The following is a 141,930-nucleotide window of genomic DNA, read 5'->3' as shown; positions in this document are numbered from 1 at the left end:
AGAAAAGCCCAATGTATTTCAAGGTCAATTGATGTATTCCTGTTTCTCCCAGCTAGGCCTGCACCAGAGACAGCTGGCCTGAGACCTTGGTGTACTCAGGAGTGGCAGTATTCCCATTTAACTCTGGGTACCAAAGTTCACTTCAATGGCCACAGCCCTAACATCCAGTAGCCCAGAATGGAACAAAAACCCAGACTACTATCAAACCAGGTACAGGAAGGGTTTGTACCCAGATCACCAAAGGAATCAGAAGGGCGAAATCTTATTTTGCTAAAACGGTACTCACTGTTACACACCCTGAGTGGAGTGGACAGTAAGCCTGGTGAGGCTCCTGAAACAGCCATCTGAGGGAAGCCCTTTGTAATAGGGCTTTCTGGAAATGTTTTTTAGTGCAGTGGTTCCCAAACTTGACAGAACATTGGAATCTCTTGGAGAGTTCTAAAAAACACAGATGCATGGGTTCTGCCTCCATTCTCAGAGTCTGTGCATCCTGGGCATGATTTTTCAAAGCTCCCCAGATGATTCTAACGTGCAGCCAAGGCTGAGAACCACTGCTTCAGAGGGCTGACTATAGCCAAGCCAGAGCGGGGGTAAAGGTCAGATCCAGATTCTCTGACCACATTCCAAATCAAGATAGCTTGGTTTACAGATCCAAATAAACGGGGGTCAACTGCATCACATCCTACAGCCTCCCCAAAGAGCCAGCATCAACAGGGGGCCAAGTTCCCCTCAGTTCATTCATTAAACATTGATGGCTCCCACATCTGGCACTACAGATCACCCCGGAGACGCAGCTTACCAGAGCAGGAGGAATGAGCAGTGCCCCGGTGGTCTGCATTTTTTCAGTCTGCACAAGAAAAAAAAATCCCATTGACAGCCTGGTTGTTTGCTTATGGTGGCGACCTTCAGTCGTCCCCTTCACCCCCGCCCGTCCTCCCTGGACCACGCTCTTCCTTGCACTGTGCCCCAGTTGAGGAGGGCATTAGAGGTCAGAGTGTCCGCGCGAACTCCCCAGTCCACTACGTTCAGCGCGGCGGGTCTGCAAAGGAAGGTCACGGAGATGGGAAGTAGAGGAAGGAGGCCCGAGCCCCAGGAGGGAAACGTAGCGAGAGGATGGTCTCCTGGCAGACTGGAGGAAGACACCGTGCAGGTGCCGTGCAGTGTCCTGCCCATTTTACGCAGCAGTCCTCGGCCCGCCTCAGCCGGGACAGTTAATCGCCCACTACCGTTGGTAACTAACATTAATTGTTAAGGCTATAAACGCCCATCGCCTCGCCCGGACCTAGGGGCAACTGCCCGTCCACACAGCCCAGCCCACACCCCTGCCGATCGCTGGCTTCTGGCCCCAAGTCACCTGCACTCCCACTGCCCCGCTGCCCCTGCTCGGACCACAGCGCTCGCCCCGCTCAAGGTGACTGACTCACCTCCCAGCTTTAGCTCTAGGTCCCAGCGCTCAGTTCCCCCACCCACGTGTCTCGGGGTCCCCCCATTCTCATTGGCCGCAATCCTCCTGCACCCCCATTGGTTAACATCCTCAACTCCTCCTTTCTTATTGGTTTTCCCCAGCTCCTTCCTCTCTCTCCACAGGAGCTTCGTGGCAGTTCCCGCCTCCCTGCGGGTGAAGGCGGGGTTTTCCTCCGATATCTGGCTTCCGATTGGTTGATCTCTGAAATGCTCGACCATAGAGTCGGTGGGACTCAGAGGTTCCATAAACTCCCGCACAAAATGGCGGCCAAGGTGGCAGCCGCAGAAAAGGCGGGGGAGAGATGACCGGACGGCTTACGCAGACAGACACATGACCTTGGCCCTGAGCCTTCATTCGGGCGCTCGGACCTTGAGGCGCTTTGCATGTTGGGATTTGTAGTCCGGTCGGAAGCCCCAAGGACGGCTGAGATCCCGCGAGACGTTCCTCCTCGGGCTGGGAGAGCCAACGCCTTTGCAGCAATTCCCGCCCTGGTGATTTGTGGAAAGCTTGCTTCCGCCGTGGAGCGTAAAGGCGGCCCGCTGGCCTTGAAAGTTCGCTAGTGGGCGAGCGCGCCTTTGTGGGTCTCTGCCGGTGTTCAGCAGTACTGGACCACCGACCGGATGCTTTCTAAAGTATTTCTTATATTGTGAAAACAACATTCTAAGGATAAAACACTTCCTACCTCGATAGAAAAACGGGCAAAGGATAGGAACAAGCAATTCATTAAAGAAAAAATATAAATTAAAGACTGTTTCATTAATCAAAGAACTAGAAGTTTAAACGCAACATTTCGCACTTATCGAAAGAGCAGTTTTTATTTATTTATTTATTTATGTGAGCCAGGCACTCCCCTAACCTGCTGGTCAGAGTATGAATTAGAAAGCCTTTCTTGAAAGCAATTGACGTTTATTTATTGAAAGGCCCAGAAGTTCTTGGGAAATTGAGAGCCTTTAAACTACATCCTCTTGGACCCACGAACATCACTTCTTCAGGAATCTATCCTGAATTAAAAGTCAGAAATGTAAAGATTCTCTTCAAAAGATGTACGTTGCAGAGTTTGTAGACATTGGAAACAAGTAAATGGTAAATGGTTAAATAAATTATATCTTCACTTGATGAAATAAGCTGATATTTAAAATCATGTTTCTGGCAAGTGTTTTACAGTGAGAAATTTTCATGATGTAAGGCATGAAAAATGCAAAACTGTATACCACTGTGAAAAAAATATGGAAAAAAGATTGGAAGAAAATTAAGTTTTAATAGTTCTGGACCATGTAACAAGGTTCATTTATATTTTTGTGAGGATGTATTAAATTTATAACAAAAATATTAAAAATTATACTAATCTGGGAAATCGGAACTCTGGACTCTTAGAAAAATATTTTAAGATTGAGGCCTAAGATAGCCTGCCAGCATAGTGTAATGGAACTAATGGAGTTTTGAAATCACACAGATTTGAGTTCCTATCATGGCTCTGCCATGTAAATGGATATGTGTATCTCTGAGCAGATTACAGAATCTCTCGTGGCTTTACTATTAGAAGCTATTGTTTATTGAGCCCTCCCCAGGTGGCAAAGCATTGTGTCAGGTGCTTTCACCTGTTATGTAATTTAATCCTTACAACAACCCTTTAAGCAGGAATTATTATCCCTGTTTTACAGATTTCCCCATTTTACAGAACATCTTTCTCCCGTTTGGCATATTTGGTAAGAGGTAAAGTCAATATTTGAACCCAGGTCTGTCTGGGTCCAAAGCACAAGCTCTTAACCATTAGCTCGTGGGCCTCCCTAAAATTGAAGAACCTGCAAAACAGGGTTAATGCTGTTTCCCTTACAGCAATCTGAGACAAAATAAATGCCAGGCCTAGGTTGTTGGTTGGTGAATATTCCCTTTCTGTGAGTGCTCTAGGACGACTTATATTTTCGTGTGGATCATCCCTGACTTTGGCTATATTTCTTAATTTTGTTTTCACATACAGATTTGTCACATAGCTGTACTCATAGCACACATTCAAAGTTGTCAAGTTTTTTCCTGTGACCTCCTGGAAATCAGGCAGTTAGGTGTCAGGTTTAGAACACAAATTTTGGAGTTTAGCAAGCTGGATTCAAGTCCTGGCGGTGCCACCTACTGCTGGATGATTTGGAGCACTGCTGGATGATTTGGAGCAAGTCTGTCTCTCTTTTTTTTCCTTTTTGAGGAAGATTAGCCCTGAGCCAACATCTGCTGCCAATCCTCCTCTGAGGAAGACTGGCCCTGAGCTAACATCCGTGCCCATCTTCCTCTACTTTATACGTGGGATGCCTGCCACAGCTTGAGGTGCCATGTCCGCACCTGGGATCCCAACCAGTGAACCCCGGGCCGCTGAAGCAGAACGTGCGCACTTAACCACTGCACCACTGGGGCGGCCCCTGGGGGGCAAGGCTCTTAACCTGTCTAAGACTCTGTCTTCATCTATAAAAGGGAGATACTCCTTTTTCAACAGGATTGTTATAAGGAGTAAGTGAGATAGTATATGTGGAGGTGATCTTTTAATTACTGAAGTAAAAAGTCCTGGTGAACCAGAAAGGCTGGGTGAAGTGGAAGGTAGTTGGGAAACCTCAAATCCAGAGCTGACATCTTGGGAGTTATACCAGCTGGCTTGGAGGAGGCCAGAAAACTTCTGTGGGAACTCCGAGAGAATTCCCGAGTTGGCAGAAATGCTTTTGATGAAGGCGGCAAAGGGCAAACTTGTGGATTATAAACCAGCAGCTTCCTCTTCCCAAGGTATTTCTGACTCTTCAAAACCCACCTCTTCCAGCTGGAGTCTCATCTCAGATCTTCTCTCTTCCTTCAAGCCCAGTCGTCACTCTCACTTTAGGAATTCAGTTCAGCAAACATTTTTGAGCACTTAACAGTTCCAAGCATGGCACTTGGTGCTGGGAATACACGGATAAATAGGGCCAGTTTCCACCCTAAAGAAACTCAGAATTAGCAGGAAAATAAATATGGAAATAATTAATTAAAACTGTTGTCTTAATGAGCACCACAAGAAAACTACCTGCAAAATACACAGAAGGGAGGGACGAACCCCATGTGGAGAGAACCAAGGAAGGTCTTTTAGGGAAAAAACATTTCTGGGCTGAGTTTTGAAGATAAATATAAGTTAGCTAGATATGTGAAGGGAGAGGGTGAGAATGGATGAGGCTGTTCCAGGCAGAGTGGACCACATGTATGAAAGCCCAGGAGAGTTGGCATATCCAGTCTTAGACCAATCAGCCGCGGCCAGGGGACAGCTCAAATATGATGCTGCACCTCCATTTCCGGCAATATGGCTGGACTAAATATTCTGAAAAGCCTCCTGCCACAACAGCTAAAAATGCTGCATAAAATATCACAAATATATTTTTAAATGCATAGCCTTTAATGCATAGCTGTTTTTGACAGCTAAAAGAAAATGTATTCTATATTATATCCAAATTACCAATTTCCCACAGTCCGAAAAAAGACTTCCTCTGCCAAATGACCCAACTGGTGATGATATATTCTGTAGCAACAATGGTAACACATATAAAAGGAGGGTTTTTTGGTGGGGGAAGGGCTGGCGGGAAGGGAAGAGATGATTCATGATGATAAATGCTAGCTTTTAAATGCATAGCTGAGCTCATAAGAAATAAGGAAAGTCCTTAGGGTCCCCAAACAGAGAGAGAACATATAACCAGAGCAGTAAACATGTAGCATTAAACTGGAGCCAGCATGGCTGGGAATACAGTGGGATAGAGAAAGGGCTGTTAGTCACAGAAATTGAAGTGGCTTGAGTTTTAATCCCTCATGGAGACAGAAGGGTTTGAGCCCTGTGTAAGATAGGGAGTTGGAATTGAAATTTCCAAATAAAGCTAAGATCTTCAAAAGGCTATAGGGCCAGCCCAGTGGCCTAGTGGTTAAGTTCGCACACTCCGCTTCGGCAGCCCAGGGTTCACAGGTTCACATCCTGGGTGGAGACCTAGCACCACTCATCAAGCCGTGCTGTGGCAGCGTCCCACATGAAATAGAGGGAGGTTGGCACAGATGTTAGCTCAGTGACAATCTTCCTCACACACACACACAAGGCTATACCCTTTGAAGGGTGGACTTAAAATAATCCATCCACAGGGAGGTAACAAGGAAGCTTGTCTGCCTATTCCAGGCTCTGGGTGGAAAAAACTTTCCCAAGAGTTTATAACTACAAGACTATACTTTATGTTGGCTTTGGATTCAAATCTATACCCTGTGGTCCAGGAATGTCCAGGCAAAGGAAGTGGCAATAAAAGTGATTCAGGGGGCTGGCCCCGAGGCTGAGTGGTTAAGTTCGCGTCCTCCGCTTCGGCAGCCAGGGGTTTTGCCAGTTCAGGTCCTGGGCACCGACATGGCACTGCTCATCAGGCCATGCTGAGGTGGCGTCCCACATGCCACAACTAGAAGGACCCACAACTAAAAATACACAACTATGTACTGGGGGGGCTTTGGGGAGAAAAAGGAAAAATAAAATCTTAAAAAAAAAAGTGATTCAGGACAGGGGATGTTCCTGGGCTGAAACAATGTAAAATGCCTCGGGACTGCCTAGACTCTAGTCCAGATGCTCGACTTACTATCCAGGCGATCTTGGGCGAGTCGATTAACTTCTCTCTGTCTCCATTTCCTTCTATAGGGTTGTTGTGAGGATGAAGTGAATTAATATTTATAAAGTACCTAGAACAGTGCTTGGCACATGGTGTCACAGATGTGTTTGTTATTACTTGAAAATAAGTATGTTTACAATGATCAAGGACATAAGGAATAAAAAACAAAAAAAAGAGAGAGATCAAGATGGTATAAAAAGGAACTTACAGATTTGAAAAAGGAATAAATGGAACTTCTAAAAATGAAAAATATAGGGCCGGCCCGGTGGCACAGCAGTTAAGTGTGCACATTCCGCTTTGGCAGCCTGGGGTTCACCAGTTCGGATCCCGGGTGTGGACATAGCACTGCTTAGCACGCCATGCTGTGGTAGGCATCCCACATATAAAGTAGAGGAAGATGGGCACGGATGTGAGCTCAGGGCCAGTCTTCCTCAGCAAAGAGAGGAGAAGTGGCAGGAAATGTTAGCTCAGGGCTAATCTTCCTCAAAAAAAAAAAAAAAAAAAAACGAAAGGATGAAAGAAAGAAAAATATAGTAATTGAAATTAAGAAAAACCTTAATGGATAGGTTAAACAAGAGATTAATGACAGCTGAAGGAAAATTTAGCAAAATGGAAAATAGGTCTGAGGAAATTATTCAGAATGTAGCACAGAGAAACAAAAGATCAAAAATATAAAAAGGAGGGGCCAGCCCTGTGGGCGAGTAGTTAAGTTTGCAGGCTCTGCTTCAGTGGCCCAGGGTTTTGCCGGTTTGGATCCTGGGCACAGACATGGCACTGCTTGTCAGGCCATACTGAGGCGGTGTCCCATGTGTCACAACTAGAAGGATCCACAACTAAAATATACAATGTACTGGGGGGCTTTGGGGAGAAAAAGGAAAAATAAAATCTTTAAAAAATATATAGAAAGGAGGTCAAGAGACACAGAGGGCAGAATGAGAGCTAACATCCATCTAATTAGACTATTTGAAGGAAGGAATAGAGAGAAAGGGAACGAGGCAATATTTGAAATTATAATGGCTTAGAAATTTCCAGACTGATGAAAGACATGAATCCTCTCCTTTAGGAATCTCAACAAATCCCAAATAAGACAACTATGAAAAAGAAAAATCAACACCTGTTCTCATTTTAGCAAAACTACAGATTGCTCTGCAAAGAAAAGATATTAAAAGCTACCACAGAGAAAAAACAATTTATGTACAATGGAAAATTTCACTGAGAAGGTAACATTTGAACAAAGACTTGAAGGAGGGGGAATAAGGAATGAGGCTATCTGGGGAGAAAGTGTTTCAGGCAGAAAGAACAGCAAGTGCAAAGGCCCTGTGGCAGAAGCATGATTAACACATTCTAGAAATGGCAAGGAGCCAGTTTGAATAGAGAGAAGGGAGCAAGAGAGAGAGTCATTAGAGATGAAGTTGGAGAGATGATGGTGGTGGTAGTGGGGTGGGAGAGGAGGCATTGTAAATGTTGACCTTATAAGAATTTTGGCTTTTACTCTGAGTGAAAAGGTGACCCCTTAGAGGGTTTTGAGTAGAGGAGCAACATAGTCTAACTTACGTTTTAAAAGGATAACTCAGAATAGAATATTGAGTTGGACATGGGGAGGCAAGGGAACAAGCAGGAACACCCGCTGGAGATTATTGTAATAATCTAGATAAGAGATGATGTGGCTTGGACCAAGATGGTATCAGTGGAAGCGGTAAGAAGTGATATGAGTCTGGTTTTATTTTAAAGGTAGAGGCCATAGAAATGCTATTAATGGATTATGAGGTTGAGAAAATGAGAGGAGTTAGAGATGACTCCAAGGTTTCTAGCCTGAACAACTGGAATAATAGAGTTCCCATTAACTGAGATAAGGTTTGATTGTGATTAGAGCAGGGTTGTTTTTGGAAAGTGGGGTTAAGACTGCAATCTTACCATATTAAGTTTGAGGTGACTGTTAGACATTCAAGAGAAGATGATAGTAGGCATTTGAATACATGAGTACAGGGTCCAGGAGGAGTCTGGGTTTGAAATCTATATTGGGGAGTCATCAGTAAATAGTTGGCATTTAACATTCTGAGACTGGATGAGATTATCAAAGAAAGAGTGTATCATACCTAGACCCATCATAGCCAAACTGTCAAAAGACAAAAGCAAAGAGAGAATCTTGAAAAGAGCAAGAGGGAAGTGACTCATCATGGACAAAGGATCCTCAATAAGATTAACCGCTGATTTCCAACCAGATACTATGGAAGCCAGAAAGCAGTGGGATGACATATTCAAGTGCCAAAAGAAAAGGATTGTCAGCCAAGAACTCCATATCTAGCAAACTATCCTTCAAAAATGATACGAGAAATTAAGACACTCCCAGACAAAAACTGAAAAAGTTGATCACTAGCAGAACTGTCCTACAAGAAATACTAAAGGGAGTCCTTCAGGTTGAAATGATAGGATATTAGACAACAAGTAGAGGCCACATGAAGAAATAAAGAGCACTAGCAAATGTAAATATATAGGTAAATATAAAAGGCAATATAAATGCTTTTTTATTTTTTGGTGAGGAAGATGAGCCCTGAGCCAACATCTGTTGCCAATTCTCCCCCTTTTGCTTGAGGAAGATTGTCGCTGAGCTAACATCTGTGCCAATTTTCCTCCACTTTGCATGTGGGATGCCACCACAGCATGGTTTGACGAGCGGTGAGTAGGTCTGCACTCGGGATCTGAACCCACGAACTCCAGGCTGAACTCAAAAAATACAGTAAAAGAAACGACAAGAGGAGGAGTGATGTCAGCATTATGGCAGAGTGAGTTGTTCCCTTAGTCTCTCCCCACTAAGTTACAACCAAATGGACATTCATTAACCAACAGTGGATTCCCTACAAAGCACAATAGGACATCTGAGAGATCCACACAGCCATACATCTGAAGGTGGGGGGTACTGGGTCCCCAGGAAGCAGTGGAAGGAGGAGAGCAGATCCTCTCCCCCTCCCCAGCAGCAGTGTCCTAGGTCATAGGTTGTCACATAGCAGCCTGTGCATGACTGTATGAGGAGGTGTGGGTGGCAGGCAAGCTTGCGCAAATGCTTTTACTTTCAGAATTACAGCCCAGCCCAGAGGAACACTCCATACCGAGTGGTGCAGCTCAGCCACTGCGTGGACGCCCCCACCAAACAAAGCAGCCCAGGCAAACCACTTGTGAGCACCGAGCAAGCTGGCATGTGCAAAATAAAGTGCCCTCTCCCTATGCCTAGTGCACCAGCTTGTCTGGTCCCTGGCCAAGGCAGCAGTTCCACACCAGAGTCCTGCTTGTGTGTGTGTGAACCACCAATTGGCTGTGGCCAGTGGGCAAATGCAGATGAGCCCTATGAGCACAAATTCCAGCAGATGCTGCAGGTTCAGACGCCGTCTCCAGAGGTGGCAGGTGGAATCTACGACCTGATACTACTACAAATGCCTCAGCAAAGGATAAGTTCATCACACACCATGAAAGCCTAAAGTAACACTTCAGAGCAGAAGGAAAATGACAAGTCTCCAGAAACCAATCCTGAAGTCACAGAAATTTAAATTGAAATGACAGAGACTTCAAAATAAATAGTTGTCATAAAGAAACTCAATGAGTTACAAGAAAACTCAGAAAGACAGTTCAATGAACTCAGGAATAAAAGTAATGATCAGAAGGAATACTTCACCAGAGATTGAAACTCTAAAACAAACAAACAAACAAACAAACAAACAAACAAAAACCCCGAAAACAGAAACTGTGGAGATGAAGAACACAATGAATGAGATAGAAAACAACCTAGAAACCTTAAAAAACAGATATGACATTATGGAGGACAGGATTAGTGATTAAGAGGACAGAAAAATAGAAATTCACCAGGTGGAAGAGGAGACAGAACTAAGACATAGAAAAATGAAGAAATTCTTTGAGAAATATTTGACTCAATTAGGAAATTCAATGTAAGGATTATAGGTGTTCCAGAGGGAGAAGAGGGGAGAAAGGAACAAAGAGCTTGTTCAAACAAATCGTAGCTGAGAACTTCCCAAACCTGGGAAAGAACTGGACTTACAAATATATGAAGCCAATAGAATTCCTACTTAGATCAATACAAAAAGACCTTTTTCAAGGCATATAATACTAAAATTGGCAAAAGCCAATGACAAAGAAAAATTATTAAGGGCATCAAGGCAGAGAGAATGATTTAAAAGGGAATCTTATCAGTCTTTCAGTGGATTTCTCAGAAGAAACCTTACAGGCTAGGAGACATTGGAGTGATATATTCAAAATACTAAAGACAAAAACTTTCAGCCAAGAATACTCTATCCAGTGAAACTATCCTTCAGATATGATGGAGAAAGAAAAGCTTTCACAAATAAACAAAAGCTGAGGGAGTTCATTGCCACTAGACTTCTCTTACAAGAAATGAGCAAGGATGCCCTCATACCTGAAACAAAAAGGCAAAGGTTTACAAAGCCTTGAGCAAAGAGATAAATAGATAGACAAAATCTGAAAATTGCAGCTCTCTATCAGAACAGGTTAGCAAACAATTATAACATAAAAGATAAAGGGAAGGAAAGCATCAAAAATAACTATAAATACTTCAATTTACTCACAAACTCAAAACACAAAACAGAATAATTTGTGACAACAATAACTTAGAAGTGGAAGAGGAAAAGGATGGAACTTGGTTAGGCTAATGGAGATAGGAGGCTATCAGAAAGTGGACTGTCTCATCTACAAGATCTTTTATACAAACCTCACAGTAACCATTAAACAAAAAATCAGAGCAGAGACACAAATCATAAAGAGAAAACCATCACAGAATACCACCAAACTGAAATGGCAGCCAGAAACACAAGGGAAGAGAAAAAATGGAAATATAGAACAACCAGAAAACAAGAGATAAAATGGCAGTATTAAGCCCTCATATATCAATAAACACTCTAAATGTAAATGGATTGAATTCTCCAATCAAAAGACACAGAGTGGCTGGATGGATTAAAAAACAAAACCCAGGGGCTGGCCCCAAGGCTGAGTGGTTGAGTTCATGTGCTCCACTTCGGTGGCCCAGGGTTGTGCCACTTCAGATGCTGGGCACGGATGTGTCGCTGCTCATCAAGCCATGCTGAGGTGGTGTCTCACATAGCACAACCAGAAGGACCTACAACTAGAATATACAACTATGTACTGGAGGGCTTTGAGGAGAAGAAGAAGAAAAAAATAACATTGGCAACAGATTTTAGCTCAGGTACCAATCTTTAAAAAAAAACAAATCCAACAATATGCTCCCTTGAGGAAACACATCTCAGCTCTAAAGACAAACACAGACTCAGAGTGAGGGGATGGAAGATGATACTCTGAGCAAATGGCAAGCAAAAGAAAGCGGGTGTTGCCATACTTATATTAGACACAGGAGACTTCAAAAAAAAAAAAAAGACAATGAGAGACAAAGGGGGGCCATATATAATGATAAAAGGGACATTCCACCAAGAAGACATAACACTTATGAACATATATGCACCTAACACAGGAGCACCAAAGTGTATAAAGCAAATATTAACAGACGTAAAGGGAGAAATTAACAGCAACACAATAATAGTGGGGAACCTCAACACCCCACTTACATCAATGGATAGATCATCCAGACAGAAAGTCAACAAAGAAATAGTGGACTTAAATGAAAAGCTAGACCAGATGGACTTAATAGATATATATAGAGAACATTCCATTCAAAAACAGCAGAATACGCATTCTTCTCAAGTGCGTATGGAACATTCTCAAAGATAGACCATGTGCTGGGAAACAAGACAAGCCTCAATAAATTTAAGAAGATTGAAATCACATCAAGCTTCTTTTCTGACCACAATGCTATGAAACTAGAAGTCAACTATAAGAAAAAGGCTGAGAAAGTCACAAATATGTGGAGACTAAACAACATGCTCCTGAACAACCATTGGATCAATGAAGAAATCAAAGGAGAAATTAAAAAATACCTGGAGACAAATGAAAATGAAAACACATCATGCCAACTCTTATGGGATCAGCAAAAGCAGTTCTAAGAGGGAAATTTATAGCAATACAGGGCCATCTCCACAAAGAAGAAAACTCTCCAACAAGTAATCTTAAACTATACGTAACAGAACTAGAAACATAATTTTTAAAAGCCCAAAGTCAGCATAAGGAGAGAAATAATAAAAAGTAGAGCAGACATGAATGAAATAGAGACTAAAAATACAGTAGAATTGATCAATGAAACTAAGAGCTGGTTCTTTGAGAAGATAAACAAAATTGACAAACCTTTAGCCAGACTCACCAAGAAAAAAAGAGAGAAGGCTCAAATAAAGAAAATTAGAAATGAAAGGGGAGAAATCACAATGGATACTACAGAAACACAAAGGATTATAAGAGAATACTATGAAAAACTGTATGCCAACAAATTGGATAACCTAGAAGAAGTGGATAAATTCTTAGACTCATACAACCTCCAAAAACTGAATCAATAAAAAATAGAGAATCTGAATAGATCAATCACAAGTAAAGAGATGTAAACAGTAATAAAAAAAAAACTTCCCAAAAACAAAAGTCTAGGACCAGATGGCTTCTCTGGAGAATTCTACCAAACATTCAAAAAAGATTTAATACCCATCCTTCTCAAACTATTCCAAAACATTGAAGAGGATGGAACACTTCCTAATTCATTCTATGAGGCCAACATCACCCTGATACCAAAACTGGACAAGAACAACACAAAGAAGGAAAATTACAGGCCAGTATTGCTGGTGAACATAGATACAAAAATCCCCAACAAAATATTGGCAAACTGAATACAGCAATACATTAAAAGGATCATACACCATGATCAAGTGGGATTTATACCAAGAACACAGGAATGGTTCAACATCTGCAAATCAATTAATGCGATACACCACATTAACAAAATGAGGAATAAAAATCACACGATCACCTCAATATGTGCAGAGAAAGCATTTGACAAGATCCGGCACCCATTTATGACAAAAACTCTCAATAAAATGGATATAGAAGGAAAGTGCCTCAACATAGTCAAGGCCACATATGACAAACCCACAGCCAACATCAAACTCAATGGTGAAAAATTGAAAGCCATCCCTCTGAGAACAGGAAGAAGACAAGGGTGCTCACTCTTACCACTCTTATTCAACATAGTGCTAGAGGTTTTGGCCAGAGCAATGAGGCAAGAAAAAGAAATAAAAGGCATCCAAATTGGCAAGGAAGAGCGAAACTCTTGCTGTTTGTGGACAACATGATCCTATATAAAGAAAGCCCTAAAGAATCCAGAAATCAGAAAACTATTAGAAATAATCAACAGCTACAGCACAGTTGCAGGGTACAAAATCAACTTACAAAAATCAGTTGCATTTCAGGGCTGGCCCCATGGCCGAGTGGTTAAGTTTGCATGCTCTGCTTCGGCAGCCCAGGGGTTCGCCTATTTGAATCCTGGGCGTGGACATGGTACCACTCATCAAGCCATGCTGAGGTGGCATCCCACATGCCACAACTAGAAGGACCCACAACTAAAACATACAACTATGTACCGGGGGGCTTTGGGAGAAGAAGCAAAAATAAAATCTTTAAAAAAAAATCAGTTGCATTTCTATACACTAGTAATGAACTAGCAGAAAGAGAAGTCAAGAATACATGGGGCCAGCCTGGCAGCATAGTGGTTAATTTCATGTCCTCCGCTTCAGCGGCCTGGCATTTGTGGGTTCAGATCCCGACACAGATCTAGCACCACTCGTCAAGCCATGCTATGGTGGCATTCCACCTAAAACGGAGGAAGATTGGCACAGATGTTAGCTCAGCAACAACCTTTCCCAAGCAGTAAGAGGAAGATTGGCAACAGATGCTAGTTCAGGGCCAATCTTCCTCACACACACACACACACAAAAGAATACAAGCCCATTTACAATCCCAACAAAAAGAATAAAATGTCTAGGAATAAATTTAACCAAGGAGGTGAAAGACCTATACACTGAACACTATCAGACATTATTGAAAGAAATTGGAGATGACATAAAGAAATGGAAAGATATTCCATGCTTGTAGATTGGAAGAATAGACATAGTTAAAATGTCCATATCACCTAAAGCAATCTATAGATGCAATGCAATCCCAATCAGAATCCCAATGCCATTCTTCATGGAAACAGAACAAAGAATTCTAAAATTTATATGGAACAACAAAAGACCCCAAATAGCTAAAGCAATCCTGAGAAAAAAGAACACAGCTGGAGGCATTACAATCCCAGACTTCAAAATATACTACAAAGCTATAGTAATCAAATCAGTATTGTACTGACCCAAAGACGACACACAGATCAATGGAACAATTGAAAGCCCAGAAACAAAAACCATACATCTATGGACAGCTAATATTTGACAAAGGAGCCAGGAACATATAATGAAGAAAGGAAAGTCTCTTCAATAAATGGTGTTGGGAAAACTGGACAGCCCCATGCAAAAGAATGAAAGTAGACCTGTATCTTATACTATACACAAAAATTAACTCAAAATGGATTAAAGACTTGAACGTAAGACCTGAAACCATGAAACTTCCAGAAGGAAACATAGGTATTACCCTCTTTGACATCTGTCTTAGCAGCATCTTTTCAAATACATGTCTATTCAGGCATGGGAAACAAAAGAAAAAAATAAACAAATGGGACTACATCAGACTAAAGAGCTTCTGCAAGGCAAAGGAAACCAGGAACAAAATGAAAAGACAACCCACCAACTGGGAGAAAATATTTTCAAATCATATATCTGAGAAGGGGTTAATTTCCAAAAAATATCAAGAACTCATACAACTCAACAACAAAAAGCAAACCACCACCAAAAAATGGGCAGGTGGGGGCTGGCCCCATGGCTGAGTGGTTAAGTTTTTACACCCAGGGTTTCACCAATTCAAATCCTGGGCGTGGACATGGCATCACTCCTCAAGCCATGCTGAGGTGGTGTCCCACATAGCACAACCAGAGGGACGTACAACTAAAATACACAACTATGTACTGGGGGGCTTTGGGGAAAGGAAGAAGAAGAAAAAAAACGGAGATTAGCAACAGGTGTTAGCTCAGGTCCCAATCTTAAAAAAAATGGGCAGAGGATAGGAACAGACATTTTTCCAAAGATGATTTACAGATGGCCAACAGGCACATGAACAGATGTTAAACATCACTAATTATTAGGGAAATGCAAATCAAAACTGCAATGAGATATCACCTTATACCTGACAGAATGGCTATAATTACCAAGACAAAACTAACAAATTTTGGAGAGGATGTGGGAAAGAAAAAGAGGATGTGGGAGAGAAAAGGGAACTCTCATACACTGCTGGTGGGAATGCAAACTGGTGCAGCACATGGAAAATAGTATGGAGATTTCTCAAAAAATTAAAAATAGAGATAACATATGATCCACTACAAAGTATTTATCCAAAGAACTTAAAATCAACAATTCAAAGAGATTTATGCACCTCTATGTTCACTGCAGCATTATTCACAATAGTCAAGACATGGAAGCAACCCAAGTGCCCATCAACTGGTGAATGGATAAAGAAGATGTGGTACATGTATACAATGGAATACTACTCAGCCATAAAAAATAAAAATCATCCCATTTGCAACAACATGGATGGATCTTGAGGGTATTATGTTAAGTAAAATAAGCCAGACAGAGAAAAACAAACACTGCATGAGTTCACTCTTATGTGGAAGATAAACACAAGGATAAGGAGAACAGATTAGTCATTACCAGAGGAGAAGGGCGTTGGGGGTGGGTGATAGGTATAAAGGGGCACATATATATGGTGACAGATAAAAATTAGAATGAATGAAAATGAAAACACAATGTACCAAACCTTATAGGATGCAGCTAAAGCTGTTCTTAGAGGTAAATTTATAGCTGTAGAACACCTATATTAAGAAAGAAGGAGGGGGGCTGGCCCCGTGGCCGAGTGGTTAAGTTCACGTGCTCTGCTGCAGGCGGCCCAGTGTTTCGTTGGTTCGAATCCTGGGCGCGGACATGGCACTGCTCATCAAACCATGCTGAGGTGGCATCCCACATGCCGCAACTAGAAGGACCGACAACGAAGAATATACAACTATGTACCGGGGGGCTTTGGGGAGAAAAAGGAAAAAAATAACATCTTAAAAAAAAAAAAAAGAAAGAAGGAGGGGCCAGCCCCATGACCGAGTGGTTAAGTTTGCATGCTCTGCTTCAGCAGCCCAGGGTTTTACTGGTTTGGATCCTGGGCATGGACATGGCAGCACTCATCAGGTCATGCTGAGGTGGCGTCCCACATAGCACAACCAGAAGGACCTGCAACTAGAATATACAACTATGTACTGGGGAGCTTTGGGGAGAAAAAGAAAAAGAAGAAGAAAAAAAGATAGGCAACAGATGTTAGCTCAGGTGCCAATCTTTTTTTTTCTGCTTTTTCTCCCCAAGTCTGCCCAGTACATAGTTGTGTATTTTTTAGTTTGGGTCCTTCTAGTTGTGGCATGTGGGATGCTGCTTCAGCATGACCTGGTGAGCAGTGCCATGTCTGCATCCAGTATGTGAACCAGCGAAACCCTGGGCCGCCAAAGTGGAGCATGTGAACTTAACCACTCGGCCACGGGGCCAGCCCCTAAGGTGCCAATCTTTAAAAAAAAACGAAGAAGGAAGATCTGAAATCAACAACCCTTCCACTTTAAGAAATCAACAATCTTCCACCTTAAGAAACTAGAAAGAGGGACTGCCCCGTGGGTGAGTGGTTAAGTTCGCATGCTCTGCTGCGGTGGCCCAGGGTTTTGCTGGTTCGGATCCTGGGTGTGGACATGGCACCGCTCATCAGGCCATGCTGAGGCAGTGTCCCACATGCCACAACTGGAAGGATCCACAACTAAAATATACAACTATGTACTGGAGGGATTTGGGGAGAAAAAGTAGAAAGAAAAAAAAAGAAACTAGAAAGAGAAGAGAAAACCGAACCCAGAACAAGCAGAAGTAAGGAAATAATAAAGATAGCATGGAAATAAATGAAATAGAGAATAGATCATAGAGAAAATCGACAAAACTAGAAGTTGATTCTTTGAAAAAATTAACAATATTGACAAATCTTGGTAGACTAACCAAGAAAAACAGAGAGAAGACTCAAATTAGTAAAATCAGGAGTGAAAGAGGAAATGTCACTAATGACCTTACAGAAATAAAATGAATTATAAGGGAATACTATGAACAAGTATATGCCAACAAATCAGATAATTAGATGACATGGAAAAATTCCTAGAAAGACACAAACTGTAGAAACTGACTCAAGAAGAACTAGAAAATCTCAACAGACCTATAAGAAGTAAAAAGACTGAATTAGTTGCAAAAAAAAAAAATTCCAGAAAGAAAAGCCCAGGCCCAGATGGCTTCACCAGTGAATTCTTCCAAACATTTTTTTCTTTTTTTTTAAGATCGGCACCTGAGCTAGCATCTGTTGCCAATCTTTTCTTTTTTTTTCCTTCTTTTTCTTCTCCCCAAAGCACCCAGGTGCATAGTTGTATATTCTAGTTGTAGGTCCCTCTGGTTGTGCTGTGTAGGACGCTGCCTCAGCATGGCTTGATGAGTGGTACTAGGTCTGGGCCCAGGATCCGAACTGGCGAAACCCTGGGCAACCAAAGTGGAGTGCACCAGCTCCACCACTCGGCCACGGGGCTGGCCCCACTTCCAAACATTTAAAGAAGAATTAACATCAATCCTTCACAAACTCTTACAAAAGATAAAAGAGGAGGGAACACTTCTCACTCATTCTATGAGACCTGTATTACCCTGATACCAAAACCAGATAACAACATCACCAGAAAAGAAAATTACAGATCAATATCTGTTATGAATATGGATGCAAGGGCCCTCAGCAAAATACTAGCAAACCAAATCCAGCAACATATAAAGAAGATCATATGACATGACTGAATGGGATTTATTCCAGGCGTGCAAGGTTTGTCTAACATAAAAAAAATAATGCAGTGAAGCATATTAACAGAATGAAGAACAAAAACCACATGACCATCTCAACAGATACAGAAAAAGCATTTGACAAAACCCAACATCCTTTCATGATAAAAAGATTTGATAAACTAGGAATAGAAGGGAATTTTCTCAACTCGATAAATGCTATCTATGAAAAACCCGCAGCTAATATCATACTTAATGGTGAAAGACTGGACGCTTTCCCCTAAGGTCAGGAACAAGACAAAGATTTCTGCTCTCATCACTTCTATTCAACATTGTATGGGAGAGTTTAGCCAGGGAAATTAGGAATAAAAAAGAAATAAAAGACACTCGCATCAGAAAAGAAGCGGGGCCGGCCCGGTGCCTCAGTGGTTAAGTGCTCACTTTCCACTTTGGTGGCCTGGGGTCCGCCGGTTCGGATCCCAGGTGCGCACCTATGCGCTGCTTGGCAAGCCATGCTGTGGTAGGCATCCCACATATAAAGTAGAGGAAGATGGGCATGGATGTGAGCTCAGGGCCAATCTTCCTCAGCAAAAAGGGGAGGATTGGCGGCAGATGTTGGCTCAGGGCTAATCTTCCTCAAAAAAAAAAAAAAGAAGTAAAACTATCTGTGTGTGCAGATGACATGATCTTGTATATGGAAATTCTTAAGAAATCCCCCAAACTCTCTTAGAACTAATAAACAGGCCAGCCAAGTGGTGTAGTGGTTAAGTTCGCACACTGTGCTTCGGTGGCTCAGGGTTGCCGGTTCTGATCCCAGGTGCGGACATGGCATTGCTTATTAAGCCATTCTGTGGCAGGTGTCCCACATATAAAGTAGAGGAAGATAGGCACAGATGTTAGCTCAGGGCTAATTTTCCTTAAAAGAAAAAAAAAAAAAGAACTGATAAACAAGTTCAGCAATGTGGCAGAATACAAGATCAATATACAAAAATCAATTGTATTTCCATACACTAGCAATGAACAACCCAAAAATGAAATTAAGAAAACAATTCCAATTACAATAGCATTAAAAATAATAAAATTATCAGGAATAAATTCAACAAAATAATTATAAGATTTGTACACTGAAAAGTACAGAAAATATTGAAAAAAATTAAAGAAGACAAATAATAGAAAGACATCCCAGGTTCGAGGATTGGAAGACTTAGCAGTGTTAAGACGACAAGACTCCCGAAGTTGATCAATAGATGCAAAGCAATCCCTGCCAGAATCCCAGCTGGATTCTTTGCAGAAATTGAAGAGCTGATGCTAAAATTCATATGAACAGCAAAAACGATCTTGAAAGAGAAAGACAAAGTTGAAGGACTCACACTTCCCAGTTTCAAAACTTGCTACAAACTACAGTAATCAAGACAGTATTAGCGTAAGGATAGACGATAGACCAATGTAATAGAATTAAGCATCCAGAAATAAATCCTTAAATTTACAGCCAGTTCATTTTCAACAAGGGTTCTAAGACAACTCAATGTGGGGAAAGAATACCAGTATCAACAAATGGTGCTGGGAAAACTGAATGTCCACACGCAAAAGGATGAAGCTGGACCCCTATCTCACACCACATACAAAAGTCAATTCAAAAAGGAGGACAGACCTAACTGTGAGAGCTAAAACTATAACACTCTTAGAAGAAAAATAGATGTAAATCTTCATGACCCTGCATTAGGCTATATTTTCTTAGATATGATACCAAAAGCGCAAGTAACCAAAGAAAAAAATAGATATATTGGACATAATCAACATTAAAAACTTGTGTTTCAAAGGTTACCATCAAGAAAGTGAGAGGACTTATGAACCCAATAAAAAAAAAAAAGAAAGTGAGCGGACAACCCACAGAAGGCAAGAAAATTTTTCAAATCATGTATTTGATAAGGGACTCATATCTAGAATATATGAAGAACTCTTACAACTCATCAATAAAAAACAATCCAACTTAAAAATGGACAAAAGATCTGAAGAGACGTTTCTCCAAAAAGATATACAAATGGCCAATAAGCACATGGGAAGGTGCTCAGTCATTAGCCCTCAGGGAAATGTAAACCGAAACTGCAATGAGATAGCACTCCATACCCACTAGGATGGCCATGCTCAAAAAGACAGACAACAACAAGTGTGGGTGAAATGTAGGGAAATAGAACCCTCATGCACTGCCGGTAGGAATATAAAATGGTGCAGCCACTTTGGAAAATAATTTGACAGTTTCGCAAAATGTTAAACATAGAATTACCGTATGACCTAGCAATTCCACTTTAGGTATGTATCCAGAAAGAGACATGAAATGTATGTCCCTAGAAAAACTCGTACACAAATGTTCCTATCAGTTTTATTCATAATAGCCAAAAAATGGAAACAACCCAAGTTTCCATCAACTGATGAATGGATAGAATGTGGCATATCCATACAATGGACTATGATTTGGTCATAAAAAAAGAATGAAGTAAATTCTACAACATAGATGGAACTTGAAAAAATTATGCTTAGTGACAGAAGCCAGACACAAAAAGTCATATATTTTGTGATTCCATTTATCTGGAGTTTCTCCAGAATATGCAAATCTAGTCAGAAAATAGATTAGTGGTTGCCAGGGGCTGGGGGGAAGAGGGAGTGACTGCTAATGGGTATGGGGTTTCTTTTCTTTTCTTTTTTTTTTTTTTGAGGAAGATTAGCCCTGAGCTAACATATCCTGTCAATCCTCCTCTTTTTGCTGAGGAAGCCTGGCCCTGAGCATCCATGCCCATCTTCCTCTACTTTATATGTGGGACGCCTGCCACAGCATGGCTTGACAAGTGGTGTGTGGGTCCACACCTAGGATCCCAGCCTGAGAACCCTGGGGCCGCCAAAGCGGAACCTTTGAACTTAACTGCTGTGCTACCGGGCCACCAGGCGGGCCCTAGCAGCATGATTTTATGCTGATTGGAATAAACCAACAAAGATGGAAAAAATTGATGATAAAGGAGAGAAAGAGAGGACTTCCGGAGCAATGCTCTTAAGTAGCCAAGAGGAGCTGGCTTTCAATAACTGTATTAATATCAGGCACAATGTCCTTTAAAGCAAAAAGCACTACTACAGAAAAGAGGATCATGTATACATTAATAAAGGGTTCAATTCATGAAGAGAATATAATAATTCTAAGCTGTATGCGTTTAATTGACATTGACAGAAGTATAAGGAGAAATTTCAGAAATTCTCCATCATTGGTGAGAGATTTAACACATCTCTGCCGGTAATTAACAGATCCAGCAGACCGATAATTACCCAGAATGTAGAGGATTTGAACGACACAATTAACTACCTTCATTGATTGAACTTATACAGAACTCTGCACTCAGCAATCAGAGAGTATACATTCTTTTCAAGCACACATGGAACACTTATAAAAATTGACCACTTAGTAAGCCACAAAGCAAGCTTCAATAAATACCAAAGAATCAATATCACGCAGACTGTGTTCTCTGACCGCAATATAATCAAATAAGAAATCAAAACATTAAAAACCATGCATTTAGATATAAACAAAGGAAAAGCTTTCAAATGTAACTGTTGGAGTCCATACCAAGAATTGAGGCATGGTATCTAGCGTGGTGGAAGTGAAGGCTCATAGCCAGGCAGACACCCAAGAGGGCTCCACTACGTTGTAGGCCATGTTGCCTAGCACATGTGCGCATGCACACTGTACACATCCCTTCTCCCGATATAGTCTAAGATGACTCCACCAAGCATGACCCAACCGCCTCAACGACAACCACAACTCATCTTCTTCCCAAAGCTAAAAATCATCCATGTCCAGCTAGTATCCAGAAGCAACTTAACGAGGCAGCCGTTTGTGAAGTACATAGGATCCCACTGATGTCTAGCCTTCTAGTTCAGGCTCGATCTGGCCTTGGTGTGACTCCACATCTTCCTGTCATCTATGAACCAAACAATGAATATATTGCTCCCCCCTAGGCTCACTTGGGCTTCCTTCCATGCAGCAAAGTTCTCAGACGGTGCAAGGATCAGGACAGACTCATGGGCACTTGGTTCATTTACGCAGGTGTAGTGCCAAGACCTTTTTGACCACCTGGGTTTATTGTATTTCATTTTATCCACAACTTAGACCTTCAGCCTAAGGGTCTCAGTCACTATCTTTGCACAAAGTTCTTCCAAGTTCCAGCCTAATTCCTCCCTCTCTCTCTTATGATTTAAGAAATAAATGGTACCATCTATTTTTTAAATCAATTTTGCATCTCCCAGCATTTTGCTGATCAAGACATGTTCATCTAACTTTTTTCGAAAATTTTCTATTGTGTTAAAGTACACATAACATAAAATTGACCATCTTAATCATTTTTAAGTGTACAGTTCAGTGTATTAAATACCTTCACATTGTTGCACAGCCGTCGTCAGTGTTCATCTAATTTTGTTGAATTTTTCCTGACACAAAATATTCCTAACTACCCGTGCTCCTGTTAGCATCAATTATAAGGTATATTTCCTTGTATATTACTGACCATAACAAAATCCCAACTTTAGTTCTGATTAGCAGTACCTACCGTTAATCACTACTTGTATATGATAGTGGGAAACGAAAAAAGAAAAAAAGGACAATTATAACACCTACCCTTAAGAAAAAGGTTTAACGGGGAGCCTCCATGAAAGCACCATACTTGGCCATTGGTCCAGAGGCTGTGCTGTATCTTGCTGAACAAGTCTGTGCAGGTACATGACAGAACCAGCAAATCTCATGGGCATCACTGTGTAACTCGCTCTCTAGGCAGTGGCTTGAGTTCCTCGGTCCCTAGGCTCTACCTGCTTGGAGGACCTCCCTTGCATATCCAGCATCCTTCAGGACTGCTCCACTCCTGTAGGGAGCTGTGCAGGTTGGCCATCGGCTTCCTACGGTTGCTGGTCTCCTTTTTATGTGGTCCGGACTGAGTCGTCCAGCAACATTGGTTGAAGAAAATCTCAGGCCTCTGTTCTCCACCATTACATATTTTTTTTCTGGTGCTACAATTCCCATAAAACCTTGATGGCCTGAGAATTTCATCTGGGGATCTCTGCTGTACAGCCCAAACCAGGAATCTTGTCTTTCTTGGATGATTCCCAGGCCTGGTAAAGATTCAGATCTGGGCATGCCTAGGGCGCTCTGCTCGTCTATATCAATTCCTCTCCAATTAAGGGTCTTAGCTGCAGGGTACGGATGGGGAATAATCAGGGTGTAGGTGTCTGATGGGAGCCTTTCCCCTCTAATCTGCCTTGGGAGGTTAACCCTGCACTCACCTTCCACCACTATCTGGAAGGTGTTTAAAAAGGGGAGGCAATTTCATATCTGTCCAGCAGAGGGGGCTCAATGGAAGATATTTTGGGGAGACCTAAGGTTTGGTGTTTGTTCTTTTTTTAAACAAAGCTGGCTTCTCTTACAGCCTACATTCAACCAGGAAATCATGCTGGTTCTGCCTTCAAACTCCATCCAGGATCTGACCACTTCTCTACACCTCCAGTGCTCTGGTCTAGCCCGAGCCTCCTTCATTTTCTCGTCTGGGTTACTGCAGAGACCTCCTGACACTTGCCCTGCATTCACTTGCTTCTTTGTCATTTGTCCCCATCCAACCAGCAGCCAGAGAGATCCTTTTAAGATATAAGAACACTACATCACTCCTCTGCTGAAAGTCCTGCAGTGGCTTCCCATTTCTCTCAGGGTAAAAACCGACCCCCCGAAACCCCGTCCCACTTGGTCCCCCACTCTCTGTCTGACCCCTCCTACAGCTCCCCCACACGCTCCCCTCCTGCCCCACGGCCTTTTGGCTGTTGCTTGAACGCCCAGGCATGTTCTTGCCCTTCCCCTTTAAGTCCACATAGCTCAATCCCTAGTTTTTCCATGTTTTTGCTCAAATCTTGCCTTTTGCATGAGGCCTGCCCTGACCTCGCTATTTAAAATCGCAACCACCACTTCCCTACTCTCTCCAAACTTCTTACCCTGCTCTATTATTTCCTCCATGGTATTTAGCACCTTCTAACATACCATTCTATTGTGCCTTTCACAAACAATTACTCTCACTGAAAAACAGTCACGGGGCCGGCCCAGTGGTGCAGCGCTTAAGTTCCCACGTTCCGCTTTTCGGCAGCCCAGGGTTCGCTGGTTCGGATCCTGGTGTGGACATGACACCACTTGGCACGCCATGCTGTGGTAGGCGTCCCACATATAAAGTAGAGGCAGATGGGCACGGATGTTAGCTCAGGGCCAGTCTTCCTCAACAAAAAGAGGAGGACTGGCAGTAGTTAGCTGAGGGCTAATCTTCCTCAAAAAAAAAAAAAAAGCAGTCACAAAAAATGTAACTGTTTGTTACCTTTACTATTTATCATCTTTCTCTCTCCTACAATTTGAGCTCCCTGAGGTCAGGGATCTTCATCTGCTTTGCTCACTGTGCTGGAACAGTACCTGGCCCGGAGGAAGTGCTCCGTGACTATCTGTCCAATGGATGACTCGCCGCCCTCATTCCAGCAGCGAAGATCTTACGTTTTCTGATCAACGCTCTAACTTCCTTCTTGGCTGTGCGGAGGTGTAGAGAATCAGAGACGCCGACGCCGCAGTCCCGCAGGATTCAAGGCTGGTGCTTCATCTGACTGCAGCAATCTCAGTTAGTTCGCCCTGGGCGTCACCATCTTTTGTTAAAGTGGGCCGTTGCTGGACAGCAGCTTGTCTCTGGCTGCCCGTTACTGAAGTCCACAGACAACGACCAGCACGCTCTGTTGTGCTATCAAGTCACCTGAGGCCCTGGTCTTGGTGGACTTACGGGCTGAGTGCCATAAGACAACAGCAAAGAGCTGAACCAACCACTTCACTGCCATGTAGCAAGGACTGCTGGCTTCCCTTTTTGTGGTCACATATTCCTCCTTGCACCCCTCCGCCCGACTCAGCTGAGTCCAGTTTCTCTCAAGCTTTATTACATGAACTCTGCTCTGAATGCTCATTTCTACGTCAGTCAGGACTCTTTGGTTGCAAGTAACAGAATCCAAGTCAAGTTAGTTTATTGAAAAATTGGGAGGATTTATTATAAAGATACAGGGGCATTTTACAGGGGGCAAAAACTGGGGTTTTTGTTGTAAAGTCCCAAACTTTGCTCCTTATACAATGAGTGGCCCACAGGTGACGGGATTACTTCTTTCCCTCCCCCGAGAGTGTTACTTGCTACAGCGCCTCTGTTTGATTGGTTGCCCTATCAATAATCCTGTCTTTCTCTCCTTTTTCTTTCTTAGTCGTCCACTGGTTTGGGCCGGGTGTTCCTTCTCCACAGTGTCATATGTGTCAGCAGAAGGGCACTCCATCCTAGCTCCAGGGGCAGTACCTGAGGTGAATCATGGCAATTCCATTTCCCTTGCTGTCGCCTGGTTTAGCAACGGTCAGTGTCTTAGGTTAGGTTCACGGCCTGAGCCAGGGGTCCTTGTGCAAGTGGCTGATGGACAGGCTGCCTTCAGGAGAAGGCAGTGAGGAAAGCAGGGAAAAGGAAAGCAAGGCTGTGGTCTCGCTTGGTGATTAGCTTCAATCGGAGGCCCTGGGGGCTCCGGAGCATGAATTGCTCTGCACAGTTGCTCCCGCCTTGGAATGAGGGGCCAATCTTCTGTAGCCCGCTGTGAGTCAATCACTGGCTACAGGCTCCCCTGAGGAGGTGCAGGCCTGGCGGCGCCGTAGCCACCATAGCGAGGTGGCTCCGGTTCAGCTGAAGGCCACTCTTTGGAGTTGAAGACAGTTGTGAGTCATTAGTAGTCAACCCTCAGAGAAATCCCCAGCCCAGCAAGGGTGATGTGAGCAGGACACCAATGGTAGCCACTCCAGCATAGGACGAGTGTGACCAACTGGCCCAGTTTGTCTGGGACTGTCTGGTTTTAGCATGAAAGTCCTCCATCCAAGAAAACCCCTCAGTTCCAGGCAAGGCTGGATGGTTGGTCCCTCTATGTGAACATGTTTGACCGATGATATATGAGGGCAAGTCTGCCAGGGGGTTCCTAAGAAAGAGGTACAAGATGGATAAATTATCCTTTTTCAAGGGCCGGCCCGGTGGCGCAGCGGTTAAGTGTGCACATTCTGCTTTGGTGGCCCGGGGTTCACCGGCCTGGATCCCAGGTGCGGATATGGCACTGCTTGGCAAGCCATGCTGTGGCAGTTGTCCCACCTATAAAGTAGGGGAAGACGGGCACGGATGTTAGCTCAGGGCCAGTCTTCCTCAGAGAAAAAAGGAGGATTGGTAACAGTTAGCTCAGGGCTGATCTTCCTTAAAAAAAAAAAAAAGAGTTATCCTTTTTCTCACTCTGGACATTGTGGTCTGGATTTACGCCAGGAACTGCTGCGCTTGCCTAGCGGCCGTGACAGAAGAGAGTCCTCAGACAAAGCTGACACCATGAGGGGTGACTAGCAGTTACTGAAATACAGGTGGAGGGTAAACTGATGGCTTCCAGGCTATTGCAACAGAAGACCCTATAAAATGATGGGCCTGTCTTTCCTTCACCAAACACAAACGAGGCAACAATGAATGAAGGAGCTCAAAAGAGCAGTAGAGTATGGAGAAAAAAAGGCAGTAATTTTATCTTACAAGTCCCTTCAAACCGTACAAGGGGAGGGACTTCCCCTCCGGGGCCTCAGAAAGGAGGATGCTTAATGTGGATGCTCCCTCTCACCAGCTTTCTCTCTCCTCTCAATCGTCTCCATATAGCACATCCCAGCCCCTTCTGGGGAAACTTCACCCCTCGACAGAAGAAAAGGAGATTCAGTTCCTTTCAGGCCTCTGGCAGACGACGTCAGTGTCCCTCCTGTATGCCTTTGGCGTTCGTGGTTCCCCCGTTATGTCCCTTCCCTGAAGAGACGGCTGGTTCTCCACATCAAGCACCTGCGACTCTCCACCGGAGGCATGCTCTGCTGGGGCCAGCCAGCCCCAGGGCGGCTGTCGGGAGTTCACACTGGGGGTAGCCTTCCAGCAATGGTGGGGAGGAGTCGGTGGATAAATATCCTGGCTTTCTCACTCTCGGTTGGGACACTCCGAGGTGGGCTCCACACAGGATTGAGCTAGCTGCCCACAGCAGTCATCTGCTCATTAACATACCACCGTGTTGGCTTCCTTCCTTCACTTCCTCTTTCCCCTCCCAGCCCATACTTCCTGGGATTGTCACCCAGTAGCACTGTTTGTCCTCAAAAACTGACCCAGGGTCTGCTTCTGGGGGAAGCCAAGTTAAGTCCATTATTTTGTCCTAAAAACTCGAGCATCTCAGGATTTGGTCAGATAATTGCCAGTAAGATCCTCCTTTGTGCAGTCTTGGCTGAAATCAGAGGGATAGAAGGCATTCTGACAACACGAGTGGGAACAGGGCCGGGTTCTCCAATCCCCTTCACACCTCCGTAACTTCTACTACTGCTAGTATGAGTCTCCTGTTTGCAATTTTCCATTTATCGTTTTTCACAGCGAAGAACATTTTTTTCCAGTTAAAGTAACATGTGTACATAATTAAAAAGCAAATGGTACTAAAAGGTTGCGATGGAAAATATCAATTCCCTGCCTGACCCTTCCCCACCTCCAGTCCCACACTCCAGAGGCAACCACGTTTCCTCTGGCATTACCACCGTATTTGTAAATAATATGCTTATACTGTTAAATCCTAATTTCTCAACATTAGACATTATCTATTTTACTTATCATCATGGTAGATGAGCGTAGAGCTCCCTTCATTGCCACCCAACTTCTCCTCTTGCACACCTCCACACTCCACGTATCATAACTTCGTAACTTTCGGTTAATTCAATGTTAATGGCTACATTTTGTGACTATATAACTATGACCCCCAGCTGAGCCACATAGTGTACTATTATTACATTCCTTTCTTAAGCAAGTTTTTGGCTTGCCTGGAATTAATTGCCTCATTTTTTCATTGTTTAGTTTTCTTTGTAGCCACTTGTAATTCTTTCCTCTCCCTCCAATGGCTTTTCCATGTTTCTCCACAAGGTCAAGCCTGTCCTCCAAGAGCCCTTCATCCCCCTGCTCCATCTGGACTGGTCGCTCTCTAAGCCTGCAGTTCAGCTGTCATCGTCACATTCCCCTTTGTCACTCTCCTGTGTTGAATGCCCTGTTTCCCTTAATCCCATTTGTGGTTGAGAATATTTCTCTTACACGAAAGGTAGCACTCTACACCTATACTCTTTTGTACCTTGCTTTTTTTTAGGAAGATTAGCCCTGAGCTAACTACTGCCAATCCTCCTCTTTTTGCTGAGGAAGACTGGCCCTGAGCTAACATCCGTGCCCATCTTCCTCCACTTTGTATGTGGGATGCCTACCACAGCATGGCTTTTGCCAAGCGGTGCTATGTCCACACCCGGGATCTGAACCGGTGAACCCCGGGCCGCAGAGAAGCAGAACAAGTGTGCTTAACCGCTGCTGCACCACCAGGCCGGCCCCTGTACCTTGCTTTTTTTTAGATTTTTTTTTTATTTTTCCTTTTTCTCCCCAAACCCCACGGGTACATAGTTGTGTATTTTTAGTTGTGGGTCCTTCTAGTTGTGGTATGTGGGACGCCGCCTCAGCATGGCTTAGATGAGCAGTGCCATGTCCGCGCCCAGGATCCGAACCCGGGAAACCCTGGGCCACCCAAGCGGAGTGCGCAAACTTAACCACTTGGCCATGGGGCCGGCCCCCTGTACCTTGCTTTTTTCACTTAACAATATATCCTGACCATGACTGTATATCAATTCAAAGCTAACTTCCTCATTCTTTTTTTTTTACATATATGTATAGCTGCATAATACTCCACTCCATGGATGTACCATAATTCCTTTAGCCAATCTTCTAGGTTTGGGCATTTAAGTTATTTCTAATACTTTGCTATTACAAATAATGCTGAAAAACTGTGTGTACACTTTTTCATATTGTTGGGAGGGTTATATTCAGAGTAAATTCTAGAACTGGGACTGCCAGATCAAAGGGTAAATGCCTACCTTGTTTGTTGGAGATTGCCAAACCCTCCTCCATAGGGGACACACGGTTTTGTACTCCCACCAGCTAAAGGAAAACTCTGTTTCTTTTCCTCACACCAACAACACTTCTGACGCCAAATGTGCGGGGTTTTTTCCCACACCAGCCAATTCTCCAACTCTCTAGACATCAACTGGGTGTCCTGCAATTCAATTAAATTCTGAAGCTAACCACCCAGCTGGTGCAGACACCACAGGATAAAGGCTCAGAAACTGCCCAGAAAACTGTCCCCCACTTCAAACGCCAGTCACGAGTCCAGGCCTCCCATCCTGACCAACCAGCTATAAATGCAGGGTTCCTATGACCTGGTCCCAGGATTTGATAATTTCCTAGAATGGCTCACAGGACTCAGGGAAACACATGACATTATTTCTAGTTTATTATGAAGGATACAAGTCAGGAATAGTCAAACAGAGGAGATGCATAGAGCAAGGTGTGTGGGGAGGATGGCAGAACTTCCACGCCTTCTCCAGGTGCTCAACCCACCCAGCACCCTCATGTGTTCACCCACCCGGAGGCTCCTGGAACCCCTTCCTTAGGAGTTTTTATGGAGATTCCATTATGCAGCCATGATTGATTGAATCATTGGCCATTGGTGATTAACTTAATCCCCAGACCTGCCCTCCCCAAAGGTGGGGTCATCGTGAGGATGGTTGGGGAGTGGGGCTGAAAGCGCCAACCCTCTGATGGTGGTTGGTTCCTCTGGCAACCAGCCCCATCCTCCACGAGTCATCTCATTAGCATAAGCTCAGGTAAGATTGGGAGGGGTTTATTGTGAATAACAAAATATGCTCCTCTCACCCCTACACTCAGGAAATCCCGAGGGTTTTAGGAGCTCTGTGTCGACAAAGATGACAATGATGCGGGGGGTTGGGGTGTGGGGGGTGGCAGAGATCCCAGGTTAATGTTTCTTCTTGTGTCACACCAACAGCACACCAGCAAATGAAAGTGCTTATTTCCCACACAGCCTCGCCAATGGAGTATGGTCAAGACTTTGAATTTCTGCCAATCTGATAAATGAGAAATAGTATTACAGTGTGGTTTTCATTTGCATTTCTCTTCTTTGTGAGTGAAATTGAGCATATTTTCATATATATAAAGGTCATTTGTACATCTTTTCTGTGTGTGAGTAAACTATCTCCTCATGCCTTTTGCCCACTTTTCTAACAGGGAAGGATTATTTTAGAAAAAGGTGCTGCATTCATCAAAGACACGCACTAAACTGCTGTAACAAAGGGCCCCGGAATCCTGTGGCTTAGGTAAGACAGACCGTTTCTGTCTCATGGAGCAGTGAGGGGTGTGTAGCCTGGGGTTTTCAGCATGTCTCTGCCATCTCAACATGTGGCTGCCGTCTCTGTGTCTAGGCCACTTCTCAGTCAGCAGGAAGGGGAACTGTGAAGAGCAAGCAACTTTTTTCCTTCTAAGGTGGGACCCAGAAGTTGCACACTTCACTACTGCTCATGTCCCATTGGCCAGAACGAAGCCACGTGGTCACAGCTCGCTGCAAGGAGGGCGATGAAATCTGGTCTCTGGCTGGGCCACCACTTACCTGCCAAGGCTTAAGGGTGGGGTTTCTATTTCTAACAGGAATAAAGGGAGAACGGGTAGAATGGGGTACTTCCGGGAATAATTGTACTTAATAGTACTCACCCGCCAAGACCTGCGTGAGTCACAATAGAGAGCACGTACTGAGTGGTTATTAGGTGGACGCGGCTACAAACACTTGGCATGTGTGAAGCTTTTAATCTGCACAATAATGTACGAAATGGGTACTATGCTATTATTACAGGAAAGGAAACTGGGGCAGAGAGAGGTCACCTAATTTGCCTAGAATCTCATAAGCAATAGGTCATGGAGCCAGGACAGTCTGAGTCCAGAACCCATACTCTTAGTCACTATTGTATTCCGTTTCTGAACCATATTTAGGTATTTTGAGATATCTGTGCTCTCTGGGACCAGACTTTCTTTCCTCTAACACATAAGCCAATTGCTCAACTTTCAGACATCACACTCTCATCCACTTTTGTAGGAATGTGTAATGTGTGCCACTGAAGGACTGCTTTCCCTGCAGCGGCCTTACAGCTCTGTGGACCGCTCAGTCACCTTCTGGTCACCCCATGGCCGGGCTGTTTGGTGGCTGAGACTCCTGTCCTCCTGACTTCCCCACGTGGCCTCATAACAAACCCCCGTTACATAAGTAACTTCAGCGTGGTTCAAGTCCTCGCTACTTGAAAGAGCCCCACACTCACCCCCTTGTATGTGAGACTGAGAGTCTGGCCTTTGTCTCGTGCACGTTGACTTGCCAATGAAGAGGTTTACGTACAGACAAGTCAGGAGCAGCCCCATGATTTAGAAACATCCTTAGGTAGCGATGTGGAAGACAGGTAGGAGGTGGAAGGGAGGAGAAACAAGGAGCCCAGTGCAAGACCTTAACCCAAGCCGGGGCAGTGGGAATGGAGAGAGGTTCCTCCCTCTTGTTTGGCACAGGGTCCTGGACAGTGCATCGCGTCCTTGTTTTTCCAATGGGAGCTTCCTCACTGTCTGGCCCCACCTGGCTCTCTGGATGGGTCTTGCACTATTCCATACTATGCACGCTCCAGCTCTACCACGCCTCTCACTGGTCCCCCAACAAGCCTGCACTTCTACTGTGCGCTCATTGCCTTTGCTCATGTGGTTCCCTCTGCCCAGAATGTCTTTCCTCCCCAGTTCTGCCTGTCAAACTCTTATTCATCCTTCAAGGCCCAAGTTAAATATCACCTCCCCTGTGATGCCTTCCTCTACTGCCCCAGACTGATTCCCATTCCCTCTGTGATCCCGTAGAATTTGATACACGCATCTATTACAGGGGTTACTGCACTGAATTGTAATCGTATGTTTACATGTTTGCAGTCGCCGCTACAAAATGGTGACCTCCCGGACGACAGGGATGAGCTTTACTCCTCTTTGTATTATCTTTTCTTCCCAGAACACGTACATGGAGCCTGGTATAGATCGGCGCTCAATAAATGTCACCGAGCTGGCGGTTGGGTTGACAGCCTAATACAAGGGGCTTCCCCCTGCACCTTCCTGGAGCAACCTCTAGAGGGCAGTCTCATACCACGAGCTGCTGCTCTAACCTCCACCCGTAAGCGCTTTTTCTACCCTAGGTAACTCGATAGATTAGATAGATGATAGATAGATAGATAGATGGATGGATGATAGGTATATAGATAGATGATAGATAGATGATTGGTAGATAGATGATAGATAGATCGGTCTGGTGGGCGTGGTCCAGATGGGGCTCTGGAGTTGACAAGCGCTGGGACCCCAGAATCTAACCAAGCCCGTTTCAGCACTGGAGGCACTGCCGGCCCATCCCTTAGACAGAGGCCTAGGGTCTACGGACTATGGTTGAAACATGGAAAAAAGTTATTGGTTTCAAAATGAAAAAAGAAAATTGCAAAATGGAAATTCATAAATATTTAAATAAATGGCTATAAAACAAAACGTCAACCAATCGCTGCACCTCCACTTGTACGTGGTTTACGTATACGTTACATTTCATGTGGGTGTGAGCGCATCTTACTATTTTTGACATGATGTGAGCATGCCCCAATGGATGCCCTTGAAAAGGCCCTGGGAGGGAGAAAGCGGATGGAGCGTTAAGAGGACCCCAGACTCCCTGCCAGAGGGCTCAGGGCACTGCTCATTAGCTCAGCCTCCGCCTGAGGCAGAGGCTGCGGTGGTCCAGGTCCCCCTCTTCCTGCTGAGGGCTCTGGAGCCTAAGCCCACGAAGATAACAGCCGGTAACAAAGGCTACCCTCAACCACCATCTTCCTTGATCTCAAGGTAAGAGGGGAGAGGAGCGGTACTGCACTCACCTCAGTGCCTACACTGGGAACATATCGAATAGGAAGAGGCCTGTCCCCTGGGTCTTCTGGTTCAAGGGGTGGGGTGGACAGGAGACAAGAACAGAGTCTGTGACTCTGAATTCAAGTCAGAAGCGCTCAGGGACTCAAAAGCACTGGGTGGGACTCAGGAAGGCTTCTGGAAGACCTAGCATCTTGAGTGGGCTTGACAGGTGAGTCAGGGTCGCACGCGCAGTAGGTGGTGCAGCCCAAAAGAGCAGGAGACAGGCAGAGGGAACTACACGGCGCGTCCTTCAGGCCTTACAGAATTCCTGGGGTGCTGTTGTCTCCAGTTTACACAGGAAGGGACTGACGTTCAGGGAGTTAATCACAGTAGTAACAAGGGCCGCTTACTGAGCGCTTATTTCCGGCCAGACCCTGTGCTAAGCCCGTCGAGTATACTGTCTCATTTAATCCTCTCAATAGCCCTAATGAGAGGTGGATTCATTAGGTTCGGTTCACAGATAGGGAAACCGAGGTCAGAGAGGTTAAGTAAGTTGTCGAAAGTCAGGATCGGAGGGCAAGGCCGTCTGACTTCAAACCCGGTGCTCTTCATCACTCTGCCGTACCTCGTTCAAAGTGGCCTGCCCCGTTCCACGGGGCTGTTCACTGAGTGGCAGAGTGCAACATTTATTGAGCACTCACAGTCAGTGTGTCAGACACTGCTCTAAATGCTTTACACATTTTATCTCATCTAGCTGAAGTAGGGACTATAATTATCATTGTCATTTTGTTACCGAACCCAAAGTGGGCTTGCCTCCTGGCGAGCTAAATCAGACTCTCCACCAGAAGGAGTCGTCTCACAAAGTAAGGTAGATTTGCAACAAATAGGAGGCCACGAGGAATCATTTCCAGAGTCCTGGCGTCCCCCAACAAAGGAAGCAGGCACATTTATTTCGGATGGGGAATGAATATTCAAAAGGGGGAGGTGGGTATTCGTTTTTGCAGGCTCAGCTGGAAAGCACGCTTCCACATACACTGCAGTTTACGGCAATAAGGCCTGAGCTCCTCCGGGAGAGATCTTAGCATGAAAAATAAGGCAAAGGTCCTAGGTGGAGCTCTTGAGGGGAGGCTCGGTCTGGTTCACGGTGGTTGGTGATTGCGTCTCCTTAACATAACAAAAGGATAAAACAATTTGGAACAACAGTTAAATGCTTCCAAACCCGTCCTTGAGTTCCTTGGGGGCAACTAGTGGGTGACAATTTTACAAATGGGGAAACCAAGGCCAAAAGAGGCTGAGTAACTTGCCTAACGTTGCTGCCAGGCTGTCTGGTTCTGGAATCTGGGCTCCTTACCATGATGCTCTACTAGTCTGCCTACTCTGGAGGCGCAGCTACGGGGCTGTCAAAACCTGGGGCCAGTCACAGGCCCCGTGGGGTAGAGAATGGGAGGGGGGATGCAGTGGTGCATGAGGTACGCGAGGCGGGTGGGAGGAAGGGGAACCCAGCCACAGAAGACGGGAGATGTTCACAGTGTTTTTCTCTGCTGCTTCCTCAGGAGGAATTCAATGCTGAGTTCCTATCAAAACTACTGAGAACATAATGCCTCCCCAAATATCTGTCCCTGAAATGAATTTTGTTGAAGTGGTTTTTAATGAGCAAATACAGCTGCTTTGCAAATAGGGGTTCCTTTCTCCCTTGTGACCAGGGCCACTGGTCTGCCCGAGCTTTCCTGAATGCTAGTGCAGTCCTCCAGTCAGGGTTCAGAGAACTTTGTTGAGAAGGCTCTGAGCGAGACGGGGCTATATAGGTGTAAAGGCCGGTGTGGACATGGTCAGGGTTTGAAATAAGTGATGGAAAGGAAAGCTTCCATGGCTCTGTCTCTAACCTAAGTCTACTCAGGGTCTTTGGGACCAGTTCTGGGTTTCCCGACTCAAAGGGAAATAATAAGGACAGGTTTATGGAAGTGAAATGATCCCATTTGGAGAAAAGAAAACTGTAGGGAGACACAGAGCTTAATTAATAATTAAGCACATGGGCTCTGAAGTTGAACCCCAACTCTGTTACTGTATGACCTTGGGTAATTTACTCAACGTCTCTAAGTCGCCGTGTCCCATCTCTAAAATGGGTATATTAATGATACCTTTTGATGTGGGCTTGGTGAGTCGAGGAGTCGAAAGAAAGATGTCTTGGTCTCTCAAGGTCCGGCAGTGGTGCTCTTTTATTCAGAGAATAGCATGGAGTAGCATGGGAACAGGACCCAGGGGCAGTGAGAGCTGCAGACATGGGGACAGGACCCGGGGGCAGTGAGAGCTGCAGGCATGGGGACAGGACCCGGGGGCAGTGAGAGCTGCAGGCATGGGGACAGGACCCGGGGGCAGTGAGAGCTGCAGGCATGGGGACAGGACCCAGGGGCAGTGAGAGCTGCAGGCATGGGGACAGGACCCAGGGGCAGTGAGAGCTGCAGGCATGGGGACAGGACCCAGGGGCAGTGAGAGCTGCAATGTGTTGAGGGTTAGAGCTAAACTTATAAAGCACAGGTATGTGAGTTATTTCTTTATAAGACAAAGGAAAGATCATGAAAAAAGTCATTAAAATGGTCTCAGTGCAGGTGGGGTCTGGTTATTGGGTGGTCCTGTAACTTTAGACAGGAATCAGATGTGATCAGGCCGGGCCGTCCTGTGCTTCCCAAGGACGGCATAGATCAGCACTAGGGAGGAGCCTTGGGCTTCTCCCTGGGGCAGGGGCAGCCTGGATCCTCATCACCTTTCACCATTAATTGTTCACGTGTTAATAATTAACAGTTTGTTGTGAGATTAAAATGGCCAAATACAAACAAAACGCTCGCCACTGTGCTTACCACACAAGCACACAATGCCTATTATTTTATCCAGATTAAAAGGAGATGTGATATAGCATACGGGGAACAGGAGAAAGAATCCTGTTCAGGATGTATTCACAGCGACTGAAGTTGGCTACAGGAAGACTCTCCTAACAACACAGGGTGTGAAGCCTGAGCACATTGTAAAAGCTCCCCCTCAGTTTCTTCCCAAGTGGGTGGTCATTCCTGGAGGCGGGGGCCTGGAGGAGACGCCTCGGTGATGGGCGGGTCTGTTTGGCTTCCTGAATCCATGACAGTTGATAACCAGATGTCTGTCTAGCATTGCCTGGGGTTTATAACCAGGAGATGGGGTGCCTGCATTGCCAAGACGCCCGTTTGTAGCTGTTTCCCAGACCGGAGTAAATTTGTGGGGGTTTTTTTGGTGAGGAAGATTTGCCCTGAACTAACACATGTGCCAATCTTCCTCTATTTTTTCTGTCTGGGATGCCTCCACAGCTTGGCTGACGAGTGGAGTAGGTCCGCGCTGGGGATCTGGCCGCGAACCTGGGCCTGGAACCCGGGCTGCAGAAGCAGAGGGCATGGAAGTAGAACCACTCGCCCACGGGGCCGGCCCCATAAATTTCTGTTTTCAAAGTACCTCTGGGCCCTTCCTAAATCTCCCCGCTGCTCACATCAACAATTGCTTCTCTTTGGCTGAGCAGGAGCTGAGCTGCAAAAACTCCCTGGAGGAAGAAGGAAGAAAGGGAGGAAGGGTGTGGTTGAGGGGGCGGCAGAGATGGGTCCCCGATGGGGGCTGGGCCTGGATGGGGGCCTGGCTGTCACTAGAGCCTCCTGAGGAGGATTTGTCCTGACTTGAAGGTAAGCTGAAAAGCCTGGCTATTTGCAAAGAGTTACTGCGTGTCCGCGGAGAGGATAGCAAGTGGTGAGGGAGGCGCTGGCAAGCAGTTCTCATCCTCGGGAAAGTTTCAGAGTCATTGTCACTTGCAGGGAATTTCCTGGACTCTGAACTTTATTGCAGAGACGACAGAATGGCTGGGTGAGAGGAAGCCAGCCTCAGGCTCCACACCCACCCCTCCCATTCCCCCTGCAGCAGGATTTACTGTTTCCCCCAAGAGTACAGTGTACAAACCCTGGTCCGGCCCAGCCTCCTGTGGCTGTGCAACCTTCCTCAAGGCCTTGCCTCTCTGAGCCTTGGCTCCTTTCTCTATAAAAGGGGATGGCAACAGCTCTTAAACACTCAACATATGCTGGATATGAATCATAGAATAAGTGATGGCTCCTGGGGTCAGAGATTCGACCTGAGGGGAAGGAATAGAGAAAAAAGTCTGTCCCTGTTCTTGGGAGCTGATCAGAGGAACAAAATAGGCATAAAGCAAAAGAAATGCAATTGGAAAATGCCTTTTCCAGATAATGGTGGGGAGCAAAAGCGCAAACATTGGTAACAATTTCTTGTTACTCTGCGGTATATTTTCTGACATTTCTGCATGGGTTTTCTCTTTCCTGTCTATTTTGAGATGCTGGTCAAATGAAGGTGTGTCCCCAGCGCTCCCACAGGCTGACAGCAGGAAGCGCAGCTGGCAATCCGGACGTGTGGTCAGAGCGTGCTCTGGGCCTCCTGGCAGACACAGGGGAAGTGACCATTTACATACAAACGCACAGAGGGGACCGGCAGGGACTGAAGATTAGGCAGGGCCACTGAATTCAACCTGAGGCAACAGCATTTACCCGGCACCTGTGTGTTTAGTAATCAGGGAAGGCTTCCAGATGGAGGGGGCTTCTCCCTGTAATTTGAGGGAGATTATTGGCTCTGGCAAAGTTTAGAGGATTTAAAAAGGAAAAGAGAATCAACACCAAGAAGCGCTGAGCTGGGGAAAGCACCTTGGCCCTGGGTGCGGGCAGAGAGCCTGTTTTGGAGGGAGAGACCATGAGGGGTCAGAGGTGTTAGGGCAGAGAGCAACCACACAGGGAGCAGATGTTGAAGATGGATTAGATTCTGGCAAGAGATGTGAAATATTGACCCAGGGAAGAGTGCCCGGTGTTTGTCCAGGCCAAACGGTGCAGGACGGGGCCCCAGGTCTGGAGGTCCGCATCCAGCACACTGTCCTGTGGCCCTCACCAAGGTCCAGAACTGTCTCCCTAGGTGGGGACAAATCCCCCAGGAGGGTTTGGAGAAGGATGCTTATGTTGGAAATCAAGGCAGACACCCACATGCATACGTGCACACACACAACAATAAATGGTCTTTTTTTTTTTTGAGGAAGATTAGCTCTGAGCTAACTGCTGCCAGTCCTCCTCTTTTTGCTGAGGAAGACTGGCCCTGAGCTAACATCCATGCCCATCTTCCTCTATTTATATGTGGGATGCCTACCACAGCATGGTGTGCCAAGCGGTGCCATGTCTGCACCCGGGATCCGAACCGGTGAACCCCGGGCTGCCGAGAAGCTGAATGTGAGAAGTTAACCACTGCACCACCAGGCCGGCCCTAAACAGTCTTGTTTTTTTAAAGCTCCTCTATGCATAGAAAAAATTGGATGGAAATGGTAATAGCAGTTGTGTTTGGTTGATGGAACTATGCTTGACTTTAATTTTCTTTCAATTTCAAATGTTCTTTGATGAGGATATAGTGGTTTTTAAAGAGAAAACAAACATCTGAACATCAACGTTAAGTTCCTAAAATCAAAGGTTTCTTCCCGGCCCTGCCCTACCAGTACTGACACTACTGAGCGAGCTCATCTTCAGAAGATGTTTTCTCGCTTGGCTTTTAGGCTGCCACTTCTCTCCTGGCTTTTCTTTTCTTCTCGGATGGCTTCCGGTCCTCTGCCTAACTGCTAAAGTTGATGTTACTCGAGCCTGTCCTCAAGTCACCCTTCCTATGTACTCTCTCCGGGTGAGCTCCTTCACTCCTGTGGCTTCAGCTATAGGGCCCGATGTCAATAACAGTTTGTGCTGCCAACCCAGCTCTTTGCTGAAACCTTTATCCAATCGCCTACTGACCAACCCTACAAGTTCTTCAATATGCTTGAAACTTAAACGCCCTCCCTGAGAGCTCTCTTCCTTCTGTAGTGTCTGCTTTGGCGGCCTGGGTCAGAGTCCGAGTAATCAGCTGTTCTTCCCCACCTCTCTGTAGGGGGTTGATGGTGACCCCCTAAAAAGACGTCCAGAACCTGTAAATATTACCTTATATGGCTAAAGAGTACTGCCTTACGTGACAAAAGATGTGATGAAGGATGTTGAGAGGAGTTTATTTTGGATTATCCAGGTGGGTCCTAAACCCACTGACAAGTGTCCTTAGGAGACACACAAATGAGAAGAGGAGGCATTGTGACCCTGGAGGCAGAGACTGGAGTGATGCCACAAGTCAAGAAATGCCAAAAGCCGCTGAAAGAACGGACTGTCCCATTAGCCTCGGGAGGGAATGCAGCCCTGCCAACACCTTGGTTTTGAACTTTTAAGAGCCGCCAGAATTCAGAACTGTGAGAGAATAACTTTCTGTTGCTTTAAGGCACCCAGTTTGTGGGCATTTGTTACGGCGGCCCTAGGAAACTCATACACCCTGATTCCTTGGCAGCTAATTGATCACAGAAATCCTGTTGATTTTAACTCCTAAATAGCTTGGGTTTTCCTCCCTTGTACATCTCCGCTGTCTGGTCCAGGCCCTTGCTGCTCTCTCTTGGACTCCTGCAATGGTCTCTAACCGGCCCCCCTTCCTCCAGGCTTCCGCTTCTGACCGCTAATTCATTCTCCATGGTGCTTCCACAACCTAGAAACAAGGGATCATTCTAGAATATAAATTTGATTATATCACTCCCCTAGTAAAAAAATCTCAAAAGCTCTCTATTACCTATAATAGGACCGAGTCCAGATTATTCCTCAGAATGGTACACAAGGCCCTTCCCAGACTGGCTTTAACCTTCTTTCCAGCCTTCTCTCACTGTGCCCACTAGGAACACTGCGCCCTGATCACACGGATGGCTGCGATTCCCGCATCTTGACATGCTCTTTGAAGCTCCTCTCTTTTAAATGAAACTTTTAATTTTGAGTTAATTATAGATTCACAGGCAGTTGTAAGCAATAGTACAGAGAGCTCCTCTGTACCCTCCAGGCATTTTGCCCCAATGGTAACATCTTGCAAAACTTTAGTGCAATATCACAACCAGGAGGTCAACAGTGATACAATCCACCAATCTAACTCAGATTTCCCATTTTACTGGTTCTCATTGTGTGTATTTAGTTCTCTGCAATTGTATCACATGTAGGTTGTCTATCCACCACCAGAGTCAGGATACAGAACAGTTCTGTCACCACCTAGCATAGTCCTTTAGACCACACCCACCTGCCTTCTCCCTCCCCTTGCCTCCACCTAACCCCTGGCAATCGCTAATCTATGTAATTTAAAATGCCTTTACAATTTAGCATCATTCCCTGGAGAATTCAGTCAAGTTATCACATGCACCAGGTTTGTTCCTTTTTATTGCTGAGTGGGATTCCATCCTGCGCCTTTTTACTCTGCCCTCCCCAATTTTCTCCACCTAAGGCCCATTCATCTTTTAATATCAGATTCAAATCCCACGTTCCCACCCCCTGCATTTGGTAGATTTTTTTTTTTAGATCATAATAGTTTACATCGATGTGAGATTTCAGTTGTACATTATTTCTTGACTGTCACCACATAAGTGCTCCCCTTCACCCACTGTGCCCACCCCCCACCCCCCACCCCCCACCTCTCTTCCCCTGGTAACCACTGAAGTATTTTCTTTGTGCATGTATTTGTTTATATTCCACATATGAGTAAAATCATCTGGTGTTTGTCTTAGACTGGCTTATTTCACTTAATATAATACCCCCCAGGTCCTTTCATGTTATTGCAAATGGGATGAATTTGTCTTTTTTCTGGCTGAGTAGTATTCCATTGTATATACATATACCACATCTTCTTTATCCAATCATCAGTTGATGGGCATTTGGATTGTTTCCATGTCTTGGCTATTGTGAATAGTGCTGCAATGAACATAGGGGTGCAAATGTTACTTTGGATTGTTGATTTCAAATTGTTTGGGTAGATACCCAGTAGTGGGATAGCCAGGTCACATGGCAGTTCTATTTTCAGTTTTTTAAGGAATCTCCATACCGTTTTCCATAGTGGCTGCACCAGTTTGCACTCCCACCAGCATTGCGTAAGGGTGCATTTGTTACATATTATTGCAGTCATTCATTCTGTGCTCAGCTCGCACCTGTTCTCTGGTATCTTCCTTTCCCCATACCCAACCCTCCCCATCCTCACGGCAACTGGGAGCAGCCGTGTTGGTGCAAGGGGACCACACCCTCTGGCCACAGTTGATTGAACAAGGAGTGAGCACTGCACTGGTTCCCCCTAGCAGGGCCCCTGAGTCCCTCCCTCGGGGAAATAGAATTGGGCTAAAAGATTCCCATCCTTTCAAAACCTGTTTTGTTGTTATTGTTTGTTTAGCAGAGTAGCTTAAAAACCCAGAGCTATTGGCAGCAACCATTTTTTACATCATGTGGTCCAGGAGGCAGAGTCAGCTTAGAGTGAAAGAAGCTTTGAATCAGAGGCAGAGAAGCAGGATGAGATGGCAAGGGCTGATATCTGTGTTACCTGGAGCTCCGAGTGCTCAGAGTCCTGAAGCCTGGGACTCTGAGATGCTCCTGTACCCTAGAACCACCATCCTTCCCCACCCCCATTCCTGTCCCTTCTGAGCTCAGAGGAGCTTGTGTTAGGTGTGATTCAATTAGATTGTAGTGTCTTTCAGGACGGAAACCAGTTTCTTTTTTATATGCTAGTACTTCTGCTTAAAAGTCCTTTGCATTCTAGGCCAGCTTCTCCTTCTTCACTTCTCCCCCCGACTTTGTGGAGACCCTCAGGATATTCCCCATTTCTGTCTGCCATTTCTGTCCCCCACCCTCTTCCAAAGCAGACTGTCATAAAGACATCGTTATCTCAGGCTTTGGTCACACCTTAATTAACACTCAGGTCCCACAGCCCTTATGTCCTCAGTTTGCAAGATGACTTCCCTTAATAATCTTTGTGTCCTTAAATTGCTTTTGTGGGTGGTTCTCTCTTTCCCCGTCAGAGGAAGACCCTGGAAACCTGAGACTCTGTGCCCCCGCAGTTGAGAGCTCCCTGAAGGGGGGAGAATGTCTTCATTAATCTCGTCCATCTAAGGGAAGAGCTTGTCTTCTGTTTTTTTCAGTCCTGGCCCTACACTAGTTCTACACACTGTGGGTGCTCAATAAATGTTGATTGACCGAGTAAACAATAGACTTACTCCCCTTGAGTGTCGTATTCTTTTTACCCAGAGGGAGAAAGTAATAACATTAGACAGAGCAGGCTGGCTCCCTTAATATGATTACCTGGGAGTGTGGGCTCGTGACTTTTTCCCCCAACTTTATTGGGTACATTCATCTCCACAGAATAGATATTCCCAGAGATGACTAATGCTGCCGGCCAAATGGTGGGCTACCATTAATTGCCTGGACCCTTTTAATCACAACTGAAGCTGCTGCCTCCAGGCCAAGGTAGGGGGAGAACCCACAACTGTTGTGGCAGTGGGTTGTGCTCAGATAAGTGTACTCTAAGCAAGGTCAACACTGCTGAACGTGCTCTCTGTAAGACACGCTACAATGGATGACTGCAGCAAATTATTTTTTAATCTTTTATAGCAACTTGAGATATAATTCACATAGCATATCATTCACCCATTCTAAGTGTGTAATTCAATGGCTTTTAGTATATTCATAGAGTTGTGTGACTATCTCCACAATAAGTTTTAGAACATTTTCTTTACCCCAAAAAGAACCTCCATACCCCTTAGCAGTCCATGTCCCCCGACGTCCAGCCCCAGGAAAACACTAATCCACTTGTTTCTATAGAATATTTGCCTATTCTGGACATTTCATACAAATGGAATCATACAATATGTGGTCTTTGGTGACTGGCTTCTTTCACTCAGCATGTGTTCAAAGTTCATCCATATTGTGATGAGTATCGGGAGTTCGTTCCTTTTTATTGCCAAATATCCCATTGTATGGATAACCATCTTTTATTTACCCATTCTTCAATTGCTGGGCATCTAGGTTGCTTCTACTTTTAGCAGGTTATTTCTTCATGTTTTAATTTTCACATCTATAAAAATGGGAGTTAGGGGCTGGCCCGGTGGCTGAGTGGTTAAGTTCGCGCGCCCTGCTTCAGCAGCCCAGGGTTTCTCCAGTTTGGATCCTGGCTGCAGACATGGCACTGCTCATCACGCCATATTGAGGCGGCCGCCCCACATGCCACAACTAGAAGGACCCACAACTAAAAAAAATATACAGCTGTGTACTGGGGGAATTTGGGGATAAAAAGGAAAAACAAAAGAATGCCAACAGTTGTTAGCTCAGGTGCCAATCTTTAAAAAACAAAGGGGGAGTTAATCGACCAATGATTGGATAAAGAAGATGTGGTATATATATACAATGAAATACTCAGCCATAAAAAAAGCAAAATTGTTCCATTTGCAACCGTGGATGGACCTTGAGGGTATTATGTTAAGTGAAATAAGCCAGACTGAGAAAGACAAACACCATATGATTTCACTTATTTGTGGAACATAAACAAACTTACGGATAAAGAGAACAGTTGAATGGTTACCAGGGGGAAGGGGGTGGGGGATGGGCACAAAGGGTGAAGGGACACACATACGGTGTTTGACAAATAATAATGTACAACTGAAAATTTCACAAGGCTACAAACTATTATGACCACAATAAAAAAATAAATTAAATAAGTAAATAAAATAAAAATGGGAGTTAGCTGTCTGTTTCAAAGGATTGCTGAAAGTACACATGGAATATGTGAATATAGTTCTACTCTAAACTACAAAGCACTACATGCATGTAAAGACGTTATTTTAGTATTTGTATGAGATCAGCTAAGGAGAGCACTGGGCTAGCATCATTTCCCTGAGCTTGAGCGGCCTATTGTTGGTTAACTCAGGGGAATTAGATGAGTATCTCTTTGGGTTTGATCTCCGTGTTTAGTCCCATTTTGCTGTTTTCCTAGGTAATGGACTGCATCCCTCAAGCCCAGCCTGCCGTCTCATTAACGTTTGTTGCTAGGAGACCAGGTTGGAGTATGCTTAGCTCAGTGCAACCCATGGCCACTGTAGAAAACCACTCGAATCATAGGAGAATGATATTTAAACATCAAGGCAGCTTCATTTCATCCCAATTTTTAGGAAAACCTGGGAAAACAGCTGAAGCTACAGGTGTTCTTAGGGGGCCTAGGTTTACAATTTCTTGCCAACTCTCCCTTTGCTGATTTTAGGTAGCTTTCCTTCACCACTCGCACTCGCATGTGCCAGGGTGACTTCGCCACTGCTCATCAAGTCAGTGTGCTAAGGTAATGCAAAAATATTTTAATATTAGACCAAGAGAAAATGAATTAGGAAGGAAAACTTGTTGCCATAATAAGTACAAAGATTCTAAAATCCAATTTAGATACAAACACTATTTGCTCCCCTATCTTCCTGCTGGTTTTGCAGGTAGTTTACAGCTATAAAATGTGTGGGTGCAAGGGGTGTAAAGGGAAAGGCTGGGGTGAGGAGTGGATTATATAAGAATGATTGTTTCCTTTAGCACTAGTAGCCGCCTGGAGCATAATTTCCCCTTCAAAGCCTTGGTAAGAGCAGCTGGGGATAATGAACAGTGGTTAAAGATGCTTTGTTTTACATCCAGCAAAAAGGATCATTAACACCTCCGCTGTTTTTTTACCAAGCCTGTTGGAAGGGCTCCTGCTGCTGTTGATAATCGTGGTAACCCTCGGGGTAGCAGGGGCAAAGGGGCTGGTAATTCACCAGAAAATGGTATTCACTCATTTGCATTATGCGCACCCCTCCATTCATGTGCTTAATTAAGAGCTGACTAGTACAAAAAAATGGAACTGCAATGCTTCACTGGACCTATCTGGGGAGCAAGAGATTTCACAGGGAGGAAGGGTATCTGCCAGAACGCTGCTTTACCATCTCCCTGTTATATCCTATCCCAGAGTTACTCTCAATGTCACAGGGGCAAAAGGCTTATGAGTCCGAGAGACCTTTTACTGAAATGTGATAGAGGAGGAGGAGCCGTATAGTTTCATCTTTATTTTACCAAAGGAGAACCGAAGGCAAGAAGCTGTGACCAGGGCACTGTAGTCTGTCTAAGGACAACTCCAATGGCACCAGAGAAAATCCCAGCAGGAAGGCAGAGCCATCGTTGGCTCAACCTTATCCACGACGCCATGTTTCACATCATTCAAAAGTTTTTGTAAAAGTCTTTATAGGGGCCAGCTGGTTGACCGCCTGGGAGCCATTTCCATTTGTTCAGTCCCTTGGAGGGACAGAAAATGGAATTGCTTTCTCATAGTTCAATTAGGCAAACCTGGATGGAGAGAACTGAACTTAGTTAACAAAGGGCGCCTAAATCCACACTGCCCCCTTTCAAAAATGCAGGGAAAGTCAGAGCAGGAAGTCAGGGCTCCAATTTCTCAAACAAATGCTTCATCACCTCTCTCTCCACCTCAAGAAAACTACCAGGACATTTTCTTGACTAGTTAAGACAGGTGAAGAGAAATCACTGGTGGGACCTATAATTCCCACAATCCTTTTGATTACACTTTTCCCATAAGCTTAAAAATAAAAGACCATAAACTCAAGGTTTATTTTAAATTACCAAAGTCCCTGAAATAGAGGACTAGTTTATTTTTAGTATTAAAGAAGATTAACAATCGTTTTCATTCTTCTGACATCCATATTCAAACTCACCTGCTCAAAAGTTGCAAACCCATACAGTTTCTAACTCCTCCTACTAACCATTAAGAAAGGACTTACAACAATAAAAGTTATGTGCATAGGAAAGATCAAAGAGTAGAAAATGCCAATCAGTGGTATCCAGAGAGAAAGAAGGCTTTCTGTGATTGAAATAATATTTCGTGTCCATGGTTCAGGAATAAGCTGCTTCTATCGGGAGGTGAGAAATCAAGATGAGAAACCTTTGGTATCCAAGTTAGATTTCTGAGTTCTCTGTTGTGCCATTTTTGGCTAGTATAATGCAAGCAATTGGAGAAAGAGGCCTGAGGAGGAGGAAGAGGAAGGAATTCTCAACCTCCAGTCAATGTCCAGCTCTGGGGTTAGGCCTGACGTCTGAGAACAAATACGCTCCAAGCCCGATCTTGAAAGGCAGTGGAACAACTTGGAAACTTATTCACTTAGTACTCGGAGTCAGGCTTGTGAAGAGTCAGGTCAGTTCCATCCCAGGGCTCCTGTATTGGAGATCCTTAGAAGAAAGGGCACCACAGGTGACAGGCTGACACAGCTAGAGTTATGTGACTTAAAAGGTAGTAACTCACGAGGATGGAAGTAACAGCCCTTAACACTATCCTTCAGGTAACAAACATGACTCCATCTTTAGGGCAGTAGGACTGAGCGCCTCCCTAATAATTTCAGGTTAGGCAGGATCTTGGGTCATAACTCATAGTAGAAGCTACAGGTTCTACTCTATAAACTCTAGGTATAGTATCGATACAAGAGGCTGGGACACTTATAGAGTGTGGCAGAACACATGGTCTTCAAAGATCTGCTTCTCCTTTGCTGGGAAGACCTTGTCACAAATTGGACAATTCAGACAAAGGGACTGCATGTGCTGCTGCTCCAAGGTGGGATCAAAAATGTCATCAGCCAAGTCTGAATTGCAGGTGGGGCACTTCTTGATGGAGAGCTGGGAGGAAGAGCGAAGAGGTCAGCACGAATGTGAGCTACAGGTGGCACAGACCATGTCTATCTTATTTTCCACTACATCCTCAGCACCTACGACAACGCTTGGCACATGGTGAAAAATGTGAATAAATTCACATTTGGAGATAAACACTGGGGCTTTCTCTAACCCCAGGATTGAAAGGGCCTAATATCGCTGAAGCAGTTAAACAGCTTCCGGCCGGGAAGGGGCACTGGCCAGACCTTGCTTGGCTAGCTGCCTAGTTCCCATCTCCTCCCTGGTCCTGCCACCGAACTCCTCTCCCAGTGGCCATCTTGAGCAGAACGCTGGCGGATGAACTGTGCTTTCCTCTGCCACCCTCAGCGGGCTCGCTCAGCCTTGGGGACTGACCAAACTGATCCAGCTGACTTCCGGAGTTACCAAAATGGACCAGTCTCCCTACGCTTCTCCCATGGACTGGAGCAGGAAGGGGCGTTTTCTCAAGGATCTGACGAGGGCAATCTCATGAATCCAATACTTACCTGGCCGGGGGCCGAACTTTCCTGGATACCTGAGGGTAATGAAAAAGATGTCATTCAATGAAAAAATATCATTGCTAGATTCTCCAGCAATTGGAGAAGCTGTAAACAGGTTACAGCTGTTTCATGTAACCGTCATTGTTCCCTTTCTCCCCACTGCCTCTGACTCTCTCTCTCATCTGTACCATTTACTTCTGCTGGAGGGGATCTAAGTCAACGATAAAGGACAAAGAGGACAAAATAAGAAAGTCGCATTTTCCACAGCCATGTATACGTTATATAACCAAAAAACCCCAATAAACCTATTTTAAGTGTGGGGAAAATGAGCTTTTACTAAAAACAGTAACAATTTACCAAGAAATAGTCTGAGAATAGATTTTAAGACTGAATCCAAGGAGTTGTTTCCCAAATGCTTAAAAATATTTTTAAAGAAAAAAACAAACTTGCATCCCTGCCGGTTACAAAGATCCGATTCAGCTTCTTAAGAGAACATGCCTGCTTTTAAACTGTCCAAAAAAAAGCACATGAGGTTTCAGACTGCTTTTGGAGACAAAAGAGGAAAGAGCATTGTTTGACGAGGACATCCGACCACCAGTCCTTGAGAGCTAAGACTGGTGTTTACCCCCACTTTCTGGCCTCCTAGCCACCCAGGGCTCTCTGTGGAGCACACGCCTGCTACCCTTGGGCAGGCCATCAGGGTGGCTGCTGGAACTGCCCATTCCGGGGCGGCATGACCCGCCTCCCGTGCTTCCATTTCCAAACCCTAATTAGCTTTCTCAGCTTTGGATGTGTATATCTTCTACATAGAGACATTTCTCTGATTTATCTATTTGGAATATAGCCACGGGACTCAATTTGTGTCTGCTGCCTCTAGGCGAATGATCTGATTTGCGTCTTCCAGATTCAGATTTATTTCTCAATTAACACTTCTTGCCTGGCAATCTTTCTATTGGGTCCTCAGCTTCTGCCCAGCAAGTCTTAACAATGGGACTGGTCTTAATTAGCATCTCAGACACACACACAAAACTTGTGAGGGGAAAAGGGATGCAGGCAGGGGCCTTCCAGCTCGAACGGCAAAGCTGTCTTACCAGAATATGGATTTCCATAGACAAGTCTGGGGTTTTGTCCTGCACCTCCTTGATCTGAAGTAGGCGCTTGATACGGCAAAGAGTCAAAATCCAGACCCATGTAACTCAGCAATCTGCTGTTCTCCCTCTTCAAAAGCTAAGGACAGAATATTTATAGAGATGTTGAAAGGTAACAGCAACGAACGGCCACGAGGAACTGGCTAGGGGATGCACATTGCAGGTACTTTTCAATTAACTGTGGCACTGGAGAGGCCCAAGAAAAGAGAAACCATAATTCCTCAAGAGGGGAAGCAGCAGCCTCAACTCCAAAGATCTAACTTCTTAATAACTGAATTTAAATATATACTGAGTTTTGTTTAGATTAATGCAAAAAATAATTTTAAATCTCTAAATATATTCCAACTGAAGGGAGGGGCACAAAAGTTGTGTGGCTATATGAGGGTGGCAGGAGCTATATTAAGGTTGGAACTGTTGTACATTATTGAGAGCAGAATGCTTCTTTTAGTCTCCTGCCTAGAACACCTTCTTTTTTAAAGATTTTATTTTTCCTTTTTCTTCCCAAAGCCCCCCAGTACATAGTTGTGTATTTTTAGTTGTGGGTCCTTCTAGTTGTGGCATGTGGGATGCCACCTCAGCATGGCTTGATGAGCAGCGCCATGTCCGCGCTCAGGATTCGAACCAGCAAAACCCTGGGCCACCGAAGCAGAGCATGCAGAAAAGAAATACTGGTTGGATGAATGAATGAATGAATGGATGGATGGATGGACTGAGGAATAAGTCAATGCATAGCATGTATTTAGGGGCCTACCATGGGTCCAGCACTGGTACAGACTACCACTTCTGCTCCTGGGTTGGCAGCAGAGAAAAAGGAAAAAGTTGGCTGAAGAAAAGGGTTCCTCAGCTAGCATAAAAGTGATGTAGGATATTACTTCCCAAAGACAGTACTTACAATGGCTGTGAAATTAAAAGCAAAAATACTAAGTCAGATTTTCATCAAAGCTCTTCCTTTCAAGTTGACTACTGCCATGCCAAACAAGTTTTAGGTAAAGAACAAAGAGAGGGATTTGCGGTAGATTAGGAAACCAGATTAAATTTACTCTTTGTTTAAGAGCAACTGTCTCACCCACTGTCCCAGAAAGAGCTCTTTTGTTTCTCTTTTTATCACCACATCTCTGGGTCACCCTGCTCCTTCCCCTTAAAACCTTGGGGTTTTCTACCCTCTTTTACACACTTACATCATTTTCTCTTTCCATGTTCTCCTTCTCTCTCTGCAGAACATCATATATAATCTTGTTTTCACTCAGTCTTTTTGACAGGTCAAAGTTCTGGTCCTGTCAATAATAAAAGAATTCAGATTAGGATCACATATTGTAATCTGGATCCAAGGTGGGGTAAAACGCGGGGATCAGAGCAGAGCTGGCTTTCCAAAGTGGTGGGACTGAGGTGGGGAGAAGGCACTGGGGCAGCGAGGAGCGGCAGATGCTGCCTTGCAGAAAAGTGACTTAACAAAATGCCTGAAGGCCTGAGCTGGCATCAAGATGCCAGTTTCTTTTGGTTTAGCTGGGAGTTTAAGCAACCCAAGAGAGAACAAGTAAGTTTGGGGGAAACCTCAAGACTGCCTTATCAGAATTAGGGATGTTGCCTTGTTTAACCTCACCCAAAAATGGAAAGAATCGTCTTTGTCTTGAATAAACATCTCACCCAACACAGCATGAAGCACTCAGGGTTAGTTGGTTTGACTCCCCCCATGTGAGGACAGGCACCTGGATTCAAGTTACACTGAGGAAGAAGGAAGCCTGGAAGGCATTTATCCAAGGCTACAAGGAACCCGGAAGGGGTCTTGGGCTTCCCAGTAGGATGGGCTGACCTGATTAGTTTCATGAACACAAAACTCACAGGCAGGCTTCACTGCTTCCGTCTCCTACCTACATACATACACGTGCGCATACCTCACGAAAACACTTAAGCTAATCCTACTAGTTGTGGTTTTTTTCCAAGGTTTTTTATTTGAATGCTGGTGCTCAAACTGCTGTGCGCTTCTAGCCGACCCTGAGGTAGTAATGCAAGAGGGGGCTACCCGATGACAGTGCTGACTGCAGGCTCCTGGCTCCCCATCCCCATTGGCTCCTGCTGGGTCTTCTGGTCCTGCTTCACTTCCTCAAAAGGCAGAAATAAGAAAGGACTATCTGAGTCTGCACAGAAACCTGCTCAATGGTTACCAAAACCTTCCCCGGGACCCATGGCTGAGCTGGGGCCCATATTCTCAGGGATTCCCCAGGCTGGTTTCTGGCCGCACACTCCATCCCTCCTCTTTTTATTTTTTTAATTTTTAATTTTTTTTTTTGAGGAAGATTAGCCCTGAGCTAACATCTGCCGCCAATCCTCCTCTTTTTGCTGAGGAAGACTGGCCCTGAGCTAACATCCGTGCCCATCTTCCTCCACTTTATATGTGGGACACCTACCACAGCATGGCTTGCCAAGTGGTGTCATGTCCACACCCGGGATCCGAACCAGCGAACCCTGGGCCACCGAAGTGGAACATGCGGACTTAACCACTGAGCCACCAGGCCAGCCCCACATCCCTCCTCTTTTTAGCAGAGAGATAAACTTCTCTCCTTAACAAGGGTGTACAGTGCTGTGGTCTTGGTCAGGACCATAAACCTTCCTAGCCCTTGCTTCTGGGCCCCTCATCTGTCACCTACCAGCGCAGCAGCCCTGAGCTGCCTGATCTGTTTGTGGAGCCGTTGACACTCTTTGTACTTCTCTAAGAAACAGGCTTTCCCGGTCTCTACCTTTGCCTTTAGGCGTTCCACCTCTTGTACTAACTGCTCTTCCACTGCTGTTTTCTTGTTCCTAGGCTCCTGAAGTATAAGATACATAGTCCTCATTGTTAGGGGCCTTTCAGATGCATGAGGAATGAAGACTTGCTATCGGAAAGCTGGGGAGCCCCGGGGTCTTGAAAAGACATTCCATGAAAACCAAAGAAACCCATACCTGCTATAAGGAGGCTCAACCCTTTGAATGGCTCTAGATTATTTAAATCCATAATTTCTTTGCTACATCAGAGGTCATAAACTCAAATGTGCTAATAGGGGCCAGGGAAGTAATGCAATTGAATGAAGGAGTTGACTGCAATGAAACAGCGAAGACTGCAGCCAAATGGAGTGAACAGGACCCGTCTAAAGGCTGCAGCAGCTCCTCAGCCCCAGCCCCAGCTCCAGCTGCTGGGGACATGCGGGCTCCAGGCTGCCAGAGCCGCTAAGTTGTCAAGAAGCTGGAAATACAAAATGCTTTAATGGGAAATGTTCCCATGTTTAGTTGCTGGTAAACAATTCAATTTTTTAAAAAAACACCTAGGCCAAATAAAACATTTCTGTGGGCTAAACTTAACCCATGAGCTGTGGATTTTCAAACTTTGTTCTACTCTTTACTATATCATGCTAAAACATACAGTATCTTTATATAGTAGTATAGTACTGTATCTTATATATCCCATATATATGGATATGATATGAGTTCCAATCTCAATAGTTTGATATCCTCTAGACATCAGATTTCTCATGTCCTTGCATCAACTCAGAAAATGGGGCTTCTAGGCACCTATCATCACCATGAGGCCTCTTTTCCAACAATATAGTATGGAAAATTATTAGTCAATTAGCCTTTCATTAGTATATTACTATAGCTCAGAAGAATTTATAATGATGATAATGGCTATTATTAATTATAACAAAATTTGTTTTGACCACTGTAGTATCTTCCAATTGTAGAACTCAACATTATAACCATTAATTTGTCTGCCCCCACGATAACTCTTTAAGGAGGCAGGGGCTATTCTGTGTGAGTCCGAGCCCAAGGCTCTGTTTGCTACAACTTATCATAAACTTCAACTTTCAATATTCCTTTATCACTCATCACACCTTAGAAATGCCCACCTCTCCTAAACATTTGGTAAATGGCAGATTCTCTGTCCTTTTGGGTAGAGAGCAAAATGTCCAGAGGTAAATGCTATCTAATCTATCTTATTTACCCTTTCCATCACCTGAAAGTAGACCCTATCCCTTCCTTTCTTTCGGCTCCCTCCCACATAGCCATCCAAAGACAGACATGCCATTAACTCCTGTTGTTTCTTCATTGCAGTAGTTTCTTTCTGCTTCATCTCCTCCACTGTCTGCTGGAGCTTCTTCTGGTGCTCCTTCTGCACAAAAACAGATTATCAGTACCACTGCTGGGAAAACACATGCACACATACACACACATGCACACGTGCACACGCACGCACGCACACATGCACACGCACACACTGGGCAAGAGCCTGCTGAGCTAATGAGCAAGCAGGATGAGGAGAGAGAAGCGAGTCTTCTCTTATTAGTTTCTGAGAAAGCCATGAGATACCTCATTTCAGATGGCTTCCTCTGAGACCTTTCCCAGAGCCAGTGATATCCAGGTATATGACAGAGTAAAGAAAGAACAACGTATATGTTTTCTTGCAAATACCTAAAAGTGTTGATTTCTTCCATGACTCTACCTGTTCAGTTAAACTGAGAAAGAGCTGGCCATTTTCCTTTTTCAGATGCTCCAACTGCTCTGTCTTATCTTGATCTCCCTGAACAAGCTTCTCCATTTCTTTCTCTTGAGTTGACAGTTGGGCCTAAAGCAGAAATAGTGAATATAACCAAGATATGAAAGAAGGAAAACTAAACAGGAACAATGCGTTTTAGTGTACAGCAACATAAAGAGATGTGTGTTCCCAGCACCTCCCAGCTGCCAAATACCCCTTAGAACTTCCTTACTTTTCTGCTTCTGGACCTTACACTAAGAATCTGAGACTCAACCAAGTAAAATGCAACAAATCACTCTTTAAAGCACAGCTTCCTAAAAATGACAGCGCTTCTGCAGCTCTCTGCTTTACGTTCCAGGTTTTTGAGTAAGATTTTGCTCGAAAAGATTTTGTAGTTAAAAGAAAAAAGTTCAAAAATCTTGGTACAGATGACAGTCATCCCTCTTGAGAGCTCATGATAAATAAAAACTGAACATATTATTCACTTCCTTGTGGACTGTGACTATAAAAAAAAAAAGGGTGTGGAGGGTCAAGAATAGAAAACACAGGCTCTGAAACTTTAGCCCGATGCTTTGAAAGGTTCACAGTTAGGCATCACAACAATGAAACACAACTTTTCAGGCCACCAGAGAAGAGTGGTGGCAAGACTAAGAAAACACTTTGGCGAAGGGTGGCGTTACCTACCTGAAGCTGATCCACTCTGACTCCCATCTTCTCATTTTCTGAGGCCATCTTCTGGTTTTGTTCTTTCAGTCTGCGGACGTGGAGACGACTATGTGAAAAACATGCTGATTCCAGGTCAGCCCCCCCAGGCCTTCAATGATTTAAGGCTGCCTTGACCCTAAGCCTACGGAGTTATTTAAAAGTCCACTACCCTCTTCTTCAGTCCTGTTTTGGCTTCCTGACTTCAAACTACAAGTATTCAATACTTAATGTTAATACTTGAATTTACCTCATTTCTTCTCATCATTCTGATACTAATTCTCTAACCTAGAATCAAAGAGCTCATGATTCAAAGGGGGAGAATCATATCTATCATTGTCATAACAGGAAGACTGTTTTCTAACAAATTCTAGCAATCTAACCTGACCCCATCTAAGGGCGTCCGTAACACAGCAGCGCCTCCCATCGGAGAATTACACTCACTGAAGCAGTTCTGTCTCCCAATGGTCCTTCTGCTCCTTCACTTTCTCTTCCAACTTCTTATTGATGCTCTTTAGGGTTTCTAGCTCCTCCTGTAGATTGAAACATCAAAGGCACAGATCACTTCTAAGACAGTTTTTAGTATCTCAGGCATCCAAACATTTATTCAACATTTATTTAATTATAAGTCAAGCAGAGTATGACACAGCAGTGAATGAAATATCCAAGTAAAGGGACTTCCATATAAAATGTTCTTAATATGTCCTTTCCATATTAAAAATGCATCTACCTTAATCTCTCCTCCACTGGAGCTTATATTGGTCCATTAATTCATTAAACAAATATTTAACGAGTGCCTATTACACACCAGACACTGTTCTGGCACTATAAACACAGCAGTGGACAAAATAAAGTTGCTTTTCTCCTAGAAAAGTGCTATCCGATAAATTCACGAAAGCCACATATATAATTAAAAAATTTTAGTAGCTACATTAAAAAAAAGTAAAAAGAAACAGATGAAATTAAGTTCACTAAGAGCATATATTTAACCCAATATACCTAAAATATCTTTTCAATATGTAAACAATGAAAAGGAAATATTTTACATTTTTTTCATACTAAGTCTTCAAAATCCAGTATACATTTTTTTCTGCTTCTTCTCCCCAAATCCCCCCAGTATATAGTTGCATATTTTATTTTATTTTATTTTTTATTTGTTTATTGAGGAAGATTAGCCCTGAGCTAACATCTGCCGCCAATCCTCCTCTTTTTGCTGAGGAAGACTGGCCCTGAGCTAACATCCGTGCCCATCTTCCTCTACTTTATATGTGGGACACCTACCACAGCATGGCTTGCCAAGCGGTGCCATGTCCCCACCCAGGATCCGAACTGGCGAACCCTGGGCCGCCGAAGCAGAATGTGCGCACTTAACCGCTGCGCCACCGGGCCGGCCCCAACAGTTGCATATTTTAGTTGTGGGTCCTTCTACTTGTGGCATGTAGGATGCCACCTCAGCAGGGCCTGATGATAGGTGCCATGTCTACACCCAGGATTCGAACCAGTGAAACCCTGGGTTGCTAAAGAGGAGCACGCGAACTTAACCACTCGGCCAGGGGGCTGGCCCCCCGGGTATACATTTTATGCTACAGTATATCACAATACACCACATTTCAAATGTTCAATAGCCACATGTGGTTAGTGGCCACCATACTGGTCTTCGATATTTGTTTCTCCTTCCCCAATTTCATTCTGCACAGAAGCCAATTTTGTGCATCAATAACAATTCCCTGCTTTTGGCTCTAAGATTTAAAAATTTTTAGTTTAGGGACTGGCCCTATGGCCGAGTGGTTAAATTTGCACACTATGCTTCAGTGGCCGGGGTTTTCACCGGTTCAGATCCTGGGCGCAGACATGGCACTGCTCATCAGGCTGTGCTGAGGTGGCATCCCACATAGCACAACCAGAGGCACACACAACTAGAATATACAACTATGTACTGGGGGGTTTTAGGGAGAAGAGGAAGAAAAAAAAGATTGGCAATAGATGTTAGCTCAGGTGCCAATTTTTTTTAAAAAAAATTTTAGTTTATAGTCTTTTTTAAATCATTTTTTATTTTTAAAAAATTATAGTAAAACATACATAACATAAAATTTATCACCTTAACCACTTTTAAGCATACACTTCAGTGGCATTAAGTATATTCACATCGTTGGGCAACCGCCACCATATCCACCCACAGGACTCTTTTTCACCTTGCAGAACGGAAGCTCTGCACCTATTCAACACTAACGCCCCAGCCCCCACCCCCAGCTCCTGACAACCACCCTTTTAGTTTCTGTCTCTATGAAGGTGACTATTCTAGGTACCTCATGTAAGTGGAAGCACATGGCATTTGTCACTCTGTCTGACCCATTTTACCCAGCATAATGTCCTCAAGGTTCATCTGTGTGGCAGTATGTGTCAGAATTTCCTTTCCTTTTAAAACTGAACGATATTTCATTGTATGCCCGCACCACACCATGTCTATGGATCCATCCGTCACTGGACACCTGGGCTGCCTCTCCCCTTTGGCCATGGTGAGAAATGCTGCCACGGACATGAGTGTACTAGTATCTCTTTGAGGAAACAGGTATTATCAATCCCCTTTCTACAGAAAGGGAAACTGAGGCTCAAAGATGCTAAGAAATTTCTCTCAGTTCATCAAATAAATGGGAGAGCCAGTCTGCGTGACTCCAAAGACAAGGTCCCTAACCACCGTATGATCTGGCCTCTAAAAAGCATGGATTTTTTTTTTAAAGGTTTTATATTTTTTTCCTTTTTCTCCCCAAAGCCCCCAGGTACGTAGTTGTACATTCTTCGTTGTGGGTCCTTCTAGTTGTGGCATGTGGGATGCTGCCTCAGCGTGGTTTGATGAGCAGTGCCATGTCCGCGCCCAGGATTCGAACCAACGAAACACTGGGCCGCCTGCAGCGGAGCGCGCGAACTTAACCACTTGGCCACGGGGCCAGCCCCCAAAAGCATGGATTTTAACAACAAAATACCAGAGTTCAAATCCCAGCTTGTTCCAAAGCCACGAAGTGACTATGGAATTGAACAAGTTACTTAAACTCTGAGCTGCAGGGCTGTTGTAAGGATTAAGTGAAGAGATGTGCTTCATTAGAGTGCCTGGCACATAGTAGGTACTGAATAAACAGTGACTTTTGTTATCATTATAATAACTGGTAGCAAGTATGTGGGAGAGCTAACCCGAGAACTCAGACCCTCTGATTCCTTGGCTGGAACCTGGCAGGTGGGCTGTAGGGCTCCTGACCACACACTGGTTCTTGACAGCCAGATTGTGAGTTACGCCTATGCCACCTTTGTTATCTCACTGCCTGGGACAGGCCAGGTCTGCAGGCTGGATCTGCCACCTACACTTATATACCAGTCCAGGGCTGAGGACATCACAGGCACTTGTGTGACAGCAAAGTGTAAAGAACAGAGCACTGTCTGGGAGTCAAGAGAAGTGGGTCCTAACCCAGTGTCATCACTAAACAGACCTCTTCTCCTCTCCTCTGGGCCTCAGTTTCCTCACCTGCAGATCAAGGCTTTACAGGTGGTAACTGCCAAGGTCTGTGTGTTCTGGAAACTTCTAAGCTTTGACCTTGGTGTAATCAATTTAAAGTCTTTAGAGAAAACACTCCTCTTTAGCTTCTAGCATTATCAACTCTCATTCACCACCTGCTGATTTAAAGGATGATTCAAAAGAGAAGTAGCAAAGAATTTGGATAACCCACGACCTTACTTTAATACTCTCTTGTCTCTCTTGATGTCCACATTCCAGCTAATTGGAGTAAATATTTCAAATTATTAATAGACAATGGAAAGAAGCAGTCAGACTGCCTGGGTTTGAATCCTGGCCTTACCACTGATCAGCTGTATAAGAGATCACTTAACCCCTTTCAGCCTCAGGATACTCAACTATAAAACTGGGATGACAGTAGTACCTAGTGCAAAGGTTTGCCACGAAGTTTAAATAACCCATATAAAACTTTTAACACTGTGCCTATTCAAAGATATGTATAAGGGAGTGACATCACAAGCAAAACAGAAGACAGTGCTGGATAAGAGGCACCGTCCAACTCTGATCTCCATACTCCAAGTTCACCTTTAACCAGCATCCATACCTGGTTCTTTTGCAGCTCAGCCTGCATGTCTGAGTTCTGCTTCTCGAGGCTGACACAGCTGTCCTTCAGCTTCTGGTTTTCTTTGCAAAGCTCCTTGTTGTGCTGCTCAATCTCTTCCACTTCACCCTATGAAAGAGAATTCTACGAATTCACACTTGACCCTTTATAGCTCAACAGATATTCTAGTCTCTGTAGGGGATGGTGGGGGTCTGGCTGAGTCCCACCCACTGTAGTGACATCTGTGTACCCCAAATGGGTGCAGCTCCTCAGCATGTAGGGAAGGGAGTAACAGAGGTATGTCTGTACAATTGCAGCATCGAGTCTGCCATTACCAAGAAAGAAAGGTAAAGAAAATTAAGGCCATAAAAAGTTAAAAGGGAGAATGGAAGAAGAATATAGATTCTTCTCGCACACACTTAGTATTCTTTGTCTCTCTTACTGGACTTAGCTCCTTGAGGCCCAGGGACAGTGTTTTAATCGATTCTTCACTGTATTCCTAGTGCCTACTATAACGCCTACCTGGTTTTGGATGGAAAGGAGGCATCCTGTTAAACGATCGAGTGAGTGCATAAATCTTAATACTCTCGTATGACAGGCTCTGAGTCAGAACTGAGAGATACAAAGAATATTTGGTGCTTCTCTCCCCAGAAGACCTTATCTTTACTGAGGTAATAAGCTGTGCAGATGACAAAAATTAAGCAACTGGAAAAGTTACGGGAATAAATGAATGCCAACTGAGTTACAGAAGTTTTAGAGAAGGGAGAAATCATTTATTGTTATGATTCCTGCTAATGATACTAAGTCATTCCGGAGTGGGTTTGAGTGAGTACTGGGTAAATTTTTCCTAACCGTATCTGTTCGACATTCAATAAAGGCTTCGCGAGTCAAATTCCACCCTATTCTGGAAGTGCTACTCTTTTTTTTGCTAAGGAAGATTCACCCTGCACTAACATCTGTGCCAATCTTCCTCTGTTTTTTAGTATGTGGGCCACCAGCACAGCATGACCACTAACAGAGGGGTGTGGTGCACGCCCAGGAACCAAAACCCGGGCCTCTGAAGCGGAGTGCCCTGAACTTAACCACTAGGCCACTGGGGCTGGCCCATGGAATTGCTACTCTTAGTGCCAAGAAGGGATCAAAGTGACATGTTTACAGACCTGAGTGGTAACAACCAGGATGTCCTCCTCATTTTCTGGACGGAACTGGAAAGGGATGCTCGCCCCCCGGACCACACCATCCTGATCCACATAGCAGAACTGGTAATACTCATCATCCTTGGGCAGGTAATAAGCTGAAAACACAACATGATTTTTAATCCAAAATAAGGTCTATTCAGAAAACTAAAAATCTGGAAGTCTTTTATCTGCCTCAGAAAGCTCAAATTCAAGAGAATTAATTAATCTTAGCTGCTAACTGTCTTCAACACCTTTGATCCAGTATTTTCCTCACCTTTGAATTGGACTTCCTGCTGTTTGGCTGAGTCGCTGTTTACGTCAACGGGCAAAGTAACCCACATGAAGGTGTAATACTCACGAGTTGTCTTCCATCCCACCTGCAATGACAAGAGGCTCGCATTCAGCACCTGACAGTGCTCGGGGGAGATCCTCATGCGGCCATGTCTTCTTAAAACGCACTTACCTTTTATTTGTTTATGTTGAAAATACAATAGAATGAGTTCATTATGACAAGATCCACTCACGATGGATCAAGTCTTGTTTTTTCACTTATAATGACAATATACGGTAAAATGTCCAATGCACTTAAAAACTGGCAGGCATACACAGTCCAAAATACCCATCTTAGAAAGAAATGAACACTGGCCACTCAACACCCAGGACAAGAGTTCCAAAAATTTTTTCTCCAAGTCAGACATAGAACTGAGAGTGTGGGCCCAGCCCGGTGGTGCAGCCGTTAAGTTCACACATTCTGCTTTGGCACCTGGGGTTCACCGGTTCGGATTCCGGGTGCGGACCCACACACCGCTTGGCAAGCCATGCTGTGGCAGGTGTCCCACATAGAAAGCCGAGGAAGATGGGCATGGATGTTAGCTCAGGGCCAGTCTTTTTCAGCAAAAAGAGGAGGATTGGCGACAGATATTAGCTCAGGGCTAACCTTCCTCAAAAAAAAAAAAAAAAAAAAGAGAGAGAACTGAGAGTGTTTGGGGAAAAAGTTCTGGGAGTGCGAACCTTGATCCTGCTATCTTCTTACAACAGTGTCCTTGGAACTTCTTAATCAGAAAGCACCCTGATCTGCCCTCTCCATTGGTTTGTCCTCTCCTCTGTCCAATTCAGTCTTGTCCCCTATACCAACCTGATTATACCACTGCATTTAAAAAATGTATGTTTTGAATAATGTGTGTGTTGGGGGTGGAGGGGCAAGAGAGTTCTTAGATTATAAGACACCAGATAACTGAGTCCAGTCTACACAGCTTTCTCTCTTCAGTGTTCTTCTTAATGCATGTTTAATGAAGCCTTTTTGGGGATAAAGATGGTAACAATCTCTTCCAGGTACTGAATGCAATCAGTCATAAGCTACAAGGATACCGTACAGTGTGCCTCAGAGCAGAAAGGTGGCTAAGTGGAAAATATTCTCACTAAATGCGAACAGGGTAAAAGATGGCTCAAATCGGATCTGGAAGGTAAGAGCACACCAGAGAATAGAAAGAGAGCCGTTGTGTCTTCAAGGCGAGAACACTCAGAGAGAGGCAAAATTACATTTATTGCCATATTTTGACCCTGCCTGAGCCCAGTGGGAAGAAGGACTAAAAATAAGTTCCATTTTTATATATTAAGGAGCCAGGGCAGGGTTGAAAGGCTACACTGAAAGCTCGTCAGCAGATCCTAGGGCATGTTTTAGTGTCTCATTAACACACACCCCATTGCTGCAAGCATCTCAGAGCCGCTGCAGCCGGCGGTGGGCCAGGAAGCAGGAATTTTATGGAGCCTTCATTCACATCCTGGAGTTTCCTAATGCACTGTGACCAAAATAGCACCTGGGAAGGCCGAAGAATTACTGCTGCCTTGGAACAAGGAAGCAACTTTTAGCCACCTGCAATTTCTGTCCTGGGCTCCCGGACCTGAGTAGTCCTGGTCCCAGCCTGCCTCTCACGGCCTGCTGTCGCTCCTCTCGGAAAGCGGGGAAACATTTAAATGCCCAGGTAAAGGAGAGCATGGAGCACAGGACTTTCACGGAGGGAAGGAAAGCTGCCTCCACCAACTTCAGGCTCCACTGAAGGCGGTAGCCTTTGCTGCATTGAGAAGCCGTAGCAGAGCGCACAGCAAACCCATTCCACCAGTGCCTACTGGGTGCCAGGAAGCACCAGTGTTAGACTTGATAAGGAGCTGAGGCATATGATTAAGACTACAGCGAGAGAACACCAGGAGAGCTTTAGAAGTGAGATATGCAGGACAAAACTTCAGTCACCTCTTAATTCTCCAATTTACCATCTGTCGTTTAAAGGAATTTAGCAGAACAGAGGAGAAAAAGTAGAGGTTTGGGAGTAAAACTTGCTTTACCATCCACTCACTGGGAGACCCTGGGAAAGTCACCATCTCGAGCATATTCATTGTATTCATCCGTGCACAAGAGAGAGCACCACTAAGCTGAGGGAGCTGCCATGCCGAGAGCATTAAATCAGAAAACACACACACACACATCCCCTCACCGTGGACCCAGCATACTGTATGTTCTCAAGAAGTTTGTTTTCTCTCTGTTAGTCTTAAAACTTTCTTCTAGGCTTCAAAGTGGTTGCTCAAATCAGTAACGTTATGGACAACGAACACTAGAGGCCATTCTTTAGGTTAGCCACGATTTCTTTACTGAGGTATGGCAATCCCACTGAAATGCATGAAGCATTCCAAATATGCAGGCAGCTTTCTTCTTTTTTTAATGTTTTTAAACATTTGTTTTTAAAAAGCATAAGCTTTTCACTTGGTTTCCGGAAGTGACTGAGTACTTGGGGCATACAATCAGCCTAAGCAAAACAGAAATAAAACTGTCACAACGAAAAGTGACAGAATACATTTCAAAGCCTACTAAGTAATTGTGAATCATCCTCTGTTATTTTTGTCTACACTTGCACTGCCCAATATGATAGCCACTAGCCATGAGGCTATTTAAATTCAAATTAATTCAAATTAAATAAAATTTAAAAGCCAGTTACTCAGTCAGATTAGTCACATTTTAAGTGCTCAGGAGCCACACGTGGCTAGAGGCTTCTGTACTGGACAGTGAAGGTATGTCTACTGTACAAAGCTCTACTGGGCAGTGTTGATCGCAAAGCTCTACTGGACAGCTTTGTTACACATAGGGAAGAAAAAACAACTACTGTCTTCTTTCCAAAACAGAAAACACTAGTGTGTCAGTTTTCTATGTTAGAACATCTTTTGGTCTTATGATTCAATATCCTGAAGTCTCGGGAGCTGTCATGATACCTGCCAGCGTCCTTCTCGTTGTCTACTCTCCCACCCTTTAAACACTAGCATCCATGGCTCCATCGGTAGCTCGGAATTCCAAACAATTAAGGAAAAATCACTCAATGAGGGATGTGAATAAGCACCAGCTCCTTCACACTACAGTGAAGAAGAATGTCTGATTTCAGGATGAACAACATTGGCAGACACACACATGACATACTGAGATGTCAAAACAAAGGTCACTGACGTTGGGACTCAGCAGTGTAAATTACTTCAATTTGACCTTTATCTCCTGTCTCTGGAAATAGGAAGATTTGTCATTATGGGGTGTGTGTGTGTGATGTTAGAGACACAGATTGGGCAGAAGGGAGGCAGACAGTAAGCTGACTATAATAAAAAAGTACCTTTTTTTTTTTTGAGGAAGATTAGCCCTGAGCTAACTGCTGCCAATCCTCCTCTTTTTGCTGAGGAAGACTGGCCCTGAGCTAACATCCATGCCCAACTTCCTCTACTTTCTATGTGGGACGCCTACCACAGCATGGCTTGCCAAGCGGTGCCATGTCCTCACCCCGGATCTGAACCGGCGAACCCCAGGCCGCCGAATCGAATGCGCGAACTTAACTGCTGAGCTACTGGGCTGGCCCAAAAAGTACCATTTCTGTACTTGAACCAATTGACTGATTAGACACTGGAAGAGGTCACTGAGAAAGCTCATAAACCTTCAGTCCTTGGGAATCTTTACAAAAAAGTAAGACACTTATTCAGGAACAAACTCCTTGGATGCAGGATGTCGAACCAGGTAACTTCTCAACATCCTTTCCAGATTTGTAATACTCATTAAAACAAAGTACAGGGGCCAACCTGGTGGCGTAGTGGTTAAGTTCTCACGTTCTGCTTCAGTGGCCTGGGGTTCACAGGTTTGGATCCTGAGTGCAGACCTATAGACCCACTCATCAAGTCACGCTGTGGCAGCATCCCATATACAAAATAGAGGAAGATTGGCAGAGATATCAGCTCAGGGCCAATCTTCCTCACCAAAACACAAACAAATTAAACACTCTACTAAGAAAGAAATATGTTTCAAGTCAGAGAAATTATATAAGGGGCCACCCATCCCAGTCAAGTTATAGATGAATATTTTAAAGTAGGATAATTTTCAATTTACATTTGGTCTTTGCAAGCATAATAAAACTTGGAGATTGTATGATAGGCCATCTTATTTTAGCTTGCAGCTGAAATTAAAACTTGAGTCCCACAGCACATGTTGGTTTAGGAAAGGGGAAGTGCTAGGGAGCTTAGTGCAAGATTTAAAAATTGATCAGACATAATATGCAGAATGCTTATAATACACAGATGGTCACACACTCAGGTAATGAAGATTCATCTCTAATTTCCAGTCACTTGATAGGAAACTAACCACTTACCCTAAAGATGCCAATCCAGTCCTTCCGACGGGGAAGGAAATGCTGGGTGAGGGTGTAGTAGCATGTGACGTCCCCTCCAGGGACGTAGAACTTCTCCACGCTGTTAAAGATGACCTGAGAGAAATGACAATGATCCAGCAAGATGGCTGATGTGGGGGGGTCTTCTGTGATCTCTTCCATGGTAGGGGTCCTGTTATGAGATACGAGATAGAATAAGGCTCTGAAATGGTTGTCTGAAATGCTGGAGATTTCTGGGCTCTCACCCAGGGAACATTCCGTTCCAAGCAAGACAGGAAAAGCGACAGCCTGACAAGTATTGAGATCATACAACTTGCTTTCTCTTTCACTTTGAGCCAGTTTGCATTCATAACTTTCTAAACTATAAGACTTTTCTGAGAAGATCTTTGACTTCTTCACCCACAGACACCACCACCCTCACATACCCTTATTCTCTGCTTGTAGCTAGTTTGTTCCCTTTCTAAATGTCTTAAATAAGTGAGGTAGCCTAAAGGAAAATAACCTGAGCTGAGAATTTTAAGACTTAGATTCTAGATTTTTCATTCCAGCAAGCCCCATGACTTTTCGAATGTCGATTTCTCTAGATTTCAGCTTTTCCATTCAATTCCATTTTCCCCATAATTATTGGGCCCTTCCATATATTAAGACACTCTGCTGGAAGCTGGGCATAGGTGCAAGAAGGAAGATGAGAAAAGGAGATTATTATTTGACCTGCAGTGGTGACAAGCATGGGTTCTGAAATCAGAATGGCGGAGCTCAAATTCTAGCTTCACCACCTATTAAATGCATGAGCTTGGGGAATTTAGTTAATCCACTGGGCTGTATGCTTGTTTCCTCATCTGTAAAATGGGGCTAATAACAAAACGCTAGTGGGTTCAAGAGGGAGAGAGGCAACTGGCTAGAAAAACCAAGAAGAGCTTCGGGGAGTGAGTAGAATCTTAGATAAGCCCTCTAGGAAAATTAGGATTTTGACAAGTGGGCTTGGGGGTAAGGAAATTCCAGGTGAAAGAAACAGCATGCACAAAAGCAAAGGAAAAGAAAAATGCAGCCCATGGAAGACAGCAAGCAAGGCTGAATCTCTGTTTATAGAATAGGGATAATAACCCGTATTTCACTTTCCAGGTCAAAGGACAGATAAAATGTGATCATGGATGGGAAACTGTTTGGGAGGTAAAAACAATACATAAAAGAAGCAAAGTCTTTTGAACTGTTGAGACCTGATACTTCCTGCCTCCCAGAGTCACATGCTCCATCTTCCACGGGCCTCCCTACTCTAACATTTAGTGAGTCCAGGATTCTGAAGCCAGGCTTTTACCAGGAAATGAAAACAACACTGCAGCTCCACACAGCAGACGAGGAGCTGTACATATGCAAATGCGCAAAAGCCCGGCCCCGCCCAACTTATTTCCTGGTTTCATTTTGAACTTTGAGCAACCAGGCCTCTTTGTCCAACTCGTCCAAAAGTTACTTTTTTCACAGAGAAGACAAGGCACTTTGGGGCACTGAGCTGTCTCTTCTGGGGATTGAGTGAAGGAACTAAGAAATAGACTGGCTTTCTGGTTTGTGACAGTTTAGCCACATCCTTAACCTCAAACCTCAGATCAGTTTTTCTAAAGGGAGAGGTCACATTCCAGTCTAGCTCGGGCCTTGTTCCTCCCGATAAGCTGCTGCCTGTGTGATCTCTTGGATGCTATAGGAGGGTGGGGCAGGGGGGCTTCTCAGCTTGCAGAGCCCTATCTTTCCTAGTGGTTTCCAGTCATAGCAGGCCAGCATATCCTCTCTGTCCTAAGCCTGGAGCACCATTTCTCTGAGCAGGTAAAATGACTTATCTGTCCTCTGTCGAAGGATCGTGAAGAAAGCACAGGTAACAGGGACTTCAAGGCTTGTCTCTCAATTGACCCAACTACCATATTCCCTGTATTTTCCTTCATAATGCTATCACCACAGTATATACAACATAATGCCTAGCCCATAGTAATTGCTGATTAAGTATTCATTGAATAAATGAATAAGATATGCATGTAATTCATCAAAAAAAATGAAAGGAAGGGGCTTTGTAGGTAAACAACGGTGTGAATGCCGGTGGGGCTAATTCTTTTTTTGCCCTGTTCTTAATTTGTTGGGTACCTTTGGAGAAGCTGTTGTTTCGCAGTGTTCTCTTTTCTAAAACAGAGTGAGGAGATGATAATCTTCAAGTGCTATGTCAATTCTTGGTATGGCTGGTTCAGCTGGCAAAGCTGGTTCAAGTGGCATGGTGCCAAAAAACAAAAGGCACAGATTTGATTTCCTTAAGGGCCCATAAAATTCATACTCCATTACCCACCTTCTACACACTCAAACTCTGGTGAGCTGTTTTGCACATGGATGCTTCTCTGAAAGGCAAGACCAGCTATAAGAATGGGGGCTTGGTACAGCCTCTCTCTTTTTTTTTTTGAGGAAGATTAGTCCTGAGCTAACTGCTGCCAATCCTCCTCTTTTTGCTGAGGAAGACTGGCCCGGAGCTAACATCCATGCCCATCTTCCTCCACTTTATATGTGGGACGCCTACCACAGCATGGCTTGCCAAGCGGTGCCATGTCCGCACCCGGGATCCGAACCAGCGAACCCTGGGCCACCAAATTGGAACATGTGCACTTATCCGCTGTGCCACTGGGCTGGCCCGGCAATGTATTTTAAAATGAGTCCCCTGAACCGACTCCTAAGAAAATCTGACACATTTTCATCGAATGAGCTTTTCAAACCTAATATGCTCCTCCCAGGACTGTCCGTGAGGGCAGATCCTCTTATGTTTTCCTGAAGAAAAGGAACAACGGCCACTTCCACTTCCACTCTTTCCGTGTGAATCTGTACATTACACCGATACGCTTTTTAGCAGAAAAGTTTTAAAAATATCGAAAGCTTCCTGGTTCAGATTCTAACAATGCAAATGTTCAACCAAATCAACTCACCAATTTTCCAAAGCCACAAAGAGACCTTATTAAAAATAACTAAAATTTGGGGCTGGCCCAGTGGCCAAGTGGTTAAGTTTGCGCGCTCCGCTGCAGGCGGCCCAGTGTTTCGTCGGTTCGAATCCTGGGCGCGGACATGGCACTGCTCGTCAGACCACGCTGAGGCAGCGTCCCACATGCCACAACTAGAGGAACCCACAACGAAGAATACACAACTATGTACCGGGGGGCTTTGGGGAGAAAAAGGAAAAAATAAAATCTTAAAAAAAAAAAAAAAAAAGATAACTTCATCAAAAAAAAAAAACTAAAATTTTACCTTAAAGAATGCTCAACATTTTTACATTAGCCTTTTATACCAGTGGGCATATATTTTTAAGAGAAATGAAGGTTATATGTAGTTTCTCTGGATTCGTTCACAGAAGGAAAGCAAAAGCTTCCACAGCCAAGAGAGAAATGCAAATCGATTCTTCATGTGGGAACAGTAAAAACAAAGACGAGTAAAAACCAAACTCACATTTAATCTAATTCCCTCATCTTTGTGCCCACTTAACTTTCTAAACCATTAGCAATTAGTAAAATGGATGCAGTGATTTGACTCCCAGGCCACCTTGGTCCTGGAAGAGATGCTTACACAGAACTACCCTGAGAGAACACTGACGGTGGAGATGGCCTGAGACAGGGAGCAGAAGTAAAGACACACAGTCACTTGTCCTCATGTTAATGGGCCACTTGCTCTAACCCAAATTTTCCAAGTTCCTTACCTAAAATCTTTCAGAGTGCTTCAGAAAAATTTTATACCCCCCAGGAGACTTTTAACACTACTCATTACCAACTGTTTGTACTGGCTGCCCAGCTTGTTCTAAGCAGGCCCTCATCCCACATCCCACAGCACCACAGTGCCAGCAGTACGAGGGAAGAACAGAAAAATAGTTCTGGGACATGAATGCAGGCAACCAGAAGAAACTGTGTGAAAAGGTCAAAGCTATGTATTAAATCTCCATTTTACTGAGATTATCCACTTTGCTTTTTTTTTTTTTGGAGGAAGATTAGCCCTGAGCTAACATCCGCTGCCAATCCTCCTGTTTTTGCTGAGGAAGATTGGCCCTGAGCTAACATCATCTGTGTCCATCTTCCTCTATTTTATATGTGGGACACTGCCACAGCATGGCTTGATAAGTGGTACGTAGGTCAGCACCTGGGCTCTGAACCGGCGAACCCCAAGCCACTGAAGCAGAGCATGAGAACTTAACTGCTGTGCCACAGGGCTGGCCCCAGATTATGCACTTTTTGCTTGAAAGGGGTGACTATGCTAACCCCTGAAGTGATACAGTGATACACCCCTGAAGTGTTTGTAGTGGAAAGGGGACTAGGATAGGAGCCAAGGGACCTGGGTTCATGTCTTTGTTCTGCTCCTAACCAGCTCTGAGACCCTGGCCAAGTCACACGCCCTCCCCTTTTAGGCCTCAGTTTCCTCATCAGTAAACTGCAGGCCTCAGGCTAGAATATCTCTAAGAAACTTCCCAGCTATAATGATGACCCTAAGTGAAAGAAAAAGGAAGTGAAAGAGTTCATTTTAACTCTCTCTCTTTTCATCCCCAAAATTAAGAACGGTATTTTATCAATAAGCACAGTCGAGAATTTTAAAGCGTCCTAGATGTACCATCTGACTTGAAAGACAACACGGACTTCAGTGCTGGGTAACTCTTACTGACTACCTTTCTGAGCGTCCTTTCCACACCACAGCTGTCATGTCTGTTAAAGAATTTCAGATCGAGGTCCTCTGAAACTACCTGTGAAAGTGAGTCACCTGGATATTCCTTAACCACGTGCACCACATCATTTACAAAGACCTACTGCTTGAAAAGTCCTGCCCTTTAAACGGTCTTTGTTAACAGTGGAGAGATGTCATAACATGCAGCATCTACATTATTCTATTCAGCTGCAACCACGGCCACTTGTTGGCTTGCACCAGAGGCAAAGAATCCAAGTGATAGAAAAAAGTCAACATGCCCTGGGAGGGGTCGAGATCCTACTGTGAGTAGTGGGCTGATGGTGGCGGTGGGGAAGGGCTATGGGAGATGAGCTGTAAAGACGCAGGTCACTTCTCTCCAGCTGCTTTTTCTTCTAGGCTGCCTAGAACATCTCCAATTGCAGAAGGCCTGATCTGAAGGAAAGGGGTATCAGGGATCAAGCCTGCTCGTAGACGGGGAAACTGAGGCCCAAAGAGAAAGTAACTGCCCTCGGGTGACTGGGCAAGGCCCCGCCTCGGCCTGGAAGCAAACGGCGATGACGTCAAGGACAGGGATTAAGGAACCGCCACGACCTCGGCCGGCGGGAGGGGGCATGACGCAGTGACGTCAAGACCCTCACTCCCGTCAGAGGGGTCCCTTCTGCCCAAGGAGCCTGCCACGCGGCCCAGAAGGCCTTCACAAGCACTGAAGTCCTGCCCTCTTCGGGAGAAAACTGCCTCCACCCCTCCGAGGCCGCGGACGGGGCTCCAGGACTTCCAGGACGCCGCTCCCACTTACTGTCACCCCAAGAAGATGGAAGGAGGTGAAAACCGAAACTGGCCGCACCTTCACCGGCCCAAGACCCTTTCTCAGGACTACAAGTCTGAATCGGGAACCCGAGGGCCCAACTGCCCCTAATTACCCTCCTTCACTCCAGGGACTCACCGGGGCCTGCAGCCGACGGCGGCGCAACAGCAACAGGGCAGGGAAGGGGTCAGGGGCGGGGCTAAAAACCCTAGGGAAAGCTGATCCCGTCTGGCCCCGCCCACAACGTCATAACGGCCAGCAAGCCCCTCCCTCACTCCGATGCTTGCCGGGACTTGTAGTGCGCCGGTGACTTGGCTCCAGGGGCTGCTCCGCTGTGCTTTATGGCTTTCCCTAGTCCCACACAGCTATCTTATCCCAAGGAGCCTATTTTATCCCCTAGAACGAGCCGTTTACTTAACTTTGGAAAAAACCAAACTTTATTTCTTTCATTCCTGAACGAGAAGGAGCTCCACACCTTTGAAGAGCCTTTGAGAGGTCATCCTCATCCTTCTCCTGCGGCCACTTAACACTTCACTAAGAGTCTTATACATAAGACTCTCTTTGGCATTTAATCATGCCTCCCACCTGCCCCTAGGAGACCCAGAAATCTTCGTGGGTGCCCAGTTTCTGTGTTTCATCATTCTCTTTCTATAAAGAAATTATTCTTCAGCGTTAACTCTGCCGAGGTAGTGCTCTTCCTACGTGCGATGAGAATAAACTCAGCAAGAATCCCGCTAAGTCGGTTTAGGGAGAATTCCATACCCTTGATACCTGATCAATTCCCGGCCTGCCTTCAGCAAGAATCCTGTTAAGTGGGTTTAGCAAGAATCCTCCTACCCTGATGTCTCCTCCTAGTAGTTTTCTATCCCTTGTTTCCTCCCTCTGCTCCTTGGCTGTAAATCCCCACTTGTCCTTATTGTATTTGGAGTTGAGCCCGTTCTCTCTCCCCTATGGTAATATCCCTGTCCCAATAGTCCTGAATAAAGTCTCTCTTACCATTTTAACAAGTGTCTGAACAATTATTTCTTTAACATCTAGAAGATGCTAGTTAAACACGGCATGTGCTATCTATGGAAGGTTAAATTCAGAAGTGCCCCTTTTCCAAGGAGTGGCAATCGTCTAAATGTGGAAAGAAACTTTTCTATGTCATCTAACCAGGGAAATTATGCCCCTGAAGCCACTTTAGGTGTCAGGCAGGAGAATGAGCATTCTTAATTCTGCCTTCTCACAAAGGTGGGCATTCAACTGAGATGAATGGATGGTGGAAAATGATGAGTAAACCAGACAGTGGGGCTTCTGTCGAAAGTTCCAATCACCTTGAGTTGCCAAAATACTACTTTTCCATTTTGAGCTCTATCTACAGGGATAAGAGCCCTCAGTATCCTGGATCCATTTCCCTTAATTTTACTTATTAGCTTTTTAAAAAGCATTGAGAACTGAAACTCCCACACGCAATAGCTTACTGTCTGCATTAACATGACAACTATTTCATGCAGTCTTGCTTGGAAGTTAAAAATGCAAATAAATCCACTGTTCATTTTAGGAGCTTCCTGAAAGAACCATCGACTCTTCAATAGAAAGCATCACATGACAATTTTGTACACTCCAAGACTCTTGGAACCCCTGGCCTCAAAATCCTCGCCTTGCTGTGTCCACCAATCCTAAACTCTTATATCATGATCTTTACCTAAACCCAATCAACTCCTGCCCACTGTATTGAAAAACCACCTCCCTTAAAGCAGACTTCAAAGTCTCAATAATACCACTACTTTGTCCTGCCCTACTCGGAGCTGCTCCTGGAGCTCTGTCAGAGTAGTGTCTTTCCCGACTGCAGTAAGAATAAACTCAGCTTTGTCCCATCAAAAGGTTGTTTTGCTGATCTTTTGGGGGAGACAAATTTGAAAGTACAGAATTAAAAACAACTAATGAGTCTGATTTATTTCCAATAGAAGTGTCAAGGGAAGGCTGCAAGTGCCACCCTTTATGACTGGATGCTGAAGGAATGGGAATTGACATTCGGACCTACAGAGAAAATCTTCCACTCCTATCTTCAACTGTTGGGTATGAAGGCAAACAAAGACCGGGGGTGACGATAGTGATTCTGTGCCTGATGCAGTGGATTAGCTCATTAACTCTTACAGGGAAATACTTCTATCATCCCCATTTTACAGATGAGAAAATTGAGGCTTAGAGACAAAGGTACTTGCCCCAGCTCACAGCTAGGAAGTGCCATCAGAAGGCTTTGAACCCAGCATTCTGATCCAAGTGACTACACTCTTAATCACTACACTCACTGTACTTCTTACGAGAGTTCAGTAACCTATAAGGGAAGACAAATGCGTAAATGAGTATAACACCACCGGATATTGGCTTTAGAAGAGGAATTTACACAGTGCTAAGATAGCATAGAATTAATTTTTCCTAGGGGTAAGAAGCAAGGCTTCATCAAGGAGGTGTCAAAGAAAAAAATATGCTGAAGCCTGTTCAAACAGTAAGGAAGACTTTATTCAGGCCGATTGCAATGGGGACATTATAACAGGGAAGAGAGAATGGGCTCAACTCCTAATACAATAAGGACAAGTGGGGATTTATAGCGAATGAGCAGAGTGATGGGGGTCAGTGGACGGAAAATTACTAAGAGGAGACATCAAGCGTGGGGGATTCTTGCCAAACCGATTTAATAGGATTATTGCTGAAGGTAGGCCAGGGGTTGATCACATGTCAGGGGTCAGGGAATCTCTCTAAATTGACTTAGGATTTTTGCTAAAAGTGGACTCAGCAAGGACAGAAACAAAAGCCCCAGGTCAAGGTATAGTCGAGAAAAGGGCTCAGAAGAACCTAACTAAAGTTTGGTCAAAGAGAGAGTCTTTGTCAGAGGTGACATTTGATTTATGTGAGTAACAAGCCTGGCAAGTGGGAAAAAAGGATGGGAAAGAAATTTGAGACGGAGAGAGTGAGTGGTCATCCACAGCAGTGCTGTCTAGTAGAATTTTTTTCCACCATGGAAATGTTCCATATCTGCACTATTGGGTCCTATAACCACTGCCACATGTGGCTACTGAGCACATGAAAAGTGGCTACTGTGACTGAGGGACTGAATTTTAATTTAATTTTAATGCCATATATGGCTTGTGCTCACTGTCCTGGCTAGTGCCCGTCTACAGCATCTGGGTGACAGGCATGTAGACTGTGGTAAGCAGGAGATGCAGGAAGCAGCCTAGGAGAAGGTGCCAAGCAGCAGCTGCTCCTTCCTTTCACCCCTGCCCTCCGCTCCGGCCCTGCCCAGTCCCGCCCAGTAGCAATGTTTATGGCCACTGGACTCTCAGCTCCATGGAAAAAGAGGGTGAGAGGAATTTTATCCCTGAAGCTTGCTGTCTCCGGAACCACCTAGGACTCTGCAATTGGATGACCTACAAAGTACAGATAGTTCCTATGCCCAGGTTTGAGGAAGAGAAGGACTGAGTAATCAATGGAAGAGGGAGACTGCTAATTAGGTTGGGCTACCACTGGGCGCGCACCTCCACGGAGGGAAATTATGGTGTTTTATAAACTTCAGGAGAATCGGGAGCCAGGTACGCCTCACATTAACCACGTGTTTCTAAAATGTGCTGGGACACCAAATCACCTGTGAAACACCTCAGGGAATGTTAATATTTAAAGATACTTTGCAACACTCCCTTAAAAAATTTGAGAGAGATGTCTTTGTTTTAAAAAACTACATTAAGTAAACTAAACAAAATTCCATAATCCCACTCATGTTTTCAAGACTGTCATCTACAGAGGAAAATTTGTCTGTTGGACATCCTTCCCTGAATTAGCTGATTCGAGTTGACTATGGGAATTATTTTACAACGGTGTAAATTGTAGGTAATTGGTAGGCAAGCAATTTCTGTCTGATCTAACAGAGATTTGATTGTTTCCACCTCTTTTCTTTGTGGAAAAAACCAGTTTTGCCTCCATTTTCAATTCCTGTCAACATTCCTTTTCTCAGACAAATTGTGCTGCTGCTTTTTTGAACCAGCTGAACCATCTGACTGACTGGTTCCCTCATTGCATGAGTTAAATAAAATCCTTAATACTGTTTTCTATCTGTATGAGAGTTGGGGCTTTAACCTTGTTTTTGAAAATTCTCTTAACATTTCTTTCAGTTTTTTATGTATATAAATACATGTTTGACATAATTATAGTCATAGCCTTTACAAAATTTTTTTCACTTAGTGCTATTAGGTAAAAAACTTTTATATCACTATAAAACTTCCTAATTATTGGTTTATTTTTTGTTACAATGGTGATTCTACCATAATTTACTTACTATCCGAATAAACAGTCATTAACAAGCAAAGATTCGGCATGTATTAACTGGCTTGGAAGGCCAGATTTGACTAAATATTATTATTTTTACCACACAAAATGATACCAATGTGTAAGTAAGAGGACTCCGTACTGTGTACCCATTTCACACATACATATCGTTTGACCAAAAATAAGTGTTAACGGGAGGTGGATGCTCCAAGTACTCTGAAGAAAAATTAAAGGAGAACTTTGAGCACAGAGGATCCTTGGCTACACGTAGGGTGTGTATTCGTGCATGTGCTTCTGTGTCTCCCACGGCACCCAACAATCTGCTTTGTGTGCCTCATGTTTCTCCTGCAGTCAGGGCACTTTCTATGGAACTCGTTTCCAAGAGCCATCCCCATCAAGAAAAGGATGCCTAGAAACAACCATGAAGAGCTCCTTTCAGGGAAAGCCATTTTCCCCAGAAGGTAGAGGGAAGACGAAGAAGGACAAGATAAAAAACAGCAGCCTGGAAGCTCCATGGCTCCTGGCCAAGCAGCCCCAGTGCCAGGGGCTCTCTCGGCTCCCTCACCTGCGCCTCAAACCGGGAGAACTCAAAAGAGGTGCTGGGCAGCAATTTCTGTTTCTATTCCACCAATAACAGTAATAAGAGGGTGTGAAGGAAGGAGAAGTGGGCTCTAGGAAGCCACTGCAAGGCCTTGGCCAAGCTGTCACATTTGTCTGGGTCTCAACTTCTTCTGAAAACAAGAGAAATACTAGGGGGTCTCTAAGATCTCCTCTGATTTGACAAGAATCCTGATTCTGTGATTGCACACACTTCTGCAACATTCCCTCGTAGACTACAGACTTAAAGACAAAAAAAAAAACAATCCGAGTTATGCACAAGAATTAAAAAAAAGATCTTCTAAGCATCTTTGCCTCATTTCACTCCTTACCCCACGCCTGGTACATATTTTGACTGGCACAGGAAGAAAGGGCTTCTAGGTGTCAATGCAAATAATCTATAACCAATGTATAAATCAAAATTGGGGTGAGATTATTATGAGCTAGATCTGAGGACTAGCCCGGGGCCTTTCTTCCCCAAAGAAGGAAGGGCACCAAGGAAGTGGGGTGTACAGAGTGGTTATATACTGTCTTAGAACAAAGAGCAGACATCACATATGATAGGAATGTCCCTTTTACAACCATCATGAGATTGCCTAGCTGGCACAGCAGGGTAGCAGGTGTGCTGTCTCAAGCTGGGTGGTCACAGGTGAGCACAGCAATTATCCCCAGCCTAGGGAGAGATGCTTATCCTTAAGGAAAGGCCAATGTGGGGGAAGTTGCAGCTTTATCTTAAGGGCATTTGTTCTTCTTGTCTTTGGGACACAGTAAATGCTTAAAGCAGATGTACAACGCGTGCTCAACGGCCATGTCAGGCCCTTTTGGAAAAACAAGGTCAGGCCAAATTAGCTTTACACCAAATGGCTTCCTCATATACTCCAATATATCCTATTGCTTATATTTATTTATCACAGGAGGGACCTTGGTTCAGGCGGGCAGAAGGAGGACTCTTTTTTTCATTAACTACTTAAGAGTCCCAAACTGAGACACAGAGTCTGCGTGTCAACTGTAGAGCCAACAACCTTCAGAGGGATTTATTTAGTCAAGTGGTGCCTTAGGAACAGAAAGACACTGAAAACAGCAGCTTCAGATCTGCCTTTTTTGCACACTCTTGCCTCTGAGTTGGAGCTCAGAGGAGGGGACCCAGTCTAAGTTTTTTGATGACTGGAAGGACGCTCCAACACATTGCTTCAACCTTTCACACCAGGCTCAGAAAAACCCTCAGTGTTTGCTATGTGGATGTTTGTTTCTGGTTTGCCTGGCACAAATCACAAATCACGGATGCTCTCTGACTTCCTGGCTGTCGCTCTCTGGCCCTGGAGGGGATGTCTGATGGGGTCAAATCCGCCTTTGCTCTTCAGTGGGATAGCTCTACTGTTCACCCTGCGTTTGTTCCTGTGATCATCCCTGAATGGACAGCAGTGCCAGGCTCTGGCCTATTAGCTCCCACTGCAGCCAGCCCTTTCATAAATAACTGATTGTCAGGGATTTTAATGGAAACCCTGTGGAAGCCGTAAATCTTTGCTGCTCGCTCCTGCATCCTCTCCCTCATTTCCATCACAATATCACTCCAGAGGGATGTGAGACCAAAGCGGGAGCGTGGCAGAGCAGATTGGTAGGACACTGGGGAAAGAAAGAGGCGGGATGGGGGAGGGGAACAGAGCTGGGGCAGTTGGTCTTAGGGAAGCATCTGCTGGGTGGCCAGTTGATGATGGTCACCTGGGTCCCTAGAGCCCTGGAGAGGGGGAGTGGCAAGATAGCCCAGGGCCACCTGGAGGGAAGAGGGAAGACAACAGGATGGCAGAAAGGTTTCTAGAAGAGCGGCAATGGGCTGCTGGTTCCCCCTCGGGCCCTCCAGGGTGAGCAGGTTTTCAATGTCTGCTTGGGGCTAAGCTATGCCTTTGCCTCTAGCCTCCTGCCTGCGCAGATCAGCAGGTGAAGGGACAGTGTCCTGTGTTGGGAGGAAAACTCTTCCTCTACCAACTTAGGTGCAAAAGGTAACAAAGTATATTCACATATATATGAGAGCACTCAGGAGTGAGTAACTCTTCAAACAGGTAGAGATAAACGTTTATACATCAGCTTAAAAAGGGAGGTTTAGGGCTTCAAAGGATGGAAGACCCTGATGAGACCTGTTAACACAATTTTTTTGGAATGTCCATGTGTCCAAGGACAGAGCCTGCCTGCCTGGCAATTTTCCTGGAGGATGAGGGAGGCAGTTGTGGCAGGTGACTCTCATAAAGCTCTGCTTTATTTAGATAAGAGAAATTCAGATAAGACATCTTTCTGCATCTGCTGTAGCTCAAATGTTTTCATTTCAAGTGAAAACTATGCTGGAGGGTTTTTTCAGTCCCTTCACCTGCCTTTTCTCCAGCATCCTATCAGAGCACAGCATGAAGACTGGGCACTCTCATCGGATGTAATGCTCCCAATGAATCTGCTAAAAGCTCACATCCTCTGGGAAACTCTTCTGGACCAGCTCCAACAGGCTTCACATGAAAGATGTGGATCTGGCCTCCTCCATTAGTTCTTTTGACTATAGGTTTTCAAAGAAGGGCCTGCTTCTCCTCCTCACACGTCTTCCAAGAGCCCTCAGTAGAGAGGAATGACCCATAGTCTTCCAGAAGTCTAAGAATAAACAATTCTTTTTCACAGGAGCAGCTGCATTTCAGTGGCACCAAGTCAAGCATCTGGAAAATCCTCAAGAATGAAGAGGGGTGGACATAGGCAACAAGAATCCTTGGATCAATCCACAAGGGAGTTTCCTAAAATCATTAGGGTTCAGGAACTTAAAATCGATCCTTTGCTCTTTCACCCATCCTGAATTAACCCAGGCAGAAACAGCTCTACTGACTGCCGATCCTTCGCAGGCAGGAGTCTGGGCTTAGACAGGTGGAAACCGAAGGAAACCACAATTAATTTGAATCCGTTCTCTACTCTCATTCCCAATCTGTCCGAGGACAGTCAAGACGTTGTTATGAGAAGCCAAGACCCCCGAGCTCCAGGCAGCCCTCTCTTATCGGCCACTTCAGTAGAGGGGCCACGACCCTCCTACACACTCTGAGTAGACGGATGATTTACTAAGTCTGAGCGGTTCATTATAGGTTTTCAATACCCATTTTACTTTAAAGAAGCTAAGCTTCCAAGAGATAATGTCAACTGCCCGAGGTTACACAAGCAGTAATATGCCTGAGATCTTGACTTGGGTCTCAATCCAACGCTCTCCGCACGGCGCCTCCTGCCCCTAGTTGTGGATATTTATCTCCCTGGAGGCCTAAGGATGTACAGGCACCCCTCGCTCAGCGCAGCCCGGCGCAGCCGGGCGAGGGAGCCAGACCCCCGGATCCGCGCCCACCCCGATGTTCCGGCCGCGCCTGCGCAAGGCGCCCCGACCGCGCTGGCCGGGGTGGCCGCGGACCCGGGCTGGGGCGCGTGGTGGGACTGGGTGGGAGGGCTGGGGAGGGCAGGGACCCGCGCAGGACGAGCGGTGGTCGGCCCCGCGCGCCGCCGGCTCGGCCCAGCGTCCTCGGCGTCTCCCGGGACAACCTGGAGCGCTTTTCTCTCCGAGCGCCAGGCGGTTAATTGGGTTCGGAAGGGGGCGGGGCACGGCAGCCTACCGCAGGGGCCAATCGAAGGCCTAGAAAGCCCCATATGCAAATGTGAGGGCCAGGAGGACCCCAAGTTAGGAGGAGCGCGGGTGGTGGTTAGGGCTCGTCTGGCGGCCAGTGGGAGCACGTCTCCTTAATCCTTCGAGGAGGGGCCCGCGAGTGTGGTTGGAGCGGTACAGCGCAGCGGGGCGAGACCGGGGAGTGGGAAACGCGGGTAAGAGCGCCCCAAAGCCAGGGGCTAGCCCCAGATCGCGGCCTCCTAGTGCCTTCCCAGTGAAAACCCGATGTCCCCCACGGTGCCAGTTCCCCAGGGCTACCCCTCTGCCTTCCCTGGTGACGTTCTACAGCACAAGCCACTCACCCTCACGGCCCCTGCTCCCCCTCGGCTCCGTACCTCAGCTCTCCTCCCCAGGTCTTGGTAAGGCGCGCCCTCTTCCCGGCTCCTTACTCGAGTTTCCGCTAAAATACCCTCACGCCCTTTTCTCATGCTCAAGACCCCAAGGCCAGGACCTTGCCCACACATCGACCCTTCTTTTCCCAGCTCCATTCTTCCTGTCCTCACGTCCCTCCTAAACCCGGGTCGCCCTCCGAGTGCACCCTCACTTGCTGCCTTCCCTCCATTTACCAACCCTGGTGCCCCCAGGGAGCTGTCCTTATACCAGAGAGCCCTGGGAATGCACAGATCTCTTCCTCTCCTCCTTCCCCATCTCTGGATCTTTCTCTTGATCACGTTTCTTCCTTTGTCTGGAGAAACCTCCCAGAAACACACTTCTGTTTTTCATGGCAGCACAGCCTCTGCAAATACCCCTATCCTTTTTCCAGTCTTTTTCTTTCACTTCCAGTTTTTATGTCTCACCCTCCTGAAGGAAAACTCTTCCAGGCTTGAGGAAAGTTCTCCTGTGGGATTTGGATCCTAGCAAAAATGTAACTTACAACTGGGGATGACAAGGGAAGGGAGCTAACGTGTACTAAGCACCGGTATGTGCCAGGCATTTCAATAAGTCATTTAATATGTACACCAATCCTACCATTATATTTTCATTTTACAATAAAGCCCTTATTTTGAACCAAACACTGCTTTAAGAGCAATAGGAATATTAACCCATTTAATCCTTAAAACGACTCTATAAGATGAACATTATTACGCTCATTTTACTTGTGAGGAAACTGAGGTACAAAGAGGCTCAGTTACTCCCCCACAGTCACCCTTCTAGTAAGTGGTAGAGCTTGGATTTGGATCCAGAGCCATCTGTCTTTGCTAGTAACACACTGAATATTGTGGAGAAAATGGCTGGGCATAAGCCTGCCCTGAAAATTGCATCTTCCAATCTTGCAGAATTCCCCAGTTTCCAGCAGAATAAAAGATGGCATCTGAGTCAGCAAGAAGTTTTTTTTTAAAGATTGGCACCTGAGCTAACAACTATTGCCAATCGTTTTTTATTATTATTCTTTCTTCTCCCCAAAGCCCCCCAGTACATAGTTGTGTATTCTAGTTGTGAGCGCCTCTGGTTGTGCTATGTGGGGATGCCCCCTCAGCGTGCCTTGATGAGCAGTGCCATGTCCACGACCAGGACCCAAACCGGTGAAACCCTGGGCCGATAGAGCAGAGCACAGGAACTTAACCAACTTAACCACTCGGCCACAGGGCCGGCCCCCAGCAAGATTCTTATTGTCCCAGTGAATGTGGCACGTCATTCTCAGCCCTTCTTATTGGCAAACCCCTTGAGCAGTTGAGTACCCACACCCCTCCCTTGTTAGTCCGTGTGATGCTAAAGACCCCTTCAGGCCCTGTGCTGAAATTCAAAGGGTGGCTAGAATGAAAAGCCAAAAGGCCATAAAAGGCATGTTATTTTATCCTGCCTGCATCAAAGCTCAAAGCACTTTTCTAGATATGAAGCTTTTATCTTCCTGGTGATCCTGTCATCACAGAGAAGAAAGGGAATGAGGAAGGAAGGAGATAATCGCTTGGCTTCTTATGATATGCTATGTCAAAGAGGCAAAGCTGAAAGCAAGATCCAGAGGTCTTCCCTCCACGTCTCCCCACACCCATCCACTTGGTCCTTTCCAAGAGCTAGCCACTGGAAGCCTTCAGAGGGATGCTTCGAGTAGGGGAATGAGGACCAAAGGATGAAAAGGGGAGAGGGGCGCAGGAAAACCTATTATTTGGAGGAAGAGAAGGAAGTCACAGGCAGACATCATGGGAGAGCTCTTCAGTGCTATATGTGTTCCTACAGACTGAAGAAAAGCCTAGGCTGTGAAGGTCAGGATGAAAAAATTTGGTTAAAAGTTGGAACATGTTCCAATCTTTCTTAACTGCCAAATGGTTCTTTCCACCCATTTAGAGGACACCCGTATTAATTCAGCTTTACAAAAGAAAGCACTAAACATTTTCCACCCTTCTGCAACACCTTCAGGGGAAGAAAGAGTAGTCAACATGTACAGTCCTTCAGAAGTGGACGTGAGACGTGGTCCCTGTGAAATGTCCCCAGTAACCAGCAATGTGTTTGCATGGAGCCATCCCAGTGCTCATCCCCTCCCCCTGGTGGCCAATAAAGGTCATTTTCATGCTGTCTAAACAGGATTTGACAGCCTCTGGCTTGGAAGATCCCAAGGTCAAACCCCATACTAAAATGGAAGGAAACATCAAAGTTTTTCACTGTCTTGACTATCCTATTTGGAAAGGTGAACGGAATGTGTCTTGTGTCATTAAGAAAAACTGAAGAGGTATTTACTATGTTTGCTACATTTGTAGCACAACTTAGTCTTCTTGTTTAACCTCCCCAAAGCACTTAGGCCGCATTGCCTGCCCTCTAACCTGGCATAATGGAAAGGTACACAGTGGGGCAGGAAGCCAGGGCTTCGGTCCTGCTCTGCTGACTTGCTCTCTGACTTTGTGCAAGTCTCTTTCCCTAGCTGGGCAGGGGGATTTCAAAACCTCTAAAAAACAAACAGGTTGAACCAGACACTCTCTAATGTCCCTTCCGGCTGTAATATTCAGGAATTCCATAAGAGCTTAGAAAATGTTCTAATTACACCCCAAATAAGAGCCCAGGTACAACGTGGACATTGGTGAAAAGAAGGGAAAGAAAGTGAAAATAAATACAAAGTAGAAACAATGGAGCTGTTCCCAGGTTATGGCAAATCTGGGGAGATCCAGGCCCCTTCCTGGAGGTGGGAATTTAGAAGCAGTGGCTTTAGGGAAAATGATGTGGAACTAACTGATTCTTAAGGGACTGAAGTCACCAAGGCTGCTTCTGGGAGCTCGGAGATCAGTTGCTTCCCTTTACGGCCCACCGTTAGTGAGTGATCAGCAGAGAGGGAAAGGCAGCGGGTGGAATGTGGAGGAGAGACAGGCTGTGGGGTCAAACGGACACGGCTTCTCATCCCAACTCTGCCTCTACCTTAGCCTTTCCGGGCCTCGGTCTCCTCATCTGTAATGGAGAGAAGATCATATCTGTGATATGATATTATGAGGATGAGATAGTATGTGTGTAAAGTGCTTTAGTATGATGCCTGTTACTTGCTAAGTAGCTTGTAAATAGTAGCTACTGTTATAAGTGAATGAAACTAAGTGTTTTAAGTGTCTGCTATATGGAAGTATTAAATAAATGTTATTTATTTAATGCTCACCGCAAGACTTCTATTACATAGATGAGGAAAATGAGCCTTAGGTGAAATTAGTTCATGCATTTATCCGTTCTTCCAGTCTGTTCATTCAGGAAGCATATGAACCTCTGCTATGTGCCGGACACCGTGGGAGGGGCTGAGAATTCCCAGACACAGCCTCTTCCATCAGGGAGTTCATAGTCCAGGGCCGAACAGCTGAGAATGATAGATAGCATTTAGTGAGCACCTCCTGTGTGCCGGGCACTCTTCTAAGCGCGTTGTATTAACTCAAATGAATTAACTCATTTAATTCCCATAACTGGGTGAACCATTTTACAGATGAGGAAACTAGGGCAGATGGAGGTTAAGTAAATTGCCCGAGGTTACACAACTAGGAAGGGTAAAGCTGGGATTTAAATCCAGGCAGACAGAGTCCAGAATCTGAGTTCTTCGCCACTTCACCACAGCTGCCTTAGCAAGTCGTTTGGAGTCACCTCTCTGACTGCAGAGGCCCTTACACCGGGATGTATGTATATCCCGGGAAGCCAGCAGCAGCCCCCTTCACTCTTTTGTGTTCTCCTTGGGCCTTGTCCTTGGAATCGATTGCCTGGCCTCCTTTCATTCCTCAAGGCTACGAGCGTACTTGGGTGGGAACCCTCAGGTTGGCAGAGAGTGGTTGCTGAGACTGGGAAAGAGAAGTCTGGAAGAGCCCAATAAGGCCCACATCTGAAAAGACCGAGAGGGTTCTGGCTCCAGCAAGGTCAGAGCTAATTCTTGTTCTGAAAATGAGCGCATTATAATGCTTTGTGTCCCGCCCTGGGGAAAGCAGCTTTGTTCTAACTGGTTGCTGCTGAGAGGCCAGAGATAGCCTAGAGGAGTAAATTCAGATGTAGATGGGTAAATTCAGATGTAGTGTACCCTAGGAAAATGTTCCTTCCCGAACTCTTAATACTACTATAAGGAAACTAATAGCATAAGGACAGCTGTCACTTGGCTCCTGTATCAGGGAGACAATAGGGAATGTTAGGGACTGGGGCAGACTGGAAAATATCTAAGGAGGGAGCTGTTACTCAGCTCCGGTTGATTGCTGGCATGAAGCAATGGGGACCTACTTTTCCAAAAGGAATGGAAATCTGGATTTTTATGAGAAATCTACATTTTCTAGTTATTGGCAACTACCTCTGTTTAGCAACTGTAACAACAACACATTACTGTGGGCCGAGTAAACGTTTCTGCAGGCCAGATCTAGGAAGCAAGCCGCTGGTAGGCAACCTTGGAGTGAGATATTCTCTTTCAGGAGCTTTCGGAGAGAAGCCAGCAGGATTTAGTCTTGGGGATGAAATAGGAAGGAGAGGACTCGGGGGAGAGAAAGCCAGGGGACCAAAGACAAAGCAAAAATAGTCACTGGTGGCAATGCCAGTTGTCTGCCATCTTGCACCTGTCTCAGGTGCCATCCAGTGGCGCTCGTGTCATAGGTAGCCTAGACTACAGGGGAAGGAGGCGGGAATGCCATGATGAACACCGGCTCCGTTCCTTGCTCTATGTGCCCGAGGCCCTCTTGTGCAAGCGTACCAGAATTTGACTGTTTTTCTGTTCTTTTTGAGGCAGACAAATATAAGCAGCCATGGTTTGTTCTCATCACTTGGGCAAGGACTCAAAAAAGGGTAGAGACAACCCGCAACTCCAGAGGCCAAATTCAGGGTCAGTTTTCTCTCCTCCAGTTAACATTAACCTTTAGGTAAACGGAGCCACTCCTCCTCGAGGGCTTGGTAAACAGGAGCTGCTGCGGAGGGCTGGGGGAGTGGAGCTGGCTGTTTACCTGGAAGGAAGGGAACAGCCCAAGGTCAAGATTTCATGTAGCTTAGTCCTCTTGAACTTCGCCAAGAATGTGCCTGTTCACTGGGAGAAACGGACTCGCCTTGCCCAAGTCTCATTGCTCCATAGCACTGAGCACACTCTTTCTCCCCCTGCTCAGGTGTCACCATAAAGGGACTTGGGTGTAAGCCCTCTTCAGGAAGAGAGAGAAACAAGCGGCAATCCCTGGCTGGCTTAATAATTCTGCCCTCCCTCTCCGGGGCGTGGTTGTGAGCAGTCAGTGAGATGGTGTAGGTGACAATTCTTTGGAAAGCTTAAAAAACTATACCCACATAAGGGCTTATGATTACATTATTCATAGGTAGCCTCCAAGTTAGAGCACTGCCCACCACCAATTTTGGTTTGGGAAAGGGGCGGAGAGACGTGGAAGGGCGTAGAAACGTTAGAAACATGGCCGGAAGGTATAAAAGTTGTCTGGAATTAGCAACTTTGGGTACAGAGGGAAGGGATTCCCAAGAGATCATGTGACTGGTGAGCCTGCTATAATTGCATATTGCTGGTGGTAGTCCAAATTGTTGGAATCCCTCTGGGCAATAATATGGTGACATAAATAAATAACTTAATAACTAGATAAGTAAAACCAGAAGCTATAGGATTTTCATATTCATTAACCTAGTAATCCTGGTTCTGGATATATATCTTAAGAAAATAATTCTAAAGTAAAGGCCTTTTACTTAAAGCCCTTTTATACTTGAAAGTGTTCATTTTAGAGCTGTTTATATAATAGCAAAATTGGAAGCAACTTACATTGCCAACAATAGGATGACGGTTGGTTAAATTCAAACACATTCCTTCAGTGGGACATTATTACACAACCATTAAAAACCAGAAACATGTAAACTCTGCCACAACCCAAAAGATGTTTAGATATGATATTAAGTGGGCAAAAAGCAGATACAAAATTGTTTACATATTATGGTTACAGTTATATAAGAATAATTATGCTTGGAAATGAAGAATAAAAGAGACTACACAAAGAGGCTAAAGTTGCTATGCTAAGGTAGAAAAGCTATGAGGATTTCCCACCCTACCCTTTTTCTAAGCTTCCTTTAAAGATTTTATTTTTTCCTTCTCCCCAAAGCCCTCCGGTACATAGTTGTATATATTTTCAGTTGTGGGTCTTTCTAGTTGTAGCATGTGGGATGCTGCCTCAGCATGGCTTGATGAGTGGTGGTAGGTCTGCATCCAGGATCTGAACCTGCAAAACCCTGGGCTGCCGAAGCAGAGCACGCAAACTTCACCACTCAGCCACAGGACCGGCCCCTAAGCTTCCTTTAATGTTACAGTATTCCAATAATAATAATAATAATAAATTAGAATTAATTTTACTACATATTATTATTATTATTATCTGCTGAGGAAGATTCACCCTGAGCTCACATCTGTGCCAATCTTCCTCTTTTTTTGTGTGTGGGTCAACACCACAGCATGGCTACCAGTGAGTGGTGTAGGTCTGCACCCAGGAACCGAACCCGGGCCCCTGAAGCAGAGCATGCAAAACTTAACCACTAAGGCCACAGGGCCAGCCCCTGTAATAAAGATATTATTAATATCTTTTTTAAAAAGCCAAAGAGTTTGTGAGGGAAGAAAAGGTTAGTAAGTCGCACGAGGACTCGGCCATCAAAGGAGAGGGCTTGAAATGATGAGCAGGTTGGCAGGGTTTTTGATGGTGAGAGAGGAGGGGCGAACACCACAAAATTGGCTTTATGCTCATAGAAGCCTTGGATGTGAAGGGGATAGGAATCAGTTAATTGGAACTGAGCGGTTCTGGCTTACCTAAAGGCAAACTAAGCACATTCCTAAGCATTAGTGAAGCAGGGGCATTAGAAATCTTTCCCAAAAAATCTGGTAGTTGAAATTTCAAGCACACATCAGAGAAGTCATCATGAAAGTGGGGGGATGAGAACTTCGCTGGACTTCCTTGGAGGTGTGTTATGAATTGGTCCTGTTTCTATTTTGATTCGGGTGGTCGGGGAGACATTATAGCCTCTTCTGTCGCTGGGCTCTCTGGAGGTCTGCATCTGGCCCTGGGCTGGAATCTCATCCAATCAGCTACGAGTCGGTCCTGCATTCCGTGGCTCTCTGGCCAGCAGGTTCGTGCAGTGCTGAAACAGTTAACAGGACTCCTCGAAGCACCTCATCTGCACCTGCTGGGACTAACTCACTCAGCTGAGAAGGCTTAGGGCTTGGTTCTGAGGCTGTCTCCAGACACCCAACTCACTTTAATAATAAGATTGTTTACCAGCTGGCACCACACATAGCAAGCATGTCGGCCATCTCCTGAAAACCCCAGGAGGGAAAAACCAAGACCAGGGTTGGCTGACGGAGTCCCCAAGGTCATAGTCGCTGGCGAAAGGTGGAGTCGGCTCCCTCCTGGAGTTTGCACCAACTGTAGACGTGGGGTGGAGTTTTATAAACTGCAACCTGTTGCTTGGTCTCAGAGGGCTGGTCCACCACCCACATGAGCGAGGGAGGGGGTCCCCCTGCAGGTGGATCCAAGTAACTGCCGCTCCCTCTGCCCTCTCTCCAGGGGGGGGCCAGTATTTCCCCAGGGTCTCCTCCCTGGCTGGGGAGATGCTCCAGTGCCTGCCTTTGGAAGGCGAGGAAGGGACGGACTCAGAAGAGAGGGAGGACAGTACCATAGAAGATCCGAAAGAAATCGTCACCCTCGCTTTTGTCAGACAGAACACTGGGATGCAAAAGGGGCTTCAGAATGCCCAGCAGGAAGGCAAGAAGAAGAGGAAGAAAAAGAGGTTAGGATTGAAAGATGGGGAATGGGGATCCATGTTGGCGAGAGCAGGAGGGACCTGGAGGGAAGGAGGCCTAAGCTGCTAATAGGAGGGTCAAGGAGAAACCGTGCGCTGACTGTCAAAATCACACCTCGTTCGGTTCGTATAAAAAGAACCACTTTTGATGATCTGTTTTGTAGAATCAAATACTGATATGTATAATCTAAAACTACACCTTGTCCTCATCTTCATTTTGCTTGTGTTTATAATGCCTCCTTTTTTTTAATTGTGTGGGGAGAGACGATGTCCTTGTTTTAGGAAGTGCTTATTATCGCGGGAATTCAATATACTGTAAATATAACAGGACTATGCGACTTCTTAGGATCTGACTGCAGCTTCTACATTCCAGTTCTTATTTAATATTTTTCTATACCTTGCTCCGTTTTTGGGGGAAATGAATCACTCCTCAGACTGATGGATGTCTGAAAGCTTGTCTACTTTCTAACTCACAGATTCCCTTAATGGGGTGGCAAGAGGAGGGAGACCATTAAGTATTTTCCCCAAAAAGACGTTCACTTCCTGTTTTTGAGGGGCCACTGGAGTAAAAGGATTGAGGAGGCGATGACGTTAACGTGAAGCTGCAAGCAAAATTAGCTGCAACAGCAAGACGGAATTTCTACCTCACGGGCAGAGTAATAGTACTCTGAGCCCACGTTTTCTGCCGCTTGGCAACCCTTTGAATCTGTGTCCTCAGTGTCAGGGACCGTCAGACCAGGCGGAAGTGAGGCTGGTTAGGTTCCATGCAGCTCCACCTGGGACAGGGTGTTCCCGTGTGCAGTCACCTGTCCCGGCAAGTGTGTCTGCCTCTGTCTTTCTGCTTTCTTTTTTCTCTTTTCCAGATGATTGGTGATCAATCTATCCAGCTGCCGATATGAGAGTGGTGAGCATCTGCATTTGAGGAATCCATCATGGGGCCCCACAGGATTCCCCCAAAGAGTTGGGAAGAGTCACTTTTATATATTTTTGAGGATGAAAAGGCGTGTCTCCAAATCCTGTTCTCAGCTTCTCCCAGCTCAATTAACTATTTGAGGAAGTTGGGAATCTCGTTCAGAAAAAATATGGGTTTTGACCACACTGGTGTGTGCTTCAGCTGTCTATTGTTCTTGTGTGTGGCTATGTGGGGAATCCAATGGTAGAGAAGGCAGCTGTTGCTGCAATCAGTGGCTCTTTTTTAGAGCACAAGTTACAAACTGGCAGTCTATGGGCTGAAGATGACCTACAGACCTACTTTGTTATTATTATCATTATTATTTGAAAGATTGGCACCTGAGCTAACAACCGTTGCCAATCTTCTTTTTTTTTTTTCTGCTTTTTCTCCCCAAATCCCTCAAGTACACAGTTGTATATTTTAGTTGTGGGTCCTTCCAGTTGTGGTATGTGGGACACCGCCTCAACGTGGCCCAATGAGCAGTGCCATGCCCGCACCCAGGATCCAAACCGGTGAAACCCTGGGCCACCGAAGCAGAGCATGCGAACTTAACCACTCGGCTACGGGGTCGGCTCCCTAGTTATTATTATTTTAATTTCAAATTTGGATGCTTTAGGCTGGTCCTGACTCTCCAGATCACTGCAAGCACTTCTTTCTTTTTTTTCTTTTTGAGGAAGATTAGCCCTGAGCTAACATCCACCGCCAATCCTCCTCTTTTTTGCTGAGGAAGACTGGCCCTGAGCTAACATCTGTGCCCATCTTCCTCTACTTTATATGTGGGACGCCTGCCAAAGCATGGCTTGATAAGTGGTACGTGAGATCTACACTCAGGATACAAACTGGTGAACCCCAGGCCGCTGAAGCGGAGTTTGGGAACTTAACTGCTGCACCACTGGACTGGCCCCTGGCACTTCTTCCTTTCCAGGCTCTTGAAGGTGTTTGAATTTGTGTTGGAGTCAGCTCCTAGTTGTTAGACAGTAGAAGAAAGATGTGATAGCCTATATGTGGCTTTGAAATACATTGTATACTTTTTTTCTGTAAATTTGCCTTACTAATTAAGCTTGGCTCTGGTGATGTTAATGATAATTTTATATTCCCTGAACATTCATTGCTTAGTGTTTGGAGGAAAGTCAGAGGCCTACTTCCTGGCAAGAGGAAGCCAGGGTAGGTAGAACATTCTGCAGGCAGGTAGATACCCTCCTGTGGGGATCAATGGGCATAGGCTGTGTTCTTCAATAGCTTTCAACTCTCTGTGTTCCTTTCTTGGCAATGGTGTGTCCACACGGAGCAAGATGGCTTCCCGTCCCAAGGAGCCAAGGTGTCTCGCTTCAGTGCTTGGTCTGGGAGCACCTAGAAATGGCTCCTCTTCACCCCATGCTCCTCCTCTGCTTCCTGGGCTAACAGGCCTTTCTTTCTCCAACTCCATGGCAGTGCGCAGGGCTGCTCAACAGTACGGGCTTCGAGAGGGAGCAGAAAATGAGGACTGGACTCTCTGCTGGACAGACTACTCCGTGTCGCTAGAGCAAGTGACGGAAATGAAAAGTTATCAGGTATCTGGATCAGAGCTGATCCTCAGGATGAATGGGGCCCCCACTTTTATGACTGTCCCCCAAGGGGATCTCGTGGGTACTCCCATGTCCCCCATTGTTCCTCAACTCCGGCTTCCTTTGCAGAAAATCAATCACTTCCCGGGCATGAGTGAAATCTGTCGCAAGGACTTGCTGGCCCGGAACATGAGCCGCATGTTAAAGATGTTCCCCAAAGATTTCCACTTTTTCCCTAGGACCTGGTGTCTTCCTGCTGAGTAAGTGCCTGCCTGTGGCCCCTTCTCCACTACTCTCTGAGTTTACACCTCCCTCTTGCCCCTGATTTCCCCGTTGCTACTTTCCGTTTCCATAGGCTCTCCCATCTCTCTCTCCTCTTCAGGAAGAGAAGGGATGAAGGGTGTGTCCAAGGTTGGAAAACATAAGACTCTGACTATAAAACTGGATGACATTTAGGGGTGGGTGCCTTGGAGCCTGTGCCTGAGCATTTGTTCTGACCCTGAAAGCCGTTGATCTTGAACTTGTTCCAACCTTTTAACTGTGCACTTTCTGATTTGTTAAGGACCACGAGCACTTTTGGAGGGAGTGACGTAGTGCTTAGCACCCAGGCTAGGAGCAGGGAGGGACGTCTGACCTTTGTCCCATGGCAGTGCCATGGATGGCGGTCAGCCTTTCCCCTTCTCTGGTCTCACTTTATCCATCTTGCTGGACATCCATTCCTGGTTCATGAAATACTCTGGACCACACCACCAAGAAACAGGAGAAGTGTGAGATGACCTGAACATGACCTGGTACAAACTGGCGTTTGAGATGAGGTGGAGGGGGGCAGAGAAGTGTCACCATCAGATTTATGCTTACAAGGCAAGGGCCCCAGAGGAATTCCACTCTCCCCTCCCCACCTAGTGCTTTCCAGAACCAACAGGTTCCTGGACCAAGAGGTCCAGGGTTGCTCACTTTTCCTATTTGTCTGGAATAACTTTCGGGGCTTAGCAGCAACTTAAAAGGAAATGTGTTTACCCTCAGGTCAACAGGCACCTCCAGATTTCATGGCCACCAAAGAACTTTGCAGATAAATGACTTCTCCAGTGGTCACAAGTTTCCTTTGAGCAAAATGAGAAGTATAGCAAGACTGAGATTTATAATCCGTTAAGTTGGTTTCTTTCTTTCTTCTGAATATACTTTCTTCAAAGTACATTCAAAGATAGTATTTGCCCTCTCACACTCTGGCTGGAGTAGAGGTGTTACAGAGGAAGAGCTGAAGCCCAGAGTGAGGGAAGAGAGACTGACCCAAGGTCACATCATTTGTCAGAGCTTGAGCCAGATCGAGAACCCCAAATCTATCTGCAAACTCAGACCGCCAAACTACTCAGATCACGGCCACCTTTATGGGGTGTGCAGCCATGTGGCAGCGCCTTGCCTGCATTAGGGGTCGTTATCCTCATTGCGTAGATGATGGAATTGAGGCTTAGAGAGTTTAAATCCTTGCAAAGAGTTACACAGCTGGTAAGTGGTGTTGCCTGGGTTTAAATCCAGCTCTGAATTCTCTCAAAAGCCCACCCTCCCTCCACTGTGTGTGCTCTCCTGTCTCTCCCATAATGACACCTCTGGGCATCTGTCTGTCAACTCCAGGGCTTTTGTCACATTAGATAGCTTTATATATATATAGAGAGAGAGAGCTAGCCTTCCTTTTCACGGCTCCTCAGCTAAAGGTGTATCTTGTTCCCTCCCTGCTCTGGTAGCTGGGGAGATTTGCAGAATTACAGCAGGTCAAGAAAAAATAGGACATACATTTGTAAGCCGGATTCGGGCTGCCAAGGGAGAGGTATATTCATCACCCGGACGGTGAAAGAAATCAAACCAGGGGAGGATATGATCTGTCAGCTCTATATTTCAAAGGTACTTGCTCATTGCGATTATTTATTTATTGCCCATGGCAACTTCAGGCTGCAGCTCCACTGGACCTAACGTGAAATGAGGGAATGGAGGGTGGGGTGGGGGTGAAGCCGGGTGCTGTCTCCTGCTGTGACTTTGTCAGACCAAGCCTTCTGACCAGGGATGTGATACGTGCCTGGGCAAGAGCATCCCTTGCTCTTACATCCTTGTCAGTTGGTATAGCCCTACCAGGCTGGCCCCTTCCCTGTAACAGACGACAGCTGGGAGGGCACCTTTGGTCTGTGGAGGATCTACCTCCTTGGGGAGACGGGAGTGATCCTGGAGAGACGATGGTAACCAGTTTCACTCCATGACTAGAGGTCAGAGGTCACAGTGGTATAGCCTACTGCAGGGAGGGAGCCCTCTAGACGTGTGCATGGAGGGGAAGGACTGGCCAGCCGCGCATGTCAGCACTGCAAGGAGAACTCTTGCAGCAGTGCAGCAATAACATAGCTCCAGATGGCGACAACAGGTCCTTCATCACAGGACTTTTTAATGCTATTTTGTTTAGTTGCCAGGACATCTCTTGGAGGTGGATACTGGTGCCATTTGACAAGAAACTGAGGCACAGTGTGGTTTAGTGACTTCCACAAGGTCACGTAGCAGGTCACAGAGCCCAAATCCCCTTGTACCCCTCCCCAACTGTGGCCAAGCGTGCACTTGGTAACACCAGGCAATGTTGGGCTGGCCCCAGGAAAACAAGATGGGGCACTGATGATCTTGATGCTTCGGTGACTTCCGCTCTCTCCTCCCAGCCCTTCATCATTGATGGCTTCAAGTTTGACCTACGGATTTATGTGCTGATGACGTCCTGTGACCCCCTCAGAATTTTTGCGTACAATGAAGGACTGGCCCGCTTCGCCACGACCTCTTACTCCCTCCCTTGCACAGACAACCTGGTGAGCTCAGGGGACATGCCACCTCCCCCTCCTCCCTTAGCATGATAAAAAATCCCAGTTAAATCTGCATTCTCAAGCCCTTGTGGATGTGACTGTCATTTGCTACACACGTACTCTGTGCCAGGTTGCATACGTTCTTTTGTTCAGCCCTCCCAGGAGCCCTCAGCAATAGGGATTGTCATCTCCACTTTACAGATGAGGAAATTAAAACCCAGAGAGTTTAAGGCACTTGTCCAAGGTCACAGAACTAGGAAGAGGTGAGGCTGGGACTTGTGGCCAGGTCTGCCTGGCTGCCAAGCCAGTGCCATAATTCTGTGGTAGGAGAGAAGGCAGTGGGCGAGTGCCCAGCCCTCTCCCCACACCCCCAGCCCCCAGGACTCCTGAAGTGTCCCTCAGGCAGGACACCACGGAGGAGTGTCAATCTCCGGAGAAGGTAGAGGCTGTTCTACTCCAAGCTGTACGATACCTCTTCTTATTTCCTGTTTGGCCAGTTTAAGTAAGCCCTCAGACTTCCCCTTTCTTTCCCATCTCTAAGCCCCAGAGGCAGTGGGAGGGCACAGAGAGGAAGTGGGAGGCCTGCCCTTCCTCCTGACTACACAGACTTGTGTTTCTTTCCCAGGACGATGTCTGCATGCACCTGACTAATTATTCCATCAACAAGCACAGTTCCAATTTCATTCGAGATGCTCACTCTGGCAGCAAGAGGTGAGGAAGCGGCTCCACTTTTCTTTCCTCTCCCTGCTGGTCTCAGAGCTGCTCTCCAGGATTCTACTCAGGCCCTGTCCGTCCCCATCAGTGTTTCCATCTTGGGTCACATGGTCTCAGAAAATATTTCTTTGCCTCTAAACCCAGAACAGACTCCTTAGTCTCTGCCCTCTGGCTGTTAATCATTAAAAGAAGGCCACATTGTAAACCCTAGGAGGTTAGGAGGAGGAGCGATAAACATGCGCTGTTTCCCCAGCAGGATACACACACACACCAAAACATACGCCGATTTCAGTTGACCCTTCCGACATTTCCAAACCAGCAGATAGTTATTGATTGCTAGCCTCCCACGGGAGGAGGACGTGCCAGGCAATTGGTCCTTGGACTGTGGTTCCCCAGGGTGTTGCTTCAACAGAGATTCTCAAATGATGTGTCACGATGCCCTGGTGTACATGACATGTGGCTAGCTGCCTTTAAGATTCCCCAGAAGAAGAGGGGAAAGCGAGAGGATCACATGAGTATCTTCCCAAGTGGTTTCTACATTCGTGTTGTTGTCTAATCCTGTCTCATTTGAGTTTTAAGACAAAAAGGGACTGAAGAATGTGAACACGATCAGGCCAAAGGGGAAAGGGACAGGAAGTATTTGTGGAGGCCTCCTGGGTGTGGGGGCCCGTGATGGGTGCTTTGTGTGCATTTTTTTTTTTCATCGAATTTTGACGACACTGTGGCACAGGCATTGTAATCTACTCTCTGTGGATGGAGAAATATGAGTTAAGTGCCATGTCCATTTCACAGATGAGAAAACCGAGCGTCTGAGAGGTTAAGTTGCCCAAGGTCACACGGCTATAAATGCTAGAGCAGGAAGAGAAGGGAGGTCTGCAGATTCTAAGGCGCATGCTCCTTCTCCTGCACTGGGCTTCAAAGAACTGATAAATAGGCAATCTGTTTGGCTTCAGAGCATCAGAGAGGCACGTGAAATTTCATGACTTCCTCGGTGGCAGAGCTCCAAAAAGCAAATGGAAAATCACTAGGTCAAGGCTGTTTGAGGGGGACTTGTTGGGCTGGGAGGAGACTATCTCCCTTTTCTCAGAGGGTGCCAGCCACCTGTCTGGCATGAAGCTCTCCCACCTCCTCTTCTCCCCACCTGGACTGCAGGCTCCAACTGAGCCTCCTGCCGTGTCGCCAGTTGAGTGTCGGTGCTCAGCGAGGCCTGGCTTCTAGTCCCAGCTCTGACTCCTGCCAGCTGAGTAGACTTGGGCAAGTCCCTCCACCTCTCCGAACCTCCATGTCTTGGCCTGTAAAATGAGGACAATGAGACACCCTGCCCTGCCCTGTCCGGCCATGCCCTCATGCCATGCCCTCACGTCATAGGGTCACAGGGAGGCTCAAATGACCTAAGATAGCCGCACAGACAGTGCTTGTCGTCACTGTTATTTTTCCTTAGTTTAAGGACATGCAATCAAAGGGGCCTCATTTCTCTCCTCTTATGAGAACTGACACCCCAACAACAGGCTTTGGCCCCTCATGCCATGATAGAGAGATGCTATGAGGTGCCAGGACTAAGGTGAGGGTGTGGAGTATTGTTCGGCCACGCTCCATCCCCCCTTCTTCCTCTTCCTTCTCGCCTCTCTCTCACCCCAGGTCTGGCCTCACCCCTCTGCTCTTCTCCACCCCCCTCTCTGCTGATGCAGTCTTCTGCTCCCCAGCCTCCACCCTGCCCTCGCCTGGCTCAGCCTCTCTCCCCTGAGCTCCAGACCCATTTCTCTTGAGCTGCACCTGCACATCTCCTTGTTGCCTTCAACTCAACATTTCCCACCATGGATGTGTTCTCTCTCTTTGCTTCCACTCCAGCATTCCAAACTTAGACCCCTGCCTGACTTCCCCATCTCTACCTTCTAATCTGCAGGATCAGAGTTTGGTGTCATCTTGGGTGTTTACTTTTCCACTGAGTCATTGAATCCTGAAGGTTCCTTCTTCAAGTGTCCCTGTGTCTCTTCCCTTCCACCAGGTCCAGCCCTCACTTCAGCCTCAGACCCAATGGTTGCATTGGCCTCCTCTCTCTACTCTCTAGCTCCAGGCACCTCTGCTTAACCTCTCTGTACCCCCATTTTCTCATCTCTGAAATGACACGGTAAAAATATGAATACTGGCTGGCAGCCTCACAGATAGGCCGTAAGGACCTATTGAGATGATGTGTAGAATGGGCTTCAAAAGCAATAACCCCCATGCAAGTGGATGCTGTTATTATTACACCTTCTGTATTCTCATTACTTCCACTCTCAGGTAGCCAGTGTGCCTCGCAGGTGCCTGGAGCGTCAAGTTCAAACTCTTCTGCTCAATCTACCATAATTTGACCAGACCCCACTTTCCACTGTAGTTACTGCTACACTAACAGCCAATATTTTATTTGTTGAGCACATGCTATGTGCCAGGCTCTGCCCTAAGAAATTTACATATCTCCACCCATTTAATCCTCACAACAACAATGTAAAGTAGGCATTATTATTTTCATCCCGATTTCATATATTAGGAAACAGGTGTAAAAGGTTAAGTAACTTGCTCGAGGTCACACAGCTAGGAAGTGGTAGGGCTGGAATTAAAACTCCCGAGTCCATGCCCTCAACCCCTAGGCCATACTGCCTGTGCTATTCACTCGCTGGTCTTCTACCGGGACACTTTTGCTCACATCCCATATACGGGCCTTGCTCATTCCCACCTCTCTGTCTTTGCTCAGCTTCCATGGAAAACATGGGAGAGCATCCTTGAAGGCCCGTCTGTCTACTAAGCTTCCGCGTTCCCCTCTCTGATCTGGTTCTAGGTTCTGGTCCAGCCACATAACCACTGCGATGTGGGTGAGACCCATCTCCTCTGTGGGCCTCTGTCTCCTCACCTGTCAGATGAGAGGATTGGCTCCCATCTCTAAGGGCCAGCCTGTGGAATCTGAGTCTGACCACCCACAGTAACCTTTCCATCTCTGGGTTGCCACCACCCTTACAGTCAACATCAGCCATAACCCATAACTGTTCTTTGCTTGGTGCACGTGTTTGTCCTGTGTCCCCAACTGTACTTAAGTTCCTTGAGGGTTAGAATGGTACCCTGGCCTTCTGGGTACTTTCCATGTTGCCAGGCAGAGCCCTCTCCTTCTCCTCCCTTTTCCTTTCACCTTTCCTCTTCTTCTGCTTCCCTGTCTTTTGAGACAATCTGCTTTTCATACTGACTGCCTCACCTGTCCTCAACTTCCCCCAACTTGAGGTCAACTTCCCCCCGCAGTAAATCCCCCACCAGACTTCAAACTCAGTAGGACCAGTGGAGGAGAAGACAGAAAAACTGGAAACCTGTCCTGCCTCTGGGGCAGAGACCAGGTCCCCTTCATCTTTCAGGGTGCCTGGCACATAGCTGGTGTGTTAAATTGAACTGACTAACCGCTGGGTGTTACAAAATCACACAATAATGGATCTTCATTGTGACGTGCCTGAGTCATCAAGAAGAGGTTACATTATAATTGGTAACATCTGTTATAAGAAGGCAGGGAAGTGTTTAATCTATTTCGGGAAAATTTATTTCCCAATTAGACAAATTAAATACATTTTTTTTTGCGCTTGAAAGGACTGGCTTCATACAATCTGGAAAATTCATTTATGTGCCACACTCCATTCCCCGGTAATGGCAGGTAGACAAGGTGAGCCTCTTCACTGAGTGGCCTTTGCTTATCTGTCTTTATATAAACGCATCCCTGGTTGTTTCATATGTGTGTTGACTCCCCAAATGGTCCTCAGGTTTCCCGTGACAGAGGTGGCAGTTTCTTGGGATCCCATCATTGCATCAGCTTTGCATGCTTGCACAGCAGGCCCTTAGCAAATGTGCGCTGGCTGGCTGACCCTGATTCCTCCTTTATGGCTCCATTGGCTGGGGTCCAGGGAGCTCTCTTTTTTGTTTGTTTTTTGGTGTTTTTGCTGAGGAAGATTCGCCCTGAGCTAATATCTGTTGCCAATCTTCCTCTTTTTTTTTTTTTCACTTGAGGAAGATTAGCCCTGAGCTAACATCTGTGCTGATCTTCCTCTATTTTGTACGTGGGTCGCCACCACAGCATGGCTGATGAGTGGGGTAGGTCCATGCCCAGGATCTGAACCCGCAAACCTGGGCTGCCAGAGCAGAGTGCACTGATCTTTATCACTATGCCACCGGGCCGGCCCCTCCAGTGAGCTCTTTGAACTGCCTGGATAAGCCATGTCACTTGTCTTCTCATTAGCCTCTTTGCTCTTCACTCCCCTGCGTCTCCTCCTCCTGTATTTCTACTTCCCACCTTGGCTATCTGTGCTCATGGATGTGTGTCTGAGAGGGTGTGTGTCTGTCTCACGTGCCCTCTTGGGCCTGTCAGATTCACCCTCTCTCTCTGTTCTGCCCAGCTTGGAGCTGCCCGGAGCATCCCCTCAGTTGTTTCCTCATGCACCTCTCCACATGGGGTAGACATCCTCTGATCTCTGTGATCTGGTGACCAGGCTGTGACCGAGGGGTTTCCTGGGATGTGGGACTTTCACTTCTAAAATCAGGGCTGTCCCAGTTTGCCTGGGACAGCTGGTAACTCTATTTGCAGAAATGCCCTGGGGCTGCCTTTTCCCTGTGGGCAGCCCTAAAAACAGAATTTCTCTGTCTTTAGTGTCCCCAGAATCCCCTTGGATGGCTGAGGTGGGACCCCAGTACTGGTGTTCTTAAAAGGCTCCCTAAGTGCTTCTAATGAACACCACAGGCTGAGAAACCATTGCCACCAAAGCAAAAGCATGATGGAAGGTGTTGAATTTTTACTCTTTTATGCACCCATTAAGCTTTCCACCTGGGATAGCAAATAGCTGCCCCAGGTCTGGGGTGTTTTGTGGGTCACAGTGAGAGGGCCCCAGCCAGGGCTGACATGTCATTATATCTGCACCCACTCCAGGGCTGTGGAGGCTTGAGGAGTGTGGCCCTGCAGCTCTTGCAGGTCCTTCCTGAGATGACACAGCCCTGGTGTCACCCTGACTCCTGGGTGTCCATCCCCACTGGCTCTGGGGCCTTATCTTCTCCAGAAGTTTCTGGTTTCCAGTATGTCATGGCCTTAGATGACCAAAGGGGAGCTGCCCTGCGTCATGGTCTGTGGTTCCCTTCCAGGAAGCTCTCCACCTTCAACCTGTACATGGAGAGCCATGGCTACAACGTGCAGCAGATATGGAGAGATATTGAGGACGTCATCATCAAGACGATCATCTCGGCCCACCCCATCATCAAGCATAACTACCAAACGTGCTTCCCCAACCACACCCTCAACAGCGCCTGCTTTGAAATCCTGGGCTTCGACATTTTGTTGGACCACAAACTCAAGCCCTGGCTGCTGGAGGTAAGGAGGTTGCAGCGAGTGGGGAACACTGGGCCCTGTTACTGAGGTCAGCCAGCTTCGGGCTCATCCCTCCGCCCTCCCGGCTCAGCTAGAGCCTTTTAATCAACTTCCTGTGCCAGTTCCTCCCACCGTGCCTGCTGCCTGGGGCTTCTCCCTTAGCTGAAAAGTGGCCACCAGAGGGGGGTAGATGGCCAGGAATTAGAGAATTCCTTGTGCCTTCTGGAGGTCCACCCAGACTTGAAAACTCTGATCTCAGGCACAGAGTGATTCTAAAGAATCAGCTCTACATTTTGTAACGGAGTCGTCTCCTGGAATGGGGTCATTGGTGGTTGCCTCTCTTCACAATTGGTCTTGTGCTCAGCAGCCCTCTCAAGTGGCCGTTCAGTATGCACACAGAGAGCGCAGGTGCCGGGTGGGGCTGTGAGGCACAAGTCAAAGGTGCTAGCGACAGCTGCCCTGACACAGTCAGCCTTCAGATCAGAGAAACCAGAATTATAGATCAGACTCCGGGGGCCCTGCCTCTCCTCCATTCCCAGCCCTCGTTCCCAGGTGTAGGTGGGAAGGAGAATATGGCTGTTTGGAGCTCTCACCCAAAGAGCAGAATAAGCCCATCAGGAGCAAGCCTTCAGAAACTGCTAGAAATCTTCAAATATCACACAGTGCCTCTGAACAATAAGGGCTTTTCTGTGAGCGGGAATGAGTCCTTTCTCTCCTCCCAGCTGCCTCCCCCTCAACCCTGGTCAGGATTCGAAATGCATCACTCCTTTCTACTCCCTCCCTCCCTCCCAGCCCGGCCCTTCGGCCTGCCCCATTCCATCTGCTCTGTGGAATGCGCAGTGCACATGAGAGAACATTGACACCAGATGGAGGGCAAACCAAAGACAGGGTACCCTCTGATGCTTCTCAAGAAGAAAGGACTGGAATGAAAGCTGGTTAAACTAGAGGGGTTTCCACTTCCTCCTTTCCTCACTGTGGCTCCAGAACAGACCTTCTCTCCCTCTCCCTTCCACTCATCTTGGTAGCCAGGGCCCCAAGGTGGGCTGAGGTGACTCCCTGGAGGTGGCATTTTTGCCTCACTCTCTGCCTTCACTCTGGACAGCCCAGTCCCAGCTGCCTTCTTGCCCTCACAGGTCAACCACTCCCCAAGCTTCTCCACCGACTCCTGCTTGGACAGAGAGGTGAAGGACAGTCTGCTGTATGACACCTTGGTTCTGATCAACTTGGGAAGCTGTGACAAAAAGAAAGTCTTGGAGGAGGAGAGACAACGGGGGCGGTTCCTGCAGCAATGTCGTTCTCGGGAGACCAGGTACAGTAGCACCTCCATACCCCGGGGACCCCATTCTTTATGACTTCCCTCCCCCCAGTAAGACTGGCTTGTCCTGGTTCAAGTTATGACTTGACAGCCTACTAGTTATGTGGTCTTTATGTCACTTCTCTGAGCCTCAGTGTTCCTTCTGTGGAATGGAGCTAATGAGACATAAGGCTGTTGGAAGATTATGTATAAAATTTGTATAAAATGTGTGTATAAATGTGTATAATGTATATAAATGTGTAAAAATGTGTATAAAAAACTTAGCCTAGTGCTTGGTGCTATAATTTGTGTTAGAGACTATTAAGAATCTTGCCTAGGGGCTGGCCCGGTGGCGTAGTGGTTAAGTGCGCACATTCTGCTTTGGCAGCCCGGGGTTTGCCGGTTCAGATCCCGGGTGTGGACATGGCACTGCTTGGAATGCCATGCTGTCGTAGGCGTCCCACATATAAAGTAGAGGAAGATGGGCACAGATGTTAGCTCAGGGCCAGTCTTCCTCGGCAAAAAGAGGAGGATTTGCGGCAGATGTTAGTTCAGGGCTAATCTTCCTCAAAAAGAAAAAAAAAGAATCTTGCCTGGTGTGAAAAAAGGCATTATTCATAATTAAACTAGGACTACAGGACAGAATGGGGACACATGATTACCCTACTTAAACTATGACATCAAACCTAAACTAGCCCAAAGAAATATTTTTGCACTTCTGCATGTTCGAGAAGAAACAAATGTACTACTAGGCTTTCTGTTTACTTCATTAAGCAGTAACAAATATGACATTACTGTCTTAGCTATTTTATGTTCAGAGTATCATTTCAAGTCAAAGCGTTTAAAAGATACTTTTTTTGTAAATTTCTTTTGTGTCTTAGGTTTTTTTGGCAGGTGTTTGGATTTTTCGTAAAAGTATAGACAATTTTTGCTTTCCATTTAAAACTACCTTTTAATAGGTTCAGTTAATTTAAAGTGTTTGGAACTTGAACAGTCTTTTTGTTTCCTTGTACCAGTAGAAGGAGTGGTATGTTTGAAAAATATTGGTAAAATATATGCTTAGAAGTCTATCTTATAAACCTAAAACTCTAGCGTCCTTTGTATGCCTTTAACGTAATCTGAATAAAATCCTGCCAAGTAATGTTTCCAGCTGTGACATTCACCTTATGGGTGAAGGGCAACGAAAGGTTTGAACAAAGACAAGCTGAAACCATGCAAACTGTTGTTCTGTTGGATGTTTGACTGTTACATTTCTCTCAATAAAGTTTACCACTTTCTCTAAAGGGAAAAAAATGAATCTTGCCTGGAGTTGGTGAGGAGGGGATCAGTTCTAACAAGTGATTATCACCATCCTATTTTGAAAATTAGTTTATATTTGCAGAATGTGGACAACTTCACTGTGACTATTCCTTTGTTCCTAAAAATAGGAGATGAAGTTATAGACATAACTATATATAATGGATATGAGTTGATTAATATCATATGAAGATTCAGGGATTATCAATATAAAAATAAAAGCCCTTCTTCTTCTTTTTTTTTTTACAAAAAGAAAGATTTGTCTGTCCTGCCCTGTGTTACTGTGTTGGAGGCACCGACGTCTCCTGTTTCCCGCTGGGCAGCACTTGCCTTTTAACAGGGGCTTTGGTTCCGAGGGTGATTCTAGTGCCAGAAGACTCTGAAGTTGGTCAAGGAGATGGCTTGTTGCTTTTCAGATCCCACTGCAGCCCTGTGCCCTCCTCATGAGCAGAGCCAGCCTGATCCTTCGGGATTGAGCTCCTGGAACTGGGACAATAGCATCTGTCTTTGGATGGCTCTGTGTTTCTCAGAGCGCTTTCGTGGGTACTGTCTTCCCTGTAAGGAGGGTGGTAGGCGGGTAGCATGGAGTACTGTATGGTTCTGTTCTTGGAGCCAAGGAGACCAAAGCTCTGAAAGGGAAACTGACTTATACAAGGTCACCTCTCCGGTAAGTGGCAGGTCTGGACCCAGAGCCCAGTGGGTGTGCCGCCTGGGATTCCAGGATGCCTTCCACTGTGCCAGCTTTCTCTCAACCCCTCGAGGAGGAGGCAGCGTCAGTGAAGGAGCAGCCAGGGTGCTCCTCTGACTCAGTCTCCTCATCAGGCCCTGGCCCGGGATAGCTCAGCAGCTCTTGGTTTCCCTGCTGTAAGAGGGGCTTATCACTCCTCCCTTCCTGACCTCCAGCTCCCCAGGGGGCTGTGAGGAAGAGTGAGATCAGCACAGCTCATAAACCTCCTCAAGCTCCTCAAGCTCATCCAAGAAGCCCTCAGATTTAGAAAAACACAAGCTGCTCTTCTCCGGAGAAGGGCAAGAGGTGCTGTGATGGGGAAAGCGGCGACAGTCTGCCTGGGCAGAACTAAGCCGAGAGGGAAATGGGCGTTACTTGTAACAGGAGAGAACCTGTGCTGTCAGAAAAGACTCTTCTAACGAGCTCCTAGTACATTATGACACTCGCTGTCCCGGCAGGACTAGAGTCTCCTTTCAGGGAGACATTCATGTGTTGATTTAGGAAATACTGACTGACCATTGTCGTGTGCAAGGCCTCCGTCTGGCCCTAGATGACATGCAACTCGGCCAAGTGCCTTCCAAGCTTTGTCCCAAGGAAAGCTAACTGCAGCGCTGTGTTCTGCTCCTCAACAGGATCGAGGAAGTCAAGGGTTTTCAGGCCTTGCGTCTAGAGAAAACTGAGAAATATGAGAAGGCAAACTGTGGAGGGTTCCGCCTGATTTACCCCAGTCCGAATTCGGAGAAGTACGAGAAGTTTTTCCAGGACAACAGCTCCCTCTTCCAGAACACTGTCGCCTCGAGGGCTCGGGAGCTGTACGCCCGGTAGGAAGGCTCCCAGGGTGAGGTGGGTGGGCTGGCTGGGGGGATTGTGCTTGACCTGCTGGGTGACTGGCCTGGGGCGCTGGGGAGGGTCTCAGCTTCAGTCCCCAACCTTGAAGTTGCCACGGGAACATTTGCCTCAGTCTCACAAGGACCAGGAATCATGGGCTTCCCTGGCATGGGGTGTCATTAAGTAGATGTGTGGCTGTGTCCAGAAACTCGTGCCTGAGACAGGCATCCCCGTTACACTCCGGAATGTCCAGCCCCTCAGAGCTGCCTCCTGGAGTCACAGAGGGGTGAGGTCGAAGAGCTGGAAGGGACTCATCCGCCCCAGTCTGATCGCCCCACCTCATTTTATGGAAGGGACAGTCAGAGCAGAGAAGGGATCTGAGAGCCATAACGACAGAAGAGGGACTAGAAGCCCTGTCTCCGGACTCAGGCCACTGCGTTAATACAGCTACGCCATTGCCCAGAGAGGCCTAGCATATGAAGCAGTCCAACACGGGAGCCCCTGCCTTTGCTCTGCTACTCAGATCCTCTCCCCAGCCCCTGCCGTGTGCGGGATCGGGCCTCCTGTGAAGTGGAGAGGGAGAGGGGTGTGGTGGGGTGGGGTGTAGCCCCCTTTCTGCACATCTCTCCTCGGATGCTATTCCCCAGGCTGAGAATGCGCATGGCTGGAGGGATGACTTTCCCTTCCACATCCCGCCCTGTGACCTTCAATCATTTATGCAGACTGGACGCTTGGGGAGGGAACGCAGAGAACTTGCCTTTTTGCCCAGTCTTGTCCTCCCCTCAAGGAAAATACCCGCTTTCGCAGCCCATCTCTAACCCACGTGACACTCACTGTTCCTCCGTGAGCAGGCAGCTGATCCAGGAGCTGAGACTAAAAGAGGAGAAAAAATCCCTCCAAACGAAAGAGAAGACAGCAGAGATGCAGGGGGAATCATCAGGCGAGCCAGCGAGAGGCAAGAGCGGGAGGAACTGGCCACAGAAACAACAGCAGAAATGCAAAGCCGCCACAACCCACGCCTCCAAACAAGTAAACGTGGAAGGGAGGGGAGCACACATGCCCGGCACCCTTCCCCGGCTGGGGCCAATCCGTGGGGGGCTGCTGAGGAGACCCTTGCTCAGAGCCCAGACACACTGAAGAAATGGGGCTGCACGGAGGGCTGGGCCCCAGGAGGGGAAAGCCCCAAGGAGTCTGGTGTCCTTCAGAGCATCCTTCTATTCGGGCAGAGAGGACTGTCACTGGTCTGTCATTCTTGCTTCCTCTCGCAGGAGTAAAAGCAGCTGGGAGGCCCAGCACGATCCCCATGTAGGGACCAGGCTCCGGGACCGCATGAACTCATGGTCCCCAACTCCAGTTTGGGTTAGAATGCCCTCCTCTAACAGGCCAGGGACATAGCTGAGAGAGGAGGCCACAGGGAAGAGCTTCTGGGAGGCAGGACCTTTAGGACCTTACGTGGGGCGATTGACCACAGCTGGGTCCTTCCAGCCTGCTCTCTGCTCAAGTGTGGACCAGCCCAAGGCTGTGGGCCAGCTGTTCAGTTGTCTTACGATCTGAATCTTTGCGTTCTCCTCTCTGCCTAGCTCTCTCTTCCAGCTCTGTGGAAAGGTTCAGTTGACTTTTCAGTCCATCTCCTCTTTCTCAAACACTCACCTAAAGGGACAGGATTAGAGCAGATTAGTTTTTGTTTTGTTTTTTTATAACTTTGTTAGGGCCATAGACCTTTTGAGAATCTCATAAAAGCTATGGGATCTCTTGCCATATAGTACAGAAAGATATACTTTTAAAACTGCAGTTTCAAGTGGCTCCAAGACCCCATCAAACCATCCATGAGCCTTTTAGGGGTCCATGAACCCCAAGTTAAGAGCCCCGGATTAGAGAGACTTTGATACCAATTGCTTTCCTTCTCCTCATCTCCTTTGCACCTACCCTTGGGTGCAGATGAATCTGGAAGTGGACGGAGCTCGGTTCCTACAGACTTTGTGTTTGGTTTCCTCCTTCTTAGTACCTCCAGCCATTGACAGTAGTGTCCTGCACGCCTGACTTGCTCTTGACTGTCAGGGATGCAAAGAAAAATGAGACAGACAGCAGCCTTGACCAGCAGGCCCCCAAGAAGGAGGCTGACACTGTTCCCCACAAGCCTACCTCTGTGAGGCCTTACAGCTCTGCACCCGACCTGAGCAATGCAAGCCTCGTCAGCTGCTCCAGGCTGGAGCTCAATGAACCCATCTCCACAGTTAAGGAAGCCAAGTCTGCAGTGAACATATTCACGGTCACCGGGGTAAGTAGAGCCATCTACCTTCCCAGAGGGCTGAGCTCAGGAGGCAGTGGGGGGAGCCTTGCTTTATGGTCCCTTCTCTGCCCATGACTTGCTATGGCCTGTTGAGTAAGCCACTTAACCTCCCTGGGCCTCGATTTCCCGCCTTGTGAAGCCCAAGTTGTAGAGTGGCATTCCTGCTAGGAGTACAGACCTATCCTTTGAGGGCTCTTAGAAGGGCCACCTCATGCATCCCCTCTTTTTAGGCAGGTTACCACCTGTTGTATTAGTTTTCTAAGGCTGCTGTCACAAGTCACCACAAACTTGGTGGCTTAAAACACAAATTTATTCTCTCACAGTTCTGGAGGCTAGAAGTCTGCAAACAAGGTGTCTGCAGGGCCAGGCTCCATCTGAAGACTCTCGAGGAAGGAGCCTTCCTTGCTTCTTGCTAGATTCTGGTAGTTGCTGACAAAATCCTTGGCGTTCCTTGGCTCGAGGCAGCCTAACCCCACTCTCTGCCCCCATGTCCATGGACTTCATCCTTGTGTTTCTTCTCTGAGTGTTCACACGACCTTCTCATAAGGACACTAGTCACTGGATTTAGGGCTCATGCTAATCCAGTATGACCTCATTTTAACTTGAATAGTTATATCTGGAAAGACCTTCTTTCCAAATAAGGTCACATTCTGAGACTGTAGGTGTACATGAATTTGCATGGGGGACACTATTGAACCCAGTCCAGCACCTAAACAGTGTTTCTCAAACTCCATTGATGTATGGACACCTTGTGAAGGAAAGAAAACTCTTTCCGATCCCCACTGTAGACTTAAATTATTTTTATAAATATATGCAAGCATAAAATCTTTATACTTATGGGTCTTATGCAGCTACAAAACTAAACCAAAACAAAACATGCCAATAAAATTCACATAAAAAATTACTTTAATGTGACAGTTAATTTTCTGTTTTTGCAGAAAGGAAGTCACCACATGAATGTGGTACTGACAGTCCTAGCACGGGTTCTTTTGTGTCATACAGTTGGGCCCACCACGGGCTATGCGATGACTCTACTGTAACTCCTGGAATGTCTTCAACATTGTCGGGCCTTTGCTTGGTCCACTTGCAGGATAGAGTGGTGGAGTGTTTTTCAAATTTCTGACCATAGCCCACAGTAGAAGTCCATTTCATTTCACAATCCATCACATACACACACAACTGGAGAAAAGTTTCTAAAGCAGCGCTTAGCCATACGACATCTGGTGACTCATCTGATATTTTCTATTCTGTGCTATTGTGTTCTATTCTATTGTTTAAAAAATACCAGTTACAACCCACTAGATTAATTTCGTGACCTACTAATAGGTTTACAACCGGTAGTTTGATGAACACCTTTAAGAGAGTGTGCTTTGGAGCGTCATGACATTGGATGTGGCCATGATATCTTGGATAGGACGCCAAAAGCACAGGCGACAAAAACAAAAATAGATAAGTGGGACTCCATCAAACTTAAACAATCCACAGAGTGAAAAGGCGACCTGTGGACCAGGAGGAAATATTTGCAAACCGTATATCCGATAAGGGCTTAATATCCAGAATATAGGAAGAACTTTTACAGCTTAAGAAAAAACCCCAAATAACCCAGTTAAAAAATGGGCAAAAGACTTAAATGGATGTTTTTTCAAAGTCAAATAAGCCAGTCATGCAAAGACAAATACTGCGTGATTTCACTTAGATGAGGTAACTAGAGTAGTCAAACTCTTAGGAATAGAAAGTAGAATGGTGCTTGCCAGGGCCTGTGGGGAGGCGAAAAAGGGAACTGTTTAAGGGGTATAGAGTTTCAGTTTTGCATGTTAAAAAGGTTCTAGAGATCTGTTGCACAACAATGTGCATATCGTTAACACGACTGTGCTATACGTTTAAAAATGGTTAAGATGGTAGCTTGATTTTATCCTTTTTTTTTTTTTTTTAACCATATATACACACACAAAGAGTAAAGAGTACACTTTGGGGATCTGGCTGCCTCTGTTTGGATCCTGGAGTCTCCTTTTATTATATATATGACTTTCATCAAGTCACTCTAATCTCCTTGAGGCTCAGTTTCTCCATCTAAAAAAATGGAGTTTTAATAACAGTATCAACCAGTGGATTGCTGTGAGGATTAAGTGGAAGGATCCATGAAAATGCTGAGTGGTGTTAGACATACAGGACTCAGAAAGCATCAGTTATTATTTTAATATTACTACTACTTCCTTTTTTTGGTGAGGAAGATTGTCTCTGAGCTAAGATCCATGCCAACTTCCTCATGCTCATCATGGCATGGCTTGATGGGCAGTGTGTGCGTCTGCCCCCGGGATCCAGGCCAGCGAACCCCGGGCCACCCAAGCGGAGTGTGCAAACTTAACCACTAGCAGCCAGTAAGGACTGGCCATTACTGCTACTTCTTTAAACTACCTTTGTTCTTTTCTCATTAACCTAAGACTTAAAGCAGTGCTACTTAACTCTAAAGAGATTTTTAAGAATAAGGTAGCAACATTTTATTATTATTGTTGTTACTGTTTTGGGTTTCATGTGCAGAAGATTGATTTAATCAAAATCCTTGGTTCAGGACACTGTATCACGCCTGGTTCATTCAAGGCCTTTGCCTGTCTTATTTATTTACTTTGCCCTCTATCCCCGTCCTCACCTCCCATTGTCCTATCCACCATCTTCTGTTTTTGTTTTATTTTTTTAACTAAAAAAAATTTTTTTTAAAGATTGACACATGAACTAACACCTGTTGCCAATCTTTCTCCTCCTCCTCCTCCTCCTCCTCCTCCTCCTCCTCTCCCTCCCTCCTCCCCTCTCCCTCCCCCTCCCTCACCTCCTCCTCCTCCCCAAAGCCCTGCACTACACAGTTATATATTCTAGTTGCAGATCCTTCTAGTTGTGCTGTGTGGGACGCTGCCTCAGCATGGCTCAATGAGCAGTGCTAGGTCTGTGCCCAGGATCCAAATGGGTGAAACCCTGGGCCACTGAAGTGGAATGCACAAACTTAACCACCTGGTCGTGGGCCAGCCCCCCACCATCTCTTGTTAGTATGTTTGCTTGCAAAGTAGGGATTTTTTAAATGCATACATTTAAAATTTATTTAAATATGATTGAATTATCTCATTCTATGTCCTATTTTTTTCTTATTGAGCCTTGTGTGTTCTTTTCATTTTAAGATTCAATTTATATGTATTAAAATGCTAAAGTCTTTTTTTTAAACTCACTGTTTTATTTTATTGTTTGGTTTTGGTTTAAGTTTTGTTTTTTAATAGAAAAAGAAAGTACAATTTGATATGTAGTGACAAAATCAATATTTAAAAAGTTATGCTGAGAGATAATTGAAAAGTTTTTTGCCACCTGAATTAACTTCTATCTCCTAATGATTCTTGGTCCAAGATGACTGAATGGACATCTTTGGAGTTACAGGGCATCTACAAATTCAGAAACACTTAGCGTTAAAAAACAAAATGAATGAATAAAATACTCAAATCTTAACTGTACAATTCTGGCAAATAAATACACTCATGTAACCCATAGCCCTATCATGGTATAGAACCTTCTGATATCTTCAAAGTGTTCCCTCCCGTCCTTTCCCAGGCATTTGCCCCCGCCCCCTGCATCCTTCTCTGAGGCATTCACTCTCCTGACTCTGACTTTTTTCAGCTTAGTTTTGCCTATTCCAGAATTTTATGTAAATGGAATAATATAGTATATATTCTTTTGTGTCTGGCTTCTTTAGCTCAGTATTATATCTGTGAGATTCATTCATGTTGTTGGGTATACCAATAGTTTGTCTTTATTGCTGAATTGTATTCCTCTGTACAAATATACTAGTTTGTTTATCATTCTCCTGTACATAGTATATAGTATCACCTAAATATTCTGTAGGTGATATACTATATAGTATGGACTATACTATATAATATTGACATTTGGATTTTTTCCTAGTATTATTGTTTTATTGCTATTGTGATTAAAGCTCCTATGAACATTCCCGTGCAATTTTTTTTTATGGACATATGTTTAAATTTCTCTTATAGCTACCTAGGAAAAGGATTTCTAGGTCAAAGGGTAGATCTATGTATAACTTTAGAAGAAACTCCAAACTCTTTATTTAAAGTGATTGTATCATTGTGCATTTCAGCCAACTGTAAATGAGAATTCCAGTTGCTCCATCTTTGCTGATATTTGGTGTTATCTGTGCTTGAAATTTTAGCCACTCTAATGGCTATGTTGTGATTTCACATTGTGGGTTTCATTTGCATTTCTCTGATGATTAACCATGTTGAGTACGTTGTCAAGTGCTTATTGGCCATTCATATATCTTTCTTTGTGGAGAGTCTGTTCAAGTTTTTGCCTCCTTCCCTTTTATAAAATAGGATTATTGCTCTTTTTACTATTGAGTTATATCCTGAAACTTGCCTATTCTTTTTTTAATAGTCTTTTGATTAGTGAAAAGTTTTAATATTGATCAAATTTACTAATTTTTCTTTTATGGTTATTGCTTTCTGTGTTCTATCTGAGAAATTTTCATGCACCCCCAGGTCACAAAGATGCCTAGGTTTTTTCTTTTTCTTTTTCTATTCTTTTTATTTTCTTTTTCTTCTCCCCAAAGCCCTCCAGCACATAGTTGTATATTCTAGTTGTAGGTCCCTCTGGTTGTGCTGTGTGGGACGCCGCCTCGGCATGACTTGATGAATGGTGCCTTGTCCACGCCCAGGATCCGAACCAGCAAAACTCTGGGCCGCTGAAGCAGAGCGCTCGAACTTAACCACACGGCCATGGGGCAGCCCCCTAGGTTTTCTCTAAAAGCTTTCTTCCTTTAGCTTTGTGTATAGGTCCATGATCCATTTCACATTAATTTTTGAGTATGCTAGGTGATGGGAACCAGGGTTTGTTTTTCCCATATGTATATCTATTCCCAGCACTATTTATTGGAAAGACTTTCCTTTCTCATTGAATTGCTTCTGTGCCTTATAATTCCAGTAAGTATTTGTTGTTGTTATAGATTCTTTAGGGTTTTCATCATAAACAGTTATGTCATCTTCAAATAAAGACAGTTTTACTTCTTTCTTTCCAATTTTTATGCCTTTTATTTCTTTTTCTCACCTTATTGCACTGTCTAGGATTTCTAGTGCAATGTTGAATAGGGCTGGAGAGAGTAGACATCCTTGCCCTGTTTCCAGTCTTAGAGGGGCAACATTCAGTCTTTCACCATTTAGTATGATGTTAGCTGTAGGGTTTTTGTAGACGTCCTTTATCAGGTTGAAGAAGTTCACTTCTATTGCTAGTTTGCTGAGAGTTGTTTTAAATCATGAATGAATATTGAATTTTGTCAAGTGTTTTTTTTTGTATCAATTGATAGGATCATATGGTTTTTCTACTTTAGCCTGTTAATATGGTGGATTACACTGATTGATTTTTAAATACTAAGGCAGCCTTGCATTCCTGGAATAAACCCACTTAGCAACGGTGTAGTATCCTTTTTACACATTGCTGGCCTCAATTTACTAAGGTTTTATTGAGGATTTTTATGTCTGTGTTCATAAGAGATATTGCCCTATAGTTTTTTTTTATCTAATTTCTTTGTCTGTCTTTAATATCAGGATAATGTTGGCTCCATAAAATAAATTGAGAAGTGTTCCCTTGCCTTCTGTTTTCTGGAAGAGATGGTGTAGAATTGTCGTTACTTCTTGTTTAAATGTTTGGCTTGAGTTCTCCAGTGAAAGTGTCTGGGCCTGGAGATTTCTTTTTTGGAATTTTTAAAGTACAAATTTAATTTCTTTAACAGTTATGTATTTTATTTTGAGTGAGTTTTGGTGGTTTGTGGTTTTTGAGGAATTGGTCCACTTTATCTAAGTTGTTGGATTTATATATAAAGAGTTGTTTCTCGTAGTCCCCTATTAGCCTTTTAATATCTGCAGAGTCCCTCTGCAGACCCTCGCTTTCATTCCTGATATTAATATTTTGTTCATTCTTTCACTCCTTTTGTTTTCTTTGTAAGTGTTGCTAGGAGTTTATCAATTTATTGATCTTTTCAAAGAACTGGGTTTTGGTTTCATTGTTTTTTCTCTTTTTCTCTTTTGGATTTCATTGATTTCTGCTCTTATTATTACTTTCCTTCTGCTTGCTTTTGATTGTTTTGCTTTTCTTTTTCTAGTTTCTTAAGGAGGAGGCTTAGATTATTGCTTAAGACCTTCTTTTCTAATATAAAAATTTAATGTTAAATTTCTCTCTAAGCACAGCTTTCCCTATATACCACAAATTTTGATATACACACATGGGTTACTTAACGACAGGGATATGTTCTGAGAAATGCATCATTAGGCAATTTTGTCATTGTGCAAACATCATAGCGTGCACTTACACAAACCCAGGTGGTCTAGCCTACTGCACATCTAGGCTATATGGTACTAATCTCATGGGACTACTGTTGTATACGCGGTCCATTGTTGGCTAAAGTGTTATTTTGTGGTACACGACTGTATTGTATTTTCATTTTCATTTAGTCTAAAATATTTTCTAATTTCACTTGAGACTTCCTTTATGACTTACGGATTATTTAGAAGTGTGTTTAAGTTTCAATTGTTTAGAGATTTTCCAGTTACTGGTTTCTACTTTAATTCCATGTAGTCAGAGAACACACTTTATATGATTTCAGTTCTTTTAGATTTGCTAAAGTTTACGTTATGACCCAGGATATGGTCTCTTTTGGAGAATGTTCCATGTGCCTGTCAAAAGAATTTGTATTTTGCTGTTGTTGGGTAGTGGGTCAATCAGATCTATTTGGTTGATGATGTCGTTCAGTTCTTCTACAACTTTGTTAATTTCCTGTGTACTAGTCCTATCAGTTACTGAGAGAGGAAAGTTGAACTCAAACTATAATTGTGAATTTGTCTATTTCTCTTTTCATTTCTGGTAGCTTTTCCTTCATGTATTTTGAAGCTTTGTCATTAGTTACATATACACTTAGGATTGTTATGTCTTGGCCAATTGACCCTTTTATTGTCATGTGATGTCTCTTTCTCTCTCTTACTTGTAATTCTTTGCTCTGCGGTCTACCTTGACTGATACTCACAGAGTCCCTGCATCTTTCCTTTGACTAGTGTTCACATGGCAGATCTTTTCCATGGGTGATCTGTCCCTTAGTCCAGTTCTCAAAGTCTTTGGTAAGCTGTCTAGGGTCAGAGTTGCACATGGCTAGCTCTGGGGTGCGCCCAGGAATCCATAAGCCACTTTGTTGAGTCACTTTCCAAAGTTCGTTCCTCTCCACAATCTCCCTCGTATCATCTTTTCTGATTCTGATTTTTTTTTTTTTTTTTTGAGGCTTCTGGCCTGAAACCTGGAGCTTTAGTTACCCTGTTCTGTGGCACACTTCCTGTGACTATACCTACTTCCAGGGTCAAGTGGCAGGAGATCACAGAGAGAAAAAAGTATTAGGGGGTCACTCCACCCTCTTGGGACCGCAGCTCTTCCACTTGGAGAGGAAGGTTCCTCTCCCTCAGAGCTTCAGGTTCTTTCAGGCCGGCTGGTGATTCTGTTGCTGCCACTGCTGCCACTACGTCAGGATTTCATGGAGGTGGGGGCTCAAGAGCGTGGAGCAAAGAAAAGAAGAAAAAAAGATCTTTGAACCAAAACTGTAGGGTTTCTCCTAGAGATCTCTCTGTCTACTCCCCAGTACCCACTTCTGAGTTTTGAGTTGCCTTGAGTTCAGGTCAGGGGACGCGGGAAGGAAGACAGTCAACTCATTGCTGCCTTGCTGGTACTTTGAATTCTCATCTTTCTCAATATGCCTGCTACTGCTTACTTTTCAAAATTTTCAAAGAGCTACTTTATGCATGCATTCCGTGCAGGTTTTATAGGTACAATCGGTGGGAGAGACAGGATATAACATACTTAATCCATCTTACCTAGAACAAGAACCAAACTGCTACTTCTTCTGGTCACTTAAGATTTTCCCGTTATCCTTTTGATGTCTTCAGGATCCATAGTGATATGCTCCGTCATGGCTGATAAAAGTAATTTGTGTTTCCTCTTTCTTTATCTTGATCTTACAACAAGTGTATCAATTTTATTAATTAAAGAACCAATGCTAGGCTTTGTTGATTTTCTCTACAGTTTATTTTCCATTTCATTGATTTTCAGTATTATCTTTATTATTTTCTTCTCTCTACCAGCTTTTAGTTTAATTCAATCACCTTCTTATAGCCTCTTAAAGTGGAAAATTAGATTATTTATTTTAAGCCTTTCTTCCTTTCTAATATAAGTGTTTAGCACTATAAATTTCTCTGTAAACACTAGTTTATCTGCATACCATAAATTTTGGTGTGTTACATTTTTATTATCATTCAGTTTAAAATGTTTTCTAATTTCCTTTTTGTCCCATGGGTTATCTAGAAGTGTATTGTTTAAGTTTTAAATATTTAGGAATTTTCTAGATATCTTATTGTTACTAGTTTCTAATTTAATTCTTTTGTGGTTAGTGTACATACTTTGTAAAATTTCAGTGTTTTTAAAATTTATCAAGGCTTATTTTATGGCCTAGCAAATGATTTATCTCAATGGATGTTCCCTGTTCACTTGAAAAGAATGTGTATTATACGGTTGTTGAGTATGTGTTGTACGTGTCAGTTAGATCACTGTGGTTGATAATTGTTCAGATTTTCCATATTCAGACTAATTTGGTGTCTCCTTTTTGTGTTAATTTCTGAGAAAGGGATGTTAACATCTCAACCCACAATTGTGGATTTGTTTATTTCTATATTTTGTTCTGTCAGTTTTTATTTCATGTATTTTAAAGCTCTTTTATTAGGTACACTTTTTAAATCATTTTATCTTTTTGATAGTGACCTTTTATCATCATGAAATAAAATCTTCTTTATCCCGGATAATATTCCTTATCTTAGAATCTATTTTGTTTGATATTAATATAACCACTCCTGCTGGTTGTGACTAGTGCATGCATGATATATCTTTGTTTTTAAATCCTTTTACTTTCTTTTTTTTTTAAGATTTCACTTTTCCTTCTTCTCCTCCCCAAAGTCCCTCCAGCACATAGTTGTATATTTTAGTTGTGGGTCCTTCTAGTCGTGGTATGTGGGATGCTGCCTCAGCATGACCTGATGAGTGGCGCCAGGTCCGCACCCAGGATTTGAACCAGCACAGCCCTGGGCCACCGAAGCACAGCGTGAAAACTTAGGGCCACGGGCCTGCCTCTAAATCTTTTTACTTTCAACTCATTTTTCTCATTGTATTTAAAGGACATCTCTTATAGACAGACCTAAGACACCCAGTATGACAGCCTCTGCCTTCTGATTGGAGTGTTTACTCTATTTTCATTTAATACAATTATTAATATGATTGAATTTAGGGTTGAAATTTTATTTGTTTTGTGGGTTTTTTTGAGGAAGATTAACCCTGAGCTAACATTCATCACCAATCCTCCTCTTTTTTTTTTGCTGAGGAAGATTGGCCCTGAGCTAACATCTGTGCCCATCTTCCGCCACTTTGTATGTGGGATCCTGCAACAGCATGGCCCAATAAGCGGTGCGTAGGTCTGCATCTAGCATGTTGTTTTTCTATTCATCTCTTCTGTTTTTGCCTTTTTTCCTGTGTTCCTCCTTTTCTGCCCTCTTTTGGGTTAACTGAAAATTGGATATTTGTTAGTTTTAATTCCTCTGTTTTCTTTTATTTAGAACTTTTTGCATTTTTTTTTTTAGTATTCTAGGGCTTGCAATATGCATCTTCAGCTTGTCAGAATCTACTTAGAGGTAAAGTTGTACTTAATTTTAAATATAGGAAACTTATTCCTTCTTTTGAACTAACATATTATTAGTATTTATTGTAGTGCATGTCTATCTGCTGGTGATGAAATTTCTGTTTTTGTTTATCTGAAAGTGTCTTTAGTCTTCACTTTTAAGGATATATTAGTTGGACCTAGAATTCTGGATGATATTTTTTTTTTCTTGCGGCATTTAAAAAATGTTCTGGGGGCTGGCCTGGTGATGTAGTGGTTAAATTCATGTACTCCACTTCGGTGGCCCAGGGTTGGCTGGTTTGGATCCCAGGCACGGGCCTACACACTGCTTATCAAGCCATGCTGTGGCAGGCGTCCCACATATAAAGTAGAAGAAGATGGGCACAGATATTTGCTCAGGGCCAATCTTCCTCAGCAAAAAGAGAGGAGGATTGGCAGTGGATGTTAACTCAAGGCTAATCTTCCTCAAAAAAAAAAGTTCTGGTTTTCTTCTTTTTCTTTTTAAATGAGAAGTCAACTGTATTCATAACATTTTCCCCTATATGTAATGTGTCATTTTTCTCTGGTTGCTGTCTTTAATCCCTGGATTTTAGCAATTTGAAATGCAATATGATGTGTCTGGATTTAGTTTTATTTGTATTTATTCTATTTAGGATTCTTGAGCTTGTTGGCTTTGCAAATTAATGTCTTTCACCAAATTTGAGAATTTTATGGCCATTATTTCTTCAAATATTTTTTCTGCCTTACGTTGTTCCTCTCTCTTTTGTTTTCTGCCTTTATGACTACTATAGGTACCTCATATAAGTAGAATTATACAATATTTCTACTTTTATATCCGGCGTATTTCACTTAACATAAGGTTTTCAAAGTTCATCCAGGGGCCCACCCCGTGGCCGAGTGGTTAAGTTCATGTGCTCTGCTTCGGTGGCACTCACAACTAGAATATACAACTATGTACTGGGGGTGCTTTGGAGAGAAGAAGAAGGAAAAAAAATTCATTCATGTTGTAGCATGTATCAGAATGTCTTTCCTTTTTGAGGCTGAATAATATTCCATTGTATATATTTACCACATTTCGTTTATCGATTCTTTATCTGTTGGTGGACATTTGGGTTGTATTCACCTTTCACCTATTGTGGATAATGTTTCCAGGAACATTAATGTACATACTTTTTTTAAAGGAGCTATCTAATAACTTATTTAGTATGTATACCTAGGAGCGGAATTGCTGGGTCACAGGATATTTGTAATCCCATTTTACCAAGTATTTCTAGATGGCTCATCAGAATGGCTGTACCAGTCTACCTTTCATCAGCAGTGCACGAGAATCCCTATACCCAGACATCCCACCAACACTGATAGCTTTCTAATTTTTGCCAGTCTAAGAGCTGTGAAATAATACCTATTTTTCTGAATACAAGATACTGTTTGAAACCTCTCTCATGTTTAAAGACCTCCAGAGGAGGCTCTGTGGGCATTCCCCATCATCTTCCGCCCTAACCTTTAACCAATTCATTATTAGGAAACTATTCTAACCTAAATCTTTCCTGCTGCCAATGAACTCAGCTCTTACTCTGTTTTATCAAGAACGGCATAGGAAGGAGCCCTTTGCTTTCTGCAATCTCATTTTGGACTGTTTTCTCTTCCAGCCTCTAACCTCAGTAGAAACCTCCCCAGAATCCACTACCCAGGTCTCAGACTCTCCTGAGTCTCTGCCAAGCGTGACCGTGACAACAAGCTCTGAATGCAGTAGCCCAGAGATGGACAGGCTGGTCTCCTTTAAGTACAAGCAGCATCAAATCTCCCAGCACCTCATTCAGGGGAAAATATCAAAAATTTCTCTGCCTACAAAATCCCAGAGCTTCTTGGAGAGTCTGAACCCAACCTGGACTTTGCTAAAGAATACCATGAAGAAGGAGCATCTGATGTCAGAGCTGTGCACCAAGATGCGACTGAGGGAGAAGCTCTCCTTGCTCCCAGCTCACCACAGTCCAAAGCTGAGTAACCAGTCACGTGAGTACCGGTGTGTACAGGGATGTGCCAAGAGCTTAGGGGATGGAGTAACCAATAGGACCAGTCCTCATCTTAGGGGAGCACTCAGCCTGAGGGGGGCGCTGCAGTCCCTGCCCTCAGAGGGACCCCAGTCTGATGGTGGAGACTAGTCCCTGTCCTTAGGGAGTCTCTAGTCTTATTGAGAAGATAAGAAAAATAAAAATAGAGTGCTATGTTTCAGTACCCTCTTCAACATTTCCTGGTTCTCATTCGGTTGAGGCCCAGTCAGCTCAGCCTGTGCCACTTGGGGGCATACAGTATGAAAAAACAGGGAGAGAAACTATTTGGAAGAAAGGAGTAATGGCTAATTCTGATTTGAGAGCTTCCACTAGTTTTAGGTCAGGGGACCCTGGTGGGAGGTGGCCTTTGCCAGGAATCTGTCTGAGGCCAGCAGCACAACTTGATGATGTCAATGACTTTGCCGTTCCAGAACACCCCTCCCTCACCCAGGAGTGCTACTTCCACAGGCGAAGCTCTGGCAAGAAGAGGCAGCTGGACGTCTCCTCCCTCCTCCTGTTGCAGAGTTCTCACGGCCAAGATGTTTCTCCGAATGATCTGCTGGTGGTGGCCACTCCAGCCCGCCTGGATCCAAGGCCCGGCCGAAGCCATACAGGTGCTATGAGGGACCTGTGTAGACAGAATCAGGAAGCATACCGTCACTGCCTGATCTCTGGCCAAAAAGGATGTGAGAGGAAGTAGGTAGGCCCACCCACATTCCCTTAATGTTTCGGGTGCCTTGGCAGGCGCTATGTGTATATATTTATGGAATGTTGGGTAGGCACATGGATGGATGGATCGATGACAACATAAAGGTAAGTAGACGGTTAGGACTAACCTCAGTCAAGACGTGACCCCTTTGCAATGTCTATTTCTGCTGTGACTGATCTGTCCCCACTGCTTAAGTGCACTCTGCCTTGTCTTCCACTGATGGCTAAAATTAAGACAGTCATAACTGATGATCCCAGAAGTAGAACCATGTCAACCATGAGGGATTGATTTCCACACCTTTCATGCTGTGCCCGCCTGGCCTAGGTCCAGGTCACTTGTCCCCAAAGCTGGCCCTGTCAAGGTGTATACTGAGGGGGCAGAACAACAGGACAGTGGAGGCTGAGAAGATTTGGAAACAAAGGACTTGAAGCTTTGACTCCACTCTGTGAAAGGCCCAAAGAGATAGCAAGGAGCCCTCTGTCAGAACTTGAGTGCTTCTGAGGAAGGTGGGTGTAAAATTTAGGAGAGCTCTACACGTAGCCTCATGTATAGTAGAGGGATTTGTGATGTTTAGCTGCCTAAAGAAGAAGGCTATACATTTTAACCATCTCCCTTGCTCCTGCCACCTAAAGCAGACTGTGACCAGACAGTCTGACCTGGCCCCCTCAAGAGCAGTGGCTCACACCGCAGGAGGGCCAGCGAGGAAACATCAGCCCATAGGTACCACTTTGGGTGATGAATGCATATTCAGCATAAAAATGCATATTCCAAGGCCTGCGCCCAGAAATTCCCATTCCGTAGGCCTGCGGCGGGTGGGGCAGGAATCTGCATTTTAAGAAGCTCCTCTAGGTGATTCTGATGGTCTTCTCACCACCCTTAGAGAAAAACTGGGCCTGGTGTTTCCCAAACTTCCCTGTTGGTATAAATCATGTGGGGGCCCTTGTTAAGCCTTTGGTTTCCTAGGCCACACCCCTGGAAATTCTGACACAAGAGGTTTGGGATGGAGCCCTGGGAATTTGTCTTTTGCGTAAGTCTCTCCAGTGTGGTAGCGAGCACTGCCCTCCGTCGCCACTCAGGCCTGGGCAGAGGGATCTGTGACAGCCAGGCCTGGCCTGTGGGCCTGTTTTTGGAACAAAACTCCCTGATCTTTACGGAGCTCAAACCCACTCGCACTATCTTTGGTTCATTATTTTCCAGTACTGGAATTTTAAGTAAAGATAGGGTTACCTAATTATTTCTATTTATGCTCATACTGTTAAAAGAAGGGAGGTCATGTAGCAGCTTACAGTGACAATTTGGATTCAGTATGACTGTTAAAATGAAGTTGTAATGATCAGAAGCCACACAGAGAAAGGGAGGAGATAATTATGTTAAGAGGGTGTGATCGAGTGCTTCCTGCATTGACCACTGAATTTGGCTCTGAACCTCTTAGCAGAAAGGGCCAAACACAGCATTCTGTTTTGATCTTTTTTGTCTCCCCAGTCAGAACAGAAACTCCCTAAGGACACAGACTATGTCTCCACCATCAAACTAGGGTCTCCATGGAGTCAGGGCCTTCATTCCCGCCCCTTCCCCCAACTCCCAACCCAGACCAGGCACTCCTCAAAGATTGGGACTGGTTCTGTTGGTTACTCCATCCCCTGAGCTCTCGTCTCGGCACATCCCTGTATGTGCTGGCACTCGTGAGTGGCTACTCAGCACCAGCTTTGGGTTGTAGCGAGCTGGGAGTGAGGAGAGCTTCTCCCTCAGATGCATCTTGGTCTGACATGAGACGCCTCTTCTTTGTGTCATTGTTTAGCAAAGTCCACTTTAGATTCAGACTCCCTGAGAAACTCTGGGATTTTTGTAGGCAGAGTTTTTGATATTTCCTCCTAAAGGAGTAAAGATAAGTTTACTCACCTAGCAAATACATAGGTCTTTAGGACGTACTTCTTTCCCTGGCTCTAATTTCTAAGAGGGGTTTGTCATGTGGTCATTATAGACTTTTACTACCATAGCGGACAATGACTGAAGGCACTGACATGTTTTTTTTATGAATTTTAAAGAAGGTAATAATTATACTTTTTTGGTAGCCTACCACATAGGTGCCAGCACTCTTCTCGATATGTGTTTTATTTAATTTCCTTCCAATCACAATTGTGCACTTTAGAAAAGAAAAAAACCTAAGGACCAAAGAGCATAAGGCTTAACATTCAGGAGGTCCCACGGCTTTCAAGTGGGGGAGCAAAGATCTGAGTCAGATGTTTCTGATTCCCAAGCCCCAAGCTCTTAAAGCCACACTATCTTTCTTTCAAATGGCGTTTTTAATACTAGTCTTCAGTTAGAGCTGAGGGCATAATAAATGGCTCTTTGCTGAAGGCATTTCCGCAGGTAGCAGAGATGGCCAAGACTAAGCAGGGCCTCCTAGATTTTCCTGTGGAACCACCAGATCTCAGAGCAGGCCCTCTGCTTTTATGTAAAATAATGGCTTCTAAAAATTCCCGACTAATCAGACCATAATGGACTACACATACAAGGCAAACTAGCCAAAGTCTAATTATGTGCAGCTGAATGCCTGTCTATTAACACACTGATTTACAAATGTGGTGTGGGAATAGGGCTTCTGCATAATACGTAGTGTTTGAATGAAACAAGGAAAGAGCAGAGCAGAGGTCCAAATTACTTGGGAGGTGTAATAATAACGCCTTCCATGCATCAAGTTTACATACCATATCTCTTGTAATCCTCAGGTCCACGCTGTGAGGTTGGCAGGGCAGATATTATTATCTTATCATCAGTTTGCAGGTGAAGAGAATCAAGGTTTGGGGACAGTAGATGACTGGTACAACCTCACACGAGTAATGGGCTCTGGACAAAGAGCCTGATGTTTCTTCCTCTGTACCACTCTGCCATGAACTTAGAGCCTGTCCTGACCCATGTGAGGAATGGGGCCCTGACAAATTCCTCCATCTTCCTGCTTAAATCACTATAATCTCATCATCTTTCCTCTGGGTCTACTTTCACAGTGGGTCAGTCACTGAGACCAGGGTTTCAGATCCGTGAAAAGTTAGGTTTAAGGGATAAATGGCCCATTTTGTAGGAATTTAGTGATAATTAAAAACTTGCTAAAATGGGCTGCCTGGCACCTTACTGAATAAGTGGTAGCTGCAGTGATATGACGATGATGGTGATGATAATGATGGTGATGATGATAATAATACTGTGCTGATGGTGATGAGCCCAGCATGGACTGGACAAGACACACTTGCTTTCTGTGTACTAAAAGCTTTGCATACATTATATCAATCCTCAAAGCAACTCTTTGTGGTGAGTACCTTTGTTATTCTCTTTTTTCAAATGAGGAGACCAAGATTTAGAGAGGTTAAGTAACTTGCCCAAGGGCACACAGACAGTGAGAGCTCCTAAGCCTGTGCTCTTAACCACTACCACTTATCTCCAGCCAGCCATGTTGGCAACTCTTAAATGATCCCTATCAATTTGGGGGCTGTAAGGATACAGGAAGATGATGTTGTGTAGGTAAACTGGGGTTTCTGGTGCTATGGATGTGAGTCACCTGAGTAATTCCTGACCCTCTAGATGGGAATGGTAATGATGAGTTCATTGACGTGAATATTCTAGTGGCCATTTTAAAGGAAAATCTAAGAAAAATCTTTTTCTTTTTTCCAGAATCAGACTGGATCTCTGCCATTTTTTCCCTTTCCACTTCTTACTCCCAGGAAATGATTTATCTTTTCCTACAGTGTCTATAATGTCCATAGAATTAACTGAAAGTTTTATTTCCTCAGCTAGATATCCTGATCTTGTAATGACCTCCCCTTAGCCCCACTGAGGCCAACAGCCTTGCCTTTTGTGTCTTCCCAGTTAGCTTACAGCGCTGTAGGACCATGACTTCTGGGAGTTACTGGTGCTGCCCCAGGACACACCCCATTTGCCCCACTAGTGGCATTCCTATGGGTCACTCATGTGGCACCAGCATCCAGAACTCTCTCCCAGATACAGCAATGTGAGGGGAGGAGCGTTCAGAGAAGGACTCAAAATTTCCAGGAGTTCAAAGCCCTCCGTCCACCAATAGGCTTGTGTCAGCTGGTCTTCAACTGCAAAGAGAAAAGAGAGAAAGGGCTAGGCATGATGGAGAACTCTGGGCCCTGAGTAAGGGAGTTGGGGCAGTTGTAACTTCACCAGGTAAAGACCACACCTTCTCCCAGCCCAGCCACCTCAGTGCCCAAACGTCATCCTGCTGCCTCCCTTACCAGCCCAACTCAATCCCGCCAGCGAAGACAGAGGTGAGGTGAGAGTGTCTAGCCTGCAGGTGATTCTTCCGTCGACCTGCAGAAATGATGCATTTTCCCTTCAAGTGTACATTAATAAAATAAATTGCCATGCTCAATGCCGGGACAAGGAGCCTGATCCAGAGTGAGAATGGGACGGGGAGGGGAAGAGACAGTTCTCCCGAGATCCCCTCGTTAAGAAAGCTCCAAATCCACTGAAAATGTGTCAGGAGCCTTTGAAGAATTTCTTTGGATGAATGGTTTACAGTGAGCCCTACCCTCTTGCTGGGAGCCCAGAGCCTCAGGTGGCCCTTTAGGGGGCGCTGTGGCTGCCGTGTCTCTGCCCAGCATGGACCCTGGCTAGCCTCCAGGCATGACATCTCACTTTGTCTGCCAGTTCAATCTCCCCCCTCTCCAGGAATGTAACCCAAGATTTTTGCCTCACTTGCCCTTCCTGAGTCAGATCCCTGGACAGAGCGTTGGAGGAGGAGTATGGGGAAGGGGTGGAAGAAGGGTGAGGTCTGTAGTCAAGCACCTGCTTCACAATGGTGACCCAGCTTTGCCTTATGGATTCCCAGAGGAATGAATTTCTGGCCTCAAGGATGTCAGGGGATTCTGGGATGCTTGAAGATTACAGTACCCCTCAGGCGAAAGACCTGCAGTATGTAAGATATTGAATGGAGAAGTTGGACTCAAGCCATTTGTGTCCAACTGTAAAGCACACACGTGTACACAACACCTTCTGCTCCACCTAGGCCTGGTTTTCAAGGGCTGCTAGTGTAGGGTTCTTTTTAGTAATTAAGTCAATGCCCACCTGGATGGCAGAAGAAGGAAGCCCTGGTTATCACTGGGCAGACTAGTAAAAGCTTAACTGTCACCTCAAGTCGTCCCCCGCTACCCCTTCACTAGCCCATTCTCGATGCCATTTAGAAGGCTCAAAATAGACTGATCTGAGGCCGGTTCTCCCATTGTCACTATCAGGTTGTCATGCATCATAACCCGGCCCAGGCAGAAGATGTAAGACTTGCTAAATGGGGCTTCCCAGAAGCTCTACAGCTCTGCCTTTTCCTCCCTAGTCACCAGCTCCAGGCAGTCAAGGTTCCTGATGATAAAAAGGAAGTCTCTTAATAAGGTGAAGTCAGAGTTATTTGTCTTCCCAAGGGACAGTTTGGTACCAGCACCTTTGATCCTAGAAACAGGTCAGCTTCATGGACGTGCAATCTATGCGGTCACCAGGGCCCTATACTTAGAAGGGCCCTGCACTTGGTTTAATGCTCTGTTTAATGCTCTTGAAATTGTGAATAATTTTTGAACAAGGAACCCTGCATTTTCATTTTGCACTGGGCCTGCCAAATGATGTAGCCCGTCCTGCCTGGAGACTAACAGCTCTGGATTATCCAGGGAAAAGGCAAAACGGCAGGCGGCCTTCCTAGGCCCACCCACCTCCTGCCTCTTCACCCACAGGGCTCTGCAGAGCAACTCTCTACTGAATGCTTGTGGGGGACAAAAAATGCTTTTGGCAGTCCTTGCCCCCGTGGAGTGTGCAGTGCAGTAAGACAGGTCCACGAAGAACAATCCTGAGTTAAGTGCGACTAAAAAAGTGTCAGTAGATGAGAAGGAAATGCCCTCACACACCCAGCTGGGAGGATGTAGTCCACTTCATTGGAGAAGGCGATATTTGAGGTGGCAGGAAAAATAAATAGGATTTTAAAAAGTGGACATGAAGTGTGGGACTGAGGTATGGAGGCCTGGAAGAAAATAACAACCCTGAACATGATCAGGAAGTAGTCTAGTCCAATTTGGTTGGACCAGAAAGGAAAATTGGGAGATGACAGGGGAAAGATAGCTTAAGAGACCATATTGGTGACCCCAGGGCCCTTTGTTTAAATTGCCATTACTGCACTCCTCATGATGGTGGACTCGTTTGCATGGCTGTCTCCCCACTGGACCGTACCACGTCTTTACATCTTTATATCTCCCGAGTTTAGCCTAGTGCCTCGGACATAACAGGAATTCATTAAATATTTACTGAATGAGTTAATATTGTGGAGGGTCTAAAATGTTATCCTGGGAAGTGTTTGCCTTGTTCAAGTGAGCAATGGGAAACCACTGAAGGTTTTTGAATGGGAGAGAGATTTCAGTGTTAGAAAGATGAATCTGGTAGTAGATGGTAGGATGGATGATTGGCAAGGCAAGAGACTGAAGGTGGGAGAGCATTAGGAGGCTCGGATGATGGCCCAGGGTCAAGCCCTTGCAGCCCCTGTTAGGATGGCTGACTGTGGGGAGGAAAAGCAGGAGGCAGGTGAGAGAAACACTGTAGAGCTGGGACGTGGCAGCTGGACAAATGGAGGGGAGAACAGAAAGGGAGCAAGAAAGATGGCTTCAAAAGAACGGAGGCCCCTGAGAGAAAATAGAAACACTGGGAAGAGGAGCTTTTGGAGGATGGAGATCCGGGTTCTGTTTCATAAAGCTGCTGTATGAATTCCTGTCCCCAGATGGATTTAAAAGAGCAATACTGAAGGAAAGGTTTCCAAACACAAAAATGATTTTCCTAAAGACCAAGTTGTTAAAAATAGCCATCTTGATTGGGCAGGCTTTCTTGGTCCCCAGGTTCAGAACTACCTGGGCAGCTCAAACGACATGTGGCCCCCACCCCCCGGCCCAAATTAGTCAGGGGTGGGGGTGTTGACCTGTATTTAGAAAGCTCTCTCAGAGGGTTCTGATGCATAGCTCTGTTTGGGAGCCACTTCTGGCTCACCCCACACTGGACAGCCCCTAACACGCCTGGAACAGGCCAGGGAACTCTCCCCCAGCCTTAAAAGGCGATTTCAGATTCCAGTTTTCCTTCTACTCTGGCAGGGAAGGCGAGTCAGGCAGATTGGCAGCTGTTCCAAGCGTTGTCCCCGACCCATCCTGGGTTATTACATGAGCTGAATGTAATCATTCACAACTCCTGTCTTTACAGCTGGCATGTCACTTAGCTTAATTACAGCACACAGTGGCATTTCAACTCAAGGAATCTAAAAAAGCAATAAAACGGGTTTTGCATATTGTTAGGAAGGCAATGAAGACCTTGGAACTGCAATTTATGAAGCATTGCTTTAAATTATTTTGCATTCTCCTGCCATGACTCTTAAGTTATTAACCAGCAGCGTCAGAAAGCCAAGCAGGCCACGTGTCACATAGAGGGTGTTACATGTTTCCGAGCATACACGGTGTGCTGGGGAGGTGGCTGGAGGCTCCAGGAGCTGCCTTGGGGTGGGAGGGGTTGTCTTTGTTCTGAGCATGTGTTCTTCCCATCAGGCACCTGCCAATCACGCTTCCGCCATAACTCTCCCAAACCATGGGCTCTGACTGGTCTGGGGTGACCTTCAGCAAGGACCCCCTTCCTCTTTACTCCCGGACATCCACTGTTCCAAAAAGGCACAAGGAAAGAAACGTGGAAGAGCAAAACAAGTCCTTTTATATCCAGGATTGGTGCCTGGCTTCTCTGGCTCATTGAGTTCTTTTCCTGGTTTATTTCCTGGTTCCTCTTAATCTTTGAGAATGTACTTCTTGGGCAGCCATTTAAAGGAAAAGACTGTGACTGTGGTGTCTCTCCACCACCCTGCTTTCTCAAGCCTAGGAGTCTTAGGAATGATAATAAAAAGGGACCCTGTCCGTCTGAGAAGGGGGCAGAAGCAGCAGGAAGTGGAGCAGGCAGCGCTGAGACAGATCCCTTTTGCTGTGAGCAACATTGGTCAGCACGATAATTGGGAGCAGAATGCCAGCTGCCTCAGCAGCCATGCCAGACGGGAGAGCAAACACCGAAATCCTGTTGGCAAACCCAGCAGGGCCGTCGCAACATGGCCAAAGCAAATAGGGGCTGAGGCCGGCCCACTGCAATGGACTCTCACTTCCCCCTTGGATCCGGCAGAGAGAGAGACTGAGCCAGCTAAGCCCACGTATAGGGAATCAAGTAGCCATGGGGATGCTCATACCCATCCCTGGGCTGGGGTCCGAGCTGGACCCTTGCTCTCCTTGCCATGGTCTTTCATTTGGCACAGACTGAGGAGAGTCTGATAATGATACAGCATTTTCACGGCTATTCCTTTGTTTATTCTTCAGCAGTCCTGTGAGATCAGTATTATCCCCATCTTCCAGATGAGAAAACTGAGGCCAGGGGAGATCAAAGACACAGAGCCAGGACTTAGTCTCGGGGCCTCTGCCTCACTGTCTGCTGCACTTCTCATTCCCTCCCCCCATGTCAATTCCCACAGTCCCTTCCTGGCAGAGCTCCCACAGTCTAAAGGGGACTTGAGTTCTTTCCATTTCATAGCTGAGAAGCAGAGGCTCAAAGGTGGGTTGGGGGGGGGGGTATTTTTGTTTTTAGACCAAGACACAGCAGTTGACATCCGTGATTCTGTCTGCCACACCCACCAGCACAACCGGAGGCCCAGTGAGATTAATATATTTACGAATAGTTTCAATTCTTTGGATATTTCAACAGACTTTTTTCCTCCCTTTTTTTAAACAAGAAAGATCTGAATAAATATCTCTGGTTTTCATGTAATAACGTGGTTGTATGTGGACACGGCCTTGTTAGACCCTCTTATGACCTGCAGCCTCTTGATGTCTCTAGGATCCGAGGTACCTATGAAAATTCATACCCTTGCCGCCTCGTTGGAAAATTTATATTTCGTGGAGAGATGCACAGTAGCTATATTCATATCCGATAGAAGGACTGGGCTCCTATTGAGAGAAGAAAAGCCAGCTGTTGGATTGGCTGTTCCCTTCTGGGTCCCCATTCCTCCACAGATTTCCTGGTTATTTGAAATTTCCTGATTATTCTCCAACGTGCCTTTTTGAGGGGAGGGAAGGACAGGAGAAGGAAAGAGGAGTCGTTTACTGGATTCGGATCCTATAACCAATCCTTTTTCTCCTAGCGTTTTCATTTGCTCTGCTTCTGGGGACTTTGCCGGGAAATACCACTTGTCAGAAGGAGCCCGGGAAAGTGGAGGTGGAGGGCGTGACTGGAGCAAGTCCTCTATTCCCCGTCTCTGGAGGGAAAACTTAGAGGGCAGGTGGGGCTGGGGGTCCCCAGGAGAGAGCGAGGCCTGTGCGGGACTAGTTTGGAGATTCTGCTGGAGAAGGTGCGCGTGGGAAAGGCGCAGCCGGGCGAACTTGCCGGGAATTGGAGATTAGGACGCGGGGAGAAGAACACCTCGCTCCCCACGACACAGGCCCGTGTTGCTGTTCTGAGTACGGCTGACCCGGGGCGCTGAGCCCCGCGCTCTTCGGCGGAGAGGAATCCCGGGTCGACCGTTACTCACTGCGTGCTTCGCCGACACCCTCACACGCGCTGTCCCGCCCGAGCGCCTCCCGGCACCACCGGCGCCCGGACCGGGAACTCGGCCCTGCAGCTGCCGGCTGCGCGGGGCCCAAGGGCTCCCGGCAGGAGAAGCCGGGCCTTCGCGCCAGCGAGGTCTGCGGAGGATCCGCCCCGGCCGGGAGAAGCAGGACGGAGGCGCGGGGAGCTGCGCCTGCGCGCGCAGTGGAAACGCTCAGCGCGGGGCCGCCACCCGCCGCTTCCCTGTCGCTCTCCTCCCAAAGCCGCCGAGGTGGAGTCGGCTCCCCAGGAGGAGGGAAATCGGCTTCCTCCGGTATCCACTTAAGAATTCGTGTCACTGGGGTTTATTTAGCGCGTATTATGTGCCAAGCGCCGGGGCAAAGCACTTTACGAGCTTTATTATCCCCCCAACCACCCGATGAGGGGGCTACGATGCCCATTTACAGGTGAGAAAACTGGGTCCGAGAGGCGCAGTAAACCAATATGTGTCGGAGACAAGACAGAACACTGCGGTGCCTCCAAGGCCACGCGGGACCTCGGTGCGGCCCTTCTGGGACCACGGTTGCTTGAACTTGAACCGTGTGCTCGGAATTAGTTTCCAGTATGAACATCAGTTTAAAGCCACGCAGGGGAACAGAGACTTCCAATGGGGTCACCTCCCTCCTGTCGCTGCTCCCATAAGAACTCTAGAGGAAGACAGGCTAGGAACGTCAGTTACCCCGGTTTCACAGAGTAGGAAACACGCTCAGCAAATCCGGCTCACAGCTAGTCCGGAGATGAGCTCCAAGAAGCTCTTCTGATGTCCTAAACCCAGGAAGAGCTTTCAGCCAGGTCCCTCTCCTGAGTTATTTTTGTCTTCCATGTAAATGGGGTGCTGAAAACACAGGCTGCTGGGAGTGTCTCTGCCCACAGTAGCTACAAATTGCTACATCTGCCCCTTCTCAGAGTCGTTAGATCTCTTGGTGGAGGGCTGTCTCCTGGACGTTAGAGAAAAGGCAACTGAGCTCCTGAGCTCTCTCCCTCTCTCCCTCCCTCCCTCCCTCCCTCTCCCCCTCCCTTCCTCTCTTCCTTCTGCTCAGGGGGCTGTGGAGAAGAGTGGAGTTGGGTGTTTCTTCTTTGATTCGCTTCTCAGTCACTCTAGTCACTTGGCTGCGACTGGGCAGAGGGCATGAGGCAGAAGGTTTCTCTGGGACGTGTGCAATGGAAGCCTTGGCAAGGTCTGAGAGGAAGCTGAGGCTAGCGGGACACTATTGCAGCCGCTGAGAGCTGGGTTATGCTGTGCTAGGTGCGTCCCTGTGTTGATTTGACTCCAGCATCTCCTCTGTAGCTGTAGGATTATCTCCCTTTTACAGGCGAGGAGACTGTGCTCAGGCAGATGAAGACACTTGCTGGGACCCGAAGCTGATGGGAAGTGGGATCCGGGCTTATGCTGGATCTGTCTGACCTCACAGTTTCTCTCTCCTGGGCTTATGGCCCAAGAATGGCTTCGAATTGGGAGTCAAACAGGTTCCCTCCACACCTTCTTCAACATTAAAAATGATAGCCATAGTAATCAGGTTCATAAAGTTTAGTGACCAAGTCCTTCCTAAGGAGTGAAGATTTCCACTCTTGTCCTGCATGCACCCTCAGCCCTTCACGGATTCCCAGTCTCCCCTCGGAGGGATGTCCTTCAGGTGATTCTGAGGGGTTGGGAATCAGGCTGGTAGCTCCCAGCCCTTATCTGCTCCCCCCATCCCCCAAGCTTGGGACCATTTCCAAAGTTGCTTGAGAGGCCCCAGTGAACTTTATCTTTATCTGGGACGAGAGAAACAACGCCCCAAGGGATGTTCCTTCCTTGGCCTGGAGTGGGCAGAGTGGCTGCCCCCAAGGAAGGCCACCGCTGGATTCCTAGCAGGAGAGAGCAAGAGGGTTTCAGAACTTCCCTCCTCTCGGCCCCACTCCTTTCCTCCCTCCCTCTCCTGGCTACCCCCTCGCCTTGCTAGTCCCACCAGTTTCCAACGTGCAGAGGATGTTTACCCTCCGGAGCAAGGCCAGGATGGCACTGAGGTCAGAAACCTGCTTCACCGCAGGAAGATACCTGAGGCGGGACCCCACCCACTCGCTCCGAGCGTGGCCAAGGGTGCGGAGATGGAGGCTGGGAAACTTCACCCCACCCGACCAGTAAACGCCTCCGTGACTCCCCAGCCTGCCAGGCATCCCTCCCGAGATCCGAGACCCAGCCCTCCTTCCCCTAGCACTGGCCAGGCCCGGACGCACGCTGAACCGCGGGAGACCGCTGAGGGGGCTCTGGGTGTCCCCACCCCACAGTGGCTGTCGGGATTGAGGTTCAGGGCTGTGGAGAGGGGGTTCCCATAAACCGCTTCAGCTCACCCCCTGTTCACTTTAAGACTTGTGCCCTGCCTGAGGCATCCCCTGCCAAACGGAAGGAGATTTCTGATCTCCTCCCCCCACCCCCCAACCGGGCTGAGCGACTCCTCTTCTCTCTTGGGGAGGAGGAGCCAGGAGGCAGAGGAAACCTGAGAACTTGCACCGTTCCACCGCCCAGGGGTTGGGGGTTCGGAGGGTTGGGAAGTGAATCCCAGTTTGCGGGGAAGAAGGGGTGGCAGCCTCCTCCCTCTCCTTCTCCAGGTCCTCCAAGGACTGATTCCCCGCCCTCAGAACCCAGAAGGGGTTAATATTTCACCAGCTACCCCCTTCCTGCCACCTGGAGGCTCCGGAAAGGCCCGTCCCCGAGCCCAGCCGCCAACTGGTCCCAGGTTGGGTCAGGCAGCCCCCAGGGTGGCCCCTCCTCACCTGCGCAGGCCCCCACCCAACGCGTCTGCCTGAGCACGTCGCCTCGGCCCCCGCCTGACCCCAGCACACTGATAAGCCCCCAGACGGCCAAACATCGTTAACTTCTTTGCTTTTCTAGATTTCTCTGCCTGTCCTTTCCCCGACCCGGAGCTGAGGGGTCGCCAGGGTGTGTGTCTGTATTTCTCCCAGGGGCTGGCCTTCGGAGCACCACACATCAGGCCTTTTGCCACACATGCTCTCCCCCAGCCTCATGCTTCTGGACTGGAACCAACTTTCTGTGAGACCCAGTTGGCCTAAAATAGTGTTCCTTCACCCTCTACCCCATCACAACTCTCCTTGCCGGTGTAGACTCTGCCTCAGAAGAGCTCCAGGAAACAGTAAAAATTAAGAGAGAGAAAGGGGAAGTTGATGTCAGAGAATGTCAACAGCAATTTCAGAAACTGAAGCTTAAAATCCTTCTCAGCTCAACCCTGAGTATGGGGGGAGGGAGAAGTGCTGGATTGTCCACTGGGACTGTGTAACCGAATAATGTTCTCAGTTTCTTATTTCCCTTTGCTTTCTTAGACTTTGCTCAAAAAAAAAAAAAAAACCTCATATTGATAGGAGACAGTGTCTACACCAAAACAAGCTGTTGCTGGGAAACTTGAGGATGATGGTGTTTTTCCCCTGGTATCACGAAGCGTGGACAAAGGCCGTGTGGGTCACAGCCCCAGGTTCACAGACCATCTGTCCAGGGTGGAGGGAGCCACCCATAGAAAGCTGGTCATTCTCACAGCAGCTGCTTGCTTCATGCGCCCCCACTGCCGCCAGTGACACCAGTTCTGCCCTCGAATTCTCCCCTACCTCTCTTCTCCTCACTCCTTCTCCCAAGGAGAGGGCCCCTGGAAAAGATCCTTGGGAGACCGGCTCAGACCAAGGAGGCAGGATGGGGGCAGGGGGAAGTGGCATCCACAGGGAAGGGCAGAAGGGTCCCTGGGGGGGGGGGGCGGGGGGCAAGGGGAGCTCTTCCTTCTCCCAGGGGCCACCTCCCTTTCTATGCAGGAGCTGAGCTGTTAAGCCCAAATGTTCAGTTTACACTAATTCAAGCAATTATTTAGACCAATTGGAACATTTTCTCACCTGAAATAATGCAATAATGGGACCAAAAAGTGAAATGTCGTTTGGTCGGAAATTAAGTAAGAAAGACCCTTAAGTGTCTCCTGGGAGAGGTTTTTTGACAAAAAAAGAAATAGATAATGTCATTATCTGAATAACGTTAAAAAGAAAACTTGAAAATTTGAGTTACCAAATCCATAACTCACTTCCAACAATTCTGAAGGGATAAAACTCCATGACAAATCTTGGGGAAAGTGTATCTCGTGTTCAAACCTGAGACACTGCGGTGAGGCGTTTTACCACGTCGACGTGCCCGCACCTTCGAAGTTGTTACCAAGTCCCGGCTGCGGGGACGACTCGGTAAACGTTAGCGGTGTCCTCGCCTCGCTAGGGTGGACCTGGCTCCTCACGGTGGAACTCTGCAGGGCCCGAGTGTCTCTTGACCTTTCCTCTAAAGATCTGCCTACGTTTTTGCCCAGTTTCCTGACTGGTATTTCAGGTACGATGAATGCACGCAAAACATTTTGTCTTCCAAAGAATTCCGGACAGTGGTGGAAATTCAGAACTGGAGAATAGGCTCCCAGCAGAACACGGGCGATGGCTTCTGGGCACGCCACGGGGAAACCTGGAGCGACTGAAAAGGGCTGCGTTTGCGACCCAGCCGGGACCGCGGAGCCAGCCTGCAGTTTTGAGGGGCAGCTGGCTGAGCGCCGGGATCCTGAAGGTGACGGGCGCCACTGGGGAGAGCCGGACGCGGCCTCGATGGTTCCTCGGGTCCTTCCAACTCTTCGCTTGCTTTCCTCACTCCCGACTCCAGCCCCGCCGACCCCAGCCCCGCCGACCCTCCCGCCCCCAGCCAGTCCTAGCTGTCCCACTCCTCTGTACCCTGGATCTCTGAGGACATAAGTGCATGGCGATCACTAGGTCCCGGATGGCCAAGGGCACTGGCTGCTTTCTCTCAGTTCACCAGGAACTGGAGGCCGAGACACAGACCGTCAACCTCTGCAAGGGTGGAAGGACGTTATCTCCAAAAGCCCAAGTGCCAGGTGCCTGGAAGGCTCATGTCTTAGACCTCGCCCCGATTGATTTTCTAGAGTATTGTGTGCTCCTGGGTGAAAGTCTGGTGACCTGCGGAGCAGTTTGCCCCCGGCTGAGACCTAGAGGGAAGGAGATGGCGCGGCGCCGCCGGGCCAGAGGTCTTAGTTCTGCGGCGCTCCCCGCCATGCCCTTCCCACCACAGTCCAAGGCCAGCCTTTTCGGGTCTTCTAATCTTAAGGGAGTCAGAGAAGATGAGGAAATGATTGAGAAAAAACAAATCTCTCCCCATTTTCCAATAAAGAGAGAATTCTGCAGGAGAAAAATCCAAGTGAGAATAATCTACACCCCATTCCATCCATTCTGTCCACCTCCGGGAAAAAGTTTTCGGGAAAACTCCAACACTATAAATAGAGAGAGAGATTTTAAATACTCCTCACACGCATAACTCCATTGACAAAATAAAGCCACAATCTCGCGTTTCAGTAAGATATCATAAAAGCAAATTAGTAAGAAACTAGATGAACAAAAAGCAACAAAGTGAGATGACGTGAACAGAGTTTTCTGAAAAAAGGACATACAAATTGCTCCAACACTATGAAAATAGGTTCAACTTCTAGGGACATTAAAAAATGCACAAGGACTTTGAAATGGCCTATTTCTAAGAATATATCACACAGATATACTTGCATATCCTCACAGAACAGCGTATATTGTGTGCAAATGCAGCAACAAAGGAAGAGAAAATTGGAAACAATCTAAATATCTGTTAATAGTCACCTGATTAAATAAGTTATGGCACATCCATACAACGAAATGAAGCCATTGAAAAGAAAAAGGCATTAGTAAAGATACAGAACCATCTTTAACACGTCTTTTTTAAAAAATAATAATAATAAAAGGCAACATACAGAGCCTTGTGCGTGGAAAGGTGCCATTTGTGTTAAACGCTATAGTCATAAGAAAACAGCTGACTGAACACAGCGGTTGCTTCTGGAAGGAGAAATGAGGTAAGAGGTGCAAGGAAGAACTACTTTTCAATGTATGTCCTTTTGTATACATTACTTTTTTTTTTAACTTTGTATACATTACCTTTTGTATACATTACTTAGTTTTCAAAAGGTAGATTAAAACCTGGAAATTGTTATTTTAAGCTTTTTAACTATATGGGTAATATTTTTAACTATATGGGTAATAAAAGCCTATTATGGAAAGATGGAAAACATAAAAAAATTAAAAACTAATTACCCTTCCATTTATTCGGTTCTGATCTACACAACCTTTATAACAACTAAAATGTAGTCTTTTCCTAGATAATTAGAACTAATAAAAATCAGACCACTGACAATTCGTTTTAAATAATAAAAAGAGATTTTTTAATGAAGCAAGTTTGGGGAGTTGAACTCAACAAGAACCATTCGAAAGCAGTTCCTACCAGCTGGTAGTGCGAGTATAAGATTTATTGGGGGCGGGGGGGGGGGAGGAATGGAAACTAACTCTTTTGGCTCCCGGACCAGGTCTATAATTCAGAGATCTCCGACTGAAGACGAAAAGGGGAAATTAACTGCACCCTTCAGACGAAAAATTAAAGCCAAACTCTAACCGTTCATTTTCAAGTTGAAACATATGTACTGCTGCGGGGCTTCCCGACTTTTCCAGGCCGGCTCGGCTCCGTCGATCTTGCGTGCCTTTTCGCCGGAGACCCGAGGCGCCCGCTCTAGGAGATGCTGTTTCGGCGGCGACCCGGCCGGGAGTCGGCAGACGCAGGCGGGGCTGCCCGAGGGTGGGCGCCTCCGGAGGAACCAGGACCATCTGAGAATGGAGGCCGGGCCTGAAAGCACGCGCGCACCCCTGATGGGAAGGAATGTTCCTGGAGGGGCATGCCTCCCTCTGGGCCCCTCTGCGGCCTCCCCTCACCCCCAGGTGAGAGATGAGGGCCGGGACCAAAGAGCCCTTCGCTCCGCAGACCCATCTCGACCGCGGGGCCGGCTTCGGGCAATCCTACGGGGATGGACTGGCTCCTACGCATTAGTCAAAAGAAAGTCGACCCCTTGGCCGGTTATCCGAGGAGATGGTGAGGAAGGCAGCGGGTCTGAGGTTCTCACCTGGGGCGAGAGCGGGGCGGCCTCTGGGTCCTCTGCTTCCACCCGTTTCGGTTGGGGGGGCGTCTCTCGGCATTTGCTCTCGGCATCCCCGGACCGAGCAGCGACCGACGCCAACCCTTGCAGGAGAAACACGGGTCTGGGGTCAAACCCCTTCCCTACAACTTTACCCAAATCCTCCCCTTTTCTGCCTAGACCGGTGTCTCAGCTATCTTCTGAGTCTCTCTCGCTAAAAATTTAGGGAAACTGAGGCATAGAAAGATGAATGAGATTTGCTGGAATGGGGTCACGAAAGAGATCTTGGGGATGGTTTCTTGGTCAGCAGGATCCTTGGCAAACGTGGAGGATGCATTGTGTGAGGGGGAACAGACAGATAAGCGTGGCCCAATTTGGGGGTGGGGAACATCTGGGCTGGGGGAGGGAATGCTGGAGGACAGGGAGATCCCACCGCCCCGGATCCCCCACAAAGAGCTCCGGGGAGAAGGACCAGCAAGCCAACCTCCCAGGCTCCTTCTGTCTCCTCAAAGAGCCGCCTCTCAGAGACTGAAATGATCCAAACAGCACAGGAATTATAAACGGACTCGATTTGCCCCCAAACCAGCAATTTCCTCCCTTTCCTCCTTTCTCTCCCTTCCTGGGGATTCCACTACCCATTGTCAATCCCCTCCAAAGAAATTGCAGAATGAAGGAAAGATCAGAGTGAGCCCAGCAGGGCCCTCGGAATCTCGTTCCTCTGTCACCCTTCCTTCATTTGACTGGTATGGCTAAAAATGGGGGGAGGGGAGGGAGTTGGAATTGAGCTTTTCCCCAAATGTTCCAGCTTTCTTTATGTAAATGTGACTGTGGTTCTGTCACATCAAGCAAGAGGAGATGACCAAGACTAAGACTAATAATAAAATAATGAAAATAAAGACTCTTTGGCTTTTGGGGACTTGAAAATTGTGGGTGCCCTCTGGTCCCGCTTCTAGTCTGTAACGTGATCAAGGAGATAAGATTAGAGTTGATAAAATTTCAGCATCTCTCAGGGCACTTTGTTGATAAGCAACAAACCAAAACACTTTCTTTCCAATATTCAATCAGTAGAGGGGAGAGGTCGGGGAGGGAGGGGGTGTCTACTCCTAGTTAAGGGCAAAAGGAGCCCACCCACTCTCTGCAGGAGTTAACAACTTAGGGAAAGTGAAAATTCCAGCCATTCAACTGTTGTTTGGCCGAAGAAAAGCCAAACAGTGGCTCTGGCTCATTTTTCTTGGAATTGGCTGAAGTGGCTGATTATTTTGGCATATTAGAAGGCCAACCTAGTGGGTGCTAAGCTGGGTGATCTGTATCTGTGTCAACATGGATTTTGGAGGTTCCCAGCCCCCGCTGCCCTCCTCCCAGTTCACTAGGATTTTCCCTCTGCTATGTGTGCACCGAAATTCCCCAATTTCTTAACTTCTATTTCCATCCCTCTTTGTCTATACATGCTTCGATTGGTTCATTTTTTCACAGACTGCATCCGTTTCTCTAAGGGGGCTCCTCTGGATTCAGTCTCTCAGGTCTGATCAAAGAATTAACCAGTCATGTGTTAATTGGCTCTTTCAAGTGCTGGGTCAGCGTATCTGTGTGTGAGGACATGGCTTCCTTCCGTGGTTCTGTCCCTCTGTCTTTTTGCAGGCAGTGCTTGTGGGCACTGTTCTGGAGGTCTTATGGAGTAGACAAATTTGTCTTCATGGGGAGGGTGGCCCGCCACTGCCTGTTTATTGCATTCCCACACACTTTGGAATGACATCAAATTTCTTTCCTTCTGAAACTGCAAATTTGAGTAAACCAGAGAGGGAAGAAGATTTTATTTTGTTTCAGTTTGAAGTCTCCATGGCCCGGACATGAGTGAAAAAACCCCTCCAGGCTGAGACACAGACTTTACCCCCCATTCGGAAGGACCCGGGGGAATTTGAGGATGAGTCAGAACAGAGTTCTGGGGTCCAGAGGGACCTGAGGGGTGCCTGGAATCAGCCTCCCTTTTACTGAAATAATAATAATAGTATAATAATAATAACAGTAATAAAGTCTGGCATCCAAATCAAGGACGGAAATTAAAGAAGGCAAAAGGGAAAAGAAAACCAGGAAGAAAAAAAGCTGGAGGAGGCCTTTCTTAGTTCAGAACCGGCTCAGGGTAGGGCCCCTGGCGGAGCCTTCCACACCCAACTCTGGGGCCAAAGACTAAGAGAAAACAAGCCGTCCTACTGTTCTTCCTTAAGTTTCCCCTTCCTTTCTTTCACCCGAAGACCCACATTCTTCTCTGGGGCAGGAACCCAGACACAGTGCCAGAGTCTTGCACCCCTTCTCTGGTAGACCTCTGGGTGGGGGGCTCAAGTTGGCCTTGGATCCCAGCCTCTCTCCCACCGTCCCACCCAAACCCCCACTCTGCACTGCCTTGGTTTGGGGAAGGAGGCTGGCAAACAGGTGTCCCCACCATGAGTACCCAGGCTGCCCTCCCGCGGTACCTCCAGGTTCTCTTTCAATGGACATCTCCAGCTCCCCACCCCACCATCTCAAGAAGATTTTAAAACTGTAGACCCCCTGATGCTGTGGCCCAGCCCTGCAGCGTTAATGGCTCTACAGGGATCCGGCACTCATTCCAAGAAGGAGCCTGCTTTGTAGACGTGGGTCTGGAGTGAAGAGCTTTTAAAGTTAGACAGAAAGAGTATAAATCCCAGACGAGGGTAATTCCACGTTGCACAGCAGAGACCTTGTAGTGTGAGGCAAACAGGAATTGTGGGGATAAAGGCCGAATTTCAGAGGCCTCAGCATTAGGAGCAGCTGCCAGGTCAGCTGAAGCAAAATTCTAAATGTCTGTTTTGCAATGAGATGGCTTCACATGTCCTTTGCAGATATTGCAAAGTGATGAAAATAAATAGATATATATTTATAAATGTTAAACAAGTGACTAATATATATAGATGTGTGTGTGTGTGTGTGTATGTAAAACACCAGATTTTCTAAGAAAAGACCCCTGTCAAATCAGTGGTTGGGAAAACAAAATGCAGTCTCTTTGTACCCCTGGCTAGCTGAGTGAGCTCCCTTTAAGCTACAGCCACACTTATATTTCACCTCAAAACCTTCAAAGGATAAATATAAGTTTCATGAAAGTCTCTGGAGAGGGCCACAAGCAGCCCAGTACTCAGGATGGATTATCTGAGATTCAGTTTACGAGGGCAAATTGTGTTTCACACATGAGTCACCCTGAATAACCAAATAATTAATTAAAACCATATCCTGCAGGGGAGAATTTATTACATTCACTGGCTTTTTATGAGCTAGGTGTAGTTTGGAAATGAAAAACATTAGGACTCCTCAATGAGGTCTACACTGCATTCTGCGATGGCTCTCGGAGACTCTCTCACCAGGTCACAGAGAGCAAAGTCGTGGCGTGGGGGAGGACTTTGGCTTTGGAAGAGTAGAGTCAACTTATCGCCGTCAAGCTGGACCTCCTTCGGCTTCTGTATGCAGGGCCGGGCCAGGGTTTCCTGGAGTTCCTCTTGGAGACAAGTCGGAGCTTTGGGATGGTTGACTGCACCAAAGCCGGGACCCTGGGAAGAGGGAAGGGCTATGGGCACTGGGGAGGGGGTTCAGGGATGAGACAAAACTCTGTCTCCAGGATCCTTGGCAGTTCCTGGAAAAGAAGAGTGGGCGTCCTGGTACTCTTCTCCATGCCAGGAGGTCACGGCTTCTCTGTCTGGGCACCACCAAGCGGTGGGTACGGGGCGGGGGTGTAGGGGGGGTTCTCCATAGACATGAGGCCAGAACAAGGTTGTAGGCTAGTTCCTCCTCCCCCAGCAGAAATCCTCACCTGCTCCTCAGACACCAACTACGAGAGAAATGACCAATTAGTTACATAGAGTTGTACTCTTTACAGAATCTTCACTTCCCTCATCTTTGTTTGTCTCCAAGTAGCCCTGCATGGAAGGTTGGAGAGAGACAATCACTTCCATTTTACAGGTGAGAAGACCGAGGGTCAGAAACAGGACATGGCCAGCCCGAGGACACACGGCTGGCAACATGTGTCAAGGCAGGGACAGAAGTTTGAGCTCCCCACATCAGTGATGCCCTCGGGGCAGGAAGGAGTAAGAGATTCCAAAGAGTCTGGCTACTCCACCTCAGAAACAGACCACACTCTTGGTTCCCTTGGGAAGCATGGAGGCCTCTGGGGGCATCACCAAGGGAGGAATTGGACGCTCCTGCCCCAATGGCAGCAATCTTGCCTCTAGAGCTGGAGGTGTGTATTCGGTCTTTGACACTCTCTGAAACCCAGATAATCTAAAGACTCGTCAAAGGATCCCATCCTCGGCTGCCTGGGATTGGGAGAGGGAGGGAGGTGCCCCATTCCAAGAGCAACAGAGGAAGCTAAGGGAGTGAGGACGCTGGTCCACAGCTGGCTGCTGTGGACAGCGGGGCAGGAACCTGTAAGAATAAGTTATTTGGTTCAACATAGGGCAGTAATCTTTTTTGACGACGACCAGTACCTTTGAGAATTGGGCTGACCCAGGTTTTTAAATAAATAAATGGCATGAAAAAAGGGGAGGAGGAAACTTATAGGTTATAAGAAAGTTAAGAGACACAGTGACCAAATGTAATGTGTGGACTTTGTTTAGATCATGATTTGAACAAATTGTAAAAAGACAATTTTGAAACAACTGAGGATAGTATTAAGGGATTATTGTTAATTTTGTTACGTGCGATAATCACAGGGAGGTTCTGTAAAAAAGAAAGAAAAGAAAAAGAAAGAATTCCTTCCCTGTTAAAGATTCAAACTGAAGAATTTTTGGGTGAAAAATGTCTGCGATTTGCATTAAAATACTCCAGAAAAAAATTGAAATAAGATTGGCTATGAGATGATAATTCTTGAGGCTGAATGATGGGTATAAGGCGTTATGATACCCTTCTGTATATTGGAAATTTACTTTTTTTTTTCTTTTTACTGTTTACATTTCTGTAGATGTAACATTTGCCCCTAGAAAACAAATCAATAAAGCGGTTGATCCACGTCCAAAAAAACCACACACCCAAAATTTCACCCTCAATTTCAAGGAGTGAGCCTCTGAGAAGCCTCTTGGAATCAAGTTCAGAGTCTTCAGGCTCACTAAACACCCATTTGTCCCCAGGGAGAGGACAGAACTGGAAAGTGTGTTGGCACCAGAGCACTGTGTTTTGCTTCTCCGCGGCGCTGCGTGTGTGAGCAGCAGGGCTGTGAGTCGCTGAGACCTTTGGGGCTCAGGCAATTCAGCTGAAATTTCCAGGTGATTAGGTGAAAATTTCTGAAGCTGAGCAAGGCTCAGCTCCCTTGTTGCTCACATGGACTCAGCTCTGAAGGGAAACAGAGCGGCAGGAGTGGGGTGTGGGTAAGGAGCTGAGCTCAGACCCCAACTTTGTAGTTTCATAAGTCATGGGGGTCACTGGTCAAAAATTACTGTTAAAGGGTTCCTTTATTTTGGAGTCAATATTTTATTTTCCCCAAATCCTTTTATATTTCCCTTTAATAACTTCCCAAATAGCTTGTCTATTTTTAGCATCAGTTTGTACTTTTTAATGAGATTCATTTCCATTTAAAAAATTGGAAACGACTTGGTGTTTGCATAGGGAAGAGAAAGTGAAATGGCCAGAGCCTAGATTCGTGTCAGAAAGACCTGTCTGGGAGTCCAGGCTTCATCATCCATTAGCTTCTAGAAGTTGGGCAAATTTATCTCCTAAACGTCAGTTTTCTTATCGACAAAATGGGGGTAACAATTGCCTCCTACCCAGTTCTATTGCTGTGAGGATTAAGCCAAAGGTGCTTACATCCCCAGCACATACGGTTACAACGATGAGGATTCTGAAGGGCCACTCCAGAAAGCCCGAGGGGCCAGGGGCGAGGATGTGGGGGGGTCTGTGTGCTCAAGGCGCTGGGCAAAGTGGCGTCCAGGAAGCGCCGCGTGGTAAAGCGGGTCAGGCAGGCTGCAGCGCGCCGCCCTCCTGCGCCCTAAGCGGGTTTTGGTCCAGGAGGAACTTCTGCCTTGAGGTAGAACCTTCGTCTTAGGATGAGGGATCCGTGGAGAGCACGGGGCACCTATGGCCTAGAGGAGGTCTCTGGGTGGGTGGAAGGAAGGTCTGGAAGGAGGCTCCCTCGCTCTCCAGCTGCGCACGCAGTCTGAGGTTAGAGACCTCATCCGCGGCAGATCCGCTTTGCTGTCCAAGAAACGAGGGCTAAACCTCGCCGCTCGCGCTGTATTCCATTGCATATGGAAAAATCTGCCTGACCAGATGTTTATACACTCGGAAGGAAGGGAAGTAAGGAAGAATCTTGGACAAAAGGGGGAATGTCCTTAGGCCACCCCTCGTCTTGATGGAAAGTTGTTGGGTTCCCTTTGATTCCTCGGAATTCTCCTACCTGGAGGGAGCCGCCTAGGCCGCCTAACACACACGGATCTCAGGCCACCAAGGGCCCTGGGATGAGGGGCTGGTCCACAGTCCATCTGTGCCTCCTCTGGTCCAAGGCGTGGGCTGTCCCCCTGGGACAGGTGATTCCAGAGTCTAGAAAAACCATGCAGGGGATAAATGAGGCAGCACCCCAAGGTAGGCTGATGTGGCAGGTTCCAATCCAAGGCCAGAGAGCAGCCCCCAGCCTCTGTCTGCATCATCCGGAAACACACACACCAGCAGCTGGAGATCTGGGCTGGGCGTGCGCTGGATCCCAGGGGCTACTGAGGACTTGGAGGAGATGGAGGGATGGAGTCTGCTTCCCATGGCTCCTCTCCAGGCCTCCATCTGGGCCTCTGGGACCAAGCTGCACTCCTAGAGAAAGTTTCCAGGTGGCCCTTAGGCATAAGAAACTGGGTGCCCTGGCCTTGCCTAGTGGAGCTGGAACAGCCAGACCAGCAGTCCTTCAGCCTGAGAGGGAGCGACCTAGTGACCAAGCTTTGGCTCCGGAGGACCTGGTGGACGTGGAGCTGAGCTTGTGGAGCTTCCACACACTCATTTCTCATTCTGCCTGACCATGGGGACTCCTCTGGGGCAGGCATGCAGAAGGACAGTCAGGGCATCCCTGGAAGTTCCGACATTGCTTCTAGCTGCCGTCGCTGTCTACTTCCTGTTCGTCGTTCTTCCTCCTGCTCCCACTGCAGCATCTCAGAGCTGCCGGGAACCACGGAACTGGCCATTAGTCTCCTGAGGTCAATGCATTAGGACTTGAGCAAGATGGCTTCCTTCCCTCGGCTTCTGGCACCCAGCCACTAGAGCACAGCACCGGCTGGAATGGAATGATCTCCAAGGATCCTCCCAACCCCAAATGCCAACTGACTCGTTTGGGTAACCAGGGGACTTGGGGCTTCCTGTTCTTCAAAAGAAGAAAGGAGAAAAGGAGAGCCCCACATCTCCTCCACACAGAGACAGCTCTAATTCATGATGTCAACAGAGAAAGGTTTTCAATCCTTCTCAGCTTCCAGATCCTTAGTCCTGGTGTTAGTTTCTACACAGTAGCCGCCAAAATGGGACTCTCCTCCCAAGGCCTACCCCGGCCATATAAGCAACATGAGGGAGAGCAAAGACCTTCATTTCTCTGGGGAAGGGTTTCTGGCATCCGGGGCCAGTAGCAGCTACAGTCCTCTCCAATCATGGACAAAGCTATAGACCCTACCGAGACCAAATATTAAATTTTTCTTGGTGGGCGATTTTCCAATTTAAACTGAAGGGCATTAGAAGTACTCTTAGAAAACCTCTGAAGGAGGTTCAAGGGGAAAAGCACTATTTTAGGCCTAAGGATCCACAGCCAAGACAAATTATAAGCCCGGAGCTCTGCTCTAATCCCAAATCTCACTCTGATGAAGGGATCCATGTGTATGGCCCATTATCAGCTCTGAACAGTTAGGGTCAGTGTAGACAGGCCACAGAACATCGGCCAGACTCCTCGAGCCTCATAAGGTATCCGGTTCTGGGGTAAATGGCTGGCCTAGAACCTTAGGGGCCTGGCTAAAATGGACTTTCCTCCAGGTCAGAGTCCTCAAGTAGTAACCAGGAGCTACCCAAAGTTCATCTCAGGCTGGGGCTGAGATTCAGAAAGGCAGATGGTGTGTGTGTGTGCACAGCCGACATTTGTTGGCAAGAGGGTTATTTTCAAGCCATTACTGAGTCCTAAGGAGGTAGTCCTTTATGGCACCTCTCCCTCCCATCTTGGATATGCTCCTTCAAAGACAGGAACCTATGAGCACCATGGACAGGACAGGCCTCAGTAGGCATGGATTATGGGCCATTTTTCCTTGTTCCATCGTGTGTGTGTGTATGTGTGTGTGTGTGTATGAAATGTCTACCTTTCTCCCCTCTGGACTTTGTTTCTTGGAACAGATAGCTTAGTGGGAAGAGAAGAAAAAACCTTTGGCTATGGGGGTGGGGGAGAGACAGAGAAGAGGGCGATGATGCCACAAGATGGTCCAGTTCTGGGCCATTAGAAGGGTCTCAGGTGTTTCAGCAAGGGAAATTGGGGAATCAGAGCAAGAAATCAAGTCTCTTAAACTGTACTCTCCCCTCAGCCTCAAATCTACCACTCTGCTTCCGTCCAAACAGGTAGGTTTGGGACTGAGGGGCCAGGGCCTTGGCGCTGACGTTTCTCTTGATTTCAGTGAAAATGCAGTCTTTGTCTCTAGTAGGGTCTGTAGGCCAGCAGCCCTGAGTGTAGCCAGCATTTATCCTGATGATTATTACCTACATCCACATTCCCTGAGGGAAAACACAAAGTGGAGATGGGGGAGGGGAGAGTTCTAAGCAACTCATATTGCTTTCTTGAATTTGCAAGTAGGATTTTTGATGTAGTCCCCCAATCTTGAGTTCCATCCAGGATCCTAGGGGCTGGAACAAAGGAAGACAAGTCTCCTAGGACCCTAGAAGATGCTGCAAACCCCAAAGATGATGGTTGTGTGTCCCCATTTGAGGATCCCACCACTGTTACTCCACTTCCAAGTGTGTGTATTGCCGGGAGAGGCTGGAGGGCTCCTCAGGGAATTACAGGGTGAGGGTAGACAAGGTGATCTCCACCACCAGTTTGGTGGGGCTGACCATCCCAACTGAGTCAACCCCTGACAGTTGCCTCACAAGGCCAGGTCGCAGGGCTGGGCTCCCTCAAAGACCTAATAACTGCGCCCCGCCCTAGATCCACATGGAATACTCAGTGGCGAGGCTAGTGGCCTCTTTGTGGCTCCCTCCACAGTTTTCCTCCGCACTAACGCCCTTAACCTCCAGCAATGCTCCCTTCCCTGCTCCTGCCTGCCCACTACCCTTCCTTCCAAAGTGAACACCAATGCAGACATAAAGAGCAGCTGGTCCAGCCCTTCCCTCCTGACACAGTGCAGATTAGAAAACAGAGGTGCAGAAAGGGGAAATGACTTTGCCCACCA

General features: G+C 46.0%; 3 protein-coding genes and 3 long non-coding RNA genes across 30 annotated transcripts in view; 1 reads left to right on the top strand and 5 right to left on the bottom strand.

The window, feature by feature from the left end:
• ATP5MC1 (ATP synthase membrane subunit c locus 1) overlaps positions 1 to 1,542 on the bottom strand; it is a 3,123-nt gene extending 1,581 nt beyond the window's left edge. The window contains exons 1-2 of one of the 4 annotated variants that reach the window (XM_005597469.4): positions 1,425 to 1,542; positions 800 to 847 (exon numbers count right to left, since the gene is read on the bottom strand). In XM_005597469.4, coding sequence (XP_005597526.1) covers positions 800 to 838 — 39 coding nt within the window. In that variant the 5' untranslated portion in view covers positions 839 to 847; positions 1,425 to 1,542. Of the gene's footprint in view, positions 1 to 799; positions 848 to 1,354 lie in introns of all 4 variants that reach the window. The other 3 variants (XM_001499269.7, XM_005597468.4, NM_001305445.1) reach the window with 3 other exon arrangements.
• Positions 1,543 to 45,444: 43,902 nt separating this feature from the next.
• CALCOCO2 (calcium binding and coiled-coil domain 2) lies at positions 45,445 to 69,078 on the bottom strand. 13 transcript variants are annotated; one of them, XR_011422950.1, is made up of 16 exons: positions 67,996 to 68,552; positions 65,460 to 65,569; positions 63,315 to 63,504; positions 58,925 to 59,027; positions 58,633 to 58,766; positions 57,476 to 57,601; positions 53,814 to 53,902; positions 53,352 to 53,421; positions 52,635 to 52,757; positions 52,218 to 52,304; positions 50,899 to 50,967; positions 50,184 to 50,263; positions 49,342 to 49,437; positions 48,107 to 48,242; positions 47,022 to 47,050; positions 45,445 to 46,503 (listed from the first exon to the last, which is right to left on the bottom strand). XR_011422950.1 is itself a non-coding variant. In XM_070226258.1 (14 exons), the coding sequence occupies exons 3-14, from the start codon at positions 63,492 to 63,494 to the stop codon at positions 46,327 to 46,329; spliced, it is 1,350 nt and encodes a 449-aa protein (XP_070082359.1). In that variant the 5' UTR covers positions 63,495 to 63,504; positions 65,460 to 65,569; positions 67,996 to 68,032; the 3' UTR covers positions 45,445 to 46,326. The 13 variants fall into 13 exon arrangements, 4 of the variants coding, with proteins under 4 accessions (XP_070082359.1, XP_001502231.1, XP_070082358.1 ...); XR_011422945.1 differs by having other exon boundaries at positions 50,809 to 50,967; positions 67,996 to 68,547; XR_011422946.1 differs by having other exon boundaries at positions 50,809 to 50,967; positions 68,291 to 68,444.
• Positions 69,079 to 77,299: 8,221 nt separating this feature from the next.
• On the top strand, positions 77,300 to 124,730 carry TTLL6 (tubulin tyrosine ligase like 6). 8 transcript variants are annotated; one of them, XM_070226254.1, is made up of 16 exons: positions 77,372 to 77,538; positions 85,336 to 85,558; positions 86,434 to 86,474; positions 87,954 to 88,072; positions 88,196 to 88,326; positions 89,806 to 89,962; positions 90,754 to 90,897; positions 91,517 to 91,602; positions 96,745 to 96,970; positions 98,101 to 98,276; positions 100,917 to 101,105; positions 101,964 to 102,141; positions 103,115 to 103,390; positions 114,800 to 115,163; positions 115,633 to 115,901; positions 123,482 to 124,730. In XM_070226254.1, the coding sequence occupies exons 4-15, from the start codon at positions 88,058 to 88,060 to the stop codon at positions 115,899 to 115,901; spliced, it is 2,211 nt and encodes a 736-aa protein (XP_070082355.1). In that variant the 5' UTR covers positions 77,372 to 77,538; positions 85,336 to 85,558; positions 86,434 to 86,474; positions 87,954 to 88,057; the 3' UTR covers positions 123,482 to 124,730. The 8 variants fall into 8 exon arrangements, 7 of the variants coding, with proteins under 7 accessions (XP_070082349.1, XP_070082354.1, XP_070082355.1 ...); XM_070226249.1 differs by lacking the exon at positions 123,482 to 124,730 and adding an exon at positions 119,577 to 120,298; XM_070226248.1 differs by lacking the exons at positions 85,336 to 85,558; positions 123,482 to 124,730 and adding an exon at positions 119,577 to 120,298 and having other exon boundaries at positions 77,300 to 77,538.
• On the bottom strand, positions 90,472 to 103,164 carry LOC138916148 (uncharacterized). The gene is made up of 4 exons (XR_011422942.1): positions 103,039 to 103,164; positions 100,801 to 102,762; positions 99,888 to 100,043; positions 90,472 to 92,897 (listed from the first exon to the last, which is right to left on the bottom strand). It is a non-coding gene; the product is annotated as an uncharacterized lncRNA (long non-coding RNA).
• On the bottom strand, positions 114,211 to 125,713 carry LOC106783329 (uncharacterized). Of its 3 annotated transcripts, XR_011422939.1 has the most exons (6): positions 125,491 to 125,688; positions 124,828 to 124,909; positions 120,714 to 120,834; positions 120,161 to 120,236; positions 118,619 to 120,004; positions 114,211 to 115,829 (listed from the first exon to the last, which is right to left on the bottom strand). It is a non-coding gene; the product is annotated as an uncharacterized lncRNA (long non-coding RNA). The 3 variants fall into 3 exon arrangements; XR_011422938.1 differs by lacking the exon at positions 124,828 to 124,909 and having other exon boundaries at positions 125,491 to 125,704; XR_011422940.1 differs by lacking the exons at positions 120,161 to 120,236; positions 120,714 to 120,834; positions 124,828 to 124,909 and having other exon boundaries at positions 115,486 to 115,829; positions 125,491 to 125,713.
• Positions 125,714 to 132,130: 6,417 nt separating this feature from the next.
• LOC138916147 (uncharacterized) lies at positions 132,131 to 133,156 on the bottom strand. The gene is made up of 3 exons (XR_011422941.1): positions 133,032 to 133,156; positions 132,536 to 132,651; positions 132,131 to 132,261 (listed from the first exon to the last, which is right to left on the bottom strand). It is a non-coding gene; the product is annotated as an uncharacterized lncRNA (long non-coding RNA).
• Positions 133,157 to 141,930: the final 8,774 nt, after the last annotated feature.

The sequence above is a fragment of the Equus caballus genome, chromosome 11 (genome assembly GCF_041296265.1).
Source record: "Equus caballus isolate H_3958 breed thoroughbred chromosome 11, TB-T2T, whole genome shotgun sequence".
In the NCBI taxonomy this organism is placed as follows: Eukaryota; Metazoa; Chordata; class Mammalia; order Perissodactyla; family Equidae; genus Equus; species Equus caballus.
This window is presented reverse-complemented; position numbering and strand designations above follow the sequence as displayed.

Bases quoted from the DNA above. Each gene is read 5' to 3' on its own strand.
- CALCOCO2 (XM_001502181.7), bottom strand. From the start codon at position 63,494: ATGGAAGAGATCACAGAAGACCCCCCCACATCAGCCATCTTGCTGGAT. The intron at 53,903-57,475 runs GTATGGATGCTG...TTCAATCTACAG, and splicing joins CTGAGCTGCAAAAGAACCAG to GAGGAGCTAGAAACCCTAAA. The intron at 47,051-48,106 runs GTAAGACAGCTT...CATTACCCTCAG, and splicing joins CTATGGAAATCCATATTCTG to GTATCCAGGAAAGTTCGGCC.
- TTLL6 (XM_070226254.1), top strand. The intron at 89,963-90,753 runs GTACTTGCTCAT...CTCTCCTCCCAG, and splicing joins GTCAGCTCTATATTTCAAAG to CCCTTCATCATTGATGGCTT. The intron at 90,898-91,516 runs GTGAGCTCAGGG...TTTCTTTCCCAG, and splicing joins TCCCTTGCACAGACAACCTG to GACGATGTCTGCATGCACCT.